The sequence below is a fragment of the Tinamus guttatus genome, unplaced genomic scaffold (assembly GCF_059628265.1).
Source record: "Tinamus guttatus ecotype Peru unplaced genomic scaffold, ASM5962826v1 Tinamus_guttatus_pri_ptg000112l, whole genome shotgun sequence".
In the NCBI taxonomy this organism is placed as follows: Eukaryota; Metazoa; Chordata; class Aves; order Tinamiformes; family Tinamidae; genus Tinamus; species Tinamus guttatus.
In genome coordinates, this window is record NW_028288646.1 from 1,158,594 (window position 1) to 1,281,747 (window position 123,154).

General features: G+C 42.6%; 4 protein-coding genes across 4 annotated transcripts; 1 reads left to right on the forward strand and 3 right to left on the reverse strand.

Moving 5' to 3' along the window:
• Positions 1-23,484: 23,484 nt before the first annotated feature.
• CBY2 (chibby family member 2) lies at positions 23,485-28,069 on the reverse strand. Its single transcript, XM_010228250.2, has 2 exons — positions 27,944-28,069; positions 23,485-24,581 (listed from the first exon to the last, which is right to left on the reverse strand). Exon 2 carries the CDS (start codon positions 24,552-24,554, stop codon positions 23,577-23,579), a length of 978 nt encoding a protein of 325 aa, XP_010226552.2. The 5' UTR covers positions 24,555-24,581; positions 27,944-28,069; the 3' UTR covers positions 23,485-23,576.
• A 21,581-nt stretch (positions 28,070-49,650) lies between these two features.
• Positions 49,651-78,070, forward strand: ERICH6B (glutamate rich 6B). The gene is made up of 14 exons (XM_088521044.1): positions 49,651-50,023; positions 52,863-52,920; positions 55,100-55,208; positions 56,440-56,515; positions 59,077-59,202; positions 65,915-66,039; positions 68,736-68,837; positions 69,797-69,951; positions 71,568-71,632; positions 72,690-72,835; positions 74,200-74,288; positions 74,482-74,634; positions 77,004-77,232; positions 77,924-78,070. Exons 1-14 carry the CDS (start codon positions 49,651-49,653, stop codon positions 78,068-78,070), a joined length of 1,953 nt encoding a protein of 650 aa, XP_088377170.1.
• Positions 78,071-80,945: 2,875 nt separating this feature from the next.
• On the reverse strand, positions 80,946-109,623 carry COG3 (component of oligomeric golgi complex 3). Its single transcript, XM_088521042.1, has 23 exons — positions 109,492-109,623; positions 107,280-107,426; positions 106,778-106,839; positions 104,698-104,863; positions 103,625-103,699; positions 103,412-103,504; positions 102,984-103,109; positions 101,067-101,147; positions 100,838-100,881; positions 100,487-100,613; positions 100,019-100,110; positions 97,387-97,526; positions 95,927-96,087; positions 93,739-93,838; positions 91,876-92,000; positions 90,732-90,821; positions 88,562-88,682; positions 86,201-86,289; positions 85,966-86,100; positions 84,710-84,785; positions 82,865-82,992; positions 82,147-82,245; positions 80,946-81,064 (listed from the first exon to the last, which is right to left on the reverse strand). Exons 1-23 carry the CDS (start codon positions 109,621-109,623, stop codon positions 81,035-81,037), a joined length of 2,439 nt encoding a protein of 812 aa, XP_088377168.1. The 3' UTR covers positions 80,946-81,034.
• A 1,658-nt stretch (positions 109,624-111,281) lies between these two features.
• SLC25A30 (solute carrier family 25 member 30) lies at positions 111,282-118,205 on the reverse strand. Its single transcript, XM_088521035.1, has 9 exons — positions 118,103-118,205; positions 117,106-117,253; positions 116,460-116,554; positions 116,153-116,238; positions 114,840-114,935; positions 114,513-114,637; positions 113,848-113,983; positions 112,113-112,193; positions 111,282-111,406 (listed from the first exon to the last, which is right to left on the reverse strand). The coding sequence occupies exons 1-9, from the start codon at positions 118,164-118,166 to the stop codon at positions 111,365-111,367; spliced, it is 873 nt and encodes a 290-aa protein (XP_088377161.1). The 5' UTR covers positions 118,167-118,205; the 3' UTR covers positions 111,282-111,364.
• Between the last annotated feature and the right edge of the window lie 4,949 nt (positions 118,206-123,154).

The window sequence follows — 123,154 nt, forward strand, 5'->3', positions numbered from 1 at the left end:
AAATCTACTGTACAAACCCTGTTCTAGTAAGTGTTTATTTCCATACATTGTTGGACACAATTTGCATTTGTTAGAATTCCTATTCCACTGCCCCCTCAAGTATTTGACATTGACCTAGTATTTTACGTTGTATGAAGTGCTGTGCTTTAAGATGCAATGATACCTCAAAGAGAATTTCTTAATCTGAATGAAAGAGCAGCGATAAACCCTTCTATTAGTGTCTGTAAAACATTTCACATTATTTGCTATGAAAAAATGACATTAAATTCAATTTGATATTCTTGGCTTGTATCAGCTGCTTGCTTTGAGGGCTACTGTTATGAAGAGGATAGTGCCTCATGAAAGGGTACAAATGAAATGCTAGAACGAAAAGAACAAGTGCCAAATTGTGCTGCCTACCAAAGCTTGCCTTATAATTCGTTATTACCTACTAATCTTCTACAGTCACAATCAGTTTGAAAATAAAAGTGACACCATCACTACAACGGATACCAGTAGCAAAAGACAAACCCAAATACCTCCCAGTCTGGACTGTTTCTTGTTTTTCTGCTGAGCTGGATTCAGCACCATCTGCATTTGGTGGAGGGAGCTTGAAAACACATGTGGGAATCTGATTTTTGCAGTTTGGTTCTGTGTCTAACTCAAAGCTGATAATGTGGAGAAACAAAAAAAGGTGTTATTGGAGTTTTCTGATCTTTCTGTCATTTGCCCAACGAGAAACAATATGATGCTGTTCCTCATGGCTGGCAGCCTTTTGAGGTTCGTTTATTTTTTTCTTCATTTTTTTCTCAGGTCACGACTATCAGGGACAACCAAATGGTTGTCAAGAGCCTTCATAGATTAATTCTTTAATTTCAGGAGATCTGTCAAGATCAGAATTGGGCAAGATCTCTAAACCAATTGCTTGTCAATTCCTTTTAACATCAGTCTTTTTCTTTGCTTTCTTATTTGCCAGAACCTGTTTCAGGCTCACATGAGACTTGATAGAAATTGCCTTGAATAGACCTGAGTGATTAAAAGTGACCAGAGGTACAGGATGAATATTCACAGTCTACTGGGGCAACTTGACGCTCTCTTCAATGCAGGGCTTCTCCCGCTCACCAGCCCTCTTTCCTATGAATTACCTCCTCGTTGCAACTCTTTCCTCCTAGACCCTAGCTATGAGTCAACATTGTGTTAAAAACAAACAAACAAAACAAACAAACAAACACCAAAAAACCCCAGCAAAACAGTGAAAGAGTATCTTACCCACTCCAGAATAGAGGCAGTTGAAATTTCTTACTAAACGTACATAAAAAGTGGACTTGAAGGAAGTAGAAGAAATAAATTCTCCCTGTAGAAATGAAGCATGGATGTCTTCTCTCCTCATTTTATATATCTAGAAGGTAAGCGCCTGCATGTACACGGGTCTCCCTTAGTTTCCTTTGTAGACAGTGGAGGTAAAGCACTTGAGGATGTCACTCATTTCACTTACTTAGACACTTACTTTATAAGGAAAGGAACAATTTCTTACATTATTTACATCATTCTCCACTCTTTGGTGGGGACTCAGTTCTCTAGGAAAACTAGAAACCTGCCTCAAAGGTAGCAGCCTAAGAATGGTATCATGTGCTTTTCCTCATGTTTTATGCTGAAACAACTAAATTCCACTTACTGAACAAAGGAATTCATTTATTTAACAGCTGCCATTAACAAGAAGTTTCCAGATAAGCATCCTGGGCTGGGAGTTAATATCAGGCTCCAGCTGAGCACCCAGCACAACCTCTTTCAACTCAGCCCAAACTGAAGGACTCGGTCTCTTCCAGGAGAAACAAGAATCTTTGCAGCAGACAATAAAGAAGGAGCTGATGATGGGGAAGATGAATTGCCAGTTGATTTTCCTCCACTTCTCCATGAACAAATACAATAATGGTTGAAGATCAATTGCTAATTCTCAGATGAGGCTGTTGTGCCTTAAAGAATGAGGCAGGAAGGCCAGGGTGCATTTTATGGCCTGAAATAATGGTTGGGGAAGGCAGTGTGGTACTTCCTTTAATACAGCCAAACTTTATGCGCTGCGAGAACAGGGGCTAAAAATAGCTCAGCATGCTAATGAGGGCCTGGTGTGTGCCACTTGTACGACGAGATTATGATTCTTTTTGAAAATGCAATAATCTAAAGGCTTGTTTCATTTTGTTTCTGTCTGCTGCTGCAAAGTGCTCAGGAACAGAAGGCTGTTTGGGTCGTCAATTTTTTCCCTGTAATCTTCCAAAAATGAAATGTTAATGGACAAAGGAGGAAATGACTAAAAGGAAAGAGTTCCTTTATTTTTCCTGAGGCTGCTCACAAAGTAGATTAGACAGTGCTTTTATAACATTTCAGGAGGAACTTCACACTGCTCAAGATGTGGGGTCCAGGTTCTTCTCACACAATAGAAAAAAAATATATTTTACCTAATTTGTAAGTGCTGGGGACCCAAGCAACCACACTTCCTTTATTCAAGCCAGAAGATTAAATATGTGTCTTGCATAAAGGACGAGTTGCAAGCTGCTGATGAATCTCTGTTCAAGCCTGGGACATTTTTGCTGTCTTACAGCACTCTGTCTTTTCTGGATCCTTCAGTGTCCAACAGGAGCGTGCACATGATGCAGACTGTTGTGGGCACTGACAGGAGCTTTTGGTCCTCAACTTGATTCCCAATTTTCCTGTAACCCACCTGGCAGGTCCCTGCTAGCCTGGGACAAGAGTTTTCAGGGGACGGCCCGTTCCCCGCCTGCCCACGCAGTTGATGTGTAGGGGTCTGTTTGGGTTTTCTCTTGCTGGGGAGAGCTACAATGGCCAAGGGCAGAGGGAAAGACATGCCTGCCCTTATGTCCCACATCTGTGAACAGCTCGAATGCAACTGAGCCAAAATCCAGCCTCAAACACAGCTGCCAGCAGCTACTTAGAGCCTCCCCCAGCTCAGACGCGTCAGGGAGAAGTGTCCAGTGTAGGACATATATGTGCAGCAAGGTTTCCTAAACCACATCTCCAAAGGAAATTAGGCTGAAAATAAGAGAAGGAAACTGGTTTATTAAACTTTTTTTTTTTCTTTTTCCTGTCAGAGGAAGCCAACTACCAACCTTCTGGCAACCTGTACCTGTAGACCATAAAGCATACAACAGATCAGAAGCCATTTTGTGGTATATTCACACTTGACTCCTATAAATACTACTCCAGGATGGGCCAGGTATTGCCCTTAACATCCCCATTAAACAGAGAGACACAAATGGTAATTAATGCATCATGGTATGACTAAACTGTAAGAAGAAATTAATGCAACTAAAAGTCACCACAAGAAAAACAGACTTTGGATTAATGTTCACTTTTCAATCGACTCTTCTTTCTTTGCTTGAAGAGCTGGGGACCAACTATTCTACATTATGAAAGATTTATTTGTATCCTTTCCTGAGTTTCAGATCATAATGGAGCTTTGTTGTCTCTAATAGATTCGTATACCTCTTCCCCAGTGCTTTGTTAAGTAATAATACTTACCAAGCAATAAAAAGAAGAAAGCACAACACAGAAAAGACCCTCTGTGTCCATCAGTCCATGGTGGATGAATGCATATGTGTGTTTGTGTGTGCTTGTAGGGAAGAGGGGTTGTTTATTGCACTGTCCAGCACAGAATGAAATAATTTATGTACCTTCTACATGCTAATGTATCTTTCATTTAGGTAATCAACCACATCCTTGTATAATTTAGCCAAACAATGGAGCTGAGAGAACACCACTACTAATCTTCAGAAATCAACCATGCCTTTTCAAAAGGGATTTTGTCCTTCTATGAATTGATCAAACTTGACAAGTAATTTCAACCTAGTGTTCACGGCTATCCTCTTCTCACCATCTGTAGGTGAGAAATCCTATTTTCTGGAAATGACAGGGTAATGCAGGAGGCTGCAGACATCTGTAGAAAAAATGGTGGTTTTCCCAGCGCTACAGGCAAAATGAGGATATATTCAGAAGGATATAATCAGGGCTTCTTTTCAAACAGTTGGTAAGTTCTTTGTGCCCTAAACCATTCACATGGAGTCATAATTTTTGGAACCACTAGGCATAATGAAAGCAACCAAGACATTAAAGTGTCTCTGTATTTAGAATATCTAAGTACTTAAAACACAATGTTGGAAATGCTCTAGTGGAATAGCCTTGTTCTTGTTAACAAATATAATGAAGACTCTCAGAACATATTCATTCTGCAAACTATTGAATCAATGAAAACTGCATTACAGGCAAAGAGACTGAATGTAAACTCGATTTGCTTCCAGATTTATTATTAAAATGTCAGCTTTGACTGAATGCTGTTCAGTCCTACATCAAACAATGTGGAAAAAGGCCAGTTATCACCCAGCCAGGGTCACTAACATCGCTGAGATTAAGCCAAAGCAATTTGCACAGCTACAAAAGAGTCTTGCACAAATTTTATTTTCTCTCTGAAAGTACCATGCAAGCATCTCAGGATCCTACTGGCTGCAACAGGACACTTCAGGGAATACAAAGCAGTCCCCGCGCACCAGTTGATGGAGATGTTGGCACCCATAGGCTGAGAGCATCCAGCAGGAATATAAACCTATCTGGGTGCAATCCATCTAAATGCCACAATGTTAAAGGAGTCACTTTTTTTTTTTTTCCAGCAAGCTAAAGATGCTTTTAAAGGTGGATAGAAATGTGAGGCTGTCAGGGATACGTTGTGGTCAGTTGATGCAAGGCCAGTCAGAGGTCTGGCTGAGCTGCATGATTGTGCTGGACACAAGGGAGACTGACAATCCACTTCAGTGCCATGAGAATTTTTGAGGTTCTGAAATCTGCTTTATTTTCCCATTAGAACAAAATCAGGATGGTTTTGAATGTTTTTGCAGCTGAGGATTATGCCAAAGCAGATTGAAAAGGTCACTCAGAAGATTGAAAAGGTCAGGTCTTTCAGGGCTTTTTCTATTTTTCCCCCTTTGTTTCCCTCTCTCGTGGATATAACCAGACAGTCCACTTCCAGCTTTGCTAAAGCATAATGGGAAAACACTGCCAAATGAACACATAGCCACAAATGTCTTTTTTTTTTTTTTCCTTAGGAAAAATGTAAGAACGATCAAAAATATACTTTTTAATCACGAAGACATTCTGCAACAATCCTAAGCATCTTTCCTCCCCAGATACCCCTGTGGCTGAAGAAATTAAGCCCCTTTCTGTTGGCTCCTGTCCAAGAAAATTATCTTCATTTCAAGGTCTGATCAGTGATGGTTCATAAAGGTTATGGAATTTTCTGATTGCAAAAGCCAGAGTTGCCCCACAGTCATCAGCAGCAGAAAGTCAGAGGAGCAGTAGCAGGATCTGTGTGAGCAGAAAGACAATATTTCTTGGTCGCAGAAGTCACTGGAAAGGAATTTCTGGGCAAGGAAAGTGTCTCATGTGGCTCATTTATATTATGATAAGGGGAATGGGATTTTATTTCCATTGTCTGTAAATAAATTGTGATTTGCCCCATATACATTAACCTGCACTAATGACATCATTCCTCCAGGTAAAGGAAAAGCAAAACAGCAAAATTCCTTTATCAATTTCGAATCCTCTAGAATGCTCTACATCCTGTAGAATGTTATTTTTCTCATCTGAAGCCATAGGACATCCTGAGGTGGAAGCGGAGAGGAACTGAGGAGGTAAAAGGCCAAGTCCACGGGTGCCTGACCCATCCTTTCTGCTGCATGAGAGAGTCTTCTTAGCCCATATTTCTAGTTGTCTCAGCCAAGGTGTTTCCAAGGAGGGAAATACAAGGTGAGGAGAAGGAAAGGTGTCCATGGGAGCCCTGCTGGGGACAGACAGCTTTCTCAGCACCATGGGGCAAGCTGCTCTCCCTTCTGGCTGAAGTTTAGCTTCATCGTGTGCTTGTAGGTCCCAGATGCTGTGGGGAAATAATCTTGAAAAAAAGTAAGAGACAGCAAGATACACAGCTATATGCTTGAAGCTACAAGATGCTGCGCACTGACAGTTCTCTCTGCTGGAATTTCACATTGGAATACACAACAAACCAGACTTTTGATGTGGATGTCGTAAATAAATTGCTGCCTCATCTTCTCTTACTACTTTGGAGAGGCAGAAATCGTTGGTGAGGACACAGCACTCCCCCTGTCCTGTTTGTGGCTGCATCTGTTTCATGCCAAACTTTCCCTGCAAGATGGGACAAGACGTCAGCTCAGATAGGCAGGACTGTAACTGCCATCCTTCAGCCAACAGAGAAATCTTCTTTCATTCTTGTTTTTTTGAATTATTCAGGGAAACAGGGTAAGAGTCATGTGCCATGGAAACCTTTGTTTTGATCTGAAAGGAGAGGAAGCAGCCTAAATTATTGACAATTTCCATAAAGCCAAAAAAGTCTGGCATTATCAGCAAGACAGGATTCAGTCTGAGGCTCTTCCATATTCAGAGGGATGGGAGGATATAGAGCTGCCGGAAAAACGTGAAGCTGATGAGGAAGGTTCTCAAGGCTCCTCCGATTAAAACTGCAAATCCTTCAACCCTACCCTTAATCCCCCCCTGCGGAAAGGGGAGATTAGCCTGAGTCCCGGAGCAGATAACTCTATCTGCCTCTCAAGTTACATGTTAAAATTCAGCCTCCTCCCAGGAGACAGAGTGCTTGGATATTGCTTTTTCCCTCACTCTAATTAGGAAAGTAGAAGAAAGTAAACATTGCTGATTGCATAATAGCTTGAACAGCAGAGCTGGCTGCCGTGGTGCTCTCTGATTGCTTTATTAGCACGCTAAGCTCACCTACACAGCGAAGGAGGCTGAACGAAGGAGGCCTTTCCGGCTCCATGGGGTTTAGGGTGTTTTGCGAGATGCTGAAGCAATCTGCCAGCTTCTCCTCCTGCTTGCCCCAGTGTAAACCTGCAGCAGGCTGGATGGCTGCCTCAGGAGAGCCTCGATGCCTGGGCACACCATTTGGTTTGCTTCCTTGGGTCCTGCACATTCCTCCTGGCTTCCCCTTCCCATCCACTCTGGTCATTAGGAGCAATTTCTTTTTTTTAATGGGATTATTTTCTGCATGATCTGCACACACCAGGGGTGATTCTGATCTCACTGAGGCACTGATTCAGCTGAATCTTCACTTCCATAAAAGCCTACTTTAATGTCAACAGGATTGGCTGGAAAGGCTGCTTTCTTGACTGGCCCCTCAGCAGGAGCATCAGAGCTCGACACACCTAAGGGGGTGCATTTGCCTCTTTTGGAATAAAAAGCCCACACTCTGCACTCAGGGGCTGAGATTACTTATATCCTCCAGGGATGTGGAGGGAGACTTGTAACACATGCAAAAGCCAGTGGGCTAAATGTTTAGATGCTTAAGCATAGCACATGCTTGAGCACCTTCCCCTCTGAAGTCTTCCCGCAGTCTCTCACTCCATTAAGCCCCTAATGAATTTATCCCAGCTCACACCTCAGTGGCAGGGGTGTTAGGCTTCTTTACACAACCGGTGGTACAATCCATTGCCAGAAAAAATGAAGCATGGTCCTTTTCCAGCTTCCTCTGATGTCAAGGATTTCTTTTCGCAGCAAGACATATCCTTGATGAATTTCCCTGGCTGAACTTTTTGAACCACTTCACAGATAAGTGAGGCTCAGCAGTGCCTCCTTATTCGCTCTTATTCAGAAGGAAAATGACGGTTTCCAAGGACCAATTGGAAAACGAGGAGCTTTCCTGATGAAGGCCATCAGGGAAGTCACCAGGCAGGACCCACTACTTCTGGCCTAAGCCTACACCAGCTGCTCAGAAGAGCAAGCCCCTCCAAGGGACACCAACATGAACCTTGCCCTTGGGAAATGACACTGCCACGTGGCTCCCAACGGAGCCAAGGGAAGACAACAAGGAAGCAACTTGCACTAATGTGGCATTTTCCACCAGTGAGGCTCTGACTGCGCTCAGATGGAGACAATAATAACTTGGTGTCATTTTGTTTCCAAACCAAACACGGATGAGCCCTTTGAGATCAACAGGAAACCCTGCTGATGCCTTCAAAACACATCCATGGGAGGAATACAGAGAATTATCAGTAATGTTTATTTTGCACAGCATAACCATGTTTTGAAAAGGGGGGGGGTGCTCATTAACGGCGCAAATTTACAAACATGTGTTTTCAAACTATTAATATAATGGGCAGTGTTAATGGAAATATAATAGAATGAGATGCTTTTAAAAGTATGGAATTTAGCACAACCAGAAAAAAAAAAAGAGACTTTAATGAAATTTTAATGAGAAAATCATCTTGCAGTAATTTTACAAGTAATGATTATTTCCATTACCTGAAGAGCTTTGTCTTTGGAGGGATGCACTTGCAAGGTGTTCTCCTGAAGGCAGTGAGCAATGCCTTCCAGACCTCAGCCGTGACAGTGCTGAGCAAGAAATATGCTTGGGGATTTTACTGTCTGCCTGGAGGAAAGGCTAGAGCCTGGGTGGATCTTCTCCTCTGAAGAGAGGGTAAGGATCTTAGACATGTTTTGACAAGTGGCTGCCAGACACTCAGAATCTCGTATCTTCTCTTGCTGAGTCTCTCCTTAGAGTCACCACCTTTGAGATGAAGTTGAGACTCTTCACTTAGATAGTCCATATTGTCCTCCAGGAGCACATGCCTATTTATTAAGCACTTAGTTAAACACTCAATATAGACCCTGTAAGACAGGAGATCTTATTCTTGCACATACATATGCACACCTTTTGGATGTTTCTAGTTTGCTATGGAGCAAGCTGATCACTTTGATGAAGTTACTCTCTTCTGTGACATGTCAACACTGGGGACCGTCACAGCTTTTCAGGAGTGAAGGCCCCTGGGAAAGGGTTGCGAAAGGAGTTAGGAAAGGATTTTGGAAACAGAAGAGATAGGATGGTGCCAATAAAGCACTCCAGAAGGGCCAGTTTTTCCCCTGGACAAGAGATTCATCTCCTCTAACTTGAGATACCAACAGAGCCACCATCTCCACCTGAGCTAGCCACTGACAGCTCCCTGTATTATCCTCGGGGAGAAATGAGCACATTTAGTCTTGGACTCATCTGACCATTTTTGGACACTAGGAGGAGATGATAGTGCTTATTTCTCTTAACAGAAGTTAGAAGTCACTGTCTTGGAACTTGAGCTCTGTTCCACAAGCAACAAGATGAATCCAGCCAGATGTAGTTAATCCCCACAAGATCATTCTATGCCAAAGCTAAGTGTATATGCACACATCACTTTCCACTACTGAGTGTCCCAAGGAGAGAGCAAGAGAGCTATATTTTCAGGGAAGGACCTGGATGATTTTTGTCCTAAGTACTGCAGATTCAACTTAGCTTGAGACATATGGACACAGAATCATTATGGTTGGAAAAGACCTTCAAGATCATCAAGTCCAACTGTAAACCCAACACCACCATGTCTGCTAAACCATGTCCTTAATTGCCTCATCTGTTTCTTGAACACTGCCAGGGTCAATGACTCCACCACTTCCCTGGGCAGCCTGTTCCAACACTTCACCACTCACTGCAGCCCTATGCCTGATTCATGTCTTGACACAAATCACTGTTTGAGAAGCTGTATCTAAGTAGCAGAATTTAAGACATATACTCCTTGAAGGACATTTCTTGCCTCTCCCTGAGTCTGAATATCTCAGATCCACTCATGCATGTTATCCAGTTGATGTAGTGAAATAACTTCTCAATAAGGCAAATCATTTCAGGTATGTCATAAAATGCCAGGTGGTGAAGAAAGCCAGTGGAGAAGCCCGCTGTGTCAGGGAGCTCCTCCTGGCTCAAAGCTCCCGGTGTTGGCCACCGCCAGGATGAGATTCATAGGTTTTAAGGCCAGGAGGGAGCTAACTGTCCAGTCCAAGGTCCTTCAGAGAATAAAGTGCTATCCGATTTCACCCAGTAATTCTTACACTGAGCTCAATACTCTGTGCCAAGCTGGAGCATACTTTGTAGAAAGACATCCAATTGCTTTCTGAGTTTGTCAGCAAGACTGCAAGATGTGAGAGCATTCAGGAGTTGTGTTGTTATGGTGCCCTCTTTTTTAGCACCGGTCACACTTTGCAGCAAAAGTAAACTAAAGCTCTGTCAGACTTAAATGATTTGTTAATTCTGTGTTCAGATCTCTCTCTGCACTGTTACTGCTTGCTCCGATAAATGATGTATAAGCCCAGAATGTGGGCTGTGTGCCTTGGCAGGCCAAAGCCCAAGCAGTCTATTGCCTCAGTCTTTCTTTTTTATGCTTTTCTATTTTGGAACAGAAAAGGTTAAAGAGAAAATTGGAAGCTGAACCTTCATGCCTGAACTGCAATGACTGTAATACACTGAAATAGCTTTGACTACTTCGAAACTGTAATACCCATGAAATCAAGGGGACGCCTCTAACATTCGGAAGTCGCTCGAGCGATTCTCCATCATTTTCTTTTCCCCAATGGATTTTTTCTGTCATTTGTTTTTGTTTGTTTTCTTTCCAAAACACTATGAATTTTCTGTGTGAGAGGAAAGGAGGGGAGTGGATATTATAATTTATCTGAGCTGCTAAAACAGAAGGGAAAATATTGTTTGTCACTTGTCCTTTAAACTAGAGTATATTACTCTGAAAGTGAACCATATTGTAAGGAACTTCTTGTGCCATTTGCAACACTGCGTCAAGCTTGGCTGCTTGCAACTTAATTTTTCCAACAACTTCTACTTAAAAGTGAATTGCTTATTAGGAAATAACATGGCAAACGTGGATCATTCAAAAAAAACTTGGTGTCAAGAGAACATTCAGTCATGAAACTGCTCAGAAGCTCTGGGGTCTTGCAGAGCTCTCACCTCCCAATGCATACAGAACCAAAGCAAACAAGCAATATATCACTGAATCACAACAATTTTCTTGTTATTTCTCCTGCTAATTTTATTTTAGTGAAATGTAATCTCAGAGGATTTCATTTTAGTCATTGTCACATGTGACACAAAGAATGCATTAGCTAAAATTGGTCCCTTTTTTTTATTTCACTAGCTGATTTTTTTGTGGAATGAACCTGTTGGCTTTAGGTCCCAGTTTAGCAGAGTACTTAAACATGTGCTTAATACTCAATGGGTTATTAGTAGAATTGTTTTTAAACATTTGCAGGATGGAAAGAGAATGTCTGACCTAAGAATGTGTCTGTCTGTAGTGGTGGGAAACCTATGGAAACAGATTCTATCACTTTTGGCTGTCCATAGCTTTTCTTTAAATGAAAAGCTGTACTTTTGACCTATAAATCTCATTACATTATGAGTGAGAGATCTTTCACTTAGCTTTATAGTCTCTAAACGTAGATGTTTTCTTTTAAATCAACCGTGGCTGCCTTTATAGCCAAGGGAATAAGGATTTCTGCAGTGCAGCCACCGGTCACCAAGCTGGGGTGCTCATTGCAGATATCTGCACTGCACCCAGTCACAGCCCCGGAGAGAGCAGACACCAGCACTGGAGACATTTGCAGCTGATAAGATGTATCCCAGCAACCTTCCTCAAGGATAAACCTACTTTTTTTTTCTTGAAATTAAACCCCCTCAATTTTCAGCATTAAATTCAAATGGCTGATTTCTTTTTTTTCAGTGAGAATCGAAGCTGCTGGGTGATAATGGGGCACTTCTTCCTTTCCAGCCCATCTGAAAAAGGCAGGTAATCAGATCAAGTTGTTCAGCTCACAGGATTTATTTGTGTTTGCAGCACACTCTGAAGCTTCAAAGTGCCATGTAAGTGTTATTGGACCCATGTTTTGAAGACTGTCCATCATAAGCCTTTTTGCTGCATGCTTGAGCTTTTTGTTGTCCTCTGTGAATATCCATGAAATCTCTCCGGCAAGAAACCATTACTTGTTCATTCCAATATCCCTTCAAAGGGTCTGCAAGTATAAGCTTTATGCACATACACATATACGTTTGCATATAAACACGTTATTTTATTTAAAGCTTTGCATTATCTTGAAAATAGACAATCCAAAAAAGAATTAAATGGCTTTATTTTTCAGCCTCTGCCTGCATTAGTGACACTTAGGCTGTTACTACATACACATGTGATGGTGAAGTCACGGTGCTGAGGAAGCAAGAGGATCATTGCCTACCCGAGGCACTGGGACTGCAGCGGTTCCCGGAGTATTTACTGAGTGCACATGCTGTTAAGCTTAATAGCAGGACAGCCAGGGGCCAGACAGAAAGCAAAACAATAGCAGAAGATGAATGATCTACCAGAAAACAAGGTCGTTCAGGACCTTGGGCTTGGCGTCGCAGTGAGGCAGCCCAGGTCCCAGGACTCATTTCTCCAAGGCTGTGGGTGAAGAAGGGCACCGAGCAGTTCGGTCATTCTCTGAGGACAGCAGCACAGTCCCCAGCGAGCCAGACCTCCTGGCCCACTTCCAGGGGAAATTGAGCCCCAAGGTAAGATAAGGGGGTCTTCAGACCTTTCTGCCTGCATTAAATTCCCTTTCATATTATGCTTAATTGTAGCTGTTTAAATTGAGGAACACTTCAGCTGAAGTTAGCTGGCTACTCTCAGTACTCCTGTGACTGGAGATCATAGAATCATAGAATGCTTAGGGTTGGAAGGGACCTCTAGAGGTCATCTAGTCCAACCCCCCTGCACATGCAGGGTCACCTAGAGCACGTGGCACAGGACTGCATCCAAGTGGGTTTTGAAGATCTCCAGAGAAGGAGACTCCACAACCTCTCTGGGCAGTCTGTTCCAGTGTGATAGAGATATCTTCTATCAAACCAGTGCAAAAAAAGAAGAGAGAATTGGGCAATTGCCTTTCGTTCTCTGATTTCCCCCAGCTCTCTGAAAGCAAGAGTGCTGTTGTCTGACCCTCTGCCACAGCCATGGACTACATGAGAGTCATTCCTGGGGATGGCCAGTGGTTCCTTCTTACTCCTCCCCCTTTCTCAGCCTCTTTTCTCTACTAACACATAGATTCCTTTCCAGCAAATTAACGGAAGAGAAACAAGCTGCTATTGGGTCCGGGTATGAATGAGAGACTTGGAGTATCTAAGGCTGGGAAAGAGGTAAAGGACTTGAGAGCTGCTCTAGAGAGTGGAGGAGAGGTATTTTGAATGTTGCAGTCACTAGAAAAGGGGCTTGTCATCATGCCCTTCACCAAAATTCCCTCTTCCTGACATATTCTGAAAAACTGCTACATGTAGGACCAAAATTAACTGACATATTCTGAAAAACTGCTGCATGTAGGACCAAAACATGCCTTCACATTTTTGGAAGAAAGGCTCCCTATAATCCATAACAGATCTTGGTACATCAATTTTCCCAATGTGGAACTCTCCCTTTTAACGGAGAACTCAGATGGATACTGACCACCACGGGAGACTTCAGCACTTCCTGGCCAGGGACAGAAACCAACTGTGGTCAGCACCTGTTTAGAGAAATGAGTGCAGCTCCACGTCTAAGCAAGTCTGTCCTGCTGAGGCTTAAGAAAGGAGTTTCTAAGGAGAAAGTTGGTTTCACTGGAGCCATACAGTCCAGTCACACTGTGCCTCTGCATTTCTGAACCTCAGTGACCTCATGTCCCACTACTCAGACTGCGCTCAGCCTTACAGGCTTGCCCCAAGTCATGGTGATAACAGTCAGAGAGCTAAATTACTAAGTGGAAATATTTCAAAAGGGGCCAACTTTGAACCTTTCCTTTTTGCTTGGTGACCCTTTTTGCCTGTAAAACTGTACCTCCATTTTTGCACTTGCAAAACACCTCTCTTGGGCATCTGTATCTCTCCCTGCTCTCCTCTACCTCAGCAAATAGCTGGAAGGTACATCAATTTTATTGGAGCTTGCGTTTCAATTCCAGGTGGAAAGTGTCCATGCAAAATGCAAGGCTGACCTTCTGAAAATGAGGCCCTGAATTACTTCTCTCTTATATTTAACTTCCGATTTACCATATGGTAGGGAGATAAATTAGACAGGTTAATTAGAAAGCCACGGAATTGTGTTCATCATTATGCTATGCAATCATAGATACATCTTGCCTTTAGGACGCTGAATATGCTGACACGTTGTCTTTTCTGCATGCCAGCTTAACGGCATCTCCATCACAATAAAGAAGCGGGAGGGAGCGATGGTTGGAGTAGCCAAGCAAATCAGGGAAAACAACCAGCTAAATTGAGTGCTTTCTAATCTAATGCATTTAAGTCATACTCAATAAAACTTGCCAATGATCCCTGGCCTCTCTGCTGCAAAGATCACAGAGGCATCTGATTAGAAAAACGTACATCTTCTAAAAATCCTGTTTCAGCAGGGAACATATGATTTGAGAACAGCCTTTTGCAGGAGTGGGGTGAAGAGGCCTTTGCCAACTATATCCAGCCCTGAGAGTGCCGCAGACATCTCTCTGTCTTAACCCACTCTCTGTCTGCTACAAGGTGCCCTGCCAAAAACAAACAAACTAAACAATTCCCGCATTCAAATTGATTTATGAAACAAGATCTGGACTATGAAATCCAAACCTAGTTTTAGACTGAAGCAATATAGTCCCCAGGAATCTGTCCCATCAGCAGCATACATACTGCACATTGCATGACCTATAATAACTTGTCCTAGGTAAATCTCTTGGGGGTTAGGAAGGGAGAGAGAGCAAGGTTTTTGAAAAGAGATTAGGAATTTAGTGAGAAAAAAGACAGCCATGCTGTCACAACATGAGTGGAGGGGCTAACCAGATTTGAGGTGGTTTGTCAGGAGGGGAGCCACAAGCATTTTTTGAAAGGCTCATTTAAATCTTGTGTCTGAATCTTGCAAAAATCTTCACTATATGTTGTAAAAGCGTACAGATCTTGCAACATATGCTGTTTGTTTGTGTCTGTTTATTTGCCTGTGAAATGATGACTCCATGGACTGTTTGCAACTACCCTGTATTTGTGTTTACTCCCAAGAGGAGCCCAGGTTGTCCACTTACAGAGTAGCTGGTGTCAGTGCCAGAAAGCACTGAGAAGCCTTGGGCTTCAGTGCTCCACTGCAGGCTCTGGTAATATTGTCTAGCAGGGTCACTCAGTGACTTTCTCCTTTTCCGCATCGTGTCAGAGCACATCAGCCTGAATAATGGGGTAAAATGAAAAGTTGGCCCTTCTGGAGGTGGGTTGCATTTGTGTGCTGTGTTTCACATACAGTATGGGAGCCAAAAAACCTCTCTGGGTCTTCCAGACTATTTGTGGATCAAGTCCCAGATGCTTCCTTCTTGGGAAGGACCCAGTTCTGCCTCCATCCTTAGCCCCCAAGTGCAGCTTTGCTTGCACCAGCAACGATCAAAGCACCTTCCACTATTACAGTCCAGCTTTCCCCAAGTGCTGTGGTCTTTGCCTCCTGGAAGCATTAGAGGACATGTGAGAGATAAGATATAGCTGTTCAAGACACAACCACAGCTTTAGTGGCAGTATCCTTTACCAGTCCAACTGCTTTGCTGCCAACTAAGCCTCTATTCAGGCTCCTTCCCCTCTCCAAGCAGGTTCTTCTGGGCAGCCCCTGTTTCACTGGGCCAAGGAGACAGGCTGAGGATCAGAAGATGAGCAAAACCACATGGCCCAGGACTCCTTGTCCTGCACCCCACCACCTGGAAATCCGCATGAAGGAGAAAGGGGAAAGGTAGCTGTGAAGGTGCAGGAGAGATGTACAGTGAAAAGAGACTTTGTCCCTTCATGCAAATGTACATGAAGAGCTGTAATTGCAGCCGGGATTTTTTGGTTGGAGCTACAGCCTCCATGTCCTCACATTTTGTCTGGAAAATTGGACAAGAATGAGGACATAGGTAACTTTTGACACCTGGAGAACCACTCAATCACCTAGGATTTGCAAACACATTTAAACTGAGCAACAATCTAGTCTTGAAACTTGCTGCCAGACTCTGTTTCTATTTGCTCTGGTTAAAAATTTCAATACAGCATTATTGTACACTGGTTTTACCGCGAATCAGACTGTAAACTTTAGTGTGGCATATGGTATTTTGTTGTAGCAACGATTAGGTATTTACAGGCATGCAATTTTATGCCTACAGCTAGCTTCCTTCAAGTAATAATGGTTTGCACATATGGTGCAGATTTCCTATAAACAAAGAGCTTAAATGGAATAGCAGATAACTGGCAGCTTGTGCCGAAGTCTGATAGTACCTTAAAGAATTGCAATTTCTCCCTTGCTTCTTCCATCCTGGGGGTGTGGAGCAGTGATTTACCTCTAACCATTACCTACAGTGTGTCCCACAGAAAATACCTTTTCCATTCTGTTCGTGGAATTAAATTAGGACTGCAATAATTCTTCTTTTATAATATAAAAGAATACATAAGGATCCTGTTTCTGGTCTCCTCCTCATGCAGGTGCACAGTACTTCCAGAGTAAGTAAAATTTGCTCCATGCTTGGACCTGCATCTTCATCAAATGCTCTTTCACGGTGCCCATGAACCCTCTGATTATTTAAAATAGTTAAAAATAGCTATGGGTTAAGAGCACCTGAACCTTTTCTTAGTCCTCCAAGAGTAATTTAGATAACCTGACAGGGTTCATCACTCTGTTCCTGAGCATTTTAATCTTTTACAAAGTTGGCACTTAAATACCAGCTTGATCATGGGAAGATTACCTACAAGTAAGCTGTTGAAATAAAAAGTCATTAAGTAAAAAGCTTAGACATAATATAGTGCTGACCTTCATCAGCTGAAATATTTTTAGATTTTAAGTGTACTCATGAGCTATAATTATTAATGATCTTTGAGACAGTGATCAGAGGTTTTTTTTGCATGATGCAAGCAGCATAATCACAAATGAAAACACTGTAAGTCTCAAACAACCAGGCAAGGTTCATTTGTTATAATGAAATGCTATAGTCTTCCTTGATTCTTCAAGCGTGCTTCGCACTTTGGCATCCGCGTGCCACCATCCCATCACTATTTATGGTACAATCACATCTGCCACAAGAATGGACATTTTTAAAGTGTTTTACCTGACTTTTAACAGATGGATGTTAATGGGATATTTATTTACAGAATAAAATTAAATCAAAGATGAATCCTAATGCACAATTTACATAATCAGCTTTGTTCTGAGCGGGTAAGCTGTTTTTCCCAGCACTTGGGACCCTTCAGTCACAGCTGCATCAAAGAAACAGCCACTGAGAATGGAGATTAAACAATTTCCTAAAGCTGGAAGTCTTGATGAGAATCTGTTATTCCATATTAGAAACCCATAATTTCTCCAGACACTGCCATAAGATCAAAGATGTATGTTAGAGCTTTGGCATAGCCCAAGATCAAAAGAAATAGATGTTTAATTTGCATTTAGAAAATATTTCTATCAATTATACTTTTCTAAAAATGGAAAGTTTGGAGAGCTTACCTTACACATTCAAAACAACAACAAAGCCTACTAACCCGTCGGCATGGGGAGGCAGCAAAGTTAAAGAGAGCATATTTACTATGAGTTTGATGAGATTTGGCTGTGCTATTTGTGCAGTACAATCCTTCATCCGATCCTTCATCCCATTCATGCTCAGCTCACCCAGAGTTTTGCCCCTGGCTTCCAGGATCAGGGGATCAAACTAATGGACTCAATGATGAAAAACCACTCGGTGGTTAAATCTGTAAGCCCACAGCATGAACGGTGGATCGGGTTTGGATCTCATGGGTTTGTGCTACTGCATTTCTTTCAGAGAGGCTGCTGCAAGAAGTGGCTGGGACAGCCTGGTTGGCCGATGGGCTGGGGAGCTGATTTCAGGTTCAGAAAACAAGTTGTTTCTACTCGATTCCAGCAAGCGTGAACTAAGTGACTTAAGCCAAGTGACTTGCCATTCCCCAACTCGCTTCACTTTTGTGCCACAAATCTGGCACATGCTGCTTCCCTGGAGTGTTGCCTGGGTTAATACATTAACGGATGTGACCATGGCTCAGGCTCTTCCCACCCGATCTGAGCTGCTCCAGGCTCTATCTGCAGTCAGTGGGAAAGCACAAGCATCCTGGAGAGTGATTCGTCCTCCCAAATGTCTGTGTTGCTCTCTGTGAAGCCAGTCTCTCCCCACCAGTGGCAGAAGCAGCCTCAGGTGGCTGTGTGCCTAAATTAGTGCTCTCATTTAAGTGCCTCCACTGAAGTGGGATGAATCTGGGCTTTGGAAAATGTAGTCATGTGCTTCCCATCAGAAAGAGAGCTGTCTGCTTTAAAACCAGTGAATGGCTTCTGAAAGCAACTATTTCCTCTGGTGCAGAATTGCTCAGCAATCTTCTTTCCCTCTCACTGGATAGCAGAGTTCATGAACATTGTGAGAAGTCCACTTTCAAACTGGAGTGTCAAAAAGAAAGATAAGCAGGTATTTTTGCCCTGATAACCCTTAATGGTTAAGTGAATTAGTTTTATCATATTGTGCATTTAAAAGCACTCTCATTGCTAATTCTGAGCTGAATTGGGACCTTTGGGAAGACTAGACAGGGCTGCTGAGAAGCTGGACAGCTGGCATGATGTCAGAGAGGGTGGGTTTTGCTTGTGTCACAGCTCTCAAAGCACATCTTCAACTTCATCAAATCTCACAAGCAAAACTCTGGGAACTCTGCCTTCAATGGGAACAGGAGAGAGCCAGGGGTCAGGAGGAAAGATCCAAACACTTTGAACAACTTTCTAAACTGCACTTTAGGAGGGGGTTGCTGAGACAAGTGCCAAAAGAGAATCCGGGTGCTGAATGAAGACTGTGCAATACCAATTCTATTAGACTGCCTAATAAGAAATGAGAACGGGAAAGTCAGCATTTGCACAGAGCCCAGCTACAGGCAATAATCCAATTTACAGGGAAGCAAGAGGCTGATGGTGACCTTGCCAAAAACTCATCTTTCCAAATATAGTACTGACAAAAGAGTAGTGTAAAAATAAGTGCTAATCAGCAACAATAAGGAGAGAGACAGAGAGATTGCCTCTCTCTGCAAAAGGTATATCATGCAGCATAAGCATGACATTCGTCCACTTCAAAACAAAATAGTTATAGTTTCCAGGAACTTGCAAATCAGTGAACATCCTAGGCACCTCTAAAATGAAAGCTTGCCCTATTTTTCCCAAACCTGCCTTAACCTTATCCAAACAAGTTGTTCCTGCAAATGCCTACTGACACGTTTTTCCATCATTCATGCTATAATGTGCTACAAGAGCAGGCCCAGTTCTCCTTGCCAACACCTTGAGAGGGGTGGCAGGACAGAGACCTGTAGGATGCAGTAATGGTATCACCAAGGACAAGGAAAAGAAGCTGATGCCACTAGCTGGGAGTAAAGCAGAAAACGGTAATCACTTAGGACTGTCCCCATGCAGTGTGGTGACACTTTGCAAGTGGTTCAGAGAAGTATCACCATCCATGCGCTCAGCTTTGGATAATGAACTGAACAAGACTCAGGAGCATCTTCTTTTCTTCCATCATCAAGAAATGATCCTCCACAGTAGCTCTGTCCAATTCGTAACCAAACACGAGAAGATTAGAGATTTGTTACATTCCAGTATTTGAGTGTTTGCTTCTCCCATGGTTCTCCACAAGATCAGGCAGTGAACATAATTACTGCCTAGCGCAAGCACTGGTATCTCAGTGCACGACAGCCTTGGGCAACTTCTAAAGCATGAGTCACATCAATCTCTCTATGGAAGATGCTAACGATGTATGCCAGATGTAGACTTGTTATAACCAGGAAGTTCAGAGATCCAAAGCAATGCCCAAAGTGCAAAGAGCTCAGAAAAACAAAATCCCCCAGGAACATCATTAGCATTCAGGAGAGGTAACATTTTCCCCTGAGCATTTTTTTCCTTTTTCCACAAATGTTCCTGTGAGTTGAGCTCTGCCCAGAATAACTCAATTTTATTCACAAAGTAATAGTTCTCCCTCACAGCGGAGAGATCTGAGTCAGGTACTAAATGAAGGCATCTCACACAAAGCAAACCTGCAGTCTGAGGCTCGCAGCACAAGCTCCTGAGCTCATGCAACTTCCCCACGCTTCCCCCATGACCTGGTGACATGCTGCTTCTGCCAGGACTCTTCTGCCAGGTGAGCTCAGACCTCACATTGTAGGATATACCCCTTCTCTCCCACACGGCTCCAAACCAAACCCCTATTTTGTAGTTAACCACCTCGGTGGTAATTATATACACAGTAAACAGGAACCTCCGGGTGGTCACTCAGCTCATCCTAGCTAGGATCATGATCATCGTTATCATCACTGAAGCTAAGTCAGACAAATCACAGCTTGAAGCTGCCTGCTTCTTCTAGAAAGCAGAAAGGCAGCCCCAGGTGACTAGTGCAGATCTGACTATCTAGCTCTGCACACCTGAGGTTGGGTGAGATAGATGCATGTGGACGCTTGACAAAGAGCTGCATGCCTACATTTCTTCCTTCCCTACCAGGACACTGGCCAAGGATTTGCTTATTTCTTCGAACAGGACACAAATTGCTTTGTTACAGTATGAAAATACGGTCAAAACTACTGACACAATCGCTGCTGCTCTCTGCAGCTCCGCAACAGGATCTTCCTAAGCCCTTTCCTGCATGGTTTAACAAATGCTACATCCAAACATAGTGAGCGAGACAGCTAGCAGAAAAGGAGTGTGTTTGCAGGCACAGAAGCGTAAACATGTTCCCACCATGGGACTAAGGTATTTTGCTACATTTATTTATAATCCTGTCATTAAGCGGGAGCAACTTGCTATCTGCACATCCTTTTACTAATGGTCAATCTCCTAGTCCCTCTTATTCTCATGCTGATGCACTCAACATTCCTCCCCCTTCACTCCTGAGAGCTAACTCTGTGCTTCAGCATCTTGAAGCCCTGAAAGCAGAAGGAAATACTTCAAGCTTCCGAAATAAACAATCTTTGCTGGTATTTGGCCTGGTGTTGTCTAAGTGAAATACAAGGTCGAAGATAATTCGTCCTTTAAGTAATTTGGTGCCAAATCACTTAGAGACCTATAAACTATAGTGACAAGGTGTTTCTTGAATCCTTTTGCAAGAAGTAAACCTCTCTGTAACCCTTCCTTTGCTTTGCAGTCATGCCCCCTACAATTACGTTGCAGAAACCTCTTTGCGGCTGTCGTGTTAGATTACCTGAGGATTCCAATATTCTCTTGGAAAGATTATGACAAATTGCTCTGTAGCAGAGGTGTCCAACACAGAGAAAAAATGCTTTTCCAGACACACTGGCCACACCAGATGAAACCTGATACAATTTTTAAGCATCAGCATATCGATAGTCTGCCTGTCTCCTGTGTCAGCAGATCATTTCAAACTAGCATATCTATTCAGCCTGTAAGCAGATATGCAGCCAAGGATCAACTTAAGCTGTGGATCAGTCACCAAAATAACACATTTGGCAGGCTACCTGCTTGCTGTAGAGTATCTGAAAACCTGTGTTGCTTGACAATTCAAGAAACTAGGAGGGACCTCACTTCTCTGTGCAGATGATGTGGGTCTGCTGACCCAAACCATTCACTTCTGTGATCCCACTGTGAGGTCTGGGATGAGGGATCCTCCTTCATTCCTCAGCACTTTGCCGCAGAGGGCTGGAGTACGTCCATGGTTTGTCTTGATGGGCCACTAGATGGGTATCTGGGATCCTTTTGGATTTCAGGTTTAGCTGTAATGAATTCGAGAGATCCTCATTTGACAGGTGTGAAGAATTATTAAAGAGGTTATAATATAGCTAAAAGTATAATAAAGCTAGAAATAGAACTGAAAATACATATGTATACATATCAGAGGTCTACAGTTAAATCAAAGATGCACCATGCAACGACTGGCCTATCCCTGTCCTTGAGGGCTACCCCTCTGGTATAGTTTTCCCTGGACTCTCAAACAACAAGTACACAGTACAGTGACTTCTCTCACCATTTAAGGGCCATCCTTCTGGTACAGTTTTCACTGATTTCTCCTCACCATGATGTTGACATCTGAGATATTCCGGTGTGCCCTCAAGTCTGCAGGCCAGCTGACCCTGGGTCCCCATCCACAACAAGGGTATGCAGCTTACTCTCTTATACAGCCAGTCAAAATAATGCCAGCCTGCAGCTACACAAAAGCTGTGTGGCTAGAGCATGCATATCATTGGGCAACCCAGTGCTCAGCCCAGACACCTGCTGGGTGAGTAACAACGTGTCCAATCACAGGTCCTTCTCTGGGGAATGGTCCCACAGTACTGAGATGTCTATGGTGTGGGTCTGCAGTGTCACTTCTCCACTGTTTGGACTTGTCCATGACAGCACTGTTAGAAGATGGGCCTCCAGACTTCAGCAACCCCAACATGTGGTAGCTCAGGCCATGGGGCACCAGAGGTTTGTTAGCTTTTGGGGAGCAGCCCAGGGCTGCGCCATCCAGAGACCCACACCTACCCTGTGTGGCACTTGCCCTTTTGTGAACTGGGACCAGCTTTTCTCTCTTCAATCCCCTTGTGTTTCTCTTCTTCCTCTTCCAGGCTACAGCTGCATATGACATTTCATCTATGAGATGAATTGACCAGGCTGGGCCACTGTCCCTGGAAATCTCTAAGTCAGAGAGACCTAGACAGGATGGAGAGTTGGGCCGAGAGGAACCTCATGAGGTTCAACAAGGACAAGTGCAGGCTCCTGCACCTGGGGAGTAATAACCCCAGGCACCAGCACAGATTAGGGATTGACCTGCTGGAAAGCAGCTCCACAGGGAGCGATTTGGGAGTGACAAGTTAACCATGAGGCCCTTGTGGCCAAGAAGGCCAATGGGATCCTGGCCTGCATGAGGAGGAGCGTTGCCAGCAGGGCGAGGGAGGGGATCCTGCCCCTCTGCTCAGCTCTGGTGAGGCCGCACCTGGAGTATTGGGTGCAATTCTGGGCTCCCCAGTACAAGAGGACATTGAGCTTCTAGGGAGGGTGCAGCGGAGAGCCACGAAGATGCCTAAGGGACTGGAGCATCTATCCTATGAGGAAAGACTAAGCAAGCTGGGCCTGTTGAGTCCGGAGAAGAGAGGGCTGAGAGGACATTTGATTAACATGTTCAAGTACCTGAGAGGAGTATGTAGGGAGGATGGGGTCAGGTTCTTCTCGGTGGTGGCCAGTGACAGGACAAGGGGTAATGAGTGTAAGTTGAAACATAGGAAGATCAGTCTCTATATAAGGAAGAATTTCTTTACTGCGAGGGTAACAGAGCCCTGGAATAGGCTGCCCAGAGTGGTTGTGAGCTGAACTCAGCTCCCAAATGGAATTTTGGTTTTCAGGAAGAGACAATCCCTCTGGTAAGTATGGCCATTCCAAGGTATCTCAAATTAAGTGAGAAGAGTATGTTGAAAATGTAGCCTTATTATTAGAAACCTTTAAAAAATGCTGAAATGCATGTTTGCCCAACACTAAGCAAATTCATGGCAGTTATCCTCTCCCATATTATAAGGAGGGGAAGTGCATCCAAGTGATATAGGAAAGTTTAGAAAGAAAATAAATTCATAAAGGAAATTAAAAGAAAATTGTAAGAAAGAATAACACAATATTCACCAGTTCCTTTTTGTTTCCTTCAGCTCCACTGGGATTTTATTGGGTTTACTGAAACAAGGAGAGATGCTTTACGGGAAATTGAGCCAGCAGGTTTAGCTCCAAGCTTTATATCTCTCCAAGCTGATACTCACTTTCCAGTATCTGTCCTGTTTCTTCATACATTGGGGAAGTGATGACATTGAGCTCTTTTTGCAACATTTCCATTTGGGCTGTAATGTCTGACACCGTGTTTTTCACAGCATTCAATTGCAGCCTCAGTTTATTGTTCTCTCCTTGGAAGGCTTTATTCTCCTCCTGAAGAATCTGAATGTCCTTTTTATCTCCAAGGAGAACACTGTCCTCTTTAAGGAAGACTTGGAGGGCTTGATATAAGTTCTGCATTGCCTGACCAATTGCATACTCACCTTGCATGGTTGGGGCACTCTTCTTTTCATTCTGGGTTGGAGTGGAGCTGCCAGCTTCGTGTTCCTGCTGTGGGGCAGGGCTAGGACCTTCTTCTGGATCTGTGGTAGTTTGAGTGTCTTTCTGAAGAACTGAGCTTACCTCTTTGCTCTCTTCATGGACTGCAATGGCTTTTCTGTTTTTCCAGATGATGGGCAGAGTTTTATTCTCCTGACGGAAGAGCTCTAAAGCTCTATTCTTTTCCCTAACAATCTGAAGAGCTTTGTTGTCTTGGTTAACCTGGACACCTATGCTGTTCTCTTGGAAGATTGGGAAGGGCTTCTTTTCCTTCTGGAGACCCTGCTGAATGGAGTCATCATAAATGACCTTGATGGTTTTATTCTGTGCCTGTAGGCATTGAAGAGCTTTATTTTCTTCCCGTAGCATGCTGTTTTCAATCCGGAGAACTTTGTTTTCCTCCCAGAGTGCTCTGTTCTCCTCCCAGATGCTCCATTCATTATGTGACTTCTTGCTGAAGTGTTTCTCGTGGGAAGCAAAGGTTGACTGGTGGTAGAGTTCATTCACCCATTTACCATCAATAAAGATAAAAGTGTCATCGCTCAGTTTCACTCTTGGGGTGATACAATCTATGTCAGTCTTTGTGTATGGCCCGCTGTGGTTCATCATATCACAAGCAGCCATGGTCTTTCTTTAGTAAACTGAGTGAGTCTGCACAAAAAGAAAACTCCGTGAGATTTGCTGTAAAAACCTTGACTTGCCTTTTGTCTCTCTGCCTCATTTTTACAGATATGTAAAGAGCTAAGGTGCAACAGCACCTCAGAATTCCTTCTGTTAACAGGTAAATGAATTCCAGAGTCACAGGATGACTGAGATTGGAAAGGACCTCTGGATAACATCTAATCCCCCTGCCTTTACTCAAGCAGGGTCACCCAGAGCCGGTTGCACAGGACTGTGTCTGAAAAGCTTTTGAATATCTCCAAGGATAGAGAATACATTATTTAATTAATTAAAAGAAATTATGAGTGTGGAGCCAAGTTTTCAAAGATGCCTAGTAAGGTGTTTTTAAAGGATGAAAAAATGCTGCTACCGTTGAAATTGGCTCTGAGAGCTTTTTCTGGTGGATGTTCTGTAACCTTTGCTAACAGGAGGCCAAAAAATATGATGGCAGCTCTGCATTTTAATCTTAAAATCTATGGAACTGTGAATGGGAAGAATGCAGAGTAATGCAGTGTGCACAGATAATTAAAAATTTAAACCACAGCAGTGGACCATTAAGACTGAGAGAGCTCTGCTGCTCTCACATCTTCCCATCAGCATGTCCCAAATACTGTCGCACTCCATCTTCTCATTTCTCCCCAGTGCCCGCTTTTTTCATATCCTTAGATAGTTCCATTACTTTCCTCATATTCTAGGCTTGCAATAGTAAATGTCTCATCTCTTTTTTACAGTCCTTCTGCTTTCTTCACCATAAAACCCATCCAGGTTGTACCTCCAATTCTTCTCATTTCTGTCCCAGAAAACTCAGATTCACCTGCTCAATACCCTTCCTTTGTTCTGCCCATAATGCTCTAGCCAAATCATCTTCTAGTCATAACTAAACCTGGAAAATGCAGGATTTATATCTATTTCCATGAATGGAAAATAGAAAAATTGATTTTCTGCCAAAGAAAGTGAGCCTTATTTTCTGCAGTTCTTATCAAAATAAAATGTGTTCTTGTAAAAATAAATTGCATGCAATTTTCAAAATGAGTGAGATTGAATTGTTTTTATAATAAACTTATTTTGATTTTTTTGTGCATGTTTTTTAAACTTAATTTCTGCAATGTGTCTTTTTCTAATTAGGGGGAAAAAAAAAAGAGGTTGGCTGCCTAATTTCACCTGGATTTACCCTTTTCCTTCTTGAATTCCTCCAGCTGCCTGGTTGTCCCTTATGAAATCCAATTCTGTCTGTTCAGCTGGTGAGGAGATTTTTTACCTTCATGAACTTTATCTCCACTTTATCTCCTATGGATGTCTCCATAGGGTGTCAGGCATGCTCTTGTCAGTGGAAAATTTAACTCACCAGTTCCCCACATCTTCCAGCTCTTTCACAGCATCATCTACCAGCCCCTTTGGCCTGCCATGGTCTCTCTTTTGCACAAAGTCTCCCTCTCTGCCCTTTTCCATTGCTCTGCCCTCTCTACCATGCTGCTTCCCTCTGTGTTTTTCCCCAGCTCCTTCTGTCTTCTGCAAGCCAGCATCACATAGCTGCTTCCTTCTCCTTCCTCCCAAGCTTGTCCAAAAATTCAAACAATTATCAGTAATATTTTAAATCCCAAATCACTTAATATAAGGGTGAGTTTTGAGGGGAGCTGCAGCATACATTTGTTGGACTAATACATGATTTTGTTGTCTCAGCCTGGCTTTCAGAGTTGTCCTCTGCATCACTGGTATGTTCTATGTTGCATCAGACTAATGTATTCTCTATATTCTTTTGCTAAAAAGAATTTCTCACAACCTTCCAGCTTCAAAGTTTCAAAGTTGTTTCTACTTGTGCCATGTTTTGGGCCGCATATGGTTCCCTCTTACGCTCCTTCACAGCCTTTCCAATTTGCCTGGTGCCCCCACTCATCTTTAGGGCTCTCTGCACCCTTCTGTGGGAAGAGGAGGGTCAAACATCTCTCAAAGTAATCCCTGCCATGGGTCTTGTGGCTGTGCAGGCCCAGGTTTTCATCAGATCTTTGCACCACCAAGCCCAGGGCTGAGAGGTAAGTCAGCACCACAGGAGAGACTGACACCAGATCCCCCTAAATATCCAGATAAGAAACAGAAAATAAGGAATATTGAGAGGCAAGACCCACTGCCACTGAGTAGCTTGGGTAGGCAGCTAGAGTTGTTAAACTCACTTATATTTAAAGTGTTGATATGGCATGTTTTCAGGATAAACAGAAACATCTAATATATTCTGCACTGAAGGACATTATCTTGGGGACAATTAAACTTGACAGCATCTCTGTCAGCTCTTTTGCACTGCAGTAAGGATATTGACCCGTGCTTCACAGGGGCATTTCAAGTTCTCTCGGCCTCTGCTATCATTTTCGTGTATCTCCGAGCTGAACAATTCCGTAAGAGGCTGCGGAGCTGAGACAGGCAGGAGGACAGTGCTCCTGAGGGAGGGGGAGGTTGCATGAGAGGAGGCTGAGCTGACACATTCTCACCTGCTTCCACAAGTGGGTCCTCTCTCCTTTCCCCGCGCTCTTGGCAGACTGTCCTGTTTCCAGCTGCTTTTCCCGTTTGGGGCCAGCAGCTCGGGATGGCTCCGGGTTCTCCTCCTCCCCGCCTGACTCCGCTTGGATGTGCCGGGTGTAACAAGGGACAAAGGCGCCCGAGCGCCCGACTGTGACACGGAGCAGCCGCTGCGCCATGGCCAGGGCAACGGCAGAAGCCGTCCCGGCAGAGAGCCAGGCGCTCGTGGATGCCACCTTCCCACAGCTCATTTTTTGCTCCTTTTCTGCCAGTCTCTGCAGAGTGTCTTTGATTTCCCCCAGCAGCACAGATTTGGGTTATTTTTCATGGAAATGACCTTTCCATAGCTCAGCTCTCATGTCCTTTCACAAAGCTAGGCTTCTCTCTCCCCATCTTTGATGCTTATAACTGAGAGCAGTTTAAAAGATTGTTCTTCTGTCACTATATTTTCAAACACTTTCTGTTTTTATTCATAATATTTAAATTATGTTTACTGCTAAGCTGATACTGATGCCCAAAGTGAGTCTCCATGTGTACACTGTGGGACCAGAAGTTACTTTCTGGAGCGAACATGGTGGTGGAATTTTTCTATGGCTATATGTTTAAAAGGAGAGTATTGCTGAACCCTATTAAGAAGAAAATAGAATATGCAGGGCATCCATGCTTTGCATGTTTAGATATTTTTTGTAGTAGCTATTCCCATTTCCACATCTTTACATTTCTAATGATCTCATTTTCTCATTACTTGCTGTATCATGAAGATGTAGAATATATATTTTTTTCTAATCAGGATTCTCAGATAACAAATAGAGCAGTTAAATTCTTTTCCAATGAAAATTACCAACCTGCTATCAGCCCCAAGGTGACTGTTATTGTTTTAGGAAGTTGAAGACACTGTTCAGCTTTGCTGTTATGCAAAGATGATAAACTCAGGCAAAAATTCTTCTCTGTAATTTCTCCTTTGCCTTTTTTTTTTTATCTCACACAACAGAGAAACATCACAAGTTACTATGGTAACTCCTCAGGGAGCATTCTCTTCTCTTCAAGTTCAAGTATTCTACAAAGGGAAGCAGGAAAATATCCTTAAAGGAGAAAGGAAAATATTTTGTCATAGGGTATTTGTGCCTAACCAACCATCAGATGGGAGTTCAAGGGTGCAACTTAGAAGCAGCATCTTTTAGGATAGACAACAGTTTGCAATGGGTGATCTGAAGTTTTGAAGGACTGAGACTGTGGGCCGCTAAAAGAGACCTTAGATGAATGTTCTAAGGTCCACAAGCTGACTGGGAAATGAATTAATAAAGTAAGAGCGAAAAGTACCGATTAGAAGACAAAGCCTGCTTAATCCAGAACTACTGAGAACTCAGCACTGCACCTTTGCCTTTCATAATGTTTTCTAAGCAGTATTTTCCCTAAAGTTGGATAAAGTTTAGGGGTTTTTTTTGGCAAATTATTTATTTGCTAAAAAACTGACTTCAAATACTAATGTATTTGGGACAAATTTAGTGACCTGCATCATCTTCATGAGCGCATATGTAAAGATTAGCATTTGAATAATCAGAAATGCTGCAACAGTTCACTGCAGATTTTTTTATACTGGCTACACTGATTTCTGAGCTAGACTCTCACAAGGGCACAGATGTCATTCACAAAACTACAAAGGCAGAAATAATGCTGAACGTTTCCCCCTCCCTACCAAGAGAAAAATAACCCCTTCTCCAGAAGAAGGTTTTGAACCAACTTCGCAGCCACATGCTTTATCTACCTCTAGAGACTTTGCAATTTCTCCAGGTGAAGCTATTTCACTACATAAATAATCAAATACTATTTGGGACCTAAGCTCTATCCTCCACCCTACTTACACACCTTACATCAGACTATGGAGCCGTTATTCCCTCTTTTCAGAGATTATCAGGCTCTGGGGGAGACCTTATGAACCCCATCTCACACCATTCTGTAGTTTTAGAAGCAGCTCCCTGTTGAGCTACAAGAGGTCACAGTCTGGTGTGGGTCTCAAACGGGGAGAGAGGGAAGGCTGAACTGCTGTCCACCAAAGTCCTCCAGGAGGGCTCAGCAGACTCCATCTTGTCCTCTTTTCTTGGGAGGAATGTGGACGCTTCCCAGTAAAGCTCAGCCCTCTCTTTCCATTGCTCATAGGTTTAGAAGGATCTGCTAAAGTGCCTGCAATCAAAACAATCTGTTCTTTTATACAAGTAAAAAGCTTCATCAAATTGGAGCACCTTCTCTCTTCCTCTCTTTTTGTGTGTGAAAATGCTAAAACTTCAGTTTGATAAAACTAAAGAAATCCCCTTGCACTCTCTACCAACTCAAGTACAGTCATGTGTCTAAAACTCCTATCTTGTTCATATCAATACAGATTAGTACAACCATACATTCATTGATTACTTTCCTCAAGGCTGTTAGGCCTTGATGCAAATCCCACCAAGTCACCACAAGAATTCTTGTGCATTTCAGTGATTTTGAATCAACTGCTGACCTGGCTAAGTGGATGGGGGGTAAAAAAGATATTTTATATGTTTAGGGAAGTATCTGGAAGGAGATGTGGTGTTACCTCAACACTGTGCTCTACTCAGAAGCCGAGTGAAGTCAGTAGTGTGGAAATCAGTAATTAAAACCTCCAGAACATTTTTGTTTGTTTGTTTGTTTGTTTGTTTTGTTTTGTTTTGTTCTGTTTTGGTTTGGTTTTAGATGGAAAAATTGCTTGAGGGACACATCTATCACCATCTATTCATACTAATCGCTCTTGCAGGGACAGTATCACAGTGCTGATGTCAATGTGCTTCTACAACCCTCACATGGATCATGCTGTGCAAAACATACTGATATTCCTACTCCATTCCTCATATTCATATGAACACTGGTCAGAATGGTGAGGTTAGCTGAAGGTTGGAATCAGAGGTGGAAGCACCTTCTTACAAGTCTCCCCTCTGGTTCCAAATTCCATTGGGACATTGATCAAGTCATTTGTTTCCATGCTTCCATTTCCACAAGTATTCAATGAATTTGGGATACTGGCTCTCTGAAGTGTGCTGTCAAGCAAAATTAATTCATACTTGTAAAGTGCTTTGAACACAAAGAGCTCTATGGCAAAGAAACCCCATGCACCACCCTTATTTATCCTCACAACTGTGATACACACAATGTTTACAAGCTGAAGAAAGACATTTGATGTTTGCTAGTAAGTGACATCTTACAGAGAGGTCAGTTTTGGGTTGCTCTACATCAGATCTCGTTTCCACTTTGTCTTCAGCACACTTCAGCTATGAATATTTTAAAAAAAAAACATATTGAAACCATGTGCTGTCTCTCGGTCAAGCCACTGCTTGTCGATGCTACTTCTTTGCATTATGTGTCAGTGATATATGCTCCTGAGCTTTGCCAACAAAATACAGTCCAACTACTGTATCACGGTCTTGCCTCTGTTTGATCAAAACTGACAGCACACTCCATGTTGCGGAGAAAGCCTATTAGTTGTTTATTGAAGAACTATATCTTATCAACATGTGCATATACCTGAGTGGAGAATGTAAAGAGAATGGGGCCGAACTCTTCTCAGTGGTGGCCAGTGACAAGACAAGGGGTAATGGGTATAAATTAAAACACAAGAAGTTCCATCTCCATATGAGGAAGAACTTCATTCCTGTGAGGGTGACAGAGCCCTGGAACAGGCTGCCCAAAGAGGTTGTGGAGTCTCCTTCTCTGGAGATCTTCCAAACCCGCCTGGATGCCACCCTGTGCCACGTGCTCTAGGTGTCCCTGCTGGAGCAGGGGGGTTGGACTAGACAATCTCTAGAGGTCCCTTCCAACCTTAATCATTCTGCAATTGTGTGATTCAGTGATTATTAGATAAGTGCTAACAGTAATATTTATAGGGTCATTTGTTTCTGTTGTGAGAATTCTGGTAACCTCTTAAGAGGATGGTGGTGCTGAACTGGCACTGTGAGGGTAGTTTGGCCTCCTCCTCCACTACGACATACTTGATGTGTTATAATTGCCTCAATATGCCATTTGTGATGCCTTAGGGTACTCCACTTGGCACTCTGAGACCGCACCTGCCATAGGTGCTGTGCCACATCTGTTGGCTCTGTGCAGATGACTCTGATGCTCCAGGCACCCCAAAGAGCAAGACATCAATGTGCAGGCAACTGAATTGAGCCCTTGCTGGCTTTTCAATGAAGTGACACTCTAGGCTCTCGTTGCTGTACTCATTAGGTCTCTGTTGACAACACAAGAGTTTAAACTCTTCATTGACCTGCAGACACCCTTATGTAGACACCTAGAAGCAGGTGTCTACAGCCTGGAGATGAATCTTATCCTCATAGTCCCTGCTTTCGTATTCAGGAGCAAATACCTTTGACATCCTCTCTATGTCTCAGACTCACAAAAGCATGATGTGTTTTATTTCATGACTTCCCTTCTCACTTCTTTTTAAAGCACCAGATTCATTCCATCAGTTTAGCCCCTAGCTGTGCTCAGTGGAAAGCTGTGCTCAGTGGAAAGTGGACAGGGATGCCAGTTAATGCAGATTGGACATCACCTCCTGAAGATGTGGGTGCAGAAGCTCTCCCATTAGCTGTCTCTCCCTGCATGGTGTGTGCATGAGTCTGTAGTAATTAACCTCCTAAATCAGGTGGAATGAATCTTTGTTCAAAACCCTACCAGAGTGCCCCAGTGCAGCGTGGCTCTCACATGCACAGGTAAGGGAAGGCATCACCAAGAAGACAACTGCTCTCTAGTCTTAGACACCTAAGTAGGGTCAGCTAAGCAGGACTAAAAGACTGCGGTTGAAAAAAAATGCTTCTCTTTATATGTGTTATTGTCACCTGTGTCATCGCCTCCCGCTCAACTGTCCAGCAACAGACTGCAGAATCTGAGGGGAAGGGAAAAACTAAAGAACATCCCATTTCACATGCAAGGGCAGGTCTTGAAAACCTCCAAGAACGGGACAGATAATGAGAGCACAGACTTGATCTCTGTGGTGCCCTGTGAGCAGGCCCAAAGTTTAGGAGACAAGGGTATTTCACCTCATTTGGAACACACTGGTTCTTCCAAATGACAAACAGCACTGGAGGAAAAGTCTCACGGGGTGAGAGGAAAAATCGTTGGTTCAATTTCTGATTGACAGAGAGAAAATTGAGAGTTCAAGCTTATTAAGAAATCTCTAATAGTGATTTATGGGATACTGTACATTTTAATCTAACAAAAATATTGAAGATCATCTAATTAGCTAAGTGTGTAATTCTCTATATTAATTGTCCATTAGTCACTTCTTAATTATAATGGAATGATTATCAAATAACATGTGATGGCCACATAGTACTAATTTAAGTCATCATCAGACTAGTTCTTGCTTTGATAAGGATCCGCCTTTCTGAATCTAATCATTCAGATTTATTTTAAAAGCTGTAAAGAAAAGGGAGCCAATATCTTAAAAAAATAGTATCCCATTAGGATTTACTAGAGAATATACTATTATATATATATATACACATATATATACTGTACTACAATAAACCATGCCACTTCTAATGTTACACAACTAGTAAACATGAAAGCAACATAAAAAATCCATTCAAATGTTAACCCAGTATGATTAAATGGCAGCACATGGTGGAAACCTGCCAGGCAAGAAATACATATCTCGTTTAAAATATTGGCTCTCTTAATGTTGGGATTTCCTGGCTTTTGAATGACTTCACAACTTTAATTTTCAATCCGCATAAGCATGTAGAATATCTGATATTTTTTAAGAGATGAACTAATAAAATGTGATTATATGGAATCACTTTGATCTCTACACACATCACCAGCAGAACTGAGCCTGGAAACAACTCCATAATTTAAGTCAAATAGGGTGAATTTCAGCAACAGCAGTAACAACTAGTATTTTTTTTTATGAATGTATGCCACAAGGAGATAACTACACTGTCAGCGGGTTTAAGAGATATGTGCTGGTTACCAAGAAATCCAGAAACCCCAAAACCCTAGGTTCAGATCTATGGGATGAATAATGTTTCCTAATACTATTCAGCCCAGGCCAGTTCCATAAGCTGCTCTGCGCTTCGTTGTTTTCTTGCCTGGTCACTTCTGCTCCTGGCTTCTCTTTTCCTGTAGCTCACAAAATACTGTAGCATTCTACAGATACCCTTTCCAAGAAGGGTGGCGCACAGGGTCCCAGTTCCTCAAGCGTTTCCTTGTTCGTTGTCCTCACCCATGCCTCTTCCCTTGCTACTCATTGATCAGCTTATTGTCCTCTCAACTCTGTGCATCAGCTGCTGTTGCCCTGTACTTCTGGAATAGCTCAACACCAAATAGCCATATCTCACCCCTAAGAAACTACAGCCTGGCTTCTTATTCTGAGTCGCACACACGCTGTAATGACAAACACAGTTCCGTATATCTTTTCTTCTTTGCAAGAATTGTTCTCCCAGTTTGCTTTCATTAGATTTGTGGGGGCAGATTTTCAATGGGACATGAGAATTATTTGGTAATTCTATTACCAAATCAGCCACATTTACCTTCCATAAACACCCTCTGCTCAGCAGGTTTCTGTAATGGTAGCTTTGTCAGACAAATTTTCCAAAGAGATTCACACATGACTTCAAGGGCAGTTCATCCACTACATATCTGCATGGCACAACCATACCCAGCCTTTGACTAGAGCTAATGGGCTTGTGCAAAATAAAGATTTTAATAATGAAATGAGTAGCTTGGAAGCCTTTGAAGGCTGAACAGTGACGTTCATATTTACTGAACAAGATATGCAAAATAGCCTAGTAAAATATGAACATAGGCTCATAACAATACTCCAATTATAGGATGGTGCTGCAATGAGACTATTTCAGGCTCTTCAGGGCCACTGACTTGCCATTTCTAGCACGTATTGAGTTTTGATGGGCGATGTTATGCTTTACGTAGAGGAACACAATTTTAGCACCTGTTCATCCCAGGATTTAAACTGCTGCCAGAGTACCTTTTTAATGGCATGCCAGAAGAAGAGAGATTTCAGCTATAACAGAAGAGAATAAACAGTTACATCTTGGTACTATTGTTAAGTACACCTAGGAACAGTTACACAGGCTATTTTGGAAAAGTTATGTAACCCTTAGGAATGATTTGCAGCCATAGAAACAGCCACTTTTATTCATTTCCTTCAACCTTTAATCTGCAAAGTTCTTACCAGTGTGAATGGAGGCTACAAAAGTCCTGTTCTTGTGAAAGTGCCTGCAGACCTCTGTGCAAATGTGGGGTCAGTGCCTGTCCAAGTGCTCTGTGGTGACACTCAAAAAAACAACCAGAGCAGTGTATGCATACACAGAGAAGTGCAATAAGAAAGAGGTTAAACTGTCTTCATATGTATTGGGAGGCTATCATTAACATTAATGTAGTCATAAAGCAGCACCTGCTAGCTCAACACAGCAAATCTTTGCCTATCAGCAACTACCCCGCCAAAAAATAATACAGAAAAAATTTCGCCCTTCTCCCTCCAAGCACAATAACTTCTTTCCCACTAAGCTTTGTTAATTATGATGACCCTGCTTTGCCTCACTCAAATCAAGTCCCATCAGTGACATAAGCTTCATAGTAAGGTGTAAGTCCGCAGGAGCACGTACGGAGTTATTGGCCTCTAAAAAATATTATACCATCTTTTATTGTAGTTGTTTCTCATAGCATCTAGCTCTTTTACTTGTAATCACCCATTAAAAAAAAATAGATACAACATCTTCAATGCACAGATCCCTTTTCGGTGATGTGAGAAATTTCCTGAGGAGGAGGTTTCCTGAGAACCTGAGGAAGTTCATGTCTTTGAGGTATAATGTCAGTGATTCAGCAAGTTTGAGAAAAGATGGGTGGAGTTGTGTGATGGATAGAGACATTCCTCAACCTGCGATCTGTCCTGCATTGCAAAATATGAAGTGCAATGAAATTGCTACCACAACTGTTGGGAAGAGTGTTGGAGGTGGCTCTACTTCTGGGGTCCTGTGCTGCCACATAGCGCTCTCTTTATCACCAACTCCTGGAGCCCACCTTCTTCAGGACATACAAGCTATGGCAACCACCCTCTTGTGCAGGGTTTCTGCTGTGGTGGCCCCAGGGTGCAAGATATCAATAACTTTCAATGGGCTCCCCTACATATGTGCGAGATGTGGATCTCCAATTTACAGTGCAAGGGACCAAGACAGTAGTATGCAGATTACCACACAGCACCAGAACTATAGCTCATCTTGTACAGTGCCTCCTGAAACATAAGTCTTCAGAGCCTGTGTGTCCTTGGCCCAGCTGCTGGCCATTTCAGACACCATGTGGCATTATTCCTGTCCTAGTCTGAAAAACACTGGTTGTGCAAAAAGCAAAATGGAACAGTTTCTGCTTGGGGAAAAGATGGTTCATTTCATTCCAGTTGTAAACAGGAACAGGATGGTAGAAATACGTAGTGGTCATTAAAATATTTTGCAAAGTTATTCTTATATTTATCCTGAGTATTGTGGTAGAAACTATAAGCCACATGATTGTCTGTGCAACATACAGGTGTAGATGTGACAGTGGCCCCGTTAACTAAAATATCACTTTCCATAATACACTGAGATTTTATATTGTACTGATGTCACTCTTCCTATCCTACCAAAATTGATTTCTACATAGTATATCGGGAACACAATTTACTGCTTAAGCTTTGCAGCTTATCATGAACTAAGTGCCATGGTGCTCACTGTCAAATGAATGACCAGTGGTGCTGGTTCCCATATTAAAAACAGAAAGAGAGGTAACGGGTCAATAGTGCCTGTCTAAATGTCTAAAGGCAAATAGCCATTAGTCTTTAGCTTGCAGAAAGCAGCACAGCTACTCCTCAAAATGTGTGACTGCTTGCATGTTTATTTAAAGTTTGAACAGTGTAGAAAAGAACAGTTGCCCAGGCTGCAAAATCACTGACAACCCTTTTTATGAGACAGCAAAGCCCTCCCTTAGCCGTTAAATACTTTATATTACTTGCTACTGTGATTGTCACATCTTCTCTATCTAACAAGGCACCTGGAGACTATCCTCCTATTCCCATTTAAGATTTCTACCTGACACTAATAAGAAGCAAGCTGCCCAACACTGCCTTTTCAAGGCAGAAAGGGGCAATCTAGTGACTTAGAAAGCCTCATCTAAAGCAGTGGAACTAAAGCCTGTCATAAGCTCACAGACAAGGAACATGCCATCAGCCCATATCTTGCTCACCTTATGCCCCAATATGGATTAATTTCTGCAAATCTCATCCCAAGTACTGATGGATGACAGAAAAAAGAGATATTTCGGTGGCTCTCGGGTCAATTTTATTGCCGTGCATCTTTATCTTCTTTGTTTGATTGATCAAAGATACCATTATCCACGTATTCTCTGGTCTCATTGACTAAGTTCAGCCTTGCTAACCCCAAGCCTTCACCAACCATAAAGCTGGCTAAAAATAAATACAGTTAAAAAAAAAAAAAAAAGGTGGGGTGCTTTTTATTTGACCTTTGGATTGCAAATCGTTTTAGAGGTCAAATTTCCTCCATATGTCTGAGAGAGAGAAGGTTATGTTCTTTCTGATGAAAGCTGAAGCTGTCTTACAAAAACACCACGCGAGTAGCTGAACTTACAAGGAAAATGCCAGATGCAATAAGACTCCTGATTAAAAAAAAAAAAAAAAAAAAAAAAAAAAAAAGCTGTTGGCAACACTGGAAGTTGTACTGGAAGAGCAGATGTGCCACTGGACTTGATCCAAACAGTTCATGGAATTTACAGTTTCTGCGTCAAATGTTGAGTCACTTGTCTAATTATCGGTTACATTTTGTCACATTTACTTTACTCTGTGATTTTCTTCTCAGCAGATGCTTTCCTTATATATGGGGATTAAAAGTTCAGCTCACTCCAACAGCTCCCTGTGTACCGGGAGGTAGAGGACCTTGCAGTTGTGCCGGGCAGGTAACCTGTGAAGGTCTGACCCCACTTTGGGAGAATTTACTTGGACAGCCCTTGCAAACTTATCATTTCTATTATCTGCCATTATCTCTGTTTCTCTCCATGGCATCAGATAAACACCCACCCCCCCAAACATCATCTCCATTCAAATCTACTTACAACCTACGATTTCCCTTTCAGAGGCAGCTCTAAGTATTAGGCTGAAAGGCAAAAATTCACATGCAGTAAACATGCTTGAGCAAAGGACTCCAGAAATTGCTTGCCCCGTAGTTCAAATATGCCTTTTCTGATGCACAACTGTCACCAAAACAAGTCAATTCTGGCTGATTGCTAGGACTGAGCTGCTGATCTCCTGGGACGTCTACTAAAGAAATTACTTCTATGTATAAGATTCACGTTAATATCAAGCAAAATGGTATCCTTCTGTGGGATACCTGTGTTTTTAGGGAGGGAAAATATATACCACTGGAAGTGCAGATATCTGCAGAAATCCAAGGCACTATTTCCTCCTCGTTAAGCATATGAAATACCAGGGCTTGAGAACTAACATTACACTACTATTTCCAGAGCAACAAAGCATTGAAAATTTTCCTAAGTAATAAAGGCAGAAGTGATAACAAGTTGGACTGATACCTGGTCAGGCCATGAAGTTTATTAAAAAAAAAAACCTTTTTAAAATGACTTGTCACTTGCATATGAATATAAAATAAATGATAGAGACAATTGTTCTTCATTATAGTGACTTTTTTTTTATCAGGGAAACCACAGGTACAAGATCACACACATGTCACTTGGCAAAGTGCTTGTGATAATCACTTTCACGGGGAAGAAATAAGCACTTGCAGGATCATATATTTTATGTCGTAACTTCTGTTAATGTCCACATCAATCAGCTTGTCAAAGCTGTTTACAGCCCATGCCTGGGTATTTCCAGCTTTTGACATGTTATGTCAAGGAGAACCAGAATCCTTGAAACATAATTTTGTCTCCCTCTCTCTCTGTCAGCCACTGCTTTTTGCCCATCTTCGATTTCCCTGCTCAACTCTTCACATCATTTTCAGCTGCTGCAAGATCCCATAGCCACCAGCTCATTAGCTGTGCCAAAATTACACTCTCTCCCTTCTGAGAGACTGCCTTAGGTTTCTCATAAATCTAAAATATTTGGGTGGGATCAGCTGCAAGTCTTTTCAATCTATATCTAAGTTGCTCTGTTACTTCTTAACACAATACATTAAAGTTTTGTGTTTTTTTTTCATCTAATTCCTGAAATACGTCATTCTTCCTACTTCATCTTTTATCTTTTCATTTTTTTCCTTTGATAGCTCTAAGTTTGGCAAGCCATCACTTACTGATTGTGAATCGTCTCTCTTCCACAGTTTGGTCAAAGTTTACAACAAACCTAAAATAGAGTAGTCCAGGAAGAGGGTGTGAGAAGGGTGGAAGCATCTATATTTCTTCTTGTGAAAATTGCAAAGGCTAGAATTAAAAATGACCCCTTGCTCTTCATTTTTACCCAAGTTAAATTTGCTGGGAAATTCAAAGATTTATCTGCATGCATACCACGTACCACATAACAAGGACTCAGGAGTCAAGCAACAAAGGCCGAGTGCTCATTAATTGAGCACCTACTCAGCAGAGAAAATTTCTAAGAACATCCATGGAGAAGAGACAAGCCCCGATATGTCTTTACACAGTACATCTTTGTACATCTGTGTACATCTTTACACAGTACGCATATCACCGCCACCAAATGAGGTTAACTCAGCGAGATGGAATGCCCTTAAGAGACAGAAACTGGACTTGACAACAAGCCAATGGAAAATGAACAGGTGCAATTTATTCAAACGACAGAATATCTCCCAGAAATTGGTGGGGGGGAGGGAGGAAAATGCAGGAGGGCAAGAGAGAGGTCAAAAGCAGTCCAAAACTTCTGCAGGCAACTGAAGTATAAAAAACAAACGAGTACTACCCTGAGACCTTGATCATAAAGTTTAATGGCTTGTTATCTTTACAAAGCCTTCAGCCACGTAGACACAAGTGCCTGTTTTCCCTCCCTTTACATCTTTACTGTTGGACACTTTCTTTTCCCCCTCTCTCTCTCTCTTTCCGTTTTAGTCTAAACAGTATATCTGGTTTGAATGCAACTATAAACCAGACTGTGAATGCGGACAGAGGTGTATGCTGATTGAAAGCAGCCCAGCTCCTGGTCCCTTCCCAAGGGCATTGCCCGTTACTCACACCCAACGACACCAAGCTCAGCACCCCTGTTTGGAGCATCAAGGAGAGCAGCCACTAGCCAACTGCTGTGCTCCAGGGGCAGCAAAGGGACAACATATAACCTAGAAATTTGCTGGGGAGATAGAGATGTCTGCCTGAGATCTCAAGCCTTGGAGGTGTTGTCAAATGTTGTCTTTGTTCAAGATTTCTATTGAACTTTGGATTATAAAGTGCCTTGACACATTTGCATGAAGGGCATTGTGCACCTGACTGACAGACTGATTGAGTGCAGATGGCAGGAAAATGCTCAAAATTTAGTTCCAATAAAAGCCAAGGAAAAGAATTTCAATGCCTTGCAAATCTTGATGCTAATACGTTTTCCTATGCATTTAATGCCAAAAAAAAAAAAAAGGAAATTCCGATGCATTCCTTTTAAAGTTTCATTAGTGATTTGAGATGCTTCATCACTCTTCCCACTATACAAACTGCAGACTTTTTATTTCCCAGACTCTACTAATAACAAGCCCGATAATTAGATATCTGTCCTTTGCAATCAGCACTAAGGTTTTCTGCTCATAGTAGAAAAATTATAGGGAGGGGGAACCACTCAAGAGCATAGGGAAGAACTGTAACCAGTATAATGTAATTGGTTAATGGTTTCGAAATTATTATTAGGAGAGAACAGGCCCTTAATTTTGGTATGTACCATGCTAATAAAACCGCTCTTGTTCATATATCTCTCTGATTGAACCTGACTCAAGGTTTGGGTTCGAACTCACTCTCTCTGCCTGCAGTAGTTAAGTAATACATTTCTTCTGATTTCTTCCTCTTACATATCCATGAGCTGTTTGTCTGAATAATGGCCACAGATTGTTCCTGCTCATTATTTTAGGTCAAGATTCGGGTTTGACATTTGGTGAAACAAATGAATATAGAAAGGCATGCCGGAGAGATTCTTTCCACCTTTTTACCCTCCTGTTTTGCCCCAGTTTAGGAAAGAAGATCAGACCATTATGCATGCAGTTTGCCAGCTTGTGTTCTTTGATTTGCAAAGAACAAGAACCGGGCTTCTATTTTGTTGTTTTGGAAAGTTACGGGTAGCAGCAGAAGGAGACTTCAGTATAAAGTCTTGGACAACTGAAGTCAAAATGACATCTGCTGAGTCAGGATTTTACTTTTAAAGGTAAACATATTTTGCCAGTCTGATTAGAGCCACTAGAAACAAAAGAGCAAAAATTGGATAATCCAATTGCGTTGCCCCCAGCAAGACAAAAGTCTGCTCTTCTCTGCCCAGAATGCTACCAATTATTTATTCTGCTGCGGTTCCTCTGGACCTGCTTTTCTGTTTAGAGAACTATTTTTTCCCAATAAATTGCTTCTGACTCCTTTTTAAAATGAATTTCATACCAACACATTGCTTTCTTCTCTCCAGAAAAACTCCCTCTGGAAGAAGGAACAGAAACATTCATAGATGATCTTTTGCCCGCCACTTATCCCATAGTCTTTTCATCCTGGAGGTTTCAAAAGCCAGGCAGGTTATTTTCAGGGCCACATGTATTAAAATCAATGCTAAATCAAAAGGATTGCCTACCGTGGAGCTTGATTGGATTTGGACAAAGAATGTCATTTTCTGAAGTCAACTCGAGTGTGGAGGGTTTTTTTTTTTTCACCATCTAATCATGATTGCGAGAACATAAATCAGGAGAATTACAATGAGAGGGATTGATGAATGTGCACCCCAGGAACTCAGTTCCAATCCACTCTGAGGTCATCACTGAAGAAAGTCCTTTCCTAGAGAGCGGTTTCTGCTGCCTCACACATCCACTTCCCAACTGAGCTCTTTTTGTCAAGATGAAAACTATGCTACCTTTGTTTCTGTTTTGCCTAAAAACTGTCTTTCCTTTCAACTCTAAAATGAAGCCCCCAAGTGCTTTTCTTTAAAGGCTTCCAGTAATTTTTTTCCATTCACTTACAAACATGCTCTTAATAATTGTATGTAAAGCAAAATCCTCAAGAGCGCAGGAAAAAAGTCCGCAAGTGCATGAGAATTCAGTACTCTCAATATTTATGTTTAGCATTAAATACCTCATGCAAAAAAGAATGGCTTTGACTCCCAAGATCTCCCTCTCTTATCTCGAAAGCTGTTCCTCACATGCTCTGGGGTCTCTATATAAATATTAAAAGGGGACTGCACGTATAGTAAATTCTGGTTTTACATTAAATAGGTAAGAAGTAACAGAGACCTCTGGATTAAAAATAGGTCCCTGTTTGCTCCTCTGGCTACCCTGCTGTGCCAGAATTGACTTTTTTGTAGTGAGAAACTCAAGCCAGTCATCAAATCTACAGTATATTAGAGGTATATACTGTGCCATATACAATTTTGATTCAAATTACTGCACGTTAGAGAAGCCACCAGCCCCACAAAACCACCCGGGGCTTTGCAGTGGGAAGCTGGGCACCCTGTCTAGCAACATTGATATCTGAGGCAGGTCCTTCTAGGATGTGTGTCCTCAAGGAAACTTAGGGGACACAAAAATAACCCCAAATTTTCGCTGTTCAGAAGAAAGAGGAAATGGTATTTTTGAGGGCAAGGGGGAAGGCCAACTGGTGCCATCCATCTTTTGCAGAGAGAAGCAGATGGTTCCCCTGGCATCCCCGGCCACCCAAGTTGCCACGGGCCCAGGAATGACAACACGGGTGGCCATGGGGACGCCACGGGGACAACATGGGGCCGAGCAGCTCAGGGAGGCCAGGCCAGGCCCGGCCAGGGCAGCCGCGTGTGCTCCCGGCGATGCAGTGGAGGGGCCGTGCGCTCGCCCCTGCTCCCCCCTGCTGAGGTAAATCGTGTCCTTGTCCCAAGGTCTTTCCCAAGACCTGCCAGTCAGGAGAGGGCAGAGGTACAGGCCCCACTGCCCCCTCGTGACCCTCCTGAGGTTGGCTTGCCTTAAAAAAATAAAGGCCCAGCTCCACATGGCCATGCCCCTGGAGTGTCTGTGCCGACATCACCCGCTATGGACTTCTTCCAGTTTTCCAGATGTTCTCCTTGCCTGCAGCGGTTTCTCTATTTTCCCTTATTTCTTTTATTTACTTATTTATTTTTCTTTTTGGATTAAGTGCTTATAAATTCCTGATTCAAAACTTACAGTTTTAATGGCCAGCACTGTGAATATAAATGTTTTCCCCGAGCCTTACCATAGCATTTGTATTCCTGCATGCCTCCCTGGGAGAGCACGACGTTAAAAAACATGCTCGGATGAATAGTGTAGGGAATAGCTTATTCTGTCAGTGAAGGGAGGATAAATCAGGTGTTTTTGTTGGGTCTTTCTCAGTGTGACTGTCGGTGAGCCCGTGATTTATTCCCCTGTAAACCTGGAGTAACTTGACTTCGTTATTCAACATTGATGCACATTTACACTGCTGGCATTTCTCCGTGTTCTCCACAGCCATGACTTTTAGCTCTGTGTTTAGGACCTAGTAAATTAGGTCAGTTCTATTGGCCACATGTAAGAGTTGCCATTCTGGTCCCCGCAAAAGGGTCAAATATGCAGTGCTTCCCAGGCTGCATCTCTGCACAGCTGGGTGCAAAGCAAGGGCAATTCCCTTAAAAAGCGCTGCCAGAAGAGCTCTGTGTGATGAGGGAATTAGGTCCCGTGTGTGGAAATGAGCACAAATTATTTCACCTGCAATTCACTGCAGTGTTAGAAATCAAAGCTGCAGCTCTCAATAGCTCCAGTTTTCTGGTACCTCCAGCCCAGAGGGATTCATCTCCCATGGCACTGGCAGATGAGTCCTTTGCAGGGCTTGAAGGGTTTGCAGTGTTACTGAGGCATTTCTTTGCATTCGGGCCACCTGACTTGAGTTTGCTTCTTGTCTCTTGTGACATACGCTAATAACTGTGATTTATGGCTTTATCTGTTTCCTTCTCTTGCATCATGTAATTGCTACCCTGTTGAGCAGCAAGGCTTTCTGAGGAATATTCATGAACTTTAGCTCCACGGTTGTGAGTAGACCTTGTGTCCTGTCTGCTACATGACCCAAGAGATGTGATCTCGTAAGTGCTTTTCAAGTATCAGCGATAGAGGTTGACTGTGTGATTCTCCATGTCCCTCCTAAACTGGGTTGCTCTTTATGCCTATATCATACAAATGAAAACAAAGCGGAGTTACTTTTCTGATTTACCAGGATATATGGTTTTAACTCTTCTAATATGCATGTGTAAATGGCTGCAGACAGAGGCAGACTGTGATTGCTGGTTACAGTTCGGTTTTGTGTTTGCACCTGCAGAAATAGTATGCTATTATAAAATATATCATCTTGAGGCTGGGCAAATTCACCAGAAACCTGGACCACAATGTATTTGCCATACTCTTGTGCACTTTCTATATGTTTACTAATAGCCATTGCTGGCTACAGACAGCTAGGTAGACCCTCAGTCTGAGCCAGCATTGCCACTCTGCTGCACCTTAACTCTTAAGATACAGCTTTTTAAATGGAAATACACTGCTGAGATGAGTCCTACTGACTCCGCTAGATCCACTGGTGCTTTCAGGGCACCCTGGTGCACAAAATGAAAAAAGGGCAGTACAACAGGAGCCAAATCAGTAGGACTAGATGATCTCTAGAAGTCCCTTCCAACCTCAACCATTCTGTGATTCTGTGATTCTGTTTTGTCTGCAAGCATGAATATTGTGTAGATAGGAAAGGAAAACAGAGTCTGACTGAACGTGTATTTACACAGTATTCTCTCCAGACTCACTGCAGTGTGGAAGTTCCCCTCTAATGTCTGTGTGTGAAAGCCTCTTTAGTCTTGTGTACATAACAGTCCCCTATCTTTTGGGATGTGTGTAGGAAGCTTAGGATGAGAATTAATTTAGTTGACATTTCTGAGTACAGTGTGGAGTCTAATCCTCATCTAATGGAACCACATGCTGGGCTTTCTGCTACTGTCTGGAGAGTTGCAGTAATGCAAATAATACGATTTACCTTGGGATGGTCTCCCAGGGAGGTCATCGTTAGCACTTGCAGCACCTGGTGGGACCTTGCTGGGACCCTGCTCACTACTTGGAGCCACCATGAAGCTCTCAGTTCAGCAACACTTTCCTTGCTGCTCCTTGAACCAGGCTGGCGACCCCAAACCATGGGCTCCCCCTGGCACCAGGGAAGAGCCAAGTGGTCACTCCCCAGCGGTGGAAGAACAACTGTGTCCTCTCTCTGGGCGACGGGAGGCAAGGTCAGATCTTCCATCCTCCTCCTTGGTCACCTGTCACCATAGGAAAGCAAATTTGTTTGGGGCGGGTGATTTCTGCCGAGAGAAGGAACGAAGGTGTGAGAATCGGATGAAGATAGCTTGATATTTACAGGGGATGATTGGCATGCTCGGAGTAAGGAAAACATGTTCTCTCACGCTGACCCGGGCAGCGGTGAGGGGAATCCATCCTTCGGGGACTTGCAGAGGCCGAGTAGCTCAGCTCACCGGAGCCAACCGCGCTCTCATTGAGCGCTCGCTTCCCTCCGGGCCCGGCTGTCGCTGACCAGATGCTTGTGTCTCACCCCCTCCAGGCAAGGCTGAGCTGACACCAGCTCCGCTACCCAAAGGACCCAGATCAGATGAGGTCCTGCCGCAGCTTCCAGCAAATATGTCATTTTTGATTGCAGGGGAGAATTGAAGTGCGCTGGTGGTGAGTGGGGGGATGAAAGCAAGAATGAAATAAATACAGGGGGCAGCTATGCCAGCAAGGCAATTCCACTTTTATTAACATGAACATAATCATCACTCTTCCCTTGTCTCCTGATGAATCAGAGGAAATTGCTTCCCAAGCCTTTAGCCTTTCAACTACTTCAGCTGTGTTTTGTTTCTCTAAGATTCAACTATTCTGACTAGATTTCAGCATGTCATTATGAGAACAGAGGAGCTGCAAAGCAAAGCTTCACAGAGGAAATAGCCAATAAATGTTGCTTTAAATTCACTTGTTTTTTATAGAGAACTCTGGTGCCAAGGACAGACATGGCTTTGGAGAAGAGGAATTGCTGTATTGCAGACGTGTTTGTGAATACTAGTTGATAATCTCATGTAACACAGTAATGGGTAGTCTAATATTATCTATTAGATTTTAAACCTGTCATTTCAATGAGACTGATTTTCTATTTAATACTTCTGAACTACAAGCTTATAAACAAGAGCACTTTGCTTTGCATGGTGGTAGTGTCCAGTCATATTAGGAAAATGTTTATTTATCTATATTTTTGCCAAAAATTTGGCTTTTGTAAAGAAAATACATCAAGTATTTGAAGCACTTGACATTTTAATATCAAAATCCCAGAATGTCTCACTCTAGAGAGGCAGTGACAAAGTTCCAAAGCAGAAATGTTTAATTTTGGTGCTTTAAAAATGTGGCATTTCGTTCCCCTAATTTGCCATGGGCTTTTTGTTTTGAACATTTCTTTTGATGAAAGTAAGCATACAAATAATAATAATAATAATAACTATTTAGAATTCAATAAAATGCTTCATTTGAGCCTCTTCATCTTGCTGGAAAAGTTCAGCATGAACATTCAAGTGCTGCTTTCCTTCAAAACTGCTGACCCATTAGTTGCACATTTTAAATGTGCCAAGTGCAGAGAAGGGCTCCTCTAAAAATTCTCAGAATTCGTATTACCCAGTAGGACTGTCCTGATGAGTGTGAAAGCTCAGCCTAATATGTATGGTGCAAACACAGAGTCAGAGGTTGTCTCTGTCCTGAAGACTTTAACCTTTTGGATATTAGATTGCCATAGGGTTAGTTACTTTTGTGTGGAATGACAGGGAGAATTTGAAACTCCATTTGATACGACTTTCCACCACTGGAAAATGCAAACTCTGCACTTGTTGTATAAGATGTGATTTTCCCCTTTTTCTTTTTTTCATGATATGAAAGGAAACACAAAAAAGATGTCTATTAAGCAACAGATTTGCCACTAGGCACTGCTGCTGTTGTGTGGAGCCAGGCAAAAGGAAAGAAGATGAGCTAAGCTTATATTCTAAGAGCTTTCTCTCTCTCTTTCACTGCCTTTGAAATATGCTCAATTTAGTAGAGCTTTTATTAATTAAAATTCCTGGATTTTTCAGTCCTAAGAGAGCATTAAAATGCTTCATTAAAATACAGGTAAAAACATTCGCGAAAGTGGACAAGTTCAAGCATAGTGGCCGTTTTTAACTGGTGACAGTGCAAAGGGTCTTAACTAGATGAAATTTAGCACCTGGCCAGAGCTAAAGAGAAGCGTTACACACAGACGCAGGCCAAGGACCAGCCTCTGCCCTGCAGGCATTGGGAATATGGCAAAGGATTGCCCTAGAGCGTGCTCTGAGTTTGCCCAGATCCAAGCATTTCATTTCAAGAGAAATGCAATTACAGGAGGTGAGACTAGGGAGGTGAAGGCGCTGCTGGGTTGAGGTGGGGACTAGTAGCTGTCTGTAGCTTCCAAAGGGGAGGCTGAAGAGAAAACAGAAGCAAGGTCTTGCCAGAGATGCGTGGTGGTGGAAGAGGCAATGGACACAAGCTAGGACGCTAGAAATTTCAGGTGGATATCATGAAAACCTTTTCGCCATGAGCGTGGTCAAATACTGGAATCAGAGAGGTTGTGGGACCTCCATTTTGGGAGATACTTAAAACTGGACTGTCCTTAAACCCACTGATCTAGGTGGTCTTGCTTTGAAGAGGGGGCTGGACCTGATAACCTCCACTGTCACTTTCCAACCTGACTTGTTCTATGGGTCTGAGGCCATAAAATCTCAATAAAAGAAAAAAAAAAGGGTCACCAGGAAAAAGATGATCAGCAGATGTAGAGACAATCAACAAGTTTTAAAGTGTTATTAAGCAAAGGAATCTTAACACCACCACTTGGTTACAGGAATGATTGAATCGCTCATAAAATGCAGAAATGGCAAACTTTTTCAAAAACACTTATTCTCTAAGGAGATGAAAACCAAGCCATGTAATTATATAGTGTGAAAATGACCTATTTCCTGTCCCAACAACAATGAAGGATGCAGTATTAAACAGCCACTACTAAAACTAGATACTTTAAAGATGGCAGATATAGTTAGCTAGCCCAGATCAAACAGTACAAAAAGAAGAACCTTGGGAGCTCTCTGGGCCATGGGTAGTGCTTTTCACAAGTCCTAGATCAGAAGGAAAGTTCTAAGAAACTGATGGAAGTTGCTACTTTGAATGGATAACAGGAGAATTAAGGATGGTCACTAATGTGAATGAATACAGAGTTAGGGAATATAGCTCTTGACAGATCAACCCAATGACTTCTTTAAATGAGATGTATAAATTTGGTGGACCAGGGGAAAACTGTTGATACAATATGCATGTGCTTCTTTGTAGTGTCTGACTTCACTCTGCCAGGCATTTTTGTTAAGAAACTCTACTGTGTCTGGTTTATGAAATAAAATGTGCCAAGTTTCGGGCTCATGGTCTTCAACATACAATAAATTGGAACAACTGCCCATCACCAAAACATTGCTGGCTAGGACTTCATGAAGTTACTCAGTCAGTGTGTGCACCATGAACTGTGTCATTCCCTCTCAGTGTTTTCCAAGTCCATTCTTAGTGATTTCCAGTGACGGAGACTCCCCAGTCCATGCTTTTCCATCCGCTCCATGGGAAGGTTTTCCTTAGATCTTGGCTGCATTTTCCTCGATGAAGTATGATCCCATCATTGTGTTCAGTCCATGGTAGAGGCAGAGAGTACATTAAGGCCTTCCAAAGGGCTAAACTGCTACTTATTTTTACATTCTTTCCACACATTTCCTGGCATGTTCTGCCCCAAACTGTACTTCTTACCTTAACTGAGGCCTTTCTCAAGCAAAGCAGAGTGGAGTAATTAATTATTGCCTTATATAGGATGTGGTCTCCAAGAACAGACACTGAGAGATTGTCATGAGATAGCTGAAGTCTAAGTTATTTCATGCCTCCTGCTTCTCCTCTTTCCATAAGGCCTTTTACATATTCAAAGAAGGAAGATAGATTATCTTCATGTCATTTGATCCTGTCCATGCTACATTTTTCTTTATACCCTTGCCTTCTAGAGACCTTTCTAAACTTTCTCAGGGCCTGCAAACAAATTATTCACGTTTCAGCTTTTCTGAGTCTGTAACACCCTGGCTCTATCTTTTTCTCCTCTTCAAAGTTGATCTGTGTTTGCCCTTTTTCCTTGCTGCTCCTAGTGTATAAATATGGCAGAGAACCCTCTTTGTCTGTTCCCACGTCACCTCTCTCACTGCTGCCCTCCACAAATGAAACTTGAGTCTCAAAGCCTAAATAACCCAAGTCTGCTGGTAAGAGACCACCTCCCCTTGAGACCTAGAGATCTCCGTTTGCAGTTAGCTGGAGCAGAGGAAAATCGTGTGTGATGGGAGCTGGCAGGGAGGGGTGGGCAAGCAAAGAGGAGGTTGTGAAGCACTAGTTCTGCCAAACAAACATTATTTTCCTCTCCTTTCTGTTTTGACATTAAACAGGCTGAGTGGATGAAGGGAAGATGCAGATACAATTAAGCAGATATTGCAAACAGCAGGGCGAGTTGCTTTCTATAACTAGTTTATGTTTCAGACGCACAGCGATACAGAATAATGCAATAACACAAATAATGCAGTATTTACCCAGGGTTTATTCACTGCAAGTCCTCTGAGCTCTGCTTGTGTTTGCCTTTATTTAATTGGCATTGTCAGATAGCCATCAGCACGTCCAATTAAAATGGTTCAACAGATTCCACTATATATTTTTATTTTTTTCTTCATCAGCATGTGGCATAAAATGTCCAAAATAATTTGCCTGAGCACTGATAATGAATGGAAAGTGCACTCTGTTCCAGGCTTCATACACTAAATTTCAATCACACAGCATTTTATGCCAATGCAAACTGTGTTAATAATGAAATCACTGGTGTAAACTTTAGTGTAGCTTTAGAGGGGACTAGGGTTCATTGTGTGTTATGGTGCAAAGTTTTTGGTTTCTCCTCTTTGGACTCTCTGATAGTTGTCTGCGTTTGGGCCATTTGGACCTTACCTATCCTAAGCCTTGGTGCTTAAGTGTTGTATGGAATCTCTTTAACTAGATCCTACCAATAGGACTTAAGCATGCCCTTAATATCAGGTATTTGTTGAAGTGCTTTGTTGAATTGCAGCCTAGTAGATCCTCCTCAAAAGAAAGTGATTTTCAATGTAATAAGGTTATCTTAGTGTGAACATTTTAACTACATCAATCAATATGCCCGTCAGGAGTAAATGACTAATGGGATTTCTCTTTTCTTTCTTTCTTTGTTACCAGAATGATGAATTGACTTTGCCTGTTGCTGAAGATTCTCATCTCCTTAATGCATTGCAGATATGTCTAATGGACATGAGCTGTCAGGGTCTGGCAGTAACCAGTCCCAACCAAAAAAATTTCCCCCTGGGAGTATTTCATCAGATTCCAGCTCTGCTGTTTCTCTCCTCACTGAGGAAAATGTAAAAAAGCTGGAAAAGGAGTACATAAATTCTAAAGAAGCCTTCAATAAGCAGAAAATAGAAGATTATATTAAGCAGAGTAATCTTGCCCTGTCCAATGAAGGAACAACTAGAAAAAGCAGTGGAGAGCTTTTCTGGGATGAAGAGCCTGAAGGATCCTCCTCATCCTTTCCCACAACATGGAGCAAAGATCCCAAAGAAGTTCACCAGGAGATCTCTGAAGAATTGTCAAGGAAAGATAAACTTTCAACAGGTATTTCACAAAAATACCTTAGTGGAAAGGAGAAAGATTTAGGCAGATGTCTGTGCTCTTTTTAAGTTTCTGTTTGCACACAGTAAATATGGCCCTCCTTGCCTGCCATATTTACTGTGTGCAAACAGAAACCTCATGGGCTGGTTTGCACAGTCCATTTGGGCAAAGGTGCTGAGCTTTGAGAGCATGGGAAGGAGCACTAGCACCTAGACATAAATCCCACTTGTGGAATCTGTCAGAGAACTTGCTATAAACACAAAGAGCTAGTCTAAGTAGTACAGCTCAGGGGAAAAAAAAGGAGGGTATTTTATAAATGACTTAATGGAAGCACTGTGAAGCTAGGACAGAGTACATCCAAAAATCCTGCCCCATTCATTTTAGAAACAAGGCAGCACTTCGGATTTTCCGAGGTGTTGAAATCTAAACATTGTGAGTTAGACTTGTCTTGAATGTCCGAGCTGCTCTGTTGCATGCAAATACCAGCAAATCGGAATTAGACAAGGTTTTGGGTTTTTTTTTACCAGATATCTAAAGCTATGCTTACTTTTTTTTCCATATAGCCTACTTCTAATAATTTTGCAGCTCATTAAGCAATCCAACCAGCATCCAGAAGCAGATAGCATAGACAAAAATGCGGCTAATCCATAAAAGGATGGGCCCCTAAATTCCAGAAAAAGATCTAAGCATGGAAGAACAGATCCCATTTTGGTTCTGGCTGCCTGATTCTCTGGAGAATCACAACACATCCCATCTCCTCCGCCTGCAATTCATAATGTCTGTTGTTGCAGTATGCCCGACAGGGCCACAACTATCCTCAGGGAGCCAAAAAAGAAGGGACAAGTGACCAGTAGGAAAGGAAAGATCTGTGTGGTCCACGGGGAAGGGGACCACTCAGTACCTTGGGAAAGCAGAACTCATTTCTTACAGCTGGACAAGCTGTCTTTATGGAAAAATCTCAAACTGGGATCCAAGTGGGACTCTTTGCCCTAAGCATAAACCAATTTCTGCAGCAAAGATTGGGCTTTTTCTCTATTTCTTCTCTGAACATGCTTGAGTATGGTGAGAGAGGGCATGCATTCCTCTACCTAGAGAAGGATAGCACTAGCCCTGTGCACACCTGAAGTGCACAGCTGGCTGTACACAGGAAGATTCAGCACAGCCCTTAGTGCAAAGGGTTACCCATCTCCTGCAGAAGTCATGCACTACTCCTCTGCAGGGCTTGGCCAGCAGGACTGTTTTCTGCTCACTTCTGCATTTTTTTCCCAACGCAAATCTTGCCAACTTCTGAGAATGAGAACAATTGACTGTTTGCATGTACAAGGTTTACTTTTTTGAAGAGTTTTCCACACGGAAATCAAATATTCTTAGCAGACATTCATGAGCTGCATCCTTGAGGATAAATCCACTCCTGCAAGAGGCTGAAGATCTGAAATAGCCACAAGTGACTGTAATTGATTGCATGCAGAATAGCTCTGAGCGCTATCCCAAGGAATTATATGTTGGATTTCCACATCTTTTAACTTGCAATTTAAAATTCAGATGGAATATGAAGTTTATTTTAGCCTATTCTGGTTCATGGCTAGTATTTTGATACCAGAGGTTTTACAAAGGAAAATCAAATATAACTTTGGGAATGCCTCATTTGGGACCAAAATGAACAATCAATATATCTGCAAGAGTTTATAGTCGTGAGTCTTCTTTGGCCCTTTTCAATCTCTTTGCATTGTTTTTAGTTGTAAAATTGGAGCTACAACTTTTTGATGCTCTTTCTGGCTCCTTGCTACAATTGTCTCTCCCATTTTCCCTTGTCTCTAATGTATTTTTCCACATTTTCTTTAATACCCTGTTCTTCTGCCACCATCCTGTGCTGCACCAACATCTCTTCCCTCTCTACATGCCTCCACATCCAACTCTTGCCAGGCTTTTGTGATCCCACAGGTACCTGTCCTCTCTTCTAGCAGCTTCTGCAAACTCCTGCCCTGAATCTCTCCCTCTGTCCTCTTTGAAAATAACTGCACCTGGGATTTTGTCACTGAGATACATTCAGTAACCATTGGTTCAACTGGTAGCGCATTTAAGGTGAATGCAAATCTCTACCAGTTCAGAAATTACAGACAACTCTGTAGATGAGGGTTGCAACAGATCTGCTGTGCTCTACGCACAGGGAGAAATGTGTAACATGTGGCCACTGAATTAATGCAAACTTGGAGGGAAAAAAAGGGCTGCTCAGACAGTGAACCCTCTCAGGGTACTTCATGTGCCCATATGGGCCAACATCCCCAGCAGCAGTACAGATCCCCGGTACATCGTGAGCGTAGCATCCTGGCCACACGGAAGGGCAAGCTCTGGGCCCCTTCCCTTTGCAACACTGATGGCAGCTGGAAGTGGGCAAGAAGACAGTCACGCCATTCAATTTGGTGTCATTACCCCTGTGCAAGGACACAGGCATAAGCAATGAAGGTGAGACACCCATGGGAACGCGTCCTCCCAAGGAGTCGGTAAAATTAGAGCATCTAGAGAGCTTACAGGTGAAAACAGAATGGAAAAGGCAAAGTAAACTAGCTTGTAACTCTTGTCCCTTCTGCTGCAGAGCCTGTCCTCAGTCTGCGGCAACTTTTTTACAGCTCATTTCTGGGAGCTATTTTTTCACCTGCCTGCGATTTATTGTACCACTAAAATAGATGACGAAAAATGTTCCCCGTTAAGGTGGGAAGGTTTTATCTGACACACAAAATAATGAAATAGCAAGAAATTTCAAGGAAGAAAAATCCTGCTGTTCTACACAAAAAATCACAACTCTCTTACATTTTTTAAAGAAAGCTTTTTCTCTCCTCTCCAGAATTGGCGACAGATTCCCTATCAGCTCTGCCCATTGGTTCTAAGCTGGAGGAATCCAAGTAAGGAGAGTAATTGGTAACATTTTTCTAAATGTTAGACTCAAGTTAGACTGTATTTATGCTGTCTGTAGGCTCGCAGCAGGAACACCTAACATCTGGAGACTGAGAGCATGTCTGAGACATCTGCAACCTGGCAGCCTCTGCTGTATCTGCACTATTACTAACCTGAAAGTTACGTCTGTCTAAGTAATTATCTTTAGGCCCCTCATTGTTTGCTACATTAAAAAGCACACTGACAGCCTCTGTAGATTTAATTATTTTTCTTTTTTTTAAGACAGATAAATCCCGCACAGCATCTCTAGAAACTGCTGTGATGTATGATTTTTATTTTGTGCAATGCTCTTTTATCTAGGGAGGAAAAGTAGGCCCAATTCCCCAGCCAAGGTAAATCAGCGTAATTCCACTCTTCACTCTACCAATGCCGCTGGAACAATGTTGATTTATGTTAGCCGGGGATATAGCTCACTCCTTTTGGCTATCCAATATAAATGTTAGACATACCTAATCCTTTTCTGGGGGGAGCAGAGAGGAGGAAGAGAAGAGAAGCTGATCAGAGATGCTTGTACAAGAAACAAAAAAAAAGACCAAATTCTTCCATGATATACTTTAAATGGCAGTCAGTTCATTGACAGTATTCCTTATAGGAACATTTGAGGAGTGTTTTGACTTTTTTTTTCCTTAAAGATGTTGCCACAGCTGCTTAGCATCCAGGGAAAATGGATATAAGAAGCTGTTTAAAGCAAGTACCACGTGTACATTCAGTGAGATTTTTTTTTCATTATAGCGATATAAATTTATAATTTTCCACCTGAAGGAGTGTGAGCTCTATTTCTTCCAAAATTAGTAAGCACTGTAAAAAACGTTATGGTCTGTGGTGAAGTCTCCATTGTGCTATCAAGGGAAATCGGTCATAAGGTTTCCAAGAGGGATAGCAGGGAGTCATTGGCATAAGCAAATGGGCTGCACAAATGCAGGGAAAACGTTACTGACGGCCCGTGTGAGCAGCTAATGCTTCCCCACAAGGGGCATCACTAGGTGTTGCCAGCATTGGGATGAGGTCCAGGTGGTCAGTTCAGCAGTGGCAGGAACCGAACCTGCCCTTGAGGAACCAGCCACAATTTGGGCTGTCCGGATTCAAGTAGCGACCGCCAGCAAACGGCTGGAGCTGTGCCTGGATTCCCTGGGTTCCTGAATTTCCAATTCTGTTCCTCACTTGTGAGGTGGAGATGATGGTGTTGCACTACCTCAGCAAAGCTGGGAGCATAAACACACAAAATATGTGTGAGGTGCCCAGATAGGAGTGCAGCAGAGGCACCAGAGCACCTCAGCTCCCCTTACTCCTCTGAGATTTTCATTCATAAATGCATTAATTTGTGTGTGCTGTGCCCAGAATCCTTTAAAATTCTTAGGCAACTAATAAAAAAGCAGCGATGTGTAACGGCCTTGTTGAATTACTAATACAGATAAACAACAAAAAAGAAATCAAAACTCCCTCCCTTGCATCAGATCGAGTCAGGCCCCAGTGGCACTTTGTTCGGCATGATATTTTTTCATACTTTCTTTTTAATTTACCAAGACCCCAGGCATCTTTAAATTAGTATGTCAGAAGCAAGCAAAAAAAAAAAAAAAAAAACCAATTCCCTGCATTGCATGAATAGAAGTGGCTGGAAACCTTAATGCCTCTGTGTCTTAGGCTCAGAACAATTTCACATCTTGCTAGACAACTTCAGGTGGAAAGGGAGAATGGGAAGATTTCCAGAAAGTACCATTTACTGCTGGACATGCTGTGATAAGGGAGAAGGCTTTCTGCTTCCCATGCCAGAAATGCAGAGTGAACTAGAGGTAAGGGAAGCAGCAAGTCTGTGGAGGCCTCTGTGCACAGTCCCTGCCAACACTCCTCAAGTATTTGTGATTGGAGGCTGACGTACACCGCACTACCCTCTGCTGCCCTTAGGCGCTCACTTTGTGTGTGCGTCTCTCCTCACCATGTATTGCAGAGGTCTAACTTTCTCATTTTCTGAAATCTGACTTTTTAAGATGACTGATGCTACCTGCCCAAAACAATGACACCAGGAATCATCAGTAGCAGCTGGGAAACGTTGCCTATTCCTAAGTCCCTGAGCACTCCTCTGGCTATAAACCAGGTTGGAGCAACCCATCCAGTTTGCCCTCCTTGCAGGCAGCACGTCGACGGCTCCTCGTCCCGCAGCAGCAGGCAGCATGTCGAGGACGTGGCGACCCAGACAGAGTGGAGCTATCCAGGTAGGTTCCCAGCTGCCAGGCAGGACTGTCAGTTCCTTTAAAGCAGGCCTGTTCAACACCACAAGTAGCTGGCTCTCCAAAAGAGCCAGATTTAGAGAAATGAAAATGTAAGTAAGTTTGCTGGTTTTGCATGACCTCATTGAAAAATACACTCAAAAGAAGGTTTTATTCCACTCAAATGTTGATCCAGTTGTAGTACTTTGACAGGAGGATAAATACTCCTCATTACCAATTTCCTAAGTTCTGTTCCCTTCCTATTGATCCATGTTTTTTTTTCCTTACATCCATATTTGGTTTGCTTTCCGCATTATTAGGGATTTCATGTAGAAATTGGCCCAAGGAGAATACTTGGTTCTAGATAAAGTTAAATATCAGTGAGAGTCCAAGGGTAAATTGGAGCCATGCTCGGCATCTCATCCGATGAGGCAGTAGCTGATGAGCAGCAGTGAGAGTGCCCTGAGCCTGTACAACTCAAGCCTGTTAATTTTGCAGTGAGCCGAGGAAATTACCCAAAAGCAACTGTGTCTGTATTAAGACTATAGCAATTCTGGCAATTAAACACAGATTTCAGCTTGCCTTTGATGTTGGTCTTGTCCACCATCACCACAACCAGCCCTGATCCCCAGGGCACCTGGAGATACCTCCAAGCCTCCTGGCCCAGATATTGCTCCTCCTGGTTGCCACCAGCATGATGGGTCTCTGCAACCATTCAACATTATCCTTCAAGGCCAGAGTTTCCTCTTGGGCACTTTAGGAGCTCCTGAGCCTCAAAACGTTTATCTGTGAGAGCAGCACTTCCCCCTTACAGTCACAGTGCCCAGGATAACATCCCAGCCAAGTTTGCCCCTCCTCAGGCCGCTGAGAGCACGGGATGGTGATGCGGCCTGGGGCGCGTGCCAATACGTTGTCACCAGGCTGTCCCAGCCCACGAGGATGTATTAAACGCTTAGCTAGCAAAACAAAAGGCATTACCTTCTTGGCTGTAGCTTTTTGCCAAAAGATAGGCAGGGCGTGCTTCAATGCAGATGTCTCAGGGAAAAATGTGCCATGCATTAGAGAGCTGTGACTCATAGAATAATTATCCTCATTTCTCATAGTTTATTAATAATTTAAACCCAATCTTGGTGTTATTGATCTATCACTGAATCGGAGATTTATTTCAGATCTGTAGTCACAGAAGCAGTATATTTAATCCCCCTTCCCCTCTCCACCCTTCCACCTACTAAACTCACTTTATAACTAAAACATGATGTTTGGGCTGTTTCAGTAATAGAAGAGAAGAAAAGCTCAGAGGGAACAAAATGGAGCAGCCTTAAATCCACAAAACACCAAGGTGAGCAGCATTGGTTGGACTAGATGACCTCTAGAGGTCCCTTCCAACCTTAAGCATTCTATGATTAGCATTTGGATTTTGAATTTGGATTTTAGTACATCTTTTTAGATCTGCAAGTGGTCTTGGCACTTTTCCTAATTGTGGATCTCAGCTGTATCCTCTGGAAACACAGACATGATCTCCCTGAAGTAAAAGCACCTGCAATGCATAGGCTGGGAATTATGAGCTGCACAAGCTAATCGGGCCTGGGCCTGATTCTAATCTTACATAAAGTGGTGCAAACCTGAAGCACCTGCCCCAGTGTCTCAGGAGTATCGTGACTGTAAAATCAATTTAAGTGCGTGGAAGATAGAGACTAGAAATTGTAATGTGAAGGCTCCTACAGCAGTGCTCACTTGGCTATAGTGTCTATCCAGTGATTTGACTGACATAAACAGCAAGACACGGCCTTTTAATGGAAGCCAGGAATAGCAAAGAGTGTGCTTTCTATTTGTAAAGTGCTCCGAATAGTGATTTTTGTAGGGCAATGAAACGTATTTTTATCAGACCAACTGTAATAAATAGTTGGGGAAGCAAATGTACCTTTGGGTGTGCCAGCACTTCCTTGGTTCCAAAAGAAAATAGCAAATGTACCTGAAAGCTTATCTTTCTTTTTCCATCTATATTAATGGATGCAATAAAAGATAGCACCATCCCCTGCCAGCCCAGCCTCACTGCTGTCCTTAGATCATGTCCTTAGATGCCAGGGCTCCTATAGCTATGGAAAAGTGTGATGAGGCCAAGCAGTTATAGCCCTACTCTAGAAAGGGGATGTGAGCCCAGTATAACCATGTGGAGAAGAGGTGTTTGAGGAGTAAAACACACCAGTGAGTGTGGGCCTCTTAACTCTGGATATTTCCTGCCCACAGGGGGAAAATTCCTTGAGAAGATCATCAGGAAAATAAAACATAGCGACACAGCCAGGATGGTTTACAAATAAGCTTTTCAGAAGTGTCATTCTTAATAGTGGAGGAGCTTGATTTTCTTGGTTTTGGTTTGGTTTTGGGGGGTCGTTCAGTTTAAATTAACTAAATCCAGAATAAGAGCAGTGAAATGCTGCTATTTGATTAATCCCACAGGACAACAGATGGTTTAAGAAGTAATACACTGGGATGAGCTGCATGGCTGCTTGGAGGGGAGCAAAGCTAAGGAAATGGAGGGCCAGAATCTTGCTCAGCATTTGGCTCGCAGCACTGACAGGACTGTGGCAATCGCCCAGCGAGAGGTCCTCCAAAGTTCAGGCTTTCCTGCATTGCACCTTTCACTTCCGCTGCCCCCAAGAGATACATTTGGCCACATTTTACCTGAAGCTGTAAATTCTTAGAAATTGTGGCTTTCCTGCACTTAAAAGCCAGTGACCTCCCTTCCTCGAGGAAGATGAAATAGGTGGAGTGAGTAATTGCATGCACAAGTACCAATTACCAGTGCAAGCCTGTGTTTTGAGTGTCCATTTGTAAAGGAAACAGATTCTGCACCTCGCTGAATAATTAACCCTTTCTCCCACAGTTTAGTTCCAGATTGGCAATTAAGAGAGTATTTTCAGTACTGAGCGACTGTTCAGTAGAGAAATCAAGTCTCTCTACAGGGTGCAGTTCAGTCTTGCTTAGACGGCTCGTACTTTGTGAATGAGGTGGTTACAGAGCCCACATCCTCATTGTCACCCAGAAGATGGTATCTACTACATTTAAGTGCTGTTATACTCTGGTGAGGTGAGGATACACCCTTGCCTAGCATTATAAGTGAATAACAAGAGAATTATGCCCCATCTCACCCCACCTCAGCTGCAGACTTGCCTTCCTCTGGAGCACTTGCTGGCGGTACCCAGTTGTTGAGTGTATTATTACCCTCCTAAGTTAGGCACAAGGATGAGTTTGGGCTTCAGCAACCTGCTGAAGTTCACATGTTTCTGGGTCCATGGGACAGCGTCCTTTCCCCTGGACCTATCTTCCTGTCTCACTCTTGGCCACACTGATGTTGGAGGTTCTGGAGCACAGTCATTTGGTTCCAGCCCCTCCACCTCCACAGGGCACTCAGCTGCTCCTGGTGGCTCTCCTCAGCCACCAGCCACCCCTGCTGTGGTCCCTTCATGGGACCTCCAAGGGTGACTTCTCCTTTGGTGTACAGGAAAGCAGTGGGACAGTTTTTCTCAAACTTCTTGACATGGAGTCCTTGATGAAAGAAGAGGAAGGACATGCTCATTTCCAAAAAAGTGCTCTGGGGAAAATCATGTAGCAGGATTCAAGTGACAGCTGGACATTTTATATTTATAGAAATGTAATGACAGTTACAAGAACCTGCTTAGCCTGATGTGCTCAGGTTCCTTCCTAGGATTAGGAAATAATTTCCACCCTCTTGTATTTCATAATTCATGTCTAACTACATGACAGGGGATCTTTCCCTTCCACACAATGTCCAGGTAATGCACACCCAAGGGGCAGGGAGGACCGTTAGTTCCTACAGTGATATAACAGCTATTCCATTTCTCATGATGGGGTAACCCGTGCTTTTTCCTCCATACCTAGTGGTGCCCTTCAGAGACACTGAGAAACACCCTGAGAGGGAAGAGAGTAGAGAGATAAATGAAACCGAGAAAGAGGCAGCAGCTGAGGAAGGAGAGGAAAATATCCAGCCAGGACTGTATGGACAAGGTACAGTGTGATCTTTTCATTAATCGCAGCATCAGTGAATTAGTTGCGCAGCTTTGAAAATTACAGGCTGAACTAAAAATCATTTCGTTTGTAAGAATAACCAACCCATTCAAAGTCCTCCATTTGCTGCTATGGATCAATATTGGTGGCACAAATAAGCCTCTCTAATCCTTTCATCCAGAGGTGTCATGCAAAGGAAAAGGGAAATGCGTGTGGAGTCATTTTGGTCAGGATGCCGGAGGAGTCTCCAGGAAAGGGTCAAGTGAGGGACTGGGGTTCTGCACATTACACTGGAAGGGGCCTGTTAGAGGCCTTTTCCTCCTATGTTCTTCTTCCTCAGTTTCCATGAATTTCAGTTCTGCCACATTTCATTCGGGTGTAGCATGGAGTTTCAGGTAGCACAGGAAGAAAGAAAAATAGGATAGGAGAAAAGGAAAAAAAGGTTGCAAAAGGGGTAAAAGAAGGAAAACTGAGGATCTGAGAAAATAAATTACCAGAAAATATGAGTTCAGAGACAGAAAACTATTCATAATTGTGGAGGTATACATGAAGAAAATAAAAAGGAGAAAGGAAAAAGAAAAAAAAAAGACAACCCCCTCCAGGCCAGAGTAAACAGGAAGAGAAAGGTCAAAAAACAGTGAAATGACCTGATTCAGAAGAAAAGGAGGATGAGCAGAGAGAAGAAGAAATTTAGGCAGCTAACAAAGCAAAAACTGAAGAGCTAAAGCAAAGAAGGACTGACTCTAGAGAGCTGGGGAGACAGACTCAGCAAGTTAATGTTCCTTCTCATTTATTGAAAGTCTAGTGTCAAAATATTACAAAGAAAAAAAAAAAGTAACTTCTGTCTTCTTGTTCTGTCTGGATAGCTACAATCCTCAGAGGAATCAGGCTGTGAAAAAAAAAAGACCTGGGATAGCAGAACACTTCCTTTCTGCTTGGGATAGAAAGCATTAAAGCATTCACACTGGGGTGAGAAGAGGAAGGGGCAGAGAGATGAGAAATTGTTTTTTTTATTATTACTATCACAGCACTAACGCTGTATTTTATGCACATTTCTGCACTTACTAGGTAGGAAGGATGTAGGGGACATGCTTCTCAGTGGATTCTGCTCCAGTATTTGCCAAAACAGATAATAGGCAAAGAGAGTGACAGAACTACAGAGGAGTAATCAACTTGCCTGGATTACCTCCTTTTGTCAACCCGGCTACACTGGCTTCCTATCAGCGGGTGCAGCAGCTTTTGCCGGAGGAGAATTCCTGGAAACCCAGCTCCATTCCTTCCCCCAGCCCTGCAGCTCATTGCCGCATCCCTACTTTTGCTTGTCAGGCATTTATATAAATAGGATTAACATCTGCAGTTACAGTTAGCTAGGTTGCAAATTACACAGGCTATCAAGCCTTGTGCTTCAGGGCATACACTGATTACTATTGGAGGGGCAAAAATGAGTTTTTCCAATAACAGAATATTGCATGATTGACCGGGGATATTATGGGGCCGAGTGGATTAGCCTCTGCCATCAGTATCAGTTATGTGTCATTACTGCCTTGAAGTGCCAGAGCAGGCAAGCCGCTTCCACTCAGGCAGTGCTGGAGGCGGCTGGGTGCAGAATAGCAGGTTTGGTTATTAAAAAAGTAACTATTTCCTAAACCTGCTATAGAATGCGCTTCCAGCAAGCTACTCTCTCTACTGCCCCTTGCCCGGGAAGCGTGTGACAAGCCTTGGGCTTGCTGGAGGAGCAAGAGCTCCTGCCTTGCCCTCCTATGGCTAGACCCAGAAATTCCCATTTTCATTATAGGGAGCGCAACCCTCCCAGCTCCCTGTCCGAACCCTCTGTTTTCCCCTAGTTTAGATGATATCACAGAATCACAGGATGATTGAGGTTAGAAGGGACCTCTAGAGACCATGTGGTCCAACCCCCCTAATATACCCCTGAATACCTCTGGCAGAACTTTCTTCCACTGTAAGCTAAGGAGCAGGTCCTGCCCTACCGTGCATATGCTGTAGCCACAAAACAGCATCCCACAACTTGATTTTTCAGACTCCCAGATCACACGCAGGCTCATGGAGTTCCCCATTATCCCTCTGCTGCTTTTCAGTCAAAGTAAAGGCCATGGCCTACAAAAGCTGGAGTGTCCGTAGGTGTTCCTGAGTCCCATGAGATGACGGGGTATCAGTGGAGCACAGGGACTTGCTGCATGAGGATGCTGAAGGATGCAGAGGTTTTGGGGTATCCGATCACTCTACTTCCATTTTTTTGTGGATGCAAAGCTGTATACACATCTGTGTATACAAGATCATATCATCTTGGCTTGCTCCAGTCAGCATTTTCCATCCTACTGAGATTATGACAGATCCTTGTACTGGCAATGCTCAAGGCGCTCTCTGGACAGCGCATTTTCCATGAGAGAAAAGTGGACCGGGTCTCCAGCCTAGACAGAGACACTGCTGATGATCTGTGTCCTGGGAATTGGGAACTCGGACTGAAGGATCTCCTTACTCTAGGCAATTCTCTGTACATTTATGGTCCTTCCAGATACAGGTGAGAGAGAATTGAGGTCCACATTATTTCATTAGTATGTGTGAACCGATTTGCCCACTCTTAACTTTCTGAATCTCTCTTTTTCTTTGTCTTGACAGCAAATGATTGTCCCATTTAAATGGAAGTAAAGAGCTAGAATTGACAGAAATCTAAAATAAGATGCATAATTAGCAGCAAAACTTTTAATTCTCCATTCTAAGCCATTTCTAAATGTGTTGGTACTTATTTATTGAACTTGGCTTGACATGTAGACAGTTCCTTTTAATGCTAATAGAGTTGATTAGTACGTTGAATCCTATTGCTTTGTGGAAACTGCTGCTCAGTATTCAGAGCTGCCAAGTTCCTCCTGCACAAAAATCCCTGCCTTTCTTCACAAGAAGTATGCATTATTCAGAGCAGCCACATTACAATAAGTCAATCACCAAAGCCAGGAGTCTGAGATAAGGAGGGCTGCACCCTCAGCCTGCTGGGCTTGAGCAAACCCGATGCTGTCTGTGACCACAGGGGGACCCAGCCTGGAGGTCCAGGCAGCTCTGCTCTCCTCCATGCAGAACTTCCCACCTGATCAAAAGCCCATTTAATTCTCTGGATTGCTATTTATTTCAGCAGCGTTTGGGTTGGGCCTCCTAAATATTTCAGGATGGCTTGCCACACTCATCTATTGAATTCTGCCTCTTGCATTTCAAGCTTGTTAAAGTAGGGCTTGCCTGGGCTCTCCTTTTCTGCGGCTTTTCTGCAGCCAGGCAGAAGCGATGCAGATGTGCTTCCCAAAGCCTTGGCCTCTACGCAGCAAAGAGCAGGACTGAGGCAAACCAGAGCCCTTGGAGACTGCACCAAGGGAAGGCAAATCTGCCTCCCCCATCTGTGAATTCCTCCTTGCACCAGAAAATCTGAGATGCCTCCCCTGAGACATCTTTAGTCTGACACTAAAACCACCGACACCACAATGTCAGACCTTTAGTCTGACACTAAAACCACTACACCAAAACAAGCCTCCTAGACTTTCGGTTATGATGGGATGAGGCCAGAAAGTTAGGAGCTAGAAATGGTTTTCTTCGTAACAATCACCGTCAGATTTTCAGCAATGTGTGTAACAACAGAGCTGTTCGTGCTCCCTCCTCTGCAGATCAGTCAAACATACAGATGTCTGATTGTCCTTCTGTATCAATGTGTATCATCGTTACTGCTTCCGAGTTGTTATGAAAGAGCACGGGTGTCAGTAAGAACGGAATTCAGCCTTGCGTTTATTTTGAATCAAGTTTGATCAGTGAAAATGGTAGGTTTTCAGGAAATAAGCATCGCCCCCACATGACTGAGCAAGCAGTGTATGAACGAGGCTGCCTGGGAGGTGCAGCCACCCTCCCAAAACACAGCAGGCTGGTAAGCGCTGTGAGTGGCAATGCCCTGGCAAGCCTGCCTGGCTTAACAAGCTTTGTCAGTGCTACCTAGCACAGAGAGATTATCATGATCTCAGGAAAAAAGATATTCGAGATCAGTAATTTCCCCCAGGGGGGTGATTATCTTCTAATAGCCGCTATCCATCACGCTCATTTCTTATTGGAAATGAGGAACAAAGTTACACTACTAGTTTCTATTCATCAGCTGGTAAACAGCCAAGGTTTGGGTTTTAAGGCGATCTTAGACAGGTGCACAAGGGTTTAAATGTAAATCGGGTCCTGTTACTAATGTGGAGAATTTTTAGCTAAAATTGACCTTTGCCTACCACGTCATCAGAGCATCCAGATGTTTATTTATAATTTATTATAGGAAATCTGAAATGAGTCACATTTGGACTGACCATTGAAGACATTGCTGTTTATTTTCTTTTTGTCACTATACCATCATTTGCCTGCTTAAGTAATAAGCAGAGCAAGAGCAGTTCTCCTTGAATGTTGCCTTGGAATGATAGCAAGCAAGGTGACACAAGCCAGGCTGAGGGAAAGGCAAGCTGATTTCCATAAAACAAGCCTGTTTGAAACACGGCCACTGCCAGCTCATGTTTTCACTGCAAAATGAAATGTTCATTAATGGCCTGGATGTTAATAGGATTAGGTAGTTTCCTTGGTTTTCAGCTGCATTTCAGAATGACTTGGCCTCCGACCAAGGGATCCACGGAGGCAACTTTTGTCCATGTAGGAGAGGCGGGTGGGATGGGTAGGTGTCTTCAGGTCCCAGATCTAGTACTGGAAGGAGTTGCTTTGAACCTGGTTCCTGCAACATGTGCCTTTTCCTATGTGCCACCGTGCCAACAGGGGACAGTCAGAGCTCACACAACGTGATGCTTTCCTCAGTCACATGTGGGTCTCCCGGTGACAGTCACAGGAAGGACAGAGCTCTCTGCTCTGTCATCCACAACAGGGCCCCAGCAGATTGCAGACCTTGCTGCTATTGTATATTGTGAGTAAAGGTCACTGCTCTGAAGTGATTGAGCAGATAAATGATACCCTGCTAATTGCAGCTCCCTGATTTCTCCCCTGCAGAGAGGGATAGAGACTTTTGCTTTGGGCACTAGAGAAAAATGGATCTAGCTCCTAGTGATTCCTGATGGAAATTTGTTTAAGATGGAAATCACGCCCAGGGTATTTAGCCTGGAATTCTACCAAGCAGGTTTCTCTCTGTGATGCAGGGAGATGCATCAAAAAGGATGACAGGCAGCACCAAAACTCATCCTTGGGGCACGTTCAAGCTGTCTTGCCTTTTATGAGAAATGACCTGATGTGAAGCGCAGGCCACAAAAATGGCTGCAAAGGTCACCCCAAAAGGGCATCTTAGCCCAGCATCCTATCCGGGACAAAAGCCAGCAGATGCTCAAGAAGAAATACAAAAAATAAAGCAAACATTTGTTAATATTTCCCTGAATACTCTCCTATCCTCTAGCAATCTGTGACTCAGAAACTTCATGAACTATAGATGGTGTCTTTGCACTTAATAGCCCTTGATGGATTCTTCTTCCACTGATTGGTTTGATCCCTATGAAACAACGTGAACTGTGAACATCCACTTTCTTGTTTATTTTGAACTTTCCACTTAACAGTTTCCTTTGATGATCATTCTTTTTTGAAGAAGAACACTGAAGAACGTAAACAGCTGTTCCCTAGTCATGGCACTCTTCCCTTCACAAACTTCTGTCATATTTTTTCTTTCTCAGTCATTTTTCTTCCAGGATAAGAAGGTTTAAGCTATTCAGTCACTCCTTGAATGGAAGCCCTTTTATGCCTTTGATCATCTTCAATTGCCTTTCTCTGTAACTTTTCTATTTCTTCTATATGATATTTGAGATTGGTGAATCAGGACTGCATAATAGTATTCAAGAGATGGGAGATCATGGATTTATAAAGCATCATAATGATTTGCTCTGTTTTGCTCTCTACCCCTTTCCTAATAATTCCTGGCTTTCTGTTTGCTTTTTTGATTGCTATTGAGTGTTGAGCAGACATTTGCATAGAGCTATCTATTATAACCTCAAGATTTCATTCCCAAGTCAGCTCAGAGCCCATTATTTTGTATGTAAAGATGGAATTGTCTTTTCCCATGCGCATCACTTTACATTTATCTACATCAAATTTCATCTGTGATTTTATTACCCTTTTATTCAGTGCCGTGGGGTCTTTCTGCAGCTCTTCACAGGCAGCCCTTTGCTTTGACTATCCTGAATATCATCAGCAAACTTCTCTCACTAGTCACTTCTGTTTCAAGATTATTTACGAACATCTCGAAAGCATGGGGCAGTTTTTAGGCTAATTTAGCTCCTTCCTCTTTGAAATCGGAGGTGCCAGGCACTAGGAAAGGGAAGAAGTGTAAACATCCAAGTTCTTTGGATGGTGATGGGAGATGAGTAGGTGCTTCAGGGGAAGGACAGCAGAGTAGCTAAGCAGGGCATCTCTTTCTCTCTGTTGAACAAATAGATGAGGGGGATGATGCAGCATGCTGGAAAATGTGTTTCTGACATCTATCAAGAATATAAGAGACCAACAGGAAACTCCTGGGTCTCCTTTTCCCTTGCTGAAGCTGGGGCCTTGTGCAAATAGGTGTGCAAAGGCACAGGGCCCAAGGAGGGCAGCGAGGAGCAGAGTGGTGGATGGCAAAGCCCCCCTGTGAGAAATGTGTTGCACACAAAGTCATTGGCTGCTGTTTTTAATGAACAGGAATTAACTGGTGATTTTTCCTTACTAGAAGCCCTGGATGAGCCTGTCATCTTAGCGCAAAGAAGTCCAAGGCCAGAGTCGGAAGATCAAGTGCTGTGTAGGAAACACATGCAGCAGAGTGACTGGATCCTGAATACCCTCTACATGGACGAGGTGAGGCCCTGCTGGAAAGTAACCGTGAAACGGCCTGAGAGCTGGGGAAAGGAACCAGGAATTTCTGTGACAGGCACTTTTTGTTGTTTTCTTTCATGGAGGAGCACCATCTGGCAATGCTGCCTACCTGAGGGCCCAAGCTTACCCCTCTTTACACCGGGCACCCACCATCTTTGAGAAAATAACAAGAAGGAGGAAAATCTTCCCTACCTGAACACAGTTTTCACGAATCTCATCCCTGGAAACCTCACCCACTCCCATGTTCCTCCAATAGGAGGAAAGTGCTGCTGATCGCAGAGGGGCACTTCTTTCCACTCAGGGCTGAGGCAACTTTATTCAGGGGTAGAGGCTGGAAAGTTGCTGCTGTTATTTGCAGGTAAAAGAACCAATGCTGAGTATCAGCTCAGGATCTAAGGCAAGCACTAAATAAATTGAGCACTGAGGCAAAAAGCAAGGGGAGAAAGCAGACAGCTTCAGTGGACAGTTTTCCTTACCTGGTATACAGAAAAACAGAGGGTCAAGCTTGTCACTGGAGCAAACACGAGCTCAGGGTCACACTGGATGTGCACCTGACTGAGTTGGTCTCTGCATGTGAGAAGTTTTGAGATGGGCCTGTTTCCTCCTTCTCCCCAACCTTAGATGTTTCATTTTGTTATATTTAAAGTCAGGCAGTGTGTAATTTGTCAGCTCTCTGGTGAGATGGCTTTCAGAAAAGACAGACATGTTCTAAAGAACTATTCTCTTGAGGTGGTTTGTCAGTCCTGAAACTGTGAGTGGTTTCCAGAAAGAAAGAAACATAATGTCTCTTTTCTGACAATGGAGCAAAAAAAAAAAAAAAAAAAAAAAAGGCTGAAAAGGCAGCAGTTCTCCCCTTTAACAGACTTAAACTTGACCATCAGGAAAACACAATCCATTTGACAAGACAAGAAAAGAGCAAGTGTCAGCAACTCGCATATAAGTTGTTTCTTGAGCTGAGGCAAGACCTGTATCTCCTGGCAGGAAATGTGCAGGTGCACCACCTAACTTCTTCCCTACTCCAGGCTTGTTTCATAGGCCCTAAAAAGACAAAAAAAAAAAAAAAAAAAAAAAAAAAGCTTCATAAGGAAGCTCTCCACTGAGCAGAGAATGCACTCAACCTTTCGAACACAGAGCTGCAAGTTTCCATTGGCTCATGTCCATTTTTGTGGCTGGTCCATGAAGTCCAGCAGTGAGGCTCAGCCTGGGGCCACGTGGCTCTGCACTGAGGTCCCCAGCGTGTGGTCAGGACCTGCCCCTGACCCCTGGCCAGGCCTGGGGGCAGTGTCTTTTGCTCTTGGTCAGCTGCACTTTAGTGATGGGAACTTCTCTGGCACGGTGGAGGGTTTCAGCTGTGGATTCTTCCCTAACTTGCCTTTTCTTTAGAGCTTAGGTGAAAGGGCATTGTGGGCTGATAGACAGAAAAATGTGAATATCCAAAGTGAATGTTTCTCTCTGGAGGGGTAGGATGAGCATTTGGGAAAAGAAGGTGTGAAAACTGGTTGAGAGGAGTTTAATATAAGGGTTTTGCTTGCCTGCAGAGCGGTAGCATCAATCAGGAAGAATATCATGAAGATAAAACATGGAGAAGGCTTTGCTGACAAATTTAACTCATATTAGAAAGGGTAGTAGGCTGTATCAGCTGCCCTAGAATCACCTGCAGGCTGAGTCGGTTCATGTAGGAAGCCTCTTCTGCTATACTCAAAGCCACTCCTTGGTCACAAACCTTTAGTGTCACAGTCCGATATCCCTTTGAGTTATGACGCAACCTGAGAGAAGCTGCTCCTAAAACACCCCCTTCATTCAATCAAATGGTCAGGTGGTGGGTCTTTGCCTTCCTCTTTCAACTGGAGGTCTTTGGGAGAAATGGGTAATATCCCACCTCACCACTGGAAAGGCAAATGAGGGTCGTTTGCAGGCCTCAGTTGTCATCAGAGGACATCCGATGTGTAAGCAGTAATGGCAGCAGCCTGTGTAGTTGGGCCTGCACAAACTTGCAATGCATACGAATAAAAACAGGGTACAGTGCAGAATTGGACAGATGTCATGTATCAGCCATGGCAGTTTCTACCTTGCGCTGGGGCTTGTGCTGCCAGTCTGCTAACCCCGACCTGGGCAAGATGCAGTGCAGCACCACTGCTTGCAGGGGCAGGCACCGGGACAGCTGCTGTAAGTACTGCGGAGGGGGAGGAAGCCTCCGAAGTGAAACCAAATTAAGCCACTTCGGAGCAAGATGGATGGAATACAACTTGTTTCTGAGGTGTTTTTAAAGAAGAAATAGGAACTGTGCTTTAAAACTCAAGTTTTATTTTGCTCTTTCTTTTTTTTTTTTTTTTTTTTTTTGTCATGGTCTAGGTATTTCACAGGATGTTAGAGAGAACTAAATTATCATGTTGTTCACATATTCCCATGAAAATACATTAGTACTTTCCATTGAGCTCTTAGGAAGGAAGAGTAATTATGAAAACTGCATTTATTTGGGAATTTAAATAATTAAATATAACTTCAGTTTCCTGGCATACATATACTTGCTGAAAAGGAGGTTTGGAGTGCCACTAAAAGCAATGGTTTTGTGTACTTTTATGGGAACAGTCTAGATTTGCACCAAATCTAGGTGTCTAAAAAGTCTAAAATGTATTTCTAAAACTGAAGTTGACAAGGAATTTCTTTTGTGTTTTAAGGACAATATCTTACCTGAAGAAGCTGCAAGGTGCAAATTTTGTTGCGCTCCTGAAAAGCCATTCCCAACAGTAGTGGATCTGAAGGAACAACCCAATGAAATTGTGAGTAGTCTACACTATGAGCAGTCTTGGCAATATTGCAGCTGGAAGGCTAGTACACTAACAAGGGCTCTTGATCCCTAAAATAAAGCAACCTAACTATGAGGTAATGACAGAGTGGTTAGTGATCATGGGAGAACAGAGGCCCTGGGGCAGAAAAGATGCTTTGATCAAGCGAAATATCTGAAAGAAACAATGTAAGGTACCATTCCTCCTTTGGGTTCATGCTAGCATGAAAGGAGCATCACAAGATAAGGTTACACCCAAAATTCACTTGGAAAGGTCCACAATGAAAGCAGGAAGCTTCTTTGATGCAGTGCTCAGATGCAACATGTGAAACCCCTGGCTCTTGGGCCCTTCCCATGATCGTTCTGAGAACACGATCTTTGCAAAAGATGCCAGGTCCCCTTTCCCCTCATCATTCAGTTTTCCTGCCTGAGGGCAGAAGGGACACTGCACCCTGTGCACTTGGGAAGTATCCCAGGGAGAAAACTCCCTTCCAGATGCCACAGTGTTAGTAAATGCCCAAAACAGAGTGGCCAACTGTTGCCAAAGTCAGGGAGAAAGAGGAGAGGGCAGTAGATTTAGAGGAGCTAAAGGGAGCTTGGGGTGAGGAGAAGAGGGCCTGGCCATGGGGGTGACATCAGGGCAGAGGTGTCCGGTGTCTAAAGGATTGACCAGGGGGCACCGAGGAAGTTCAGTCACAGCTGGGGAGGATTGTGGAATATTGGGGGGGGAGGTGGAATAGCACACAGTGAGCTTGGGTCTCCTGGGCTGGGTGCAGGGCTCTAGACCGGTAATTTTACCACAGCTACATGAGTCCTCAGCAGATAGGGCTGAGGACATCATGGCTCATCCTGCCCATCTCATCTCAAATGAGAGCCAAGTCAGAAGGTCTCGTCTCTGCCCAGTGTCTTGCCAGAGCAGCCCCACCACATCCTCACACGTGCTGTGCTTTGTAGTTCTTCTGCTGCAAGAGCTATAAGGAACTATTCGATACTGTGATCCAAGAGCTGATGAATGAAGATGACATACAAGAAGAGATTGACATAGCTCCTCATCCCCACCGCTCCCAAACGGAGCTGCGAAGTGACATTAGAGCGGAACTGCTGCGACAGTAAGAGATCAGGGAGAGACTAACCAGAGCTTATGGCGGGAAGAGGGAAGCCCTCATTACCAGCTCTCTTAATTCCAGTCTCAGGGAACAGGGTGGGAATCTGCTGGCCATGTCCCACAGCAGGGCATGTGAATGGACAAAAACTTGGGCATCTGATGTCAGGCCTACAGTGGTATCACTGACAGAAAAAAAAAAAAAATCATCTGCCTCTGGGGAGAATGTGCTCAGGAGACAACAGCACCGAGTGTGGCCTGGTTTAAGTGTGCAGCAAGGATGGTTCAGAGCTGCCAAGGCACCACTCACCCCTAGTTCCTCATACAGCTCATCTTGGTGACGGAGTCCTTAAAGAGGCACTAGGGGCACTTAATGAGGAGAAGCCAGAACTGAGTGCTCAGAAGTCATCAGCTGCTTCATCTCTGTGATATTCCCCTTGGAAGTTCGACACTTGCACATCAGGAAGGCCCCTAGGGACAGGACAGAGCTCACACTTTCCCAGTTGTTTAAAAAATATGTTTCCAAGTGAATTCCCAACTGAGCTTTCCTTGCAAAAGACTCTGAGCATATTTGACTGTGTTCTGGGCCACCCTCACACTGCACCAGCCCCTGCACCACCTCGGCCGTTTTGGCCCCTTTGCACAGCAGCCTTGATGGACATGAGCATGATTTTCCTTTGCCCTCCAAGGCTGCCCAGTGGGCATAGGCCAGGATCGAGTTCCTCCTTAGCATGGGGAAGTGCTGGCCCTGGGGAGCACCCGTGTGTGGCTGTCCCTAAGTCACAGCAGCTGCACCGTGGTGGGCACCGAGGGACCTGTTAGGGCTCAGGAGGGACAAGTTTTGCATGGCAGGCAGAACACCTGAGGTATTTGTCTTTATTGCCATCTTCCCTTTTCTCCCACTATGTTGATCCTCAGGAGTCTGATTTGTAAGTGCCAGTGTATCTTTACTGGCGTAACAGCCTGCACCAAGATTTCCCTCAGGTGAAAAGGAGTAAAACAAGGTCTGAATGCCAGTAAGGTCTTATAGAAGGTCTTCAGATGATAGAATTTGATTTGAGCCTTTTAGGCAGGGTCTGGCTTCTAATTGCATGTGGAGCTTAGCGCAAATGGGCTTTTGTGCTTAGGTCTACATATTACCACAACCAAAACAGTGTATATGGTGGGTAGCTCTCAGCCTAGCCTTCCAATCAAGCTGAATTTCATCACGAAAGAACAGAGTGGGGACTCAAGCACCCAGCGTAACTGATGCAAAGCAGGGTGTCCCACCACATGTGCACGTAGGATGTCATGGAGGCTTGGGTTCACCTCACCTAACATGCAGCTCTTGCAAGCAGTTTCCCAGGCCTTCACTGGTCACGGGCAGCTCCCTTTGCCCCCAGGGCTGAGAAACAGACATCTCCACTGCACGATTCATCAAACTGGCAATGAGATGAATGTCTCATTTCTCTTCTTTGCCTATAAAAGCTGCCTCTGGTGATAAACTCATATGCAGACATCTGCATTGCTTCAGGTGAACACTTCTGAGACAGCAGCCCATGATATTCTTTCCTCTTAGATTGTGGGAAGTATCATTCGCCAACAATTTGATCTTATTTTTAACTTCTGATTTTTGAACCACAGGTTAAGTATAGAAGGCTTTGAGAACTACAGGGAAATATTTGAGCGGTATCTAAAATTTGCAGCCTGTAAGTACCTTTGCATTATTGGAACAGCTGGGTCTGATTTGGCACCAGAAGTGCATGTTAGCATCAGGCCATCCAGGGGAGAAGCAAAAACTGCAGCCCTTTATGTAATAAAACCTATGAGAAACCCATTTAGAAGTGGTCAGGGACCTTTCTAAATGCTCAAAACACAGATCTGGCCATAATTCCCTGTCTGTGAATGCTGTGTTCTCCATGATTGTCTCCTGGTTTGCAAGAGTTGTCTCCTGGTTATGAACGAGATTTACAGGGCCACATCTAGCTCTTCCTTTGCTATAAGTAGTTCCCAACTGCCTATAGGCTGGCCGAGTTTCATAGCCTTAAGCAAAGATAGCCCTTACTTCCCTCAGGAAAACCATCCCACTCCATCCTATTGAGGTTAAATTTCCCCTTTCCACCAGTTTCTCCTCAAATAAGGCAAAAGACGCAGAAGGTCCTCAATCTCTCCCGCTGTTAGGGGTGGTGAGACACACACACACCCCATAGAGCACTGCTCCTCATACAGCACTGCTCCTCATACTGCCCCTGCAGAGCTCATGCTGCACGTGGGCCCGCGGACACCAGCGGGACAAGGGTGTCCACATCCAGCACCCTTCCCTGTGACATGTCCAGCAGGGCATTTTCCAGCAGATTATCCCTCATCCGCACGCACATCAGGTCAGGGAAAACACCCTTTGCCCCGCAGCGTGATGGTTGCCCAGGCACGTGGCACTGCGGCCCGTGGTCCTGCTCCGCTGCCCGAGCTGTGACTCCAGTGCAGCTTGGCTGTGCCTGCAGTTTCTTAATAGTCCAGCAATTAGTTATGGGAGACTCTTGGGTTCCCTTGTCCCCTGTCTGTTTTGTTTATGGCTCCTGGCCTCACATGTTGCCCCCTGTACACTGAAAAGCTCCTTGATCAGGTGGCATTAATGAAGCAGATGCTCTCACCTTCCCCACACCCTTGCACCCTACTTCGCCCAACCCAAATAATCCGTGACACGAAGCTAGAGTAACAGCACGGCATCACATTTTCCTGTACACCAGCCTTCTAAAACTGTTTCAGTGGGTAAGATTTCATTCAGGCTCTCAGAAGAGAACGAATACACCGTTGGATCACAGACCGCTCCTTCCAAGAAGCATCGACCAACGTCAGCGCCTCCAGAAGACCTGCTTGAGCTGGACACGGATTTTGTTGCAGAGCACCTCAAGGTGTGTGGTAGCCCATGGGATCTCCTCTTGCTGCTTGTCATGCAGAGTATAAGGGGATTATATGGCCAGCTGTATGGTGTAGGGCATGTTTATACCCTGTGAGAGGCACAAGGGTCCAACCAAGCACATTTAGATGTTTTGCAGTATCTGGCAGTGACACAAGCAGAATAAGGAGCCTCTCAAAGACAGGGCAAATCTGGCAGCGCTGCAGCAGGGCTGCCCCAGCCCTCCCTCCCTCCCTCCAGAGATTTCTTTCCTTCTCTCCCCTTTCTCTTCCTCTCTTCTCCGTCTTTCCTCCCAAACCAGAAAGCATTGCAGGCATACAAGAAAATTACCTGTGATTTATCACACAATCCGTGATTTTGTTGGCTTTTTTATTTTAAACATAGAAATGCTTTGCTTTCCCCTCCTGAAATATAGGGGTAGCAAATCCTCCTGCATAGGACTGTCTTTTTAGCCTCATAAAAAGTCTGAAAAATGAAAGCATGAACAAGATTGTTGGTTTGTTGCTTCTGTGTTCCCCTCCCTCCCTTACAACCAGGAAGTAATTTTTATCTGTTTTGCAGAGCCAAAATGCACATCTTCAGGTTATCAATCAGTGCCACAGCTAAGTCTGAGATCTGTCACTTGCACAAGAAATGCCTCCACCTGGGAGCTTGGGAGCTGCTCTGGACAAGGCCCTCTCATTCCCACAACAGAGAAAATCTGAGCCAGGCCCCTTTCTGCATATGATCGTTAGCTGTTGCTTTTAATGATGATGGTAAAGGCAAACAAACTCCCTCTGCTTCCCTACTCTCAAATGAAACAGATCCATTTTTCTAGGAGAAGCAGACGGCAACGCTTCTCATTCCTATTAGAAAGCATTAAACCCAGCTCCCTTGTAATGCTTGGAGCTAAGCCCTTAGTAAAGAAATGTTTCTATTTTTCCTGCAGCAGCTTGTCAGTACGTTACAGGATAAATTACTTGCGTGTCTGATGGAAAGAGGGCTCTTGGCAAATTATATCATCACAGAGCAGCTAATAACATAAACTTTGGAGAGCTGAGCTTCATACGTGAAATGTGAAAACACAGAATTGAAGGCTAAGTTTTCCTCAGCTATTTAAAAGGCTTTAATTAAAAAGTAAGCAAATAAACAAACAAAACATTAGGTTGGGTGGAAAACATCATAGTGCGCAAAGGCCTTTGTCAACAGGCCCCTTAGCTGGGTACCACGGAGGGAAGTGGTGGGGCTGGAGATGGAGCAGGTGGAGAAGTGAAGCAGCCCCTTCTGCCTGGCTTGATTTTCTCCTGGGGCTGATGCTGCTCCCGATGCCTGCGGAGATGCGTGCAGGGATCACCCACCGCCTCTGCTTCATCCCCACAGCACTGCCACCCTCTCGAGCCGGTGACGAGATATTACCCCGATGGACAGACGTTCCTTCTGCTTCTTCCGGATGGAACTGGTCAGGTTTAGTATCCAACAGAACTTACTGCACACAGGGGGCACACATAAGAATACCCTACAAGTGGGTGGTTTTCACTACGGGTTTCCTCTTGGGTTGACCAGGCTTGGGTTATTTTCCCCAAATACTTTCCCACATTTCCTTGCCAAGCGCGCTTTTTGGTAGGCTTTAGACAAGCTCTTCTTTCCTTAACCCCCTGCCAGCTACCCCTCGGGCAACACGGCCCTTCTGATCACGTATAGCCAAGGATCCCAGTTCACGTACTTCGTCCTGGAGGACAGCAGGTGCATGGGGATCAGAGGCTTCTTCGGGAACTGCGGTCGCGCAGCGTGCTGCCACCCCAATGGCCACATCTGGTAAGTGTGAGCCCCGGGGGCCATCCCGCTTCTTTTGTTATTCATTTTAGGGGGTTTTCCATGTGAAAGGCATGAAAAGAAGTGAGAAAAAGCCCACCGGAGCATTGGGGTTTGTAGAGCTGCATCAAGGTGAGGGGCAGACACAGATCCAGGCTGTTCACCTGCTCTAGCAGCTGTTGACCTCTCTGAAGACCTCTGTGACATCCTTTCTCTTATCTGAGTAGCCCAAGTCTTTCCACCTTTTCCCCTTGGCCACGTTTTCTAGCCTTCTTTTGTGGCTCTCTGCAGCCTGGCTGGTGTGAGCACCTCCAGTCCCCTGGACTTTGTCAGGGTCAAGTGGACTGCTCCATCCAGGACTGCTCCATCCTGCTTGCTGGTGACGTGTGTCTGGAGACCACCGTGGTCTAGTCTGAGGTTAGCCACACAGCAACGGGGTAGGAAGACTCAGGTTACAGCTCAGGAAGAAGGGTGCATCTTTGCTGTCTTTTCAGGAAGTCCCAGGCAGCCATTCTCAAAGAGCACAAGCTTATTATTTGTATGAGAGGGGAAATTGCAACAGCCAGAGTCATTTAGTTTGATGTCAACACCGCTTCTGTTTTTTTCTCATATCTGCTCCTGACTGTGAGGATGACTTAGGCGACCGACTTTTTGCAGTCAAAGTGGTGATGTGCAGCAACTGATGGCTTTCAGTAGAAACTGCTGCTTTTTGAGCGCTCAAAGTCTGAGTTTGACCCCCTACTTTTCCCTCCAAAGTTTCCCTTTGAAAAGTCAGGGGCTGGAGGAATCAGCAAATCGTTTCTCAGTTTTACAAGTCCTTCCTGTGCTGAGACTAATTAGTGGGTGTATTAAATGCCTAACTGGCTCTTACAAATCATCGTAAATAGCCTTTGCAATAACACTTCCATTAGACGGCAGCAGCGCTGCTGTTTGCCTGCAGACACACTGGTCCTTCATCCATCACGAAGAGCACAGTTTTTACAACGCTGCACCAAAGAGATTCACAGCGGCAGCAAAACAGCATCGCCACCACTGCCTAGCCCCATGTTCTGCATTTCTTCCTTTCCCCCGCTCTTACTAACCCTTTTTATTTTCCTGCCACTGGTCTCTCACTCATGCCCTCTCCTCAGGAAGGGTCTCCGTGATTTCTTGGAGACACAGAAGTGCTTCCGTGTCCTGTTAGGGAGTTTCCACCCATTAGTGGAAAACCGATGGAAACCATCTCCTCAGGGCCTCTGCTCTTCCCTCTCACTCCCTCGGCCTGCATCTCCTGGCAGGAATTAACTAAGAGCAGTGATGAATAAATGATGATTCTTTTATATTTACAGAAAGTATCCAATAACTTTGTTTAGAGGAAAACACAAAATAAGCAGCCAGGGGGTAGACCACCTGTCCCGCGCACAGACCAATCCAGACCCATCACAGCTGGGATTTTCCCTGTTTTTATTTTGCCTTCTGTTTCTTCTAAGCTACACCACAAGGTAATACTAGGGGAGCAGGAGGGAGACGGAGCCGCTTGCAGGCATTTGCTGCACTTGTCAGGGCCCAACAGCAGAGCGGAGAGAATCAACTTTTTCACGCTCGGACAGGGAAAATTCAAAGTGACACATGCAATGAATGGTAAAAATCCCCTGCCTCCTGCATCCTGGGGATACTTCAGCTCCCAGAGCCGTCACTCCAAGCTGTCACTAGATGGGGAGTATTGATTTGTATTCTTATGTTGTAGATACGGACTATTTCCACCAAACACATGCACTTAGTTTCAATCTTGTTCTCTGGCAAGGCCTTTTCCTGCATCCAGCCACACATACATATAAATAATCTATTTTTAGTATAAAGGTTGCCAGAGCCTAGGAAGCAACCATGGCTGGATATGTGACAGTGAAAACTTTCAGAAGACATAAAAGTGCAACAGGAGGAAGGAGAAATGCACAAACGTGCTCAGCTCATGCTCTGTTTCATGATTTTCTTTGCCCTTTAGGATCTTTGTGCCCTCCAGGGGCCAAAGTCCTCTCCTGCCCTATGCTCAGGTGCAGCCCCACTGCCAGGGCCTCCCTCGTTGAGCCATGCGCCCAACAGCACCGGTGGGTCCTCCCAAAAGAGCCCGAGGGAAATGAACAGCCACATGTTCAGCTTCCTAACGGGCCTAGGAGACCACAGCAGTGAGGAAATGACCTTCTCCTGGCTCAGGCTGGGGTTGCCAGGTCACTGAAGCACAACCCGTGATGCCATGGGGAGCCCCATGGTGGGCCTGTCGCGCCCCATGGTGGGCCTGTCGCACGAGCAGACCCACGCGCTCCCTCAGGAGGCTTCCCATGGTGGAGCCGTCGTGTGAAGGTCACCTTGGCGCAAGGCTCTGCGTTTGTCCCCAGGGTGGCCCTGGATCTCTGCGCTGGGATCTGCTTTCACCAGGAAGGGACGAGCCAGAAGTGCTGGAACTGGTGGGCGCTCAGCCCTCACGTTCACAGCCCTCCTTTCCAGTCCATCTTCATGAAGCTCAACAGTCACATCACCGTTAAAATCGTGGCTCAGGACCAGATTTGCTTAACGTTCAGCAGCCACAGCGACCACATCCGCTTCAACGTGGGCGCCCGGCTCAAGGTGAGTCCTCGGCACGTCCACGCGGCCTGGCCAGCCCATGGGCCGGGCAGGAGCGCGGCCTGGAAGCGGCTCAGCTACAAAAAGCCAGGGTTGCTGCAGCTGCTAAAAGGGATTGACCGCAAATCTTCAGGTGGAAAAAAAAAAAAAAGAAAGAAAAAAAAAAAAAAGAGAAAAAAACCCACCATTTCATTCAAAAGCAAATTTCCTGCCCCTGTGAATCTTAATGAAATTCCCTTTCAGGAAAGCATTTAGATAAGACTGAAATGTTGTCGCTGAAGGGTAAGAACAGCACATCTCACAAATTCATTTTGAAACACTATTTCTTTTCAAAACATTTACATTAAATGTCAATACAAACACGAAGCTTCTGATTTTATCTAAAAAGCATTTCACTTAACGTGAGCAGGGCATACGGGGAGAGGAGCGGCGAGGTCCTTTGGCATTTGCTGCCACGCGAGTTTCCAAGCCCTGACCCTTCCCAGGAGGCGGGAATGCTGTTTCCACCAGGGCTCAGCCCTGGGGTGACTGTCCCGACGTGTTAGTGTCCAGCACCCACATCCTCAGCTGGATGCGGACGCGGGCGGTCGGCTCCGAAATGCCCCATGCCATGGGACTACGTGGGGATGGCCAGGAGCTCACGGCCGCTCTTCAGCATCGCTGCTCTGCTCTTTAACGTGCGCTTTCCTTGCAGTTGAAAGACCCCGAGACAAGACACTTGCTTACAAGGCCAAGCAGCACGGAGGAGCTCTTCCTCGAGTCCAAAAGGAGCGAGCTCAGGAGCCTGCTCCTGGAGATACAAGCAGCAGTGCACCGCTTCTGGCACCCCCTCCCGCAGTGAGCTCACCGCTCCGGGTCCTCCGCTATCCGCCATCCGTGAGAAGCGCCACAACGAACACATGGAGACGCGGGGCCGGTGCCTGCGCCACTGGCCGACGCTTCAGATTAACTCTTCCTTTGCGCCAAGGCAGTAGCAGCCGGGCAGCTTTGCTATGAAAATAAAGTGCCTTTTTCCAAGCTCCCGGCGCCCATCTTTGTGTAGGTTGAGCCCTTGCAACACCGAGCCCTGGATGGACTGTAGCAGGACTGTGGCAACACGGGAGGGCTGGGGGGCAGGAGAGGGCTTCCTTCCTACAGCTAAAGGACCAGTTAACCCCAAACCCGACCCCCTCAAGCTGCCTCAGCCAAAACACATACAGGACAGGACAACGGGGAGGAAAAACAGGAGCCTGGGTGTAGGGAGATCCAAGAGAGGGTGAAGAGCCCCTCAGGCACCGAGGCTCCAGTCTGGGCAGCTGGTCATGCTCCTACCTCACAAACCACCAGTTTCCCGAGCAGCAGGGACACGCTGATTTATTATTTCAAGTTTACACTTGGGGGTTTCTTTACATTGTTAAGGGGTGCAAAGACAGGCTGCAGTAGAGCCCCAGTAAGACCTGAGTGAGGGTGCAAGGAACAAGCACCCGGGTGGTGAGAGGCTGCGAGGCCCAGGGCCAGGAGGCAGTACCGGGAATGAGGAGGTCTGGGTAGGTGCAACTGTGACCAACCGGGCAGCCACAACAGCTACTGCACAAAGTAAGGCCTGAATAACACCAGGGGTTTCTGCCATCGGCGCCCAAGCTTACTCTTGGTGACGGCCAACTAGTTAAAACACGGTCTTGTAGAACAGCTGTGGTTTATTCCCCTTAATATAATTGCAGCAAAGAGACTATTTAGGCACACAAGATCTTTTTGTCTTTTCAGTAAAGAAAGTACAAATATCCTTTTATTATAACCATAAAGAGGGATTACTTAAACAATTAGCTGTACATTCAGCAGTCAGGTATTTATCTGTGCTAAATAAAGTCAGCTCTCTTACTGCTAAAAAGAACATTTTCTTTTTCTTAACAAAGCACGGTGTGCTTACAGGACATTTATTGTTTTTGTAGTACAGTTATGTTGACAGAGAAGCCTCAGGATACAGAATAAAGCTTTACTCTTGGACCAAAATAGGAGGCAACATTTTTATTTAAAAAAATTAAAAACAGCAAGTTTCTAGTCAGATAATATAAAGCATCTTAAATTAATCTCTTGAAAGTATTTACACTATTTGTAAAGTAAATATCTGAAACTGTACATGTTTAAACAAATGTTCATTTAGCAAACAGGCTGTATAAATTCACTGCTCTCCTGATCTCCCAAGCCGCTGTCCTGGAGCTGCCTGGCTGCTCCAGAGGTGAATAGATCCCACGCACAAGAGACGCTACCATCGGGGTTGCCCCTTCACACCTCTGTACAAGGTATTAAATCAGCTGTCATTCTGTACAGCAATCATGCAATCCTTCTGTAAAACTTTATAAAAACCTCAAATATACATATATTACAAGGCAATGGACATTATTTTACAGCCTATATTTCTACATGAGTGTAAAGAAAGGGTAAGTTTTCTTCCTCGTTAGTTCCTTTAGTGAATTTTAAGGAGTTATGGAAGGTCCTATAAGTACCATTTACGTACCTCAGCACCACTGCTGCAACACTTCTCACAGCAGCTTTAAATCCCAACCTTGTAGTCTCCAGCCATCTGATTTCTAACAGCAAATTGTTGTTTCAAAACACCACTGATGTGCACCAAAACTTCAACATAATTCAAATTACAGAACAGGTTTTTAAAAAAGTTTTTAAAAAATGCTATATGTAAGTCACCATATTTTTCTTTTGCACTGCTGCACAAGAAATTCACACACTGGGATACCCTAGAGCTGCTTTTAATGTCTCATTCTATTAATGACAAAGCATTTAGCAATCAGCTTTGTGAAACAGAGTACTAACTGATGCATGTTGAACACTGTGCACTGTTTACCAGTTACTGAGCATTTCTCTTAGCCTCTTACTTGCCACGGTGATTTGAGGGTGCTTTCACATTCCTTTCTGACATCCCACCCCACATTAACCTTTATTTAGTGCACAAGGTCCAGCCCTAGCCCTGTTCCAGTGTGACCAAGCAGGGCAACACACCACTGATCAGGTAAGGCAAGGAAACTACTCCAATGTGAAAACGTAGTATGCCCGAGAACCTCAAGGCTAAGCTTGGCCTTTGCTGCAAAGCACGTGAAAACACAGTTGTTTCCCTCAGAAACAACAGAAATTATATTGCACAGCTTTCCATGGAAAATCTCATGCATTTGAGATTCTTTACATGGAAGAGGTTAGAACGTGAACCTCCAGGTCAGACCTCATGAGCTCCCAGGCATGAGAGTATAAAAAGAATCAGGTGTTTTGAGAAGTTCAAGGAAAATAAAGTCTTCCCAACTAACAACCTCCAAAATTCAATCACGTGCATTCTCAGAGAGGTTTAAAGGAAAAGGAACATGCCTACTAAAATCAAGTTGACATATGCAATGTGTTTATCTCGAAGCCTTGCAAATACCTGCTCCCTTCTCCATGTGATTTCCTCCACTTTATTTAGAGTGTGTCTTTGAAAAATGCTTCTTTTCATTGCATACATGAGCTTAAAAAACAAATTCTTTCTTGTTTTCCTTTACATGAACAAATGAAAAAAACAGGAAGTGCAACCTTGAAGACTGGAAAAGGCAGTAACTGAGCTTGCACAAGGAAGGGTTTTTTGCATTGTTATTTCCCTCTCCTCAAATAGCAAGACCTTCAAGGAATCTATGGAACTGATTTCCCCCCCTCCACCACTAATCAGAGTTAAGCAGCCTGGAGAGCCTTAGTGCACACTGGGATCCTTTGCTCACTCCGAACCTTCGCATCCCCATCGCTGCTCGCTGCTCAGCTGAAGTTTCCTTGAAGCAGCCTCTCTGCTGGGCTACTTGGACATTGACAGGAGCAAGTTCACCTGAAAGACAAAGTCCACCTTAGACATAACAGCTAAGATCTCATGTCTGATATTTTAGACTCTAAAAAGAAATCCTAAGGAATGTCTAAGGATTTAGAGAAACTAGAAGAACCATCACAAGACAATTCCCCCCAATTTTCCATCACCGCCCTACTCGGGCTTCCTAACAGGGAATTGCTGACCACACCGACTAGTCCTTCCAGCAGGCACAACCTATTGCATTAAAGCTTCTAGCAAGGGAGTCCAGGAAAAAAAATAGCTGGCAAAAAAAAATGGCAGTAGCTATTTTGCTCATTATTTCAAGCATATGAGAGATCCTTCACAATGTTTGTTTCCCTACAATTACAATATGGTTTTCTATGCACTTTAATTTGTTCAAAAAAATGACTCTAAGGATCAACTGATAGAGTGTTAAAGGGAGTCAACTTCTTTGCGATAATCCCACCTCCTTCCATTGGCATCAGCTCTTCTCTGGGCTCCACGACAGTTATCACACTGCTTGGTTGCTACACTCACTGCAGAAAAACTCCTCTTAATATTATCTTTATCTGTTTAAATACTGGCAAATCAGGACAGTCACAACTCTATCCATATTCTCTGGACCATTACAGCCAGATTACTTGTCCCTATATCTGTACATTTTCCCAAAGCAATTTACTTTAAATTCTATCTTATAATTTGTTCCCACTGCTTCCTAATATAATTCTGTCGTGTGTGTGAATATTTACTACCCCAGATTCCTCCCCACAAAGATAAGGCTCCAAAGTGGGTGAAGTCTTCCAGCTGACTCTCTGCCAAGGCACTGTACAATCAAACCCTCTGCAACATCAACCACCACCTTTAATTTAAAAGTTGTCTTAAAGAATTTACTAAAGAAAAACTTAAAAAGTAATTTTTAACTGAGAGTTCTGAATAACCCTGGGTGATCAAACCCAGGCTTTCAGGGGATAAAAATGGAAAAGGATTTGGAACACCAGAAAAAAAAAAAAAAAAAAGAGACTGACTTTTTGCCTTAAAAAAAAAAAATCAGACATGTGAAAGAGCAACTGAAAACAAGGAGCTTCAACATACACAATACGTACCTGTTCCATTGAAGGACAAGCTATGATCTGGAGATCCTCATTACTAAATTCTTCCTTTAACAAAGCATGGAGTTTCTGGAACATTTGCTGAATGTTATTCTTTCGAAAGAGATAAAAATAAAAAGAAACAATGTTGAAATAACACAAAACTCATCTCAAATATAAGCTAGAGCAGGCATGATATACATGGAATAGCTACTGAAGGCCAGATGATGTGGCAGAGCTTTGAGGGGGTTTGCTCTAAAAAAGTCCAGAAGAGCAGCAAAGAACCCCACGTGGCTGTGAGGAAAAGTTTCACCTAAGATGTGAAGAAATGAAGCACTAAGTGCTATAGCTTTAAATGCTGGAAAACTCAAACTTGGGTCTTCTTGTGGGTTACAAGAGGGTCCCTGCTGGATCTGCATCACTCTCTCTAGCGCCAGCACTTCTGCCCATGAAGAGCTGGCCAAGGCTTAGAACAAGTTGCAGATGTGCAAATTACTGTGTTATTAACAGCAACATGGCCTATGTAGGTGGAATATAGGGAAGAGCAGGACAGCACATGGTATTTGTCATGCTTACTGGCCACACTGCTAGCCTAGAATATCCCTGTGTACATACACGTACATGCCAACAAGCTGCATGATGCTACAAAATGTGCTTAAAGTCTTAGGAACTAAATTAGGGTCCAACAGTTTAGTACACAAGAACAGGCTGATGTACATCTAATAATACTCACCCTAACTGGCTTAAACAGAATGAATTCTGTATCTTTATTGGACAAGTACAATGACATGCTTCGTAACGTTGACGGCAGCTTCGTTTTTATCGTCTTGTAAGTGGCAGAGACCAGATCATTGACCTTTGCTGAAAGAGAAGACAATTAACAGATTAGCATCCCCCTTTGCTAGTTCAAAGGCACATTCCAGAAGACCACCTCCACTTTACCTGAGCTGATTGGTACCACAGTGCAGACTGAAAAAAAAGTGCTGTCATCTCACTGCACGACCATAACACGTCAAACAAAGCTCTTTCCTCAGGATCTTGGGTTTCTCAGGATCTGCTCAAGACCCGACCCCTATTTCCCTGCAGTAAATCCATTCGACCTCTATCTGCAGCTCCCCACATCCTCCAGATGTTCCTGAGGTTGCAGTCTTCCAACAGCAATAAAGATCTACTTAGGCTTTCTTCTAGAAAGCTTCCTTACCCAGAAAAGCAACTGCTGGGGAATAAAAAGGCCTAGCAAGGAGAACAGTGTATCACAACTTCTCCTTACTGTCCATGTGCCATGTCTGCAGGAAGAAAGGCTGCATGGCCACCTGGAGGGTGACTCAACCAGACAGGAATCCTGTCTCAGACAAAACCATGTTGCTTTACTGCAGAGGATTTTAATGGTTTTACAAGATCTTTGCTCAAGGGGCAAGACAAATCTATATTTCATAGCTTTAAATCCCCAAAGTTAACATATTACATTTTCTTCCTCATTTCTATGGTATCTAAATTTTATTCCACCTACTCCTGCTTTCCAGACAAATGACCCCAAGAAACACAAGCTCCACTTACATCTGCTTCTACACCCATAACTATCTCCAAAGAAATGTTAAAAATACTCATAAACAAGTCAGAAATAAGCAGGAGCCCAAGTCAGCCCCTGAGATTGCATGAACCATGGAGCAGCACTGAATTATGAATGAATATTGCTGGCTTTGCATTTTACGAAATGTGACACAACAGAAGGCTCCAATGTAAGAAGTAGCATAATAAGATTTCTCAGTGCCTTGTGTTAGCTTAACCTTGTAATACAAAGAGCAAAAACAACCCAGGAGTATCTTAACTAGGCTACATTGCCAAATGTGCTATGAAACATTTGTGTTTGCGTTCTCAGTTAGAGGGAAGCAAAGCTGGATTTCAGACAGCCATTGAAAAACTGAAGAGGAAATGGTTACCAAATGTACAGGCAACAAAAGTTTCAATGTTGACTCACTTTTTCCCATAAAAGCAAAAGTTTTTTCTTAATTTGACCTTAATATCTTAAGCACATTCTGTATTCAGCTATGGAAATGCTGTTTTCATGCAAAAACAGGCGCAGCTTGAGAAATGCTGAAGTCATCCATCTTCTGCACCAATTAAGGGCACACTCTGGAGTTTGCCAGATTTCATTTAGAGGAATCTTAAGACATTTAAACTAGAATGCAGGTCAAAATATAAGCCAAGATTTTCAAGAATAAGATAGTTCTTAGGTGTCAGTTCTTAGATTCCTACTCCGAAATTTCTACATCTCATTCTCAAAATCCACATTAAAATGCCCAACTTTTCAGATTACTGTTTTTTTTTTTTTTTTTTTTTTTTTTTTTTTTAAGGAGTCATGCACTGAAGCACACACAGAGAGAAATGACATGCTGAAATACTCTAGCTCCACATAATGCAGCTTATACCACTCTTCCAAAAACGATGAGTAGAAGAGGTCTGTCTTCTCCACTTCAGGTGAAGTTTTCAAAAGAGGTCTCAAAACAGAAAATGAGTGTGGCTTTACCAGCACACCAGCATCTTGGAGATAACAGAAGAATGCAAAACAAATAAATACCTGGTTGTGCCCACGGTTGCTGGGACAGGCTGTACTTGGGACCTCCTTGCGTGGCCATTGTTTTTAAAGCAGACACCTAAAACAATCACAATCAACACAACGTTATTCCTTAATTTTTGTTGAAATCACAACAAAAAGATCCAGTAGTAATTGCACAAATCTCTCAAACACTGCAGTTTACCTTACTGAACCTTCCCTTTTCTCTCTCATATCTAAGGCCTGGCTTAATAATAAAGAGAGGAAGGAGCTTGACAGAAATGCAATTGAAAAACACAGTCATTTACAAAGACACATAGGCACATGGAGAAAACTCAATAGCGATTTATATTTGAGAATGTTGAACTGCCCAAGTTTTCAATAAATCAAATGAAGAAAATTTGGGCAACTCCAACAATTCCACCAATTCCCTATCTGTATTTTAGGCATCTTACTGGCCCCTTGCTCCAGTATTACAGGCATCAGTAAAATTAACACTGAATCTTCGGAATTCTCAGAAGGCAGCAAGTGGCTTGATGTTTCTGGCACTCACGCAACGCCACAGCCCCAAGTGCTGAGATGTCAAGCTACAAAACCACTTCTACTCAGTACACGGTATCCACAACACACTTCTCATTTTCCAGAAGAGATCCTGCTGTGTTATTTTCTCCAGATATCCAGGAATTCTAAATTCTAGAGCAGGTTCTAGGCAGAAGTCTATTGGAGCACGATGCTTTTTTGTTCCCGACCCCTACAGTACCTTTCCACCCCCCATCTAGTCAATAATTTCTGTTACAAACTGGACTTAGGAGGCAAGTCCTGCTCAGACAGCATCTCACTGCTCTGAAGCTGACTGAAAACTGACAAGCAAATGCAACAACAGCCCTACTCTAAGACTTCCCTTCAAAGCTACATGACCTGAGACTGTTTTTGGAGACTTTTATCCAAGTGCTGAATTTATAAGTCCTCTTGCAAACAGGGAAGCTTGTGTCAAATTTCACAGACCTGTTTCATTGAGCTGAAAAGCTTTCTAATGACAGAGCACAAAGATTCACTTAAAAAACAAACCAACTGTGATTCATTCCTTTGATCCTGCAGTCTCAAAAGTGCCTGGACATTTCTCATTGAGACTTCTAAGGAAACATGATCTTCCAGTGGGAGACGTGGTCACCTTCAGCTAACCAGGTAGCACCAGCACACTCTTATATCCGATTTAAAAATTAATGCCCTGGACCCACTGGTTTTTCTGTTAGGTTAATAAACATACAGCAGCTTTGTACCTTTGTCATGAACTCCTCCAGCTGTTCTATAAACTGTTTGGTCTGCTGCTGAATGAACTGCTCGCAAGCTGATTTCAGATGACGATCTACATCTTTTTTAGAGTCGATGTAATGTTCTCTGATTTCTGGAGTACCCTTGAAAAAAAGACAACAATTTTCTCCTTTTTATTTGCCAGAGATCACCACCCACTTAAACAACAAGATTTTTCTTGTGCAGTTAAAGACCCTCTATTACCTCCAGTAAGAACTGTATCAAGGCATTGTTGCTGTTTAGCCTGAAGAATCTTGACACCGCCTTTGGGTTGAGGATTTTAAACGCTGCATCTGTGAAACAAAGTTGCTCACATTATAAGTACATGTGATTCAGCTAACTTGAAGGGAACCTAAAACATTAATCGCTCATTTGCTCATTAAAATGGCATAGCATCATCACCTCTAAAACATGAGGGAGGCCACTGCTGCGTGTGCACATGGACACAGAAAGGCACAGACACACGCACAGTTTGATCTGGGTGTACACCATGCTGGGTACAGCACACTCAGCTCCAGTGGTGCTACTGTTAATTTACCTGTTTAAGGTAGATACATCACCTAAAGGAACAGCTGACTGCCTCTAGCTGAAATGCGAACAACAGGAAATACTGCAAAACCTTTCCATTTGTAACTCTGCTTAAAAGTGAAAAAACCCCAAAACTTCACATGCGTAGCAAACTAAGCAGCTAAAGGAAGTCAGAATTTGGCCCATGTGGCCTCAGAATACCAAGCATGATTGCACAAAATAACTTAGAACTGGCACTGTCTTCCTGTGCAGTTTATTTCTGTAGTTAGGACTAACCAACAAAACGTTGCTTGTAGTCTGCAGACATCTCAAGAGGGAAAAGCAGTTATACCTGCAACTAGCACAAGATACCCAAGTTATTCCTATGTATCAGAAGGATGTCATCAACCTTAAACTTAATCAAAAAATCAATACTTATCAATACATTTTCAGCAGTGCTTTCAGCAATGCCTGTAACCCCAGTATCTTTCATTCATTCATCCTCCTACATCTCAAACTTTTTCTTTTTTTAATTTTAGAAGCAGGTCTCTACCCCTGTTGCTGCGTAAAACAAAGGGAAGGAACACAGATACGTGCCTTAAGAGAGCACTGTCAAAGGCAATAAACAAAGAGCAAATACCAGACACGCAGGCTTGGCACTAACCTCAGAGTCTATGTAGTTACAGGGGACGGCAAAGGAAGATTCGTTTCTTCCTTTCTTCTCTTATTCCCTAGAAACTTTACAGATTCTAAAAAGAACCTAAGTTCCTAATAAGGTGCCTAAGAGCTAACCAGTCTGAAAACCTCTCCCCACTACGTCTTTCAATTATAATACCCTAGCATTACCATATTTTTTTTTTTTTGGAAGCTTCATTTCTACATTAAGGAATGTCCCTTTATCTATGAATCCCAAGTTATACCTTTATGCAGAAAACTGCCTATAAGACAGTAAAACTCCTACCAGCCACATTATTTTGCTTCCAGAACTCAACACAGATACGAAGTCTTTAAAGCCCTACTGGCTTAAGTTATACTACATTAGGGATTATGCACAGCTTACATCTTTTCAATCCCCATACGTAGCACAAAGTGTTTTCCATTACTTACCACCACCAGCAGCAAAGCTCTGGCTGGCACAAAAATTTATTCAATTAAATGGAGAATAAACTTGTATGTCAGCCAGGAAAAGACACCAAAAGGACGTATTTACCCTTTAACCTCCAGGCAACTAGAAACTACTCAACAGGTAGGAGGTTTCATTGATGTTCAAATGCAACAAGGGAAATGGTTAGTGTAAGAATTTCTTAGTTCAAGGAGCACATTAGGTAGCAGGTAAGAAAAGTTACTTCTTCAGCTTTCTCTTCTGGAAAGAAAGTAAAATCCGACAAGTTTCCAATTACTTTTCCCTTTAGCGACTTACAGATTCCTCAACCCTTCAACTTTTCCATGAGATTTCTTTTCCCCATGCATTTCACAAAGCAAGCAGAACACAGTTTGAGAAGCCAGGCCATCACTCTTTGTTTTCCCTTCCTGAGAGGCATGCTCACTTCATAAAACTTTTCAGTAAGGCTGCTTATTACATTTGCAACAAAAGCACCCCTTTCCTAAACCAAAACTCGCAGGAATTTTTGATGTATTCTGTGCAAGTCAGCTATAAATCTTTAAATCAACCAGCTAACCAGCAGCAACAAAAGTTAGTCTCTTAAAAGGTCACCAAAATGGAGAGACATCTCTGTGAAATGGAAATGTAAAGACTACTTAGCCTTTCTTAAAAAGATTGCAAACACAAGTTAGGTCAGCAGCAGAAAGCACAGGCAAATGCATTTCACACACAAAGCAAGGAACTTGTCAGAACCATCTTGGATTGCCCTTATACAGGTGCTTATTTTGTTCTTTTTTTTGGATTCCTTTTTCTTCAGAAAAAATAAGACTAAAGCAGGAGATTAGAGCAAGCCCACAGGGTCATTGCAGGTGAACATAAAATAAACCCACAACTTCTGCTAGCACAGTAAGGGAGGACAATCCCATCCCTTTCTGTAGCCAGCAACTGTTCAGTACCTCTAGTTTTCTTAAGGTCCAGGGAAATTTCCTTAATGGTGAATTCAGTGTGGAAAGGAGCAATTTGTTCACGAAGAATCAAAAGATGTTTTATTAAGAAAAGCTGTCCATCAACCTGGGTCTACAGCACAAGAAAAAGAACACACATCACAACTTTAAAAAACATTAAATGAGCAGCAGTCTCAATACCTCCCCTTTTAGCAGGTGCTTACTCTAACAAAATTGATTGCAAAAGCCTTACAAGTTTTTTCCATTAGTCTGTGACACCATTAACTACAATCTGGGACCAACAAGCCCCACTTTGGGACTATTCCTAATAGATCCCTCTACTACTGAAGCACATTTTATTCATGCTCCTTAGAAGGACTAAATTATATAGCAGTATTACCAACTCCACTTTATACACAGGTTTGAGAGATTATTTGAGATACAGCCTAATTCTTCATAACTTAGTTGCTTTATATAAATAGTCCTTGTACATCATAACTTAGAGTGGAAAATCAGGGCTGGATAACTAGGAAAAAAAAATCAGGACAACTAATCAAGGTTATGGCAGAAACATTAACTGTACTATTGTGCCAAAGTCTTACAGGGCAGTTTTCTCATATCATTAAATGCAAAGCTCAGTTAATTTTGAAACAGTACAGCAAAGACACGAGGAATAAAGCAGGGCCAAGTTTCCACCACTGCCACCATGGGTTCTGCACTGCTGGTTATTTCAGCCACGCGGTTTACGCTGCGTGCAGCTTTGAACCTTTAAAGTTCATGGCTCATTGAGGTAAATGCAGGAGGATTCAGGAATACTTCTTTGCTTTGCAAGCTGGAAGAGAACTCTTCCTGACATAATGTTAAAATAGCTAAGTAATTAATTTTCAATTCACAGTTTTAATAAATAAAAGCGCTACTAAAAATAAATGGTGAGAAGCTTTTGAGTGCTCATTTGTTCATTCCTTTCTAATTTTTATGTGTGTGACTTCACCCAATAATATTAAATTAAGAGGTGTCACGAGCAAAGGGACAGACCCCAGTCTCGGGCCAACCAGTCTAGAGCTCATTGCCAGACCAGTTTCAGTCTTTACAGTCAAAAGCAGCCTGGTTTAGTGCTGGAATGGATAATTATCTGTAGAGCTCTGGATTATATATGACCTGGTTAAGTGCTCAAGTTTAAAGCAAATGTTTGAATTTTTCTTTAAATGATTTTTATCCGATTATATTTTTAGAAGGACACACTCAGAAGAATTAAACACTTCAAAGTAATTCTTCACTTCTAAGAGCATCTGTAACTTTCCCCCACTACTAAGTATTTATTGTTTATAAAAAAATCACCAAGTCTAGGCGAATAAGACCATTTCTTGGCTGTTAGGAATTAGCAAATTAGTGTTTTCATTAAAGAAACTGAAATAGAAAAAAGGGGAATAAAAAAAGGCTTCATTCAATTACAGTTACATTTAAGAAAGTCACATTTAAGGCATAAATAACTTCATGAAACTGCTTCAAACTGAGGAACAGATCAGTGAAAATCTTTTGATTACAGACAGATCTAATAAACGAAATTTTAAAAAATCTCCCCATCAAATAATTGAAAACTATATATATATTCATATAAAATATATGTGTGTGTGTGTGTGTATATATATACATGTGTATACATGTGTATACATGTGTGTATACATGTATACATATATACATGTGTATACATGTGTATACATGTGTATACATGTATACATATATATGTGTATACATGTGTGTATACATGTATACATGTGTATATATATACACGTGTATATATATATACACACACACACATATATATAATATATCAGAGAAAAGGGTAACAGGCAATGACAATAAAGAAATACCAGGAGCAGAGATTTCCCTCAGAATTTCTCTTTAGGTATCACTTGATGGAATTCTTGTTGGCATCCTGTAACCATGGTGTGCAGTTCTGCTTTTGAGATGGGCTTATGTATGAACTTCTATCTTACAATCTCTTACCATAACTAAGAGCTAGCAATTCCTTCAGATCTCGGAGGACAGAGCAATGCACTTTAAGAAAGATTTCAATAGAATTAAAAAAAAAAAAAAAAACACGCCCACACAGTAAAAACGAATTGCTTTTGATATATGCAGGAAACGAGAACAACCCCATACCCAAAGCCCATATTCTGACCTTGTTTTTGCTGATAGAATCCGCAGCTCCGAGCAGCGAGTGGATGCAGGCAGACAGAGCCTCCTGCGATAGCCCCTGAAACACTGCCCTCTGCAGGGATGAAAACACAGCCAAAAAGGGGATTACAAGGCACGAGGAGCGCTCCGAGCGGCACCTCGTGCACTAGACGCTCCCAGGAACCCAACGCTACCGCCTGACTTGCTAGGAACACGCTGCCTAAATGCAGGAACACAGGAAGCAAACATAACAGCCTGCTCGTGCTGCCAGTTAGATGGATAGAGGAAGGCACTTGGCAAGCCCTGTGGAGTGACCATCATGACAAATATTCACCTTAACAGGGCTCATGTATTAAGTAACGAGGTACTAAGTTTCTAGTTTCTTTTTTAGCAAGTAACACCACGGCAGTAGTTCACCTAGCACCTCAAAAATATTTTGAAATGCGTTAACTTGTATTTAACACAGGAAAACAAAAAGCACTTGCAGCAAGTTTGTCAGAGGCTTACCAGTCTTATATTGGTAGATGACAAATAAAATCTGATTTTAAAGGGAAAGTCTAAAAATATTCATGAAACAAACTCTGCATGTGTGTATGTTTGATGTGCAGATAACAACTGCCTTAAATACTGGATAATGTAAACACCTGCTTAGTATCTATGTATATTTCCTATATTTTTAAGGCTGTAATAACATGCCACAAAGTACTGAAGACATTTCGAAAACACAGAAATAGTCATCATTTTTAACTCCAGAAACATCACCTTGTGCAAAGCACACAGCAAGCAGCATCCTGAGATACTGGGTTCAGCAACAAGTTCACTCCCTGTAATGACATCGAATTTTCTACTTTCTTCTGCCTCATTCTCTCAATCCAGTGACGAGCATCTTAAGCATCAGAAACTGAATTATAATAACTAATACTTTATACGAGAGCCTTCTTTCCAATGCTACAGATAGAAATTTGTCTCGGAAATCATGACCTAAGTTTGTCAGTTTACTTGGTTTGCATGAAGACACGCGCAAAAAGACTAACAAGAAATAGCAGAGGCCAGGAATTATCCATTACTAATTTAGCTCAACATATTTAGAACTGGTACTAGATGCTCCTTCACTTCCCTTGACACTAGATAAAGAAATGTTTGCGTACATCTATGCATCTGTAGAGCTTGGAGAGACACACCAGAGTCCTTCTGACAGTAGGATACCACATCCCATGCAGATCTGCTGGCGAAATCGTCGTCTGGTGCCTGGCATTAAGAGATTCTGCTGAACCTGTTTAAAAGTAAACCACACACATGAAAAACCTATCCCTCGGCCCTATCCAAACCCATCTATCAGTACTTTCAACTGAAGGAGGCTGCAACACAGACTACAATTTTTATTGATTTCCTACAGCAATATCATATGCACTACAGCACCAAAATTGCTTCGTTTTTTCCTTCTCTGCAGGGCAAACAAGATTCTGTGAAAGACATGAATTCGCTTTCAGGAACGGTGCAGCCTTACCCTTTTCTAATGAATTAGTTTTAAAAGGATGTCTCCAATGACCCTCACCCCCTTAAGTCCAGCAGCTGAAAATGGTCAGACAAACAATTACTAGCGAAAGGTGTTCAAGAGAAAGGGATATTCCCAGAGAACTATGGAAGATGCTCAGGAAAAAAAAAAGAAAAAAGAAAAAGGAAAGAAAACCAAGCCATTCCATCAATTTTACTTCTTTATGCTTTTCTTGTTGCTGTGGCTGATCTTAGAACTGCAGAGGTGCACAGTTTAGGCATCATACGGCAGAAATGATTCAAAGGCAAAAAGGATAATGACATGGAGTTTTCAGCAAGTATTTTTAAAAAATCCCACCTCCTGGACAACCGTTATAACATCCCTGTATGCTCAAAATGGATTTTCCCAGATCATGACAGATAGAAATCTTATATTATTCTCCTTTTCCCCTTAGATGCTGGGAAATGGCCAAGCCAATAGCCTGATAACCTTGATCTCAATTTGCAACCACTCAAAAGGAAGTTTTGAAGTTTTACCTCTTGAGGGAATATGCCCTTGTGATTCAATTATGTGATGTGGGAATTGTCTAAAAACAACCCAGTAGCATCTTTTCTTGTTTTTCAATTAAAAAAAAAATCAGACCTTGGGTTTTCTGTCTGAATTTCCTAAGCTGCTTATTAGACACTTCAGCTCTTTCTGTAGGGACTGAAAAGGGAGATGCTGACACCCTCAAGAGGTGACTAATCCCAGTCCTCTGGGGCATTTGGGAATGGGATGCAGGATACCAGAGAGGTCCCTCCCTTCTCCTGGAGGCTGGTGGGGTCTGTGTGACTGTTACGTGCCTCGGGCTGGGCATGCAAGGTATGAGCCCTGCTCTTCACAGGGTCTGCAGGCTCTAAATAGAAGCCACCAGCAAGATCTGTGCATGTCTTGCAAGCCAAAAGAAGGAGCAGGTAATCAAAAGGAGTATGAGAATGAGCCAAGAAAGATGCTGCTGAGAAACACCACCATTCTGACAAGTGACAAAATAAAGGCTGATATTCTTGATGGGTCTTAGCCATATACTTACAGGGTTGTAACATTCACTAACATTCAGTAACTGACATTAAATTTCACAAAAATTGCTCCCAGTTCACTGTAATCTGCTGACACACAGGTCACATTTAAAATGTCAAGGACTGTGTCGTGGGTTATTGCAAAAGCATGTAAAACTACTACGTGGAAACCCATTCTGAGGAAAAAGTCACTTCTTCAAACAAAGGCCCAGACAAAAACACTTCTGAATACTCAAAGTATTCAATTAACAAATGGATTTTTAAAAATATAACAAGAGCCACACCAAAATATAAAATTAATTTGCTCTTCATTCCAAAAAGTTGAGAAGCTCAACTCGAAACAAATTTCACCTCTTAAGACACATGCAAGTTTCTCACTGATAGGTCAAGTTAATCCTCACTCGCCAGGAGCTTTATGCATTAATTTGTCAGTGTGATATGCAATGTATTTCGAGGCATACCAGATTTAGCTAAGGACTCTGGATCTTCTAGCCGGACATCTGAAAATGAAGCTTCGGATGACAGCTTCTGCTGTTCATCTTTTAAGCTCTGTGCAATTTGCTGTAAAAGAAGAAAAATGTTCTTTTGTTTGTTTGCTTGTTTTTAAAGAAGCCTATACTTCTCTGTTTATAATTTAAAAAAGTATTGAACCTTAACAGAAGTCTGCTACACTCAGATCTCCAGTATTTTAGCGAAACCAAAACATAGCGAAGACAGCTTCTAAAACAGCAGTAGAAACACGTTAACACCTACTTAAGACCTGGAAGCATTATACAGATCTGCATAAAGGGCAGTGCTTTCCATTCTGCCCATTTTTACTTCTCCATAAAGATTAACCAACAAGCACCCAGAAACAGTAGCTCAGACCTGGGGACCCAATTCAACACTTAGATTCAGTCACTGGATGTAGATAATCTCTGTGATGGTTTTATTATTATAAATGCCACATGCAGATAGTCCTGAAGTGCTCTCATTCACTCCCCACAGGAGTTCAAAAAAAAGCTTTCTTAATAGTACTTAACATTTTTACATTTCGCCCTTATTGGCCTGCTTCAAAGCAGCTACACAGAGCAAGAAGAAGGAAAGAACTGCATTAATATTTGAGCAGAACAGTGTAAGAAATGGCTCTGCCCTGTGCTTTTAACGCTTTAATAATTCAGTTATCCAGACAAAAGGTCTCTCTAAATATGAAAGTTTGGAGGTTAAAAAGCAATCAAGCAGGAAAATGAATCACAAACCAGGTGAAAATGAAAAAAAGGAGTTTCAGGAGGACATAAAAAGAATAGGATATTTCTCACTAAAATGAACTGTAAAATTCATTTTCTTCTTCTCCCTAAGAGTCTGGACATAGAACCCTAATCAGAAAATAAGGCCTGGTGTAGACTAGGATGCTGAGCTGCCTGCCTATGCAAGCATCACTAACATTATAAAACTCCCACAATTATTTTTTTCTCCAGTTTTACTGATGCAATTAAAAAAAGTCCCTGCCCTGCAGTCCTAGCAGTTTTAATAGTACAACTTTTGATCTCCATCCATCATGAACAGAGAGATGACATTATCTGTATTTTGTGTAGTGGATTTTGATTACTTGCTTTTTTTTTTTTTTTTTTTAAAAAGAACTTTCATTTGTCATTAAACTTTCAGAATAAAATATATGGATTCCATAAAACTCACTAGCTTAGGGATTATGCACTTTCCTAAAAACCCATGAATTTCATTTAGAATCACCAAAACATAAATTGGAATGTAATAACACTTTTATAAATTTATAAAAATGAGATTCTCTCTCTCACTGCTGAGAAAGTTCTCACGATGCTTGTCAGGTTACAAGCCAGAATTGCACACAATAACATACAGTTATATAATGGCAATTTCTTCAAGACCACAGGCAATGCATAAAACAAGCTTTCTTATAAAACAACCTTTATAGGAAAGAAATGTTGATTCTGAAGCCTTTTTTTACGAAATGAATGGCAACAGTTTCTGTTCTGGAGCCGTTTTATTATATCTGATTCCTTCCATGTAGCACTAGCTTTCAGTTACTTATCAAATGCAGTTTGCTCTGGTCAAAAACTAAAGATCTTAATTGACCACCACTGTAATTCTGTAAGTAGTTTCATACTCAAATCTTTTATTGTTCTAGTTTTCACCATGTAAAATTAATATAATTATTTTGATTCTTTCCAAAATGAACAGAAACTCAGAGAATGACCCTAAAATGACACGATCTGTGCATAAAGTGCAGAATAACACTCCCTGACCAGTAATTCTGAACACACACCTGTAGCACAGTTATATAAGTGTGTCTCTTAAATATATGTAAATATATATATCCTGCAATAGTCACTATTCATGGAAGTAAATAAAAAAAATACTACTGTGAAAGAAAAACTTGTTAAATGTGAAAACTACGGTCAGTTTTGCTGAGCTGGATGTAAAGTGTTCTTTGACACTGAGCTTGGGTCATAATTCAAATTCAGCGGATGCCACTTCAGATGGTAGCAGTAATATTACAGACATGTGAAAACGGGGAAAAAACAACAAAAAAAAACCCTCACACATCTGCAATGTACTGTACTCTATACTATATGCTTGTTTATGTTATCTATATTAAAAAAGAAAGAAAAAACAAAGAAAACAAGATGATACCTCCATCATTTCCAACTTGTCAGGATATGCAAGATCCCCTGGAGCAGGCTTGTAGCCTATGATATCAGTCTGAATGTAAATGTGTGTCCTGTAGACAAGACGCTCTTGAACATCCTCTAACATCTGCTTGACACCAGCAGCAAAAGCACCCAGTTGCTCAGCTGGAAAAAATAAGAAAAACACAATTTGTTAATTTCATTCCAAAAATAATTTTGGGAATGTAAAAGCTTAAGTAGCTCATATAGAACTGTCAGAAATATGATCTGCTGCAGAAGTCAGAAAACTTCTGCAACAGCAGCAAGCAAGAAAACCCCTTGTCACGCATCAGGAACTACAGAACTCTATTTTGCAGTCGCTTCAGATCTCAAGTTTTCAGACTCAGGAAATTCCATTTCAAATTGAAAACCTCAGCCATCACATTAAGTATTTTGATTATTTGAAAGACTTATCAGAACTAGAAGTGCAAGAGCAGCATTTCTACCTGTACATTTCTTTGCTTTTAGCACACCCAGTGTCGTCAGGATGCCTGGCAAGAGCTGACAGCCAAACTCATCTATGTATCCCAAAAGAACAGGTGACCCAAAGCAGCTCAAGTCCAGCTTAAGAACTACTATATCAGCCTAAATTTAGATAGTAGAAAGTCTCTCCTTAAGATGAGTCTAGATACCATGCTACAACTTCTTCCTCATTCCCAAGAGCGTTAAAATTGCATTCCAGGAAAATAAACAATTCGTGATACTTACAAAGATGCAGAGATGAGTTCTCTGTTTTATAAACCAGCTATCAAGCATGGTTTCTTTCCAATGCTTGTTCAAAGTCAGGTCTGTGAAATAATTCTGTTACTCTCTGGTAACCTTAAGATGAGTTGGCAGATTTTTTATGATGGTCAACCCTTTTCTACTAAATCATGAACTCAGAACTCTTTCAACACACTGAAGTTTCTATCAACTACATAAATCTTCTGTTAGCATCACAACCCTTAGCATGGGAGCTGCTAGGTCAAGGAAAGACAAAATAAAAAAAGACAAGCCACCAAATAGGTCTGCATTCCTTTTGTTTCATCATTATGCATACATAAGTCTCTATAGGGATGGACCAACCAGAGCAATTTATTCATTTGAAAAGATGCATTTAAATCAGTCCTGGCCCATGTATACATACTGGCTGGCTGGCTGCTTACAGTAGGACAGTTATAGGTAATAGTACTCTGCAGCACCAGTGCATTACTTTACATAAAGATAAAATGCAGTCCTTAAAAATACAGACCTTTATACTATAAATAAATAATGAAAATAACCATACCATCATTGAGATGTTTAAGGTATTAAAAGGCATTGTGTTTTTAATACAAAACAGAGTAACACAAAAAATCCAGGGAGTTTGCCTGTGCAATTCAGTAACACTTATTTCATCAACTAGGAGGACTGTTAAAAAACTATCAGATTCCACCTATGAGTTACCATTGTTCTGTACATGATCTTCAAGCATCTCGTTTTTGAGAATCCCACAGAGTTCAGATAGAGTCTCCAAGTGAATAACGTGGATGATCATTGGCCTCAGAACATCATACAATGAAAGACACAACTTCTCCAGGAGTTCACTGTGAAGAAAATATAAAATATAACACTATAAGCCACACTTTCAGGATTTCAAAGTGCCAAACTAAAATCATATCACAAACATATTTATAAAGTGAGGGCAAGAAAGCAAAGCAATAGAGTACCATAAAAGTCCTAGAAAACAGTTGTTTGAAACACAACCTTCCTGACAGGTCTTTTTTAGTTACAGAATACCAATCACTTCAAATTGGGACAGAGTTTTGAATTCATCAGCAAAAAGACACGTGACCTATCACAATGGGAAATTTTTGCAAATTCATTTTCCTGGCTTCCTCATAAAGAAACGTGCCTGCTGAGCTCCGAACCACACCCCCACTCCCTCGTGATGAAAAGCTCATCCACTTGCAAGTATCCCACAGTTTATCAGAACCAGGAACACAGGAACAGAAGCTTGGTAACCTCCTCTAAGTATTGTCAACATCTATTGCAGCTTCTCTCAGCATTCACCTTCCAACCTAACTGAACACACCAAACATTCCCACTCCTGTTTATTTGCTGAATATTCATTTCTTGTTTTAAAGGAAGTTTAAGTAAGGACACAGAATACTCTAGGCTATATTTGTCATTCTGAATGCTCCATTTACTAGTCACGCATTAGCTGATAATGCTGTTAATATTATCTGAAAGTTCAAATCATCTCTCAGTTTAAACAAGGCAGTATCAAACAATAAAGATAATTAAGTACTTGGACCCCCCCCCCCCTTTTTTTTTTTTAAGTACAGTTTGGTACAGTTTGTTCACTACCTTGTAAAAAAAACCCCTCAACCCCCCTTTTTTGTGTGTTTTTGGTGGTTTTGTTTGTTTTTTAATGTTCAGAGAAATTTCTGAAAAGGACATTCAGTTTCTTTCACAGCACAAACAAAAAGTGAAAATGATTTTGAGCCTGTCTCTCAACGGCATTCTGTAACATTAGAATAATGTTACTGGTAACACACTAACCCCCAAGTTAAAAGCATAAACCGAGAATGTTTCAGCTACCTGAACACAACTTCATCTCAGACCTCTACTGTTGTCCAGAGTTTTGGTAAGCTCTTAAACCAGAACACAGACACCTAACTAATATTTCTTCAGAGCACCTCAGCATTAAAAAAAGAGGCCATTAGGCAACTCTGAAAAACCTAATTCAGAGAGAGGCAAAAAGGGAAGTTGTTGTGACGAGGAATACCAACATTCCATCAAAAGTCATGATTTACAAAAGTTGTTGTTCTTGGTTTGAAGTGCAATTGGGATTGAATTTCTGACTTCAACTAAGCACACTTACTTCAGGAGCTAGTCTAAGTTGGCTAAGTGGAATTCTTACTCTGATTTTGAGGTGACGTAACTAAATTGGCTCATGTCCAGCATAAGACCTCAATTTTTCAGAAAAGGGCTCCTTAAACTGGGCAAGCAAAAAGTAAAAACAGTATCACAACCACAGCAACTCATACTGACAAAAAGGAGGGACAGAGTTGAGGGTTGAAGTACTTTATGTACTGGAGAAAAACTTGTAAAAGTCACTTCACAGACCCTAGGGCCACTGCCAGCAGAGATGCTTCGAGAAGAGACCTGGACTAAGCTTAGCTCCTCCGTGACTGGTTTAACATTCCCCCTTCACCAGGTTCCTGCTTACAGAAGCATCCCTTCAAACTTCACTGAGTTTCGTGGGCTTGGAAGCATTTGTGGTCTCTGTGGAAGCATTTGTGGAAGCATTCAGGTCTCTGGCAGTATGGATTATCCTTAGGGAGCTTCCATGCACTTCCAGCTTATCCTTATTTAGCTCATACTCCACTGACTTGATATTAAGATAATCCAATATTGTTTCAGTTATATTAGCATAGATATGCTTTACTTATAAACTTCATAGAATATGACCTGTCCATATTTTAAAATTAAAATGTCATTAAAACATATTAGCAAGATGGAGAAAGGGAGCAAGCTACTCAAATGCTCACATTTCAGAGCTCCAGACTCTTATGATGTAATTTCTATGCAAAGACAAACACCCTCCAGATCTAGTTAGAGATCACTGTCCCTAGATGTCTGCTACTGTCTTCAGTTCATGTCTTAGGCAGGAAAATGCAAATATTTTTTGTCTACAAAGCCAGCTTGCCAACCCCTAAATTACCAATCTAATTTTACACTGAAGTTGATGAAAAGCATTTCTGCAATTCACTGTGCAAACCTTAGGCATGGAGGCAACATGAGGACAGCCAGGAGCTGTAGCACTGTAAACTTCAACAGCTATTCCTGTGTGTGTCTCAAATTATTCACTCAGATAAATTATCCATAAGTTATCCATACGTTATCAGCTTTGCTTGAAAAAAAAGAACCCCAAGAATATCAAAACCTGAAGCACAGCAAAAGTACTTTTTTTCTGCTGTTTCTTAACAAACAGTTTAAATACAGTCATATTTGTCATATCATGCTGACTGCTATTACCACAGCACAGTAAATACTAAATGCAGTAAAATAAAAACCAGCATGTACCACCTACTCCAGTTTTGGTGTTGGTTTTGTGAAGAACTCATTGTAAAGCTGGTGTTCATCTTGGCAAACATGGACCATAAAGGCACAACCGCTTCGTACCTGTGTTCAGAGAAACACATATACTCCATCACTAAATGATTTTCCTTGCAGCAACAATAAAGGAAGCATTACAGATATATCACTACAGCTGGGATAAAATTGAAGTTTTGTGAAATTCAGAATTACTGAGAAAAGTATCTAGCTAAGGACTTAAAAGATTTTACTAGCCAAAAAGCAGCTCATTGTGCTTTTTTATGCATGATGGTAAAAATTACAAAAAATTCACATGACCTTAGGTCATAAACAAAACTGACAATTCCACAAGATACTGTTCGAATTTAACAAATGAATTTTGCTGGGAGAGAAATAAAACAAAAAATTAACTACAACGAAAGAAACACGACAGCACCCCCAAACATATTCCTGCTTTTCCTACCAGAGCACAATGATCTCTGTTGTTCTGACTGGTTAGTTCTGTAACGGTGCTAGCGATACTGGGACCAAGCAGAAGCTCCCTCTGGTCGAGGTAACACTGATGGACTTCATTGAGAAGTTGTTGATACCTGACCAAACAAACAAGAAATTACATCAGTAATTGCAATATTCATTAAAATTTCCTCTTTCAAATTTCCAATTATGTAGACTTGATCTTTTAAAAGAATTCCATTTTTAAAACTTTCTATTTAAAACTTTTCTTTAATGAAGTATACATTAAACACAACATTTCAACAAAATACAAAGACTAGAAAGTTAAAATATTGAAAACAAGTTATGTAGGCATACTCACTCTGGCATTTTCTCAGATCTTTGCTCTATTTGCTCAATAAGAGTCTACTCAATAAAGAGAAAAAAAGAATCATCAGTAATCAAATTTCTCTATTCACTGGAAAGTAGTTTGGAAAATTCTTTTTTTTTGGTGAACAATTAATATGCACTAATCTTTGCACTCACTAATAATGAATTCAAAACCCATTTTCATGTCTTCCTTATTAGCAACTAGTTACCAGTCTACTTACTCTGACTTTGGGAGCAGCTGCTCTGAATTTTACATAAAACAGTGTGAAGGCATTGTCAGTATTTGGCACAGCTGAAGGATCCTAAAAGAAGAGATCAACAATTCATTAAAAAGGAAAAAGCTGTACTTGGCTTCTAGTAACAACTGAGAAAATTAGACTCTAAAACAGGAAATGGGTTCTTTACATTTATATTGTCAGCTGAATAACTCTCCCCCGCCTTCCAAACAGAAAGACAGGCTTGTTTCACAACTCGGATAAGGCCAGAGGGAAGAACAAAGCCAAAGATTGAAGCAAAGGTCTCAACACTTTCAGTAATTACCAAGCACTTTCAGTAACTACTGAATTCTCTGTTAGAGATAACCGCTTTCCCTGGACCTGCTACACCACCAGATTAAACAGAAAAACAAAACAGTAGAACTGAAATAGGGCAGAAATCTCTTTTATGCATCAGTCTTGGAGCTGAGAAGCAAGTTGCAGCTGGAAAACCAGGTTTTAAGACAGTGGCCCCTGCAGCTACTCAACCACTCAATATAGCTACCCCTTAGCCTTGTTTAACCTACAGAGACACAACATCACCTCTCTCCCTTTACACACAGCGAGGACAGGAAAAACTCTTCCACCTTCCCCAACTCCTCCTTGCATCCTACAGTCCACTTGACCATCTGCTTCTACAAACACGGATCAAAATTCCCAAATGCTCACATCTGAGATAATAAAGTCAAAATAACAAACGCCAAGACTTCGTCAGCCCCTCTGCAGTCCTCAGCAGACTGTTGTTGTCCAATAGGAAATCAAATCACCTGATTGCAGCTGAAATCCCACTTGGTTCAGTACTCCAGTTCCAGCAGAAGCAAAAACTGGATGTTTCAATAAAATATGCAAAACCCATGCAGACAGTAAAGGGAAGGTCATCTGACTCCTAAGAGAGGTTTCCTCCTTGACTCAGCAACTAAGCAGCAGTGAGAGGTTTAATTACTTTCTGTAGACATCCTTAGAGACATCCAGTCCCACCCGAACTCAACTTGGCCATAGAAATTCATATGGCATCAAGCCAAGTCCTGCACCTACAGCAATATGCTGTGACATTTTTTTTTTTTTTTTTAAGTACCAAACAACAGAAACACTTAGGGCCAATTAACCAATATCTTTAATCAAAGAGCATTTTGTTTCCAAGAATACTAAGAACTTTTATTTCTGTCAGTTCTCAATTTTAGCTCTCCTTTTCATTTTCTATCCCTCAGGGCACTTATTTTGAGTTTTAATAGAACTGAACACAAAGTATATAATGATTAGTTGGGAAAAAAAAGAAAGAAGCTAGAAAAAGATCTTGCTCTCCTCCTTATTCTCTGCTAAGATAACTGCAGCACGATTAATAAAGTTTTGAGGAGACCAAAAAAATTTCCCTAGTCCCACCAGAGTTAGTGGGAACCGAGCATCTACCTCTTCCACAGGACTCTCAAACATCATTGTTACTATTTTAAAACTGACTGAAAGATACTGCAGGAACCCACAGGAACTTGCTCTGCTCCCAACACAAACCACTGCAAACTTATAATCCCAAAGTACTTGCCACCTGATACCAGGAGAGTCACGTTATGAACTCTCAGATTTCTGATTTTAAACGGTTTTTATCCTACAATTTCCCCGTTTTCGCTTTCATCCTCCAAGCATTCCCTGCAATGCTCCATGTCTCCTGTAATGAATCTCCAAAACCCCACAGAATCCACCTTTTTTTTTCTGCACAGCATTTGGCAACACTGTGGTATTGGAGGTATGGAGGACAGGACTGACCTATTTTCACATGCAATTGCTGACACCTCCCTCCTTCTTCCCTCTTTCCCTCAGAACAACAGAAAAGAAAACTGTCTGTATTAGAACAGACATTTTAGAACAGCACCAGTTACTGATTTCCCTTACCCTTTTCATTAACTGGCTTGTGAGGTTCTGCAGTGTGTTCACAGTGTATGTTTTGATCAGGTGCATAGCTTTAGAAAGGCATTGCTTAAACTTTGTCAAATATACAGGATAGTCTTTAAAGTTTGGCTGAAAGAAATAAGAAATGCATTTTAAATATGATCAGTAACAGAGAGCTGCAAATTTTAATCAAACTTAAAACACCTATTTACTAGCTGGAAATGCTGATTTGTACAAACTGAAAGTGGTATTTCATAAATATCAAGCAGAAGAAAAGTATATTCAGTTAAATAGCTTGGTTGTATAAACTGTCATTTTTGCTTTCTTATTGTATGTAACAGAGTATGTTACAGGAAAAGCAAAGCAAAGTCTGAATAGGTGGTTTCAAAGCAGTATTAACACTTAACTAAAAGCAACACTGAATTACTTACATGTGAAGAAATATATGCAATACAATCATCGAGCTTAGCCAGCATTGGAATGAATCCTTCACTGTTCACAGACAGCGTAGGGGAGTTCAATTTCTTCGGAAAATAAGACAATGCATCAATTACAAGGAACCTAAACAGCTTGCTTTGAGATCAAGTTTTAAAGATTGGCATATTTTCACTTTTTAAGATTATTAAAAGTGAAATATTACTTACTGTGCTAATATTTTCCAGCTCATTAAAATAAGAAAGTTTTTGCTGGATGTTTTCAGCCAGGTCAACAAGTTCTGACTGTTCAAAAGCAATGAAAGAGATGATTAGTAACACAGCAAGTAGTTTATATTTTAAAAATAAAGTCTTCAGCCTCCCTCTCGCCAAAGTCATGACATAAAAAGTTCTCAGCACACCCACGTTAACTAGCTCTAAATAACCTCTATCCAAATAAATACAATAAATAAAAAAGTGTAGATTTTCCAGGGCAGTAACTTTGAAGGCTTTAATTTACTTGCAGACCTTGCTTCTCTGTGCATCAGAATAGCCCCCTTGCAAGCACACAGCATCCAAAGGGTCACAAACCACTTGGAACAACGAGTGAGGATGGTCAAAAGCTGTTGGGACTATCTTTTGGTCTGCAGATTTTTGTCTTAAAAAAAAATGCCCCTCAACCTACAAAATGGAGAACTTCACAGCCAATTTCTACAGTGTAGCTAGTGTTTCTAATGCTGACTTAAAAGTTTAAGGTCTTTCTTTTAGCAGCTAATGTAGAAAACTGGTGGTTCTTCCATAAAGATGGACAGTTACTACAGCAGCTGGGGATGAAGGTAGCACACACTAACAAAAATTTGCTTGTTTCCATTTTCCAAAAAGGCAACTCTGGTATTTTCTCCAGCACCATCCTATTATATTTCTTTTTTTGAAAGCATACATATGCTCCTATTTCACTATGGTTTATTAACAGGTTAACTACTTTAAATAATAAACCACAGGGAAATCAGAGCAGATGAACAGCTCTTGGAACCGCTCATGAGAAAAAGCTATTTAGGAGAGATAATCTGGTCACGTAAGAAAAATAAATCTTCCTGAGGAAAAAAAAAAAAAAAAAAAAAAAAACAGCTAAAAGTACTCCTGTAAGTAATATGGATTACTAATCTCAATACGGTTTGTATATGTTAGGTATAAATTAGCAAAGCCCTCATTTGCTATGGAGCCTTCTTGATTAAAGTGCAAATCAAAAGGTACTGAACATTTTACACAGAGAAGCTTCCAGTAATCCTCCCAGCGAAGATTACCTGCTCTTTCAGAAGTTGTTCACAGGCTTCATGTAGTGTTCCTGTCTTTGTGGACACAAAGAGATACTGCTTCTGCAATGACTCCAGATGCTGAAGGGCACTATTCACGTCATTCAGTATAGCATCACACTGCTCCTGAAAGCCAGACAAGTAATCCCTCATCTGTCTACAGAAAGAGAACCAAAAGGTAACAAAGGTCAGATTTCACTTCCCATGTTTGCAACTTCAGTGGCCTCCAGTGACACTGGCACTCTCTTTTCCTGAGAGAAATCAATTCCAGGAAAATGAAAAGACTACTTGCATGAAAAGAGCCTGCACAACAAGCAGGCACTTCCTGACCTGCAGAAGTAAAGTCACAGAGTTTCCAACAGCTCCTGCAGTAACTCTGCTTCCCTGGCACCCCTCACATCAAATCTGCCCAGAAAGGGGCCGCATGTCCTGTAACTCGTCTAGAGACCAGCGCACACAGTGTCTAACAGCAGCACAAACACTGTTGTTGACCGATGCAGGCCACTGCTAACAGCTGCATTCTACCTGTCTTGCTTTCAATGGTGTGAGGATTTGGGCTTCTTCTTCTATACAAGTCTCAATTTTCATTTGGAAATGAGTTTTACTTTTCTAAAGCAGCTGCAAATAACCAGAGGGTTCAACAGTTATCATTAGGGTGGAAAGAGGCTGAAATCAAACTGAAATCATACTGAATCAATATTCCGCATATAACGTCACCAAGTCTGTCTAAAGCTCAGTGCAGACAATCTCTAAATAATTACTAAATATTTGCCAAGCACAACATTTAAATAAGAAGTACTATAAAACGAATTACTCCTGGATGTCAGATTAAACTACTGTGTTATACCTTGCGATGTACAAAGCAGCATGTGAAACAACTCTGCCTTGGGCAAACCAGTGTACAACAGCCAGAGAATTAACTCATTTTAACTTATTTTCTTCCTGCTCCTTGGTCTCTGCAAGTGATTTCAGATTTGCCATCTTACAAATCAGTCTGCAGCCATTATACAGCAAAGTATCTAGGTGCATTACAAATGCCAAGTGTACAGATGTCCCTTTTTAAGGTTGCGATTGATCCAAACTCAGCATAAGCTTAAATCTTTGATTTTAGGAAAACACCATGAATGCAAGCATCAAAAAAAAAAAAAAAAAAAAAAAAGAAAGATACAGACCAGATTAAAGCACAAAAGCAGGACAGGGTTTCTTTGTAGCCAAGGGCAAGTTCTTAAGATTTAAAATACAGGCCAGTTTTTGGAAAAGCCACTAGCAGATTCAGCTGAGCCATTCAGCCTTGCTCAGAGGAGACTCTTGAGGACCGTGAAAGTCCGTGGGAGGCACCAGAAACAGCTGCCAATGCCTCGTTCCCAGAGCGGAGCCGAGCGACGCGAGAGGAACGCCGGGAACGCGGATGGAGCTGGCACTGGACTGAAGGGCAACAGCAGAAATTCCTGCCACCTGCGCCCGCCTGCCAGACTCCCCATCAAAGGATGGGCTGCGGCACGGGATATCCCTTACTCTGCCTTTGTCTACAGCCCAACCCATATGTCAAAATTAATTTCAGTTTGTCTTAATAAATCATCAGGCATGTCAGAGAGATATTTCTGTTCCTTGTAACTGCCCTGTCACAAGGTCAGCAGCCTCCAGGATGGGGGATATAGCCATGGGAAGGAAATACTTCAGCTGCACCAATACATTTCACAACCACAGAATGGTTGAGGTTGGAAGGGACCTCTAGAGATCATCCAGTCCAACCCTCTGCTCCAGCAGGGACACCCAGAGCACGTGGCACAGGGTGGCATCCAGGTGGGTTTGGAAGATCTCCAGAGAAGGAGACTCCACAACCTCTCTGGGCAGCCTGTTCCAGGGCTTTGGCAGCCTCACAGTCTAGAAGTTCTTCCTCATATGGAGATGGAACTTCCTGTGTTTCAGCTTGTACCCATTATCACTTGTCCTGTCACTGGCCACCACTGAGAAGAGTTTCCTGATGATTTAATTTGAATGTGTGCAAACATTACGCATCATCTGAGGTTTACACTGCTCACAGTGAAAGCGAATGAGGAAGAACACCTACCTGTACTTTGCACCTTCATCATGATCCATCTGTGTCTGTAGTTGTGCAAACCACGAGAAGAACTAAAAGAGATTTTATGGGGTCAAGAGCAATAGACTTTACAGGAAATAAATTAGGAAAAAAATCAGATGAATAAAACAAAAATTTAGAAAATGAACAGAGTAACTCCACCACTAAGCTAAAACAGGAAAAACTGAATTTCATTCACTCTTACTTGCACAGAACCAAGTCTGTCATATTAGGAAAAAAACTGTATTATGAGCAGCATCATATTGTCGTAGCATGAGCAACATCTAATGAAACAATGCCTTACCCTCCCATACCACTGCACTCAAAAGGGGGAAAGCATCTGTTCTTAAAAGCCAAGACTTCATCCTTTTTCCCTCCAAGTTTCTTCTTATACCTTGAAGACTGCTAAAATAATTTAACTGAGCAAAACCTAGGCTAGAGGCACAGAAATTCCTATTCTCTGAAAAAGACTGTGGTATTCAGCATCGCTTACCTGTTGTGCCGTTTCAATTCTTTCCCCCTCCATCCCCAGCGTGGCAAATCCTTTCAGGAGAACATCCTCCGTCGAATCCGGCACCGCGGCCGTCAGCGCGACCGCGAGCGACTGCGACGTCAGGCTGCACAGGTCCTCGATGGGGAGCTGCTCATGGAAACCCACACACTTTGGTTACATTTCGAGGGCGTTTTACCTTTGCACGTGTTTGCTTAAAAAACTGAGCACGCGGGCACCTGACATACTGGTGAAGCGTCCAAACGAATGCACTGAAGTATCTGAAGACAAAAGATTCCACTGCTCATGTAGAAACAAAAACCTGGCACTTTTTGCACTGTGCCACTCCACCACAGTACAGGAACTGTCACACCTTTCTGTCTCATTCAGAAAAATCCTAGACTGAACAATGCTAGAACTTGTTGATGATGTTCACGTTCCTTCAAACATTTCTGAATGATTAAGTTCAGCAAAAAAAAAAAAAAGGCTCTTCTACAAAGGCTCTGCTGAATGGGAGCTACGAGGTACATCATTTGTTTTTAAGCAGGAAAAATACAGCAAAAGTAACTTCAAAATAATCTTGTTTACATATAATTAGAAACTGTTTATTAGTTTATATTGCAAAATGAGTTCAGGAAATCAAACACTGTTACATCATTTTAACACAATACTCTTTAGTTCTTTGACAATTAAAGAATATTTTTCAGTATTGCTGAGAATATTAGTAACAGAACAACAGAAAATACTAAAAACAAATGAAGAGAGAAACAAATCTTCATATCTCTCTAGAAAATTACTAACTTTGTAAAATACTTGCTTAGTGAAATATTCATTGTCTAAGAACAGTAGTCTGGTAAAGAATGATTAGTGTTTCATCTATTTGAGATCCTGACTTATCTTTTTCAGTTTCCATGCGTACTCTCCCAAAATGCTTTTAGATTTAAAAAAAAAAAAAAAAAAAAAAAGGAAGTCAGGATGAAGAATTGCCAGTGAAAACTGCAATTTCAACCTGATTTCTGGATGCAGAAAATGAGTAGGCAGGACCCTAATGGAAAGTCAAGAACTGGTTCTCTTGGAAGGACAGAATCAGAACCTGTTTTTTTTCTCAGAAAAGCTGAGTGCTGCCACCCCAATCCTCTTCAGCAGGAGTCAAGCCAGGCTGAAGCCCTCAAAATTCATGACATTCCAGCTGTGCTAAAGTGTAAAGCACAGTAACTGCTGTGTTACAGAGAAGGTTTAGATCATTAAGGACATCCTCCAATGGCTGAACATCCTCCTAGAGTCATTCTGGGCGCCTGCCAGCGCTGACAAACACAGGTACGAATGGCTTGCAGCATAAATTGAAAGACCTGGAGGAGAGCAGGCTCTGGAACCACAGGGATGTGTTTCAAGAAGGAAAGGTTTCACGCTGCCTTGGCTTTTAAACTCTGAAACACCTGTTGGTACGCAGGTGTTTACAGTACTATAACTTATGTCCTCATCCTATTTGGCAGGAAACCTCTCATGAAAAGAGAGGAGTTACAAAGACATAACTCATGCTTTCTGAAAGCAAATCAAATACTTTCTGAACATTGAACTAGTAGAACTTCAGCATGCTACAGAGAGCTCACTAAGTCTCTTTTTGTTTTGGTGGAATACTTTTTTTTTTCCATTATTAAATATATTCAAGACATGTGTGAGGAGAACTGTAAGCAATTAATAATGTTTAACAACAAGATAGCGGGGTATTTGCAGCACTTCAATACACTTTGCTGCTGTCTACAGGAACCAAAAGGTTGAGGAAATGTTGTAATACTAAAGCACAACTTGACACTACACTGAGTTGCTTAAACAAAAGCCAATTTTACCTTAAATTCGATTAACTCCCCACTCATTAAACAACTGCTCCCCAGGACAAATCTCCACAGTGTTGGTTTTGGCGTGGCTATAAAAACGCAAATGTTTCCCTGCCCCTCCCCGGAGGGCAGGAGGCCTCATAAATGACGCACCAGCTCTTGGGTTTACGTTAATATTTTATAGCTGTAGGAGCGATCGGGGATTGATCCATCCCAACAGCGGGCGGGGAGGCTCCATTTCCACCCCGCCGCCGCCCGCGGGAGCGGCTCCCAAGCTGGCGCCGGGAACACGGCGCTGGGGACGGATCGGGACGAGGCTACGCGGCGCCTCCCCGTCCCGGCACGCGGGGGTCTTCCCCCGGCGCCCGCTGCGCGCTCACCTCGGGCGGCACGGGCAGGTCCTCGGCGGCCGCCTTCACGTCGAGCACGGAGCGGCGCTGGCGCTCGCTGAGCGGCGCGGCCGGCTGCGGGGGCCGCTCCCAGCGGCCCAGCCGCTCCGCCGCCTCCGCCATCATGGCGCGGGCGGCGGCCGCGCTTCCGGCCGCGTCCACCGGCGCCGTGGCCCTTCCGGGGGCGGCGCGGGGGAGAGGCGCGTCACGGCGCGGCCGGGGCGGCGCGGGCGCCCCCTGGCGGCGGGAGGGCCGCTCCGCCGCGCGGCGCCGCCCGCACCTCCCGTCCGCCATGAACCCCCCTCCGCCCCCCGCCACAAGGACCCAAGCGCGAGCCCAAGGACTGCAAGGACAGATGGGTTACAGAGCTGTAAAACTTTTAATAGGCTCCAATGCAAAATATCAAGGTTTGCATCCTGTACAAAAATATCTACGAATATTTCTATTTAAGCTTAGAAAGAGCTGCAGGGAAAAGCTAAGTGCACAGGAGCATATGCATAGAAAACGTTTGTGCCTTAGAAAGTGCCTTGTGCATTTCAAAAAAGTCACTGTGTGAATTCAAAGTTAGCAATTAAGTGACAATAGTAATTTTGAAGTTGCAGTAAGACTAAATGGAATGTATAATTAAGCAACATGCTTTAAAAGTCACTTTAATATACTACGATATCACAAAAATGTAAAACCATGCACCCTTTGCTACCTCCTGCAAAGGCAGGAGGAACACACCACATCTCGCACATCATGTATTCCCTTGCTTGGCATACAGAGTCTTGGCAACAACTCTTAAGCTAATGGCATGGGAGCTTCGATACACATAAACTGTACTAAGGAGTTGCTATTTCTACAAAAAGCGCTAACCTGCACATAACAGCAGGTTGAGCTTCTTTGGTAAGAAGTGCTTAAAACTTCTCAGATTTTGGTTTTTAAATGAAAGTAGTCTTTGTACTGAACTTGCCTTTCTCCAGGAGTTTTAAGCTTTGTGTAGACACCTACATTAATCAGCCTGAGCTGCTCAGTGCAAAGCTTGCATCTTTCAGAAGATACAAAAGAGACACACAGTTACAAGCCATTCTTCCCAACAATGGAAGAAGCTCAGAACGCTTCTCTGTGAGAGGAGGTGAAGTTCTGACCAGTCCATACTTCTCCTTAAACAACAATTTGCATATGAATGTTCAAGAACCTCTTACACCGAAAACCACGAGCAATGCATTTGAAAAAGCAACTTGCCTTGAACTACACAAAACAGGCAACTGTACCACCACACTTGCAAAGGAAGTCAGACTACTCCAGCAGATTACGTTGGTATCTTGGGACTTCTAGACTTTGCACACAGCTAAACTCTAAAGCCAGAAGCAGATTTTTCTGCAGAAGGTATTTGGCTAAACAAAAAGATGTCTCGTTACACATTCTTTTTTTTTACCTTTGGAGCTCTGAAATAGCCATTATTGCAGCCACAGGTATTACACATTCAGAAAACAGCAGTACCCCAGTTCCTTGGTACTACTCATCCCCCTTCAGAGAAAGATTCTTTCCCTTTACCAAAAGGGAATCTAAAAAACCATCAAGAACACTTTCAAGTTACAATACAGATCTTCACATTCAAGAGCACTTAGGAGTTGACAAAATATTCCAGCAACTTTTGTTCAGCCTTGAAGCAGTGCACATCATTCAGCGACCCACAAGAGCATTGTTACAGGAGCCAGTGTTTGCCTGGACGTCGCTCCTAGGCTGTCCCAATTAGCAGCAGTCTTGTGATGAGCTTTTCCTTTTGACAGGATCTCAGGCACTAAGAGAAGATACTCAAGAGCAATTTAAGTTACTCTAAATTCAGATAGTGCATGAGAATTTGTAACAGTTCAACACATCAGAAGTCCAACTTCTTCAGCTGTTCATATGTCAGAAAGAACTGGGGCACTTCATTAAGGAAGAGTTCTCTGTTGACCACTCGGTGCAAAGTTGCTGCTACATTCACTAGAGGACAGGCACTTGTGTGAAATTCCATCCTGCTGTTACTTCCCTTGCAGATCATGTGGCCACTCGACCATTTTTATTCTGCAATACTCTGCAGACCAATGAAGCCTGTGCCAGGGTGCTGCAGTACCTCAGAGGTTTCAGAGCTAGTGAATCCAGTTTTTCCCGTTCCTATTATTACAAAAGCACTTGGGTTCTGAGTCACTCTGCTTTACTAGTCTAACAGGTCCACATACAGGAGAACATTGCTACTATTAACTCACTTAGTACCCAGCTGCTAAAGTCCTGGGAAACAGATTAACAGAATTAAAACTGAGGCAGCTTGAAATACAAAAGGATTTTATGACCAACTGCCAACAGTTCTACCCACTCTGGAAATAAACCCTCTTCTAACCAGTCTGGTAGGAAATTGAGACAAAGTTGTTTTGCAAGGAGGTAATATTCCAAGATTCACCCTCTGGAATGCATTGTATGTATGGAATCTGCCTGGAAGCAGTTGACTGGGGAAATGAAGTAATATTTCATTCATTCAAAAAGGAACATTTACGGTGACATAACTTCCATGTGAAACACTTTGTTCAATCATCTACTTGCTGTTGCATTCCTAGTTAGGAGTTTTCAGACACTTTTGAAAAGGATACAATGATATTCCAAGGACCAAGTCTCAGCCAGTTTGGCCAAAATCCTTTGTATAAGGCAAAAAAGCCTTCATTCTTCCATGTCTGGAAAAGGCAAGAACAAGTTAGCACTTACTCTCTAGATTAGTACAGAGTACCACAGCTAAAGGGAATCAGAACCACTGAAGGAAGCATTAGAGCCACTAATCTTAGTGTAGCTGGTTACTGAGACAAGGAAGGTTTTCACTCGTAATCAGCAAGCCTTGCAGCATGGGCACACTCCAGTAGAGAAGGTCATACTCAGCCTGAATTTGGTATTCAGTCTGAATTTGTCCAAACCACATCCTCGGACTTCTGTAGTAAAAACCTTCCATAATGCTGTATTTAAGTCTGCTGCTTATGCTAGACATCTGTGAAATCTATTTCAATGTTTTTTTGTTGACCCCAGAGTCACACTGGGCATGTTAAGACAGCTCCAATGCCTCTTCCCGTTTGCCTCTTCCTAAGCCAGTCACTTCCAACACTCAGAAGTGCCACAGTTTATACACATTCATTCTACTTCTTGCTTCAAATCAAAGCAAAAAGGAGAGGACAAAGTGAGACAGCCAGGGCAGTTCTACACATTCAGCCAGCATGAGAGTGTTCTAAAAGACAGGAAAGCAATGTGTGCCAGCAGTAAGGCAAGTGAACGCAGATTTGGTTTTGTGGGTTAAGCTTCCCTAAACTTGGCTCAGATTTTTTTGCAGGAATTTACTGCAGCATCCCAGAGGAAGGAGACATGCATCCAGTCCCTTCCTGCTACTCATTTTCCATTTGGCTGGCAGCATCCTACAGCACTGCACAGCCAAGAAATGCTATTGGTAAGCAAAGGAGTGTAATAGCAGATGCAGGAAACAGCCTTCAGATCCCTACTAGAAAAGGGATTCTTGGCATTCTGAGCTTTGTTTTCTTACAATTCAATCCACTAACTGCCAAAGCCATGGTCTTTTGTGGTATAATTGGCTTCCCTCCACACCATCAGGTAGTTGTTACAAAATTCATCTGCTAACTGAACCTCCAGCTTTGCAATAGGAAGGACCTGAAAACAACTTCCTGATTAAAAAAGGGTTTGAAGTTTGTTGCATTTCTCTGGCTGGTTTCTAGAAGGAAGCTTCACTAGGAGGATTTTAATTCCAGCCTGACTCCTTTACAAAAATGTTTCTAAGTTCCTCATCCACTAGTAGTCATGTTTTTGCAACTGTCTTCCCATGGAGTCCTGGATCTCTTGCTCTTCTTTGTCCGATCAACAGCTTCCTACCCACACTCTTCCATGTAGAAGACCATCTTGCTCTCCTGCATTGCCTTTGTCTGAATTAGGCTTCCCATTACCTAGAGCGCAACACAATGCTACCACATGCCCCAGACAGTGCTGTTTGAGAGCCAAGTAGGAAACAATGATTTCAGTGATCTGATGTTGTTTCAAACTAAGTAAGAGACAATACTACCAAGAGATTGTTTTCTGATGCAAGTGCCAGAAGAAAATAAAATCCACCTGCAACAAATGTGCTACATGATCCTCCCCCTGTACTTCTATCAGGACAACAGTTACATTTTAAGCTAAATGAGTTATTGGCTAAACAGCTTGAGGGCCGAGTAAATACTAAATATGCTTTATGTGGATTAATTTCTAGAGAATTTTGAACAATTTCAAGTTCCACACCAAAAATTCTTGCTCAATGGTACAAACTTTTACTTCCGTTAGCAAGCAAACTGTACTTACTTGTAGCAAGCAATCCAGAGTACCCTTGTAGTTGGAGTGTGCCCCATTTTGCCGGCTCTGGTTCATCATGCGCGTTCTCACAACATCGATCGGGTTCGACGCTATGGCTCCAGCTAGCCCACAAGTAAAACTCGAGCTAGTGACAGAGAGCAGTAATGAAGTTTGATCCGTCACATTTACAGTGGCAAAAATTTCCCTAGACGATGCCATGATGATGGCTGCTTTTAATACTTTGAGTTAAAAGCTACATCACATAGTAGTTGCTAAAACTATTTTCCATTTACTACAAAGCATCCTTCTGAAGCTCTGATATACAGGCCTTGCATATGGTACAGGATATTCAAACAGATGTTTGCTTTTTGCAGATGCATAAACATTTGAATGAAACTTTCCTCTAAGCTCAATTTGCACAACTTAATGGTTCAGACCATCTACAAAACCAAGTTTTATTTGGGATTTTTCAAAATGATTAACTTCCTTGCTATTTGAGATGCTATTGTATTAAGAAACATCAGAACTATATTTACATCTGGACTGATAAAACAGACAATAAAGCAACAAGGCAATTCTATCTTCTGAAGAGTTCAAAAATAAAAGATGCATCTTCTACAGTGATTTTTGAGTTATGCAACTAAGTAATGTAAGCCCTTATAGCCATAACTTACAGGAAGTGAGTATACACTGTGTCCCCCATAAATCCAGACATGATTATGTGCTTCTTGGTGAGGTCATATACTGGCAGCTCCACTCCAACAACGATAGCTGCTCTCTGCGCAGTCAGGGATACCCCCTGGCAAAAAGGGTATAGCTGAAGGTGAAAACTTTGTGCATGGTCATTAGCTTTAATGTAAAACAAAGTCACGAGAAACTACATTCAACTTTGCTATTGCTCCTTCCATATTTCGGTTAAAAACACTGCAAGTGTTTTATCTGAGCAAGATATAAAAAAGTATATCAGATAATACTTCTAGATAAGCAATTCAAAAACTTGCCTTCCATAATCCTTTGGTGCCTTCGTTTTGGTAGATCTGTATAAAGTTGCCCATCATTCCTCCTCGTATCATACTACCTTGGGCTTGCATTCTGATCTGAGATACAGTTGAAGATCAAAACAAAACGTAAGTACTTCTTCAATATAAGGTTCAAAATAGCTGTATCATTGCACAGTTGTATCACTGTAAATTGCTAGCTTAAAGTCAATTTTCCCCTTGAATACAAATTGATAGCTGGTTTTACCATAACCACAACGCAATCTTTGTAAGTGCCTTAACTATCCTGTGCTTGCAGTTGCTAGTTTTCAATGTGGATGTGGTGTAATTCTTGGCTGTATGAAGTCACTTCTATTTCTATACTCATCCCCATTTAGACTAGACTGACAGACGGTTTCTGCAAAGTGTCCTTTATCATGTTCTGACAGGAACCTCTTAAAATGAAAAGGTTAAGAGATTAAGGTTTCAGTTAGTAAGAACTAACTTCTATGATCTCTCAAATTTCTGACAATGTCCTTAGGAAACTGTCCTTTTAACTACCAAAAATACCCTTTTGGTGACAAGCAAGTTGGCCTGGGGATGTAGCTATCAGAAATAACCAGTTGAAGCCATTCTTGAAACAGATACTAAAATATGATAAGAAACAGACACCTAAGTCACACAATTTTGTAAGTTAAATACCACTAACGTTTCTATTAAAGGGAAAAAGGTTCAAGTATCATTAAACAGATCCTAAAGAGGCAATGGTTTCACAGATTCAATTCAAATAAGTAGCTGAGCACTACACTACAAAACCTCTTAACGGAAGCAAGAAGATCTTGACTGTAGGATTTTCAAGAATCATACAACCTAAACATTAGTCACTGAAATTCTCACCTCTAAAGAGACTTCCACATATTTAGGCTCTAGAATCCTTCTAAACAAGCCATATTACAAGAAAATTAAGCTCCCCGATTAAAATATGCAGTGGGGCTTCCACATACACTATCGCATGAAAGTTACAAAACAGTAATTTTAAATGATTTTTTTTCCTTCCTTCAAAAAAAAAAAAAAAAAAAAGGTAAATAAACACAGATCCAACTCCTTCTCAAGCCATCAGTTTCCCAGGACATGCTTCTAAGTAACTATTGGGGAACCATAAGAAAGTTCCAAGAATTCAGGACATGACTACATTTTTTTAAAAGGTAGTTTAAAAAATGAGAATAAGTGTTACAAAACAGAATCCCACACACATCACCATACTTTTGCACATCCTCCGGAGAAAAAAAAAAAAATATATATATATCCAAAAGACAAGCTACACAAGGCATAATTACCTTTAAGACATCCGTAGGGTTGGCAATAGCTGATGAAATTACTCCCGAAAGAACACCACATAGAACATTTATCATCAGGGTTTCATCTATACCATGAACAGAGGAAAAAGTTTAGCTGCAAGTTTACAGAGCATAAAGGACATCTTAGCAGAAAGATTCCTCCACTCATACAACTAGGAGCCAGTTGACTACAAAAGTCTTAACACACCCTGACACGTCTCCCTTGCTTATTCAAATCACTGCAATAAGATAACAAATACAAAATGCCACCTTCAGGCAAACGAGTCTAAAACTGCAAAGCCCTCACCTTCTGGATGTTCAACAAACATCCTTTTCAAGCTTTGATAAGTGCCAATTTTAATAGTTCCATATGAAGCTTGGCGTAGCATTGCAGGTGCAATCCTGTAAGAATAGTCAATAAGAGTATTTACAGCTTAGAATTGTCAAATCAAACGATTAGCAAAACAATTAGGGGGAAGATTGATCACAAGATATCTATCACTGAAAGGTTTGATTATTTAAATTTTCAATTTAAAATCACTGTCAACAAAACAAAGCTTTCTATGTACAGACTACAAGAACACGTGTGAACAGCAGAAGGACTATTTTAGAGCAAGCCTCAACGTGTTCTATAAAATAGCAAACAAATTTGAACAAGCTTGAAATAATGGCACACTAAATCCCCTGCTACAATCTTTTGGAAGAAAAGTGCATGCTTATTCCAATACAAAAAAAAAAAAAAAATCACCATAATCACCTATGTTCATTTATTCATTTTCCTAAATAAAGGTAGAATGACTGTGTAGAATATGTTTCTGCTTAGCCATGTATTACTCTCTAAAATAACTCCCATCTGAGTAAAACCCAGACTCAAGAGTTTAAATGCTATAGTTTATGCTCATTATCAATAGACTGTTCAGAAACCCCTACTGCAAGTTAATTAGTTTATTTACCCCGAGTACAATGCTCTCAATCCTTCTTCTTTGAATATTCTCACGAGTGCATGCATCATCCCTCGGTAGCGGATCTCTCTATATTTGGCATCATTAACTTGACCTTGAACCTGCAGACGTGTTTTGGTCAGGTCAATTGGGAAAGTACCTTAAAAATAAAATTGGGGAGAAATTCTATTAAGTTCAAATAAGGTTTGGCGGAAAAGCATGGTTTCTGCAGATTGCTCATCTTTCACAGGAAATTTTGCACTACCAGCCACTATCAAATAAAACAGAGGTCTCAGTTCACATTTGAGAAAGATTCATGAGAACAGACAAGGTAGAAGACAAAAACAGAATAGTGGTCTTTCTTACAGAGTAGGTGCAATGTAAATTATATCAGAGACTCCACTTGTGAGTCTAACTATCAGGCTACTATTATGAAAATAATTATGAATACAGAAATACTTGAGATATGTGACAATAAAGGAAAACTATAAGATTTTAAAGGACATTAGTATTTTAGGTTAGTCTTGATTAAGTGTTTAATACACAATGCATTATTTCACCATAGTAACTGTATTATGGTTTACACTAAATAAATGCAAGTATTCAAGTTGAAACAGACACTAACATTCAAAAACAGCAGTGTAAACTGCAAGAAAGCTACCCGTAAAAGCTAAAAAACAATTTTACTAGTTAAGAGCTTAGCTTATGACTCTAGTAAAAGAAAGGCTGTGTGGATTTAAGATCATTGTCTACAAACAGATCAAACACTGAACAAGAGAAAAAAGCCAGAGGACAAAGTTTGTATATAAAAAAAGTTTACATAAGTGTTTCAACATTAAAACAAGGTTCTGAGCAACTTCTTAATCTGCAGTGCAGGAAAAACTCCAGTGCTTCACCGTAAAGACAACCATTCAATACAGCATCATTGATTGACCTGATGGAACCAAGCTTGTTTTTAAGGGAACTTCCAAGTTAAACAGCCATGTACACAATTAGAAGAAATGCTTACCACATTCTGCAGTGATTGATGCTAAACCTCCATAGATAAATGGCTTCCAATTCAGCGCTGACATTATTGACTAGTCTTTCTGTGAAAAAGAGCGATTAAAGCTTCTATGAGTAAAAACAGTTCTAGTGTAAACACATGCATCTGCAACATTTACCACGTAGAGCACTAGGGGAGGGTGCACGTGTGAGCATTTACAACAACTTTGTGCTTCATCCTCTTCAGCTGGACTTTCCAAACATGCCAAGGGTGAGGAAACCATTTAGTACCTCTGACAACCAAGGCAAAGGTAATGCTACATAGGGGCAGCTGGGTTCAACTCAGTGTCCCCGGGCAAATCAATTGTCTGGTTCAATTAATTGTTTGGTTCAAATCTGTTGTCTTGGATAACCTTTATCCTCCTTGCAAACAGTGAAAGCAGTTCGCATCTTCCAGACATGATCTTAAGGAGCACTATAATTTAAGATTGGTCAGAATTATCAGAAGTTGTTAAATTAGTTTGACTATATCCTGGAATCAGGCAGCATTTTAAGACATTCGTTATTAAAACTGCCCTCCCTTTCTGGTATCAAGATTAACAGAAAATATAGGAGTACATTATATTCTTCCATTAAGGTATCAATTCTTGCATAGAAATAGTATATACATACATGCATAAGTCTTTTACATTAAAGGTCTGTTCCAACTTAGAAGTTAATGAAATTACTTGGACAAAGAAGTGACTGCAAGCAGCAAGTATTCCATGATATATACTTTGCAAGAGGCTTAAGTAATCCAGTGATGATCTTAGAAAAGATAAGAATTGCACACCAGGCTAATCCAGCCTATTCAAGTTTACACTTCCCAAAGTGAGATCTCTTCACAGCTTCCCTTACTCCTAAGGAAAGAGTCTACCTGATTTTCTAGAATATCCTCCTAACTCCCTGGATTCTACAATCTTTAATCCACAAGTTTCATGAATAGCTGCATTTGACACCATACTTGGCTTGCATTTCCACTCTCTGTTCATTTGTTTATCCAGCTACTCTGCCCAACTGAAAAGGGGTCCCAGATACATTCACCAGTTATTTGGCACTGCAAACTGTAAAAATGAACCTTCTTTGGCCAGTTGTTCTGCCCAGAATTGCCAATAATACAGTGTCCAGATGGAGTTAGCAGAAGGAGCACATGTTGAACTTGCCTGATGAATAGTTGCTCTACACCTATTTTTCCTCTGTTGTCTTTTATGACAAAAATTACCCGGTCTTCTGACATCCGAAGAAAAAAGATTTAGGAACTCATAGCACACACTTCAAATACTCAAATAAAACAACAGAAATCCAGCTGACTCTTCAGGCTTCTTAAGAAAAAATGATTGATATAAAAAAGGGCAAGCAAGGGCACTCACTATATTGCCAGAAGGGCACAACGATTACTAACCAGTGGCACGGACTCTGCCAGCTTTTGAATGTGCAAGCAGCAGCAGAGGCACATCATGTGCGTGATACTGCACTGCAGGGAGGCCGTTTCCAGCTCCAGGTACTCCAGTTCCTCTGCTGCCATAATTTATGGCAGACCTGTGATTAATGGAGGCAGAGCTAAGCTCAGTTTTCCCTACCACCAGCCACACATGCTCCTCTGCTTTTAATAGGCTTTGCTATCCAGATTAAAAATACCAGTTAACTTTCTGCTTCCAACATACTGAGATGCATTTTATATCTATCATGAATAGAGCTGTTAATACAAAACTTTAAAAGATACTTTACTATTGCTTTATTTTATATTTGATTCACCCTGAGCAGGGTAAACCACTCGCTCACCTTTCCCCTGCAATTCTGGGGCAATAACGCAACACAGAAACACACTCTCTGGGAGTGAAGCTTCCTCTTTAGCTACCTTTACTAGCACCTGCTGACTAAAGTCTGCATGCACACCGAATACCCTGACAGAGACCTTTTAAAGAGCACTTTTCCCTTGACATAAGTCAAGATTAACACCTTGGCTATTTGGTGTGAAGCTCTGTATCTCTGAAGGGATTACAGTACTGGTCCCTGCCTGCTGTTTGGGCCAAATCAGCAACTCTGAGTCCTCCCATTTCTGCTTTCCATCCCTTGGACAGCATACCCCAAATCACAACAGCTTTAAGTGTTTTTTAATGGATTTGACCATTGAACACTGCAAACACTTACATCAGATGATTTGTTACTCCTAAAGAGTTAGGACAGGCAATATAAGCAAGCCTGTATAAACACGACTAAGGACTGCTCTGTGACTGTGCAGATCACACTTCCCAAATGCACTTGGACATCCTCAAACACGATGATGCAGTCAGGGCTGAGACCAGCAGCCACTGCACTAATTCCCAGTAGAATACCAGGAAGACAACAAACTCCCCACAACCAAAGGCATCCCTCGAGAAATACTCCAAGCCCATAAGCTCCTGTAGTGTGAAAGATGCAGCAATAGTAGTTAGGACAGAAGACGAAGGCAACAACCAGCACACCACTTAACTACTCCTCCGTGACAAACAACCACAAACAAAACGAAAATAAAACACCAGAGAGCTACCTTCCTCTAGGCCCGGTGTGAGATCAAGCGCATCAGGAAAGGAGAGCAAAGGAGCGAGAGAAGCGGTAGCACGTGGCTGCCCACGGGACGAGAGGGAAATCCTGCAAGGTGCCAAGCGTCCCCTACCCCTTCTCCTTTCCCTAACCGGAGCGCCGGGAGGCTAACGCGAGCCGCCCGGGCGGAGAACCGCCCCCGCACGGCCCGAGGGGCCACGTGCGCCCGCCGGCCGGCCGGGGACACCCACCCCGCCCCGAGCTGAAGGGCGGCCGAGCGCCCCACTCACCGGCGAGCCCGCCCGTCACCCCCGGCGGCAGCCCACGGCACGGACAGGGAGCCGCCGGCCCCGCCGGTTTATAAAGCGGCGCCGCCTCGGCCCAACCGCCGCCTCGGCCTCGCCCCGCCCCGCCCGGCGCCGTTGGGGCGCTCCGCGGCGGGGGGAGCGGCTTAAAGGGGCCGCGGCCGGGAGGGCGCTTCGGCTTGGGCGCCATGGGGCAGCGGGGAGCGCGCCCGCCTCCGCGCGGGGCATGAGGGCCTCGTGGCCCTCAGCAAACCCAGCAAGACACCTTCAAGCGGCGTCCTCTCTCACAGCGAAATACACCTGGGGGGAAAAAGGACCTTCCAGAACTTATCCCGTAGCTGCTGGTCTTGGAAGGTGCTGGTGGAAAGGCAGGGAGGGGGTTTCAGCCCCACTGCGCCTGACCGCAACAGGCACGCGGGGCATTCCAGCGCCGCCGGGTTAATGAGCAGGTCACTCACCCCTCGGGCTCTCTCCTTATCATTAACTACAATAATTGATGCTGTGCAGCGCCTCATGGCTGCCTGTGCTGCCTGGTGGCACCACACGCCACGTTCCAGGTTAAGCTTCCTTCAGTCGGTGTGGGAAGTGCGGATGCAAATTCTGCAGAGCGCAGGTTTAAACACAGCTCCTTTGCCATTAGAAAGACCCCGGTGGGTACTTTTAATTAAAGTCTGCACACAATACCTCATCAATATGTTCCATCCCTTAATGCGGTTATATATCCAGTTCTTCCCCGAAGGATCCCGATGCATTTTTTACAGCACACACCACCATGCAGCTCTGTCACGGGAGGAATGTGGAGGCTATTCGAGATATCTCCTGAGCCGTGGCCTGCTCCTCATGCCTGGCACGGGAGCAGAGCTGGGCCTCCCTGTGAAATGGGGGGTCCCACTCCACCAGCCCTGCTCCTGAGGCACCTCACTGTGGCTCCCCAAAGCCATCCTTATCAATAAAAGGCCAACCTGAAGTCTGGCTTCCAGGGAGGGAACTGCTTCATGCAGCGGAAACAATCTGCTCCTTTAGAGGACTTCTGCTCCAGCCTGACCTTAAGTTGTCCCAGCGTTTAGCCACCACCTTTTTTTTTTTTTTTTTGCCATCAGCCTAGATGCAAACCAGTTCCTGCTTGGTACAACTTATATCCAGCCACATTCTTTAAGTATCCACCAGTGCTCAACCGTACATGGCTTTTCCCAATGAAGGAGGAACTCAGGCCAACTTCTGATACTTTCGGTGACTCAATGTCTGGCTCCCCCGAATAACTCCGTTCCCTGCACTTCTAACCCTGTTCATGCCATGAGACACTTGCTAGTCTTATCAGCAGCCAGCAAAACCCTGGCAGGCTGCCCGGGAACCCGACATAGAGTTCCGTGGCTACGAACCGCCCAGGAGTTCACTCTGGTGCTCAGCATCTTTTCACATGTCTCCACGTGGCCCCTGTGTGTGCTGCTGGTCACACAGTCCTACAGCAGTTTTCCTGAACAGCCCAAGCTTTTCTGCTGAGATGTTCAGCGCTAAGGTTTGATTGCACAGTTCCCAGGCCTCTAATCCTGCAGCTCCTGAGTTTCTGCCCACATTTTTTTTAATCTTTTTTTAAACAAAACAGGGCCGTCTTCAAACAATCCCACCAAAGAGCTCTGCTTTTTGTGCCTTGATTCTTGCTTCACTATTTTTCCACTGCTGCCTACAGTGGAAAATATTTCTTTTCTGCAGTGCAGAAGGTAGTTTTGTCTAGTTGTCCTGCTTAGTGAAGAGATCCAAATGGGTACAGCCATTATTCCAATTTACTTGTCATTCTGCCACCCACTCATCACCATCACCTTTGTCCCATGGAAACTTTATAAATTAGTCAGAGAATTCATTGCCTTTCTTCATGTCACCTTGGCTGCGCAGTGGAAACAATCCTGGCATGCAGAGGTCAAGCGCTCCCTGTCCTGGCACAGCCTCCCCATCCTCTGCATTTGTGTTTTCTGCCTCTTGTTCAGACCGGCCAGTATTTACCAAACAGCCCTTATGTTTTGGAGCTGACTTCCCGCACTACTCCAGATTGTCAGTAGACTTTGGCATCCCAGTATTTACTATTCATCTGCCAAGAGTTCAAAATCTCGGGTGATCAGCGTGCCGGTATAAAGAATATTGTCTCTGGGTCATAAACTCTCCGTGTCTCACGCTGGATCCTCACCAGCCTCGCCTGAGCCTTCGTGGCAGGCCAG

Coding starts and splice junctions, on each gene's coding strand:
- CBY2 (XM_010228250.2), bottom strand. CDS start 24,554: ATGGCTGCTTGTGATATGATGAACCACAGCGGGCCATACACAAAGACT.
- ERICH6B (XM_088521044.1), top strand. CDS start 49,651: ATGTCTAATGGACATGAGCTGTCAGGGTCTGGCAGTAACCAGTCCCAA. Junction 72,836..74,199: donor TTGTTGCAGAGCACCTCAAG/GTGTGTGGTAGC, acceptor TCATCCCCACAG/CACTGCCACCCTCTCGAGCC. Junction 74,635..77,003: donor CACCCCAATGGCCACATCTG/GTAAGTGTGAGC, acceptor GTTTGTCCCCAG/GGTGGCCCTGGATCTCTGCG.
- COG3 (XM_088521042.1), bottom strand. CDS start 109,623: ATGGCGGAGGCGGCGGAGCGGCTGGGCCGCTGGGAGCGGCCCCCGCAG. Junction 104,864..106,777: donor GATGAAGGTGCAAAGTACAG/GTAGGTGTTCTT, acceptor CTCTTTCTGTAG/ACAGATGAGGGATTACTTGT. Junction 100,111..100,486: donor ACAGAGATCATTGTGCTCTG/GTAGGAAAAGCA, acceptor CTCTGAACACAG/GTACGAAGCGGTTGTGCCTT.
- SLC25A30 (XM_088521035.1), bottom strand. CDS start 118,166: ATGTCAGCGCTGAATTGGAAGCCATTTATCTATGGAGGTTTAGCATCA. Junction 116,239..116,459: donor GTTTGTTGAACATCCAGAAG/GTGAGGGCTTTG, acceptor TTCATGGTATAG/ATGAAACCCTGATGATAAAT. Junction 111,407..112,112: donor TTGGTCCTTGGAATATCATT/GTATCCTTTTCA, acceptor GAAGTGCCCCAG/TTCTTTCTGACATATGAACA.